The 142,268-nt window shown below is 46.8% G+C and overlaps 2 protein-coding genes and 1 non-coding gene across 9 annotated transcripts; 1 reads left to right on the forward strand and 2 right to left on the reverse strand.

Moving 5' to 3' along the window:
* Window positions 1–11,106: 11,106 nt before the first annotated feature.
* Window positions 11,107–77,130, forward strand: SPOP (speckle type BTB/POZ protein). 4 transcript variants are annotated; one of them, XM_060081853.1, is made up of 12 exons: window positions 11,107–11,272; window positions 29,734–29,874; window positions 31,808–31,917; window positions 56,842–56,984; window positions 57,612–57,733; window positions 59,868–60,019; window positions 60,142–60,269; window positions 66,787–66,964; window positions 69,806–69,861; window positions 70,357–70,479; window positions 74,467–74,609; window positions 75,877–77,130. In XM_060081853.1, exons 4-12 carry the CDS (start codon window positions 56,907–56,909, stop codon window positions 76,019–76,021), a joined length of 1,125 nt encoding a protein of 374 aa, XP_059937836.1. In that variant the 5' UTR covers window positions 11,107–11,272; window positions 29,734–29,874; window positions 31,808–31,917; window positions 56,842–56,906; the 3' UTR covers window positions 76,022–77,130. The 4 variants fall into 4 exon arrangements, with proteins under 4 accessions (XP_059937836.1, XP_059937837.1, XP_059937838.1 ...); XM_060081854.1 differs by lacking the exon at window positions 29,734–29,874; XM_060081855.1 differs by lacking the exons at window positions 29,734–29,874; window positions 31,808–31,917 and adding an exon at window positions 45,774–45,822.
* TRNAW-CCA (transfer RNA tryptophan (anticodon CCA)) lies at window positions 33,947–34,019 on the reverse strand. Its single transcript has one exon. It is a non-coding gene; the product is annotated as a tRNA-Trp (tRNA).
* Window positions 77,131–93,860: 16,730 nt separating the features above from the next.
* Window positions 93,861–98,423, reverse strand: NXPH3 (neurexophilin 3). 4 transcript variants are annotated; one of them, XM_060081195.1, is made up of 3 exons: window positions 97,990–98,423; window positions 96,816–96,964; window positions 93,861–95,614 (listed from the first exon to the last, which is right to left on the reverse strand). In XM_060081195.1, the coding sequence occupies exons 2-3, from the start codon at window positions 96,960–96,962 to the stop codon at window positions 94,910–94,912; spliced, it is 852 nt and encodes a 283-aa protein (XP_059937178.1). In that variant the 5' UTR covers window positions 96,963–96,964; window positions 97,990–98,423; the 3' UTR covers window positions 93,861–94,909. The 4 variants fall into 4 exon arrangements, with proteins under 4 accessions (XP_059937178.1, XP_059937176.1, XP_059937177.1 ...); XM_060081193.1 differs by having other exon boundaries at window positions 96,816–96,989; XM_060081194.1 differs by having other exon boundaries at window positions 96,816–97,101.
* Window positions 98,424–142,268: the final 43,845 nt, after the last annotated feature.

The raw sequence follows: 142,268 nt of genomic DNA on the forward strand, positions 1-142,268 counted from the left end.
GATGCTTCCAGCAGCTCCATTCATTCAACACATTTCACAAGTGTGCTTTGAGATCGGCCCTGTACCAGGCACTCTGCTGTGGGCTGGAGATACTTGGAGGAGGGAACCGACTGGAGCCTTTCCCTTATGCATCTGACGATGGGGGCAGGGGAGAAACAGTATACAAGTCATCAAATCAGCAAAGTACTTGGACTTAGTTCGAGGGATAACTGATCTGACTCCCTTGAGCAGAGCTGATGGTTCCCTCCTTTGGGTCTCCTGATGGCTTTTCATTCTAAGGGTCCCAAATTCTAACACGTGCACGATGGTGGTAGCGAACGTGGATGAACGAAAAGAACCAGTTTAACTCTACAGGGAAGCGGGTGAGGTGGGGGGTGGGTATGTGGCCTATGACACGGAGAGCACATCCCAGCTAAAGGGGACAGGGGTGTTTTACCTCCTCCGGATTATTGCCAGATCTGTTATTTCAAAAACAGATGGAAATATTGATTTTTATGTGAACTCTGACAATTTTTTAAATTCCTTGCCAGCTAAACTAAACGTGTCTACAAGTCAGATTTGGCCTATGGCCACCGGTTTGCCACCTCTCATATTGCAACACTGTATCACTGTCTTGTGTCTGATTAGTATTTACATATATTTTCTCCCCCAAGACTGTGTCCGTGTGTCTTTAGCCCCTAACAGTGACTGGCACAGGGTAGGTGCCAGTCAGACGTCAATAAATGTTTGTGGAAGGGTGGAAAGAGAGAGGGAGAAGGAGGCAAACTGGGAACAACCGTTTGTTGCTGGAAGTTCTTATTCCCACTGCTTTGGGCATGGGACGGATGGAGCAAGAAAGCCTGCAACAATTTATTGCTGAGTGTGCACGTGTTCATGAGTGTGAGTCCCCACGTTAGCAGGTGTGACAGCTGGAAAATGTGTCTAAGAACCATCGGCTCCTTTCTCAGCGAGCTCCCAAGCCATCCCACCTCATTCTCGGCGGATGAGGGGGAGGAGAAGAAGGCAGGGCTCAGGGTAGACTCCTGGCTTCCTTCCAGGACCCGTAGTCGCTGGCACAGAGATCAGAAAGAGCTTATAGAGGCTTTTGGCACCAACGGATACATCCTCAGGGGGAGGTGTCTGGCAGCTGCCGCCACCCACTCACTGCCTACCCGCTAGAGTGCCCGCTGCAGAGCACGCAGGTGTGGGGGTCCAAGTAAAATGCTCTCTCTTCTCACTTGTCCAAAGTGAGACCATCAAAATGACCCTTCACCCTGCATTGGGGGGATCAAAACTCCCAAGTTGAAGAGAAGGGTGAGGATGGCTCAGACGCCCCATCGCAGCCCCCAGAGACAGAGAGGGGGCTTGACCCCTGGAGCAGTCTGCTGATTCTGCTAATGGTATGCTGTCCTTTTTACCAAGAGAGGCTTCTGCCTTGTGCCCACACAAGGGAGCATTCTTGCTGCCCCAGTGAATAAGGACCTATCTTCAGAAAATAGATATCTGAGGCTCAGAACATATATTTTGTCTGATTTACAGGAGAAGTAACCAGATCAATCAGGAATCAGAATTTCCATCTTGGCCCTGAAATCTCTTGTGAGACCTGAAAAATGTGATTTTCCGAAGTGGGGAGGGTGGAGGGGCCGCCTGAAGTACATTGGAGTCACTCTTTCAGCGGGATTATGGAAATGTCTGTCCCGTGATTCTCTCTCTGGTGAGAGGTATCTTGAAAGCCAAAGATGCGTCCTCCAGCCTCCAGTGTGCCTCTTGCTCGCTACCAGCTCTTGGCCAGCCAGAAGCTTTGAAGCAAGACTTTCCAGGAAGCAAAATCTCTCCCACAGGCAGTGCTGACTCAGCCCAGACTCCAAGCTCTCAGGCTGGTCCCTGGCCCAGAGTAGCCAGCAGGGGCAGAGACGCACAGGGGGCTGTGATCTTGGGCTGTGTGGGTGCTGCTGGGAAGGGGAGATCGGGGTGCAAGGCAGTGGGGCATGGACCCTGAATTGTTTAGGCCTTGGCTAAGGGAAAGGGGAGGAGACTCAAATAGCGGCTCGAGTCCTCCGAGGTCCAGCATCCTTTGTCAAAAACTATCTTTCCTAAATTTCCAGAGGCAGGAATCGTGGCCAATTTCGTACCTTGAATCTGGGAGTGAGAACATTTCTTGTCTCATTTCTAATCTGCCGTGGGGGGTGTGACTGACCATCTCTCTGGGGCCTCCACCTGACTCTCCAACATTCCCTTTCCCCAAAGGACCCCACTTGGATGAAAGGGAGCTGTGTGCCCCGTCCCTCCTCTTCACTTTACAAATTACCTGTGGTTCCTCCCATCTCTGCTGCTCCCTGTTTCCCTCCTGCTGCCTTCCTCCTTCAGTCCTTCGTGCCATTTTCCTCTCTCCATACTCCTCCCTTCTCTCTGTCTCTCTCAGTCTCCCCCAGTTCTGACAGCAAATCCTTTCCCTGGCACAGGCCCTCGACTTGCTTGCCAGCTCTGCTGGGTTACTCTTCTCATTTCTGTAGCTTCTGTCCGATTAGCTCTCTGGCCAAGCTCCTCGGGAGGCCTCTCCTCTGGCCACGCGCCTCCTTCCTTCCTGCTGCTAGCAATGCTGTCACCCACGATTCACTCCCATTTGGGAATGGGGGTAGAAAGCTGGTTTGAATAAACCGGGAGGTGTCTGGCAATCTATTCTGTGTTCTTCTCTGAAGGCCCCAGCAGAGTTAAGCAAACCTTAAGGAAGAGGACACCATTTCCTAGACCGTTAAGGGCTGCAGGATCTAGTTCTAACAAATGGGGGATCAACAGCTTTTTAGAGTCAGCCAGTCCTGAAAAACAAGGGCCCAGTGACCGGGAGGACTGGAAGTCTTGCCACGGAAAACAAAGCTGTGACTCAAAGACATCATGTAGATGCTTTCTTGCTCATCCATGTTCCTGAGTTTCATGTCGTTGGCTTGGGAATTAACTTTGAGACTTTTCCAACACAGATAAAAATAGAGCTCATAAATGCCATCACTGGCACTTTCCGATAAGGTGGCCTTTTAAGGGAAGACTGGGCTCCCAGTGGATGCAGTGAGTCAAGGAGCCTCTCAAGCAGATGTTCAGGGTTCTCACAGGCTGCCGACCAGCCTGTGGCCAAACAGAGGATGCAGGAAGAGGAAGCTCCTGAAGCCTTCTGTGCCTGAAACAACAGGATCCAAGTTCCTGAAAGGAATGTTTCTTTCACTAGTTAATTCATTTATTCATCACACAAGCATTTATCTGAATACCTATTACATGCTAGGAATGCTCCCCTGTGCTGAAAACATAACAGAGAGAGAGAGAAAAAAAAGGGGAAAATCCCTACCCCCGAAGAGCTTACCATCTACTGAGGGACAGAGAGGGAATCAGGCAACCACGATACAGGGGTTGCAGTGAGAGGAGAAATATGGGAAGACCTAGCTCAGGGCTAGAGGACATGCACAGCTTCCTGGAGGAACAGATGGATGAATTGAAGCTGGAGAATCAGCAGAGAATTAACCAGGGGAAGGTGAGGGTAGGGGCAGGGAAAGCTGCGGAGAAGACTGTTCTGGGAACAGATAACAGTATGTGCAAAAAGAGAGAACTTGGTTTACTCAGGGAATTGAAAGTAGTTCTTTGTGTGACAGGAAACCTTACTGCTAGGTGCGGTGGGAAGCATAAGAGACCACCCGGAGACTACGGTATAGGTCACTGGTAAAGAGTCTTTCACCTCTATTAAGGAGTATGATTTTTATATTGAGGGCAGTGAAGGGTGGAATGCAAAGAAGTGACTCGATCAGATTGACTTTTTAGAAATCTCACTCGGGCTGCAGAGCAGTCCTGAACTGGAAGGGTGAAGACCAGAGGTTGGGAGCCCAGGGAGGAGGCTGCTGCAATCCCAGAAAGGACTGGGGAGGTGTCAGTGAAGACAGAAGGAAGTAGGCAGAACTGGGAGATAACTAAAGCATGGAATTGTCAGAACTTGGTGTTGAACTAGAAGTGGGATTGAGGAGTCAAGGACACTTTCCTGTTCCCAGGCTTGAGCTACTTGGTGAGGCAAGAGAGCACCGGAGGAGAATCAGGTTTTACATCTGCTGAATATTAAGTGCCTATGGTACATCCAACTGAAGATATCAGGTTGATAGTTGAATATGTAAGTGGAGCTCAAGAGAAAGACCTGGCTCAAGATCGATTTGGAATATTCTTCAGCAGATGGATGGCAGTGGAGCGGTGAGAATAAAGGATCCATCTCAAGGCAAGAGAGGACAGTGTGAAGAGGAGAGGAACTGAACACAATCCAAGGAAAGCTGATATTCAAAGGATGGCCGAAGGAAGAGCCTGTAAAGGAGACTGAGAAGGGGTAGCCAGAGAGGTAGAAGGAACAACCAGGAGTGATGGCCCCCAGCATTCATTTCCTCCTCCTGCCAAGAGGGCCCTGAATTTCCTTTGGGGAATTCACTTCTCCCCTCTTCTCAGTCCTGTGGTTTGGTTCATAGGGGAGACATGCTGGCTGGCTATTCCTAACCCTCCCTGACCCACTCCCCACAGCCCTCCCACTTACTCTGTGTACTCCAGCCACACTAATTTTCCTCGAGTTTCTCAAAAACTCCATGTTCTCTCTGGCCTTAGGGTCTTTATCTGCCTGGCCTGCTTTCCTCCCTCATTCCCTTTCTCCACGCTCTTTGTCTACTAACCTTCCTTTCATGCTTCCAACCTTCTTTGACATTCCAGACAAGTCTAGGGTTTTCTGTGGTACATTCATTCATTCAGTATGTACTGAGCACCTTCTGTCCATGTGTCAGCACCGTGCTGAATGCTGGGACATTATGGAGAGCAAAAGGAACAAACAGGCCGGAGCCAACAATTGATTAGGAGAGACTGATAAGAAACAAGTAAATACACAAGACAATGACAAATTATTGTTAGTGTTGTAAAGGAAGTAAACAGAGTACCAAGATACCAAGAAGGTCCTTATTTTAGTTAAGGCAAGTGGTCAGAGAAGGTTCTCTGAGGCTGTGAAAATTAAACTGAGACCTGAAATAAGAGGCAGAACCAGCCAATGTGAAGAGTTTAAGGGAAAATTGTTCAAGGGAGGGGGAATAGTAACCACAAATGCTCATGGAGGGAACGAGCTTGATGGGCTCTAGGAACTGATAGATGGCCAGAAGACGATGAAATGACGATGGGGAAGAAAAGAGCAACGGGGGACATAGTTGAATATGAGACTCTTAAAAGCAGTGGTACAAAGTTTGGGTTTTATTCTTGGTACAATGGGAAGCTATTCAAAGTTTTTAAGCAAGGATGCAGCATGATCTGACCAGTTTTAATTAGATTGCCCTGGTTGCTGAGTGAAGAATAGATTGAGAAAAGAATTAGGAAGACCAGTTAGGACCCTCTCGCTGTGGTTCAGGCAAAGGAGGATGTTGGCTAGAACTTGAATGGGACTGGGGAGATGGAGAGAAGTGGATGGATTCAAGGGATACTTTGAAACTAGAACCTATGGGACTTCCTGATGGATTAGAGGTAAGGTATTAGGGGAGAAGAGGTCTCAAGGATGGTGCCCAATTTCTGGCCTGAACGAGTGGATAGAGAACCCGACTGACTTGGCTTGGACTGCCCCAGTCCCCTTTGCTGCTCCCCCGCTTCCTTGGAACCCCTGAGGCAATCTTCAGAAGCCCAGAGCTTGAGAGGCAAACATTGTTCAAAAACCACTGGGCTGGAGAATCAGTATGATCCCTTCCGGTTTTGAAATTTTAAAATTCTACGCCTGCCGATGCAGGGGACACGGGTTCGTGCCCCGGTCCGGGAAGATCCCACATGCCGCAGAGCGGCTGGGCCCGTGAGCCATGGCCGCTGAGCCTGCGCGTCCGGAGCCTGTGCTCCGCAACGGGAGAGGCCACAACAGTGAGAGGCCCGCGTACCAAAAAAAAAAAAAAAAAAAAAGTGACAACATAAAATTCTAAACTGAAAACTCTTTGTGAATAGGGACACTATTTCTATTTCTTTTGATTTCTCCTGTAGTTACCTCCGTATAGCTCTGTACCTGGGGAGCATTCAGCAAGTGCTACCTGACTGTCCATTTGGGCACAGACCTTCCATAATTGAATTTTAGATTAAATTCCCTTTTAAAAATAGGATTCTAATGCAGAATAAACTTTCAGTTGAAATCAATTCACCTTGATAAAGTAGAGCCACGGCAAGGATAATCTAAAATTGCAAAATCCGAAGTAATTTCTATTTGAGTGGGGGCAGAGAAAAAAATGTTTTTCCTAAACAACTTGTCTACATTTAGGTAAATGTTATTTTAGGGCAAATACCAACAGGTAGTGGATCAAGCCCATTCAGAATAGGGCCAAGAAACCACTGAAAATAATTCATAACAGTGAATATAATCCATTTTTTCGTAGTATATTCTCTCTTGAAAGCAAATATTGACCCTCTAAAACTTATTTTGAAACAACGACTTTAGGTAATTCTTAGAACCATTTTAAAGATGAACAAGATGGAGATGGAGCTGTGTGGCCAAGTGCAGGACAAAAGTAAAAGACAAGGTGGGGGCTTCCCTGGTGGCACAGTGGTTGAGAATCCGCCTGCCAATGCAGGGGACACGGGTTTGAACCCTGGGCCAGGAAGACCCCACATGCCTTGGAGCAACTAAGCCCGTGTGCCACAACTACTGAGCCTGTGTGACGCAACTACTGAAGCCCACGCGCCTAGAGCCTTTGCTCCGTAACAAGAGAAGCCACCGCAATGAGAAGCCCGTGCACTGCAATGAAGAGTAGCCCCCGCTCGCCGCAACTAAAGAAAGCCTGCATGCAGCAACGAAGACCCAAAGCAGACATAAATAAATTAAAAAAAAAAAAAAAAAAAAAGACAAGGTGGACTCAAACCTACCATCCCCTCTCTTCTCTTTCCCGCTGCTTCTTCTCTGCCTGATACTCCACTCTTCAGACATGATCTTTCCCAGCCATTTCTCCAGGTGAAAAACTCAGAACTTCAATATCTATAAGCGCATTGATCAAATCCTCAGATAAGCACACCATTCCAAGCCTTTTATAAAAGAGGGAAGTAAAGTAGCAGAATGTCTCTTATATGCCAAGCACTTTTGAACAAACGTGTCATTTGATGCTGCTTATTACCCTATGATGAATGCCCTGTTTCAAGGATGAGGTGGGAGGGTTGGTGGTCCAGCATCTCACCCCCTTCCTGTTTGGGATGAGTACCCTGCTGCGGACAGCGTCAGTGAGAAGGAGGGCTGAACGTTACACCGTGGACACCGTGGCAGCAAGACCTTTCTTCGTTTCCCTCCTCACCGCCCCTCCCCCCTCCCCCATGGTGGTCAGGGCCCAGGATGTGGTCTAGGATTAGTCAACAGGGTGCTGCTGCCTGGGCTTTGGGTTTGCAGCCTGAGGCACACAGATGGAAGGAAGGTTAAACGTCCCTTTGCAATGGCAGCAGCAGGAGCCATGTGTCTGGTGGTGGTACTTTGTGGCAGTGCCCAGCAGTTGGACCTCCTGGCCAGAGGGTCTTACTAAAGAAGGTTGTTGTTCTTCCTCCACTAGCCCTTGGTTTCTGCCGAATTTCCAAGACTGATTCTTCAGCTCCTGACAATTCTGGGAGCCAGAGATATTTCTTCAGTAAATTCCAGTTGGGGCTGATACAGCCAGCGTTGGGGCAGTTCTTGCAACCAGAAACCTGACTGATCTGTGAGGAAACAGACCCTGAGGTCAAGGAGCTTGTTCAGGGACCCTGGCTAGCAAGTGTCAGTGTTCTGGCCGAGAAGCCCGTGCTGCTTTCTTTGATTCCATGCTTCCTGAAGAATTCTAAAGAAGGGCATAAAGGAAAGGAGCAAGGATGGCACACGGATTAGAGTGAGGCTTGAAGACCAGCAGGCATGTGAACACTTATCCCCAAATCCACATTCAGTAACACATCGTAAATAAGTGGGGTCTATTCTATTCTGTGTAGAGGGACTGTGCTATGTTCATATATTATTTCAGTTAATCCTCACAACATTATGATATGGTGAACATTATTTTCTCCATTGTTCATATGGAAAGACAGGCTCAACGAGGTTCGTCCAAGTTTATATATAGAAAGCGATAGTGCTGGCTTTGAACTTGAGTCTCCGAGGCGGCTGGAGCTCATTCATTAAGCCACAGCTGCTTCACTATGAAATTTAATCAATCAATAAATGTTTCATCGCTGCCAATTTTCTACTAACCCCATCACAGCCCTAGCACAACCTCATCAGTGTGTTCTTGTTGGTACGCTTCCTTGAGTGTGGTCTTACATCTGTATCCCAGGGGGTGTCATCTGTCGCCTTAGACAGGACCATGCCCCTACTAAGGATCTTCCTTCCTGAATTTCCACCTCCTATCCAGGCCCTCATCTTCTATTCATTCCTGCCTGCCTCTACCTCCCCTACTCCTTCAAGGGAAACCATGCCTTTGCTTATTGGACTGTAGAATGGAGCTGAAGATCCTCATTGGCAGAATAAATACCAGATGTCTAGGGGTCTTTGGGACAGATTCCTTGCCCAGACCTGGCTCATGATGGCCAAAGAACACTTGGTCATTTGTGTTTTGGATTAAGAAAACAAGTTCTGTATGTTTCCTACCATCACAAAGAGCAGTGAATTGAATTGGTGCCATTGTAAGCTTGATTGTTGTTGCACAGATAAAAGCCTCATTAAGTCCCTCGTGAGGGGAGAGAAGAGGGGGTTTCTTGCTTGTTGTGGTTACAACAACGAAACAGTAAATGGAGGAAATAATTAAATAACTGCACTTTCCCCCCCCCGAACCTCATCAAGAGGTTGGGTGAGTTTTTAATTAGTGCTGCGTTTTCAATAAATCCGTATCTGTACGTGGTACTGATTCTTTCCTGGATAAGGAAAGATAATAATGAGAATCCTATTTTTCAGCCTCACACTAAAGGGATGCCTAGTGTATTTAATCATGCTGTAGAAATCCTGGCAGCTTTCTCTGAGCCCAGCCTCTGCTCTAATTACATTTCAGGATTTTAGTAAATTGAAAGGGAAAATGTAGGAACAAAATAATTAAAACTGAAGAGGAAGTGCATATTAAAAAGGAGAAGCTGTTTAAAATTCTTCCACACAGTGCTTCCAAGGACATCTACAGTCGTTTAATCAGATCCACACCAAATCAAAGTCCTTTGTACAGAGGCTGGTGGGATCACATCTCAGGTGGGCGGTATGGTCCCCACGGTAGAATGGGAGCCTCATCACACCAGGCTACAGATGGAGATAGGACTCTTATGTCCTTCTAGCTCTCTGGAGATTCAGGGCCAGCCTGGGCAAGCTGCTGGTGCAGACTCACCAGCTCCGAGGAGTCACCTCCCAGGTCCCAGGCAGAGTCTGACTAAACTGTAATGATTAGCCCCAATTGTAAGGTAGCTAAAGTATGTTGTCCGTGCCTCCAGTTTCCTCCTTCTGTACCCCTTCCCACCTCCATGCTCCTCCCTCCAAGCAGTACCCCTTTTCTTTCTTCCCTGCCATCCTGTGAAATCTGAAGTCAAAAGAACAGGAACTGAACAGTTTCAGTGACACCAGGAATCAGTTACTTGTAACTGGTTACTGGGTTGCCTGTGGGGCACTCTGATTCTTCCCAAGGACCAAAAACCTCGCTGGCTTCAGCTAACAGAATGAAATGTTTGTTGGTGATGATGAGTGAAATCTAATTGGAAAGTTTCAGGCACCAGCCTAATAGGTGACGAAAGTGCTTCTTGTTTTAAGTGGGGCAGGCACAGTAACCACATAACTGTTGAATTTAGGATCTCCATTTCTTGATCATTTTGGCTGAAATATGGGTTGAGCAAGCTTAAGGAGTTTAGAGTGTTTTGTCTGTCATTCCTAGGACATTTTAAGCTGTGGGATTGTAGGGTGTGCTTGCGTATTTGAAAGTGGAAGGCAGCCTGGCACTCTCACAGCCTCCCCTGTGGCTTTGCTCATGGGCTCCCAGCTTTCCCTGCTGAACAGACTCACCAGCCACCCGGAGCCAGGATGCATGTGGCAGGAGACAGTCCCACAGAAGCAGAGCTTCCGGTAGCTACCCCCAAGGCAGGGCCCACACTTTGTCACCCCACGACCCATAGATTCATCTGGTTGCTCTTGGATACAATGCCTTCTCGTGCATTTGTGTGCGTGTCTACGTAATGATAAAATCTCAGTATGGAAAAGAGACAACGCCTGTTCCAGATTATTTGGCTTGATTCAGTAAGAATAATATTTTAAAGTTGAAGCTAAAGGAAAGAATTGTAACAATAACAAATATCCCATCACTGACATTATTACTCTAACGTAATAACGTGGAGATGACTTTTTTCTCCCAGGGCCAAGATGCTCTGAGACTTTCTTTTTTTTTGGCCGTGCTGCACAGCATGCGGGATCTTAGTTCCCCGACCAGGGATTGAACCCATGCCCCTTGCAGTGGAAACGTGGAGTCTTAACCACTGGACCACCAGGGAAATCCCTGAGACTTTTTTCTTTTACTCAACTCAGGAATCAACGATAGCCCTTGGGGAGCTAGGATGTGAGACCAGCTGGGGACCCAGGTGTCCAAGACAATAAATTGTCACTGAATCAGCTTCCTTTCAGTTAAGCCACCTATATGCCTGCCTTCCCTCAAAAGAACGGTTCTTCTCCTTTCTGTTTCCAAATGCTCAGTTTATGTTACTTAAAAGAGTCTCTAACATCATCATAAAGTCTGAAAAATATAATACTGACGGTTAGAAAAAAATGAGGTAAAGTCGTTAGTAATCCACACCCTGCTTGCAAGTATAAGTTGCTGTTGTTGAATGCCTTTATTGTTACGGCCACCCCACTCCCACTCTTGGTGTGCCTCTATTTAGTCCTCGCACCTCCGCGAAGCCTGCCGCGCCCTGCACGCGACCCCCTCCGAGTTCCCGCCTCTTTCTTCTCAGGCCCCTCCTTCCCCTCAAATCCTCGGGCACCGGTGAGAACCAGGACGCATGCGCACTAGGGAAGGTAGGCGGAGTCTTGAAGCAGAAGGAGGAGGGGCATGAGAACCCAGAGAGGGGAGGGGAGGGGAGTAGAGGGGGCGGAGGCCGCGCGGGGTGGGGCTCGGCGGGTACGCGCTCGCTGCGTCGACGTGCTGACGCCATGACGCCCCGGCTGGTGTGTTTCGGTGTGTGTGTATGTGTGTGAGTGTGCGCTCCGAGTGTGTGTGTGTTTGTGTATCGGCGGTTCCGCAGGTCCCGGATGTTGCGGACAGTATGAGGCGAGTGCAGGGGGACGGGGACCAGCAGCTGTCGCCGCCGCTCTCAGGTGAGTGGGGGGAGGAGAGTCGAGGAAGAGGGTTGTCCTGTCGGAGTGTGGGGGGGCCGTCTCCCTTAAGGGGTGACTGACCCCCCCCACTCCCGCCCCCCGCCGCCGTACTAACTCTTCTCTGCCCCATTTCCCACATGCCGGGTTACGTGGCCCGCGAATGCCAGAGACTAATCAACCGTACACGCGCCCCCGCCTTCGGCCCCCCCATAATTTTCCCAGCCCCATCCCCCTTGCCAAATAGTGAGCTGTCGCCTGCGGCGAGATGGGTGACTGCGCGTGCGCGAGTGTGAACGAGCCGGGGGTGCTTGTTCCCTGCCCTCGGGGCGCATGCGCATCGCTGTGTTGCAGGGACCTGCGGGATAAAGAGACCGTTGACCACGCGCCTGCCTTCTTCCCGGGCAGTGGGCTAGACTTGGTGCCAGGTAGTGAGCCTGTTGCTTTTATCCAAAAGGAAGAATTTAAATTATTTAAGGGAGTTTATGACAAAGCACCGTTCGCATCTTGTGTTGTCCTAGAGACTCCCAGGCTACAAACGCCTCCCAGAGCCAACATGCCCCATGCTGACCCTTCTTTTGAAACTGTCACTGCAACTTCTAGTTCTAGCATTATTTTTCTTTCCTCGGATACTCCCATCGTCATGTTGTATCTTTAATGCAAACTTCCCCTAAATTTAGGAGTAGGTGCCCCAACCCATTCAATTATTCTGGCAGGGGATTTTGGTAGCCTTTCTAAGGAGGACTAGGGTCATAAAAAAGAAAGTAAGGGGAGTTTTCGTTTAGTAAAATTATTTATTATTCTCACAGAACTAGATAAAGAGCGAAGGGTATAGGGCTTAGAGTAGTAATTGTAAATCAAGACGTCAGGGTTCTCTCATCTCCAGCCCTCCTACTTTGTGTGACCTATTTGCCTCTTTTTTGGTAAAAGATCTTCCTTAGCGCTTTCGTTTTAGCTGTACATTATTGATGCTCTGAACAGCACATGAAAACAAAAGCAATCTGAAGCTACTGGTGGACAATAAATTACCCAGTGGACGTTTTAATTTTAAGTAACAAGAGTGGTGTTTCTTTCACATTCGCAAATAACAAAGAGTAATTTTTAAAAATTAACTTTAAGGTACAATAATATTTCAGTGATCTAGAACCAGGGTTTTCCTTTGGCAGATTATACGTGGTCCCTTAATTTGCTCCTTCCTGTGTTGCCACTGCTTTGGGTACTTGCTGCTTCCCTCTGCCATCAGAACAGAGTGAGGAGTTAATAAACTGTTACAAGCAAAAGGTTTGCTGAATAGCATTGAAATGAATAACTAAATTGTTGGGGGGGGGTGTGTGTGCACACTTTCTGTGTTTTTCAGTTGTCTTTGCCAACCTTGTCTCCTATCTGGATAACTTAGGAATGGGACATATTATTAGTGAGCCTTATTTTCTCTTCTCTTTCCTTTGTGTTCTTTCTTTGGTATTTGCCTCTCAAGGCTTTTTTTTTTGCTGCCACTCTTAACTCTAGGACCTTATGTTCTTGGGCCTTAAAGTATATATATATATATATATTTTTTTTTTTTTTTCACTTCCCCACTTAACTCCGGCCTTCTCATGGTTCAGCTGTCTTTTGTGCTGTTTTCTGTTGCCATGGTTACAGCTGCTGTTTTCTGTTGCCATGGTTACAGCTGGAGCCAAGAGAGGACACAGGAAGCATAGGAATTTGGGGGGCATATATCTTCTTGTGTCCTGTGAAAGAGCTGGAGACATCTTTTTTTTCCTTGTGTGAAGACTGAGGAGTGTAAGTTATTGTGACGGCTTCACACTTAGGCTGGGGGTGGTTGGTGTCCATTTGGTACTTTGGGACTTCTCCTTTTAGAGCTCTTCATAGTGGTTAGTTTGGTGCTTGGAGATGTTTAGTGTTGCCTATGTCCAGACTTCCATCAGGTAGTCTGGTAAAATCTTGAAGTAAAGCTAGGGAGGTAATAAATGTCCATTTCTCTTCTCAGTAGGCTTCTGTCCTGTAGGATGCTTTGTTTTTATCTGGTTGAATTTACTAAAGTCTCATGTAAACTTTTCATGGTATGAAGACATGAAATGCTTTTAGGTTAAGATAAGTATTAATTAAATAATTCGAACTGGTGCAGAGCCCTGTTTAAAAAATCACTCTTTAAAGTGGGTAACACATGTACATACATATGAAATAAAACTCAGACGCTACACAGAGAGGGAAGAATCTTTCTTCTCCTGTCCTCCTTTCATCGTTCTAGTTACCTCCCTCAAAGGAAACTGTTGTTACCTGTATTTTGTTTACCTTTCGAGAGATAATGCTTTGATAAGCATATGCAAGTATGTATTCGTTAGTATTTTGTTTTTATTCGTTGTTTATACAAATGATAAGATACTATACCCACTATTCTGCACTTTGCTTTTTTTACTTAGTATATCTTGGCTGTCATTTCATATAGTACGTAGAGTACCTCTCCCTTTTTGAAAGATGGCAGATATTCCACTGTACGGATGTACCGTCGTTCAGCCAGCTCTTACTGGGTACTTAGGTTGTCTTCAGTGCTACGATTAACTCCTTTTATGTACTTTTTATGTACATGGGTGTCTGTTGGATAAATTCCTAGTGGAAGGATATATGCATTTTTAATGTTGTTAGATATCACTAAATTGCTTTCCATGGAGGTTGTATTTATATTCCTGCCAGCAGTGTATGAGTCTGCCTCTTTTCTCACCAACACTGCATTATCACATTTTAAAAATCTTTGTGCAGGGGACTTCGCTGGTGGCCCAGTGGTTGAGAATCCACGCTTCCACTGCAGGGGGTATGGGTTTGACCCCTGGTCAGGGAACTAAGATCCTGCATGCCGCGAGGCACTGCCAAAAAAAGGGAAAAAAAAAGTCTGTGCACTCTTTTGTCTGTTTTTAAAGTTCATTATGTAGCTTGTTAAGATTCATTACACCCAGGAGTTGTGGGTAAATACTGTCACTGTTTTGCAGATGGGGGTGGTGGTGATAGACATTTTTGGACTGAAGAATAATGTCATGAGAATAAAGTTGTATGCCTGGATAACACGGGAAATCCATTAACAATGCTAGGAAGACATGTAGAGCCTATATTCTAATTTCTCCCTTTAACTCTTGCTGCTAATTTCTCTATGTGAAATTCTGTAAGCCCATAAGTGATGTTTGACGATCTCTTTTTTTTTTTTTTTCGGTCCGCGGGCCTCTCACTGTTGTGGCCTCTCCCGTTGCGGAGCACAGGCTCCGGACACGCAGGCTCAGCGGCCATGGCTCACGGGCCCAGCTCCGCGGCATGTGGGATCCTCCCGGACCGGGGCACGAACCCGTGTCCCCTGCCTCGGCAGGCGGACTCTCAACCACTGCGCCACCAGGGAAGCCCTGATGATCTCTTTTTGATAGCAGTGACTCAAAATTGTTTATACGAGTGAACTGCCATTCTGTTGAGGAGTTGAAAAGCTAACCCAGTTAGTTAAGGTGCTTTTCTGAGTGCCTGCACAGAATACTGCTACTGGTACTTCTATTTTTTTTAATTTTTATTTTATTTACTTTTTTTCTTTTAATGGGGTATAGTTGTTTTACAATGTTGTGTTAGTTTCTACTGTACAGCGAAGTGGAGTTCCCTGTGCTATACAGCAGGTTCTCATTAGTCATCTATTTTATACATATTAGCGTATATATGTCAACCCCGATCTCCCAGTTCATCCCACCCCCCACCCCACTTGGTGTCCAGACGTTTATTCTCTATATCTGTGTCTCTGTTTCTGCCTTGAAAACCGGTTCGCTACCGGTTCGTACTTTTAAAAAGTCTGCTAGGGGCTTCCCTGGTGGCGCAGTGATTGAGAGTCTGCTTGCCGATGCGGGGGACGTGGGTTCGTGCCCTGGTCCGGGAGGATCCCGCATGCCTCGGAGTGGCTGGGCCCGTGAGCCATGGCCGCTGTGCCTGCGCGTCCAGAGCCTGTGCTCCGCAACGGGAGAGGCCACAACAGTAAGAGGCCCGCGTACCGCAAAAAAAAAAAAAAAGAGTCTGCTAATTGCAGAATTTGTGCTTCGCTATGAGCTGTGAGAAAATAGAAAGGAATTAAAAGATGTCTGTGCTGGAAGGAGCTTACAGTTTTATTGGAAAACCAAATCTGAATATATCAAATTATAAGAGAACAATTAGAAAACAGAACAGGAACAGAAATATACTGTGTTACATGCTGAGACGACTTTGTAAAGAAGCGATTAAGATTTAGAGGCGAGGTCATTTGGAAGGCCTTCCGGGAGGAAGTACATTTTGAGCCCCCCCCCACCAACAACTGCTTAGGTGAAAAATTTTAAACATACAGAAAAATTGAAAGAACAGTACTGTTATCACCTTTATATCAATTATCCCCTAGATTCAACAATTTTTCATGTTTTCTGTATTTGCTTTATCTATGTATGTGCATGTGTCTTTACATATAATATATAAATCTTTATCTTGTAGATATCATGACACCTTAATACCTTAATGCTTTACTTTAGATGCATCTTTTTAAAATAAAGACATTGTTTTAGTTAATTGTTCTTACATTGTCACAGCTGAGGCAATTAACAATACTTTCCTAATACTATCTAATATCCAGTTCATGTTCAGATTTTCCCAATTGTCTCCAATACAATACTTGTTAGCTATTGGTTTTTTTTTCTCCAAACATGTCTCTTTAGTCTCTTTTTTTAAGTCTTTATTGAATTTGTCACAATATTGCTTCTGTTTTTTTTATATAAATTTATTTATTAATTTGTTTTTATTTTTGGCTGTGTTGGGTCTTTGTTGCTGCTCGTGGGCTTTCTCTAGTTGAGACAAGCTGGGGGCGCTCTTTGTTGTGGTGTGCGGGCTTCTCACTGTTGGGGCTTCCCTTGTTGCAGAGCACGGGCTCTAGAGTGCAGGCTCAGTAGTTGTGGCGCATGGGCTTAGTTGCTCCACAGCATGTGGGATCTTCCTGGACCAGGGCTCGAACCTGTGTCCCCTGCATTGGCAGGCAGATTCTTAACCACTGCGCCACCAGGGAAGCCCCCTTCTGTTTTTTTTTATGTTTTGGTTTTTTGGTCACGAGACATGTGGGATCTTAGCTCCCCGACCAGGGATCGAACCTGCACCCCCTGCATTGTAAGGTGAAGTCTTAACCACTGGACCGCCCGGGAAGTCCCCTCTTTAGTCTCTTTCTCAATCTAGAACCCTATATTTAGGAGCCATGCAGTATTGCCTTTTCGAAGAGACCAGGCCATCTGTCTTGTATAACATATCACTTCTGGAATTTTCTGAGTGTTTCCTCACAGTTTCATTTAATTTGTTCCTTTATCTCTGTATTTCCTACAAACTGGCAGTGAAGTCTTAGTTAGATTCAGGTTAAACATTTTTGGTAATAATACTTCATAGGTGATGCTATGTACCTCGTATCACATCACAGTAAGAGAAACATCGTGTCCTAATGTCTGACTGTTAATGGTGATGAATTTGTTTGTTCACGACCATAAATACCAGCTCTCTCCACTGTAAAGACTTTTTTCCCCTTTGTAATTAGCAAGTAATCTGTAGAGTGGTGACACTTTGGCATGATACCATTTTACTTCTCCAGCAACCTTTCACCTGATGATGATGATCCTTGCCTGAATCAGTTATTTCTTTGGTTATTACAAAATGGTAATTTTCTAATTCTGCCATTCCTTTGCCTTCCATCTTCTGAGAAGATGAGAATTCCCTCATTGGTTAGGAATAAATTATAATTTCTTCCCAGAAGTTCAGGTAAATTATTAATTTTCCCTTTAGCAATTTTCTGAGTAAGGAGTTGGTATACCTTTAATGATAGCAAATGAATTGTTTCTTTTTCTTGCTCTCTTGGTTTTAGTATCATTATAAACTCGTGGATTTTAATTTAGTCTATGTTTTACCAATAATTATAGCCTTTTTTTTGATACTCAAAATGTCCCATTTTTGACCTATGGGAACCCTTAAGCTTGGTGTATGAGTGCTTCTAGTAAAAGAAGTCCCTGGATCACTTTGTATTTTTCTTGTCTCAAATGTCCCCTCACCTCACCTCTGTACATTTATATATACATTAATTACATTTTCTTCCCTTTTAATAAATTATGTTGTTCATCTCCCTAGGGAGTTTCTGGCACCAAATTCTAAAAACTAAAGGTGCCTTTCTTTTAACACAATGCACCTAGTGTTTGACTCACTTCTGTGCCACTGGCATTGCTGGATTCTGAATCTGAGACCTCACAGATTTCTTATCTTGAATAGTCTTTGTGAAAGACAGGTAGTATCTCTGAAGAGAGCATTGCTTCCCACCCCGACATTGTTAATATAAGGTTAGCTATAGAGGAGACTGGGGAGTTTCTTCTCTCATGAGCAACCTTGCTTTTTTTCTGAGATTGAAAGGTACACAGGATGAAATTTGGAAACTGATAATTTGTATATAGTATCTTGGGGATATGGGTTTTGATTGTTATAAATCTTTGTGTGTATATGTATATATGTACAAGTATGTGTTTGTCTTTCCTCCCTTTTCCTCAATTACACACATTTCTCCAACACAGTTGGACTGTTATGTAAGATTATGCTGTAATAGCATGTTGTTTTCATTATCACTAGATTTCATCATAAAAAAGAGACAAATTTTTCTTAATTAGGGAAAATTTTCAGATAGGCCATGAACTCTGATATCTAGCTGTCTTAACACAGGGTGTGGAACAGTGCTGGGTCCTGTGGATTTTTATCGTGTACTATGGACTCAGAAATGTTGATGCATCCACAGTGTTTTCTGAAAATCCATCACACTAATGAAGGATAATATAAATGAAAGATACAGTGGAACTACATTCTAAAACTGTTTTAGGGGCTAAACTAATTCCTGCCTTAGCAGAAAATGATTTATAAGATTCTTCCCATTTAGTGGTATTTTGAGTAACTTACTGATTTCAAATTACTCAAAGCCTGACAATAACAGTATTCTGATATTTATCTGAAATTCATTTTTCTTTTTACCATCTTGTCATATTTACTTTCAGATTCTATAAGGTTATTCTTAACCTAGTTTCATAACAATACTGCCTCCATATTCAATTCTGGTTGTGTATTCAGGGAAGCACACCTGTTTCTTGTGTTTGTTTTCAGTCATGGTGAATCACTCTGAAAGGCTATGCTGATACATTTGCTACTAAGATCCAGTAGCTTCTTTTACTTTTGTTTTTGACAAGCTCCCATTATAGGAAAAAAGATTCTGAAGTTTAGCCTCTTTAGGGAACACTTGGGCCTTCATGCTTACAACTATGGTCATGTTTTAATAGAATTGGCAGGAGTTGTTTAGTTGCTCTGTGTGGCAAAGTTGGTCATGCTGCTTTGGGAGAGCTGGATGCAGACCACAGAATGGGAATTTTACATTCGGACAGTAACTGTTGCTTGACTGTGAAGACCTTTATTTTTTTAACACTTAAAGAAAAAAATTTATTTTATTTATTTATATATTTTTGGCTGCATTGGGTCTTCGTTGCTGCGCGCGGGCTTTCTCTAGTTGCGGCGAGCGGGGGCTACTCTTAGTTGCAATACACAGGCTTCTCATTGCAGTGTCTTCTCTTGCTGCAGAGCACGGTCTATAGGTGTGCGGGCTTCAGTAGTTGTGGCATGTGGGCTCAGCACTTGTGGCTCCTGGGCTCTAGAGTGCAGGCTCAGTAGTTGTGGCGCACGAGCTTAGCTGCTCCGCGGCATGTGGGATCTTCCAAGACCAGGGCTCGAACCTGTGTCCCCCGCGTTGGCAGGCAGATTCTTAACCACTGCGCCACCAGGGAAGTCCCAACAACTCTTTTAAAAAAGTTTTTTATTTTTTGGCCACGCCACGCGGCATGCGGGATCTTAGTTCCCTGACCAGGGATCAAACCCACACCCCCTGCAGTGGAAGCGCAGAGGGTTAACCACTGGACCACCAGGGAAGTCCCAGAGACCTTTATTCTTTTTTTTTTTTTTTTTTTTTTGCGGTACTTGGGCCTCTCAGTGTTGTGGCCTCTCCCGTTGCGGAGCACAGGCTCAGCGGCCATGGCTCACGGGCCCAGCCACTCCGCGGCATGTGGGATCTTCCCGGACCGGGGCACGAACCCATGTCCCCTGCATCGGCAGGCGGACTCTCAACCACTGCGCCACCAGGGAAGCCTTTATTCTTGACTGTTGCTTTCTAAGAAGCTGTTGGCATAAATCTTCAGGCTGTGGCACCAGCTACATCAAAGAAGGGCTTTGCAGTAGTTCTCTGAAGACCTCTAGTTCCTCCTGTCCATCTATTTATCTGTAAGAAAAAAAAAGATGTCTATGTAATCATTCATCTCCTTAATTTGAGATTTACATAATCCTTTTCTTGGTATTTAGAAACAGGTACTACTTTCTGTTTCTATGATTTTGACTACTTTAGCTACTTCATAGGAGCGGAATCATGCAGTATTTGTCCTTTTGTATCTGGCTTACTTCACTTAGCATGATGTCCATGAGGTTCATCCATACTTTAGCATGTGTCAGAATTTCCTTCCTTTCCAAGGCTGAATAATACTTCTTTGTATGTATGTAATTACATTTTGTTTATCCATTCATCCACCAATGGACACTTGGGTTGCTTCCACCTTTTGCTGTTGTGAATAATGCTGCTCTGAACATAGGCGGGCAAATATCTCTTTGAGACCCTGATTTCAGTTCTTTTGGGTATATACCCCGAAGTGGAATCGCTGAATTATGTGTTAATTCTTTTTTACTTTTTTTAAGGAGCCTCCGTACAGTTTAATGTAGTGGCTGCACCAGCTTACATTCTTACCAATAGTGAGCAAGGGTCCAGCGTCTCTACTCCTTGGCAACACTTGTTATCTTCTGCTTTTTAAAAAAAATAATAGCCATCCATAATGGGTATATTTTAATTTGTTTTTTAACTTTATCTTTTGTTGACACTAAGTTTAAACTTTAAAGTAGGATTTCTTTTTTCCTTTATGGTGTGTTTCTTGTGAGGTAATAGGTACATCCTGTATTTTCTTCTACAGGTTTTAAAGTTAAGCTTTTCACATTTAGGTTTCTGATCCACCTAGAATTTATTTTGATGCTTGGTGTTAAGTAGGGATCTAATTATTTTCATAAGGATAACCCAAAGTAGGGATTTAATTTTCTTTCCATAGGATAACCTGATATGCCACCATCATTTATTGAATAGTCATATTTGCCCCCTACAACTTTAAATACCACCTACATGTTTCCAAATATATGAGGATTTGTGTCTGTGTTCTCTATATTCTGTACCATTGGTCTGTTTGCATATCTTGTGCTGGTACTACACTGCCTTAATTATCATAGCTTTATAATAGTTGTTCATATCTGGTAGGGCAGGTCTCACTACCTTGTTCTTTTTCTGTTCATCACCCTCTCTGAAAAACCCTGTCAGATTGGTGTATTTCAGTGAAGCATTTGCTGTCTAAATTGTATTGACATGATATATAATGGCCTTCTCCAAAAGAGAGCAAAAAATCAAGCCTCCCTTATCTAGCAGCTGGTCGTTAAGTTTGTCTCTTATTCTGAATGAGCCAATAATTTCCATTCAATTTTTAGTTTTGTTGGAGTGATTTTTTTTTTTTATATAGGAATACGGTCTTCATATGGAGGGGAATCTTGTTATAATTTGTTGTCTCATACAAGGACACCAGATGAAACACTTTTGGTAACGGCATTGAGGTTCTATGGTGTTAAGGCTTTCTTGATCATAAGGAAAAGAAGCTTATTTAAAATAGCTCATATAAAAGATTTATCAGAAGGAAATAGCTGTCGTCGAATCCAAGGAAAAGGTGAACAACAACGCTTCAGAAAGGACTGGCACCAAGACAGTTCCAAGTACAATACTTCAGCAGTTAGAGGTAATGGACTCTAGTGTTTCACCATAAACAGACCTCAGTATCCATGAAGCTTAATTCAGATTCCTGAGCAATATCTGATTTGGTCAGTCTAAGGCTTGATTTCCCCTGGGCCAGATATCTGCCCCAGGTTCAACTCTGGTTGAGGATACAAAAAACAATTTGGGGCTGGAATCAGAGGCAAATTCTCTTAAGCAGTGGTTCTCAAAACTTTTTGGTCTCAGAACTCTTTACACTTTTTTAAAATATATATTTGTTTTATTTATTTATTATATTTTATATTTGACTGTGTCAGGTCTTAGCTGCAGCACACGGGATCTTCACTGTGGTATCTTTCATTGCGGCACGCAGGATTCTCTCTAGTTGTGGCGAGCAGGCTTTCTCTAGTTGAGGTGCGCGGGCTTAGTTGCCCCACAGCATGTGGAATCTTAGTTCCTTGACCAGGGATCGAACCTGTGTCCCCTGCATTGGAAGGTGGATTCTTTACCACTAGACCACCAGGGAAGTCCCTCTTTACACCCTTAAAAATTATTCAGCTTTTCTTTATGTGGTTTATATCTATTGATAGTTACTAAATTAGAAATTAAAACAAAAAACATTAAAAAATATTAATTACTTAAAAAGCTATCATATTAACACAAATAATATATTTTTATGAAAAATAACTTTAAAAAATTATGAGTGACATTTTTAGATTTTTGCAAATCTCTTAAATATCCTGCTTAATAGAAGACAGCTAGAATCTCATATCTGCTTCTGTATTCAATCTGATGTGATAAATTGTTTTGATTGAAATACATGAAGAAAATATGGCCTTAAAGGACTTGTAGTTGGAAAAGGGAGGATTATTTTCAGACAATTGTGCATATTATTCTCTGATACTACACCAAAACTTGATAATTGGTAGTTTCTTCATAAGTTAGGTTGCAGTGTGGAATCTGAAATCATATCGATGTTACTGTTACATTAAAATTCATTTACATGAATTTTGTAATATCATGATACATGATTTTATAATATCATGCATTGGTTGTTTAGGAAATGTTGGTTCATTGAGTTAAGCAGATCTTCCAAATGACACGTTTCATAATATAATACCAAAAACCCACATTAGCTAATATCACTATCCTTCTTAGCAGAAAAATTTGTAAGTATTGGGCATCTATTAAGCAGCTACAGTATTTCCAAAATTTTAATTTTTGATTGAAAGCTTGGACTTTATCACTGGCAACAAATACTATCAATTGTTTTCCTTGAACGGACAGAATCACTTCATTTTCAAGAAAATGCCTGCTAAATAGTCACGTCTGAATAACCACAGTTTGCCCTTTGTTCCAAGTAAAAGTAGTGTTCCATGAAAAAAGCAGTTAATTTAGCTCACTAATCAGAGTCACAATCGCTTTTCCTGGAGACAACCGATGTGCTATCCTGTAGAGGTGCTGTTTGCATACTTCCCATTTCATCACGCAGAATATTTAAAAGACCCGTACAAGGGCTCAGATTTAATAAAATTAATAATTTTTATTGCTTCATCAAGAACATTTTTAAGTGAAATTGACTTTTTAAAAAGATCACTAGTCCATGATGATAAAAGACACACATAACTCTAGTACAGTTTGATGCCATTACCTTGATTTAAGCTAAGGCATCCACAGTTATACCCATTACTGATTTTGTATCACCAGTGCAAATGCCAACACAATGAAAAAGGCAGTAGTTTCTTAGTATTATGAAAATAGTTTCAGCTTAACAGACTCAATGAAAGGGACTTTTCAGGGATCTCTGAACTACACTTCGGGAACCCCAGTGGGTAGGGAAACAGAAGTCTACTATTTGAGGTACAACAAGTGTTTCATGGTAGAGTTTTACTGGATTGCTGGTAGTGTTACTTAACATCATTTAACGTGATGTAGAAATGAATGGGATACTTAAAAGATCATAAACAGTTTCAGATTTCTTGTTGAACAGAATATTTTCCTAGTAATTATCATTTTCAAACAGCAGAATTTAAGGTATTCAGATTTTTAGCCAGATAGTCTTTCAAATATGTCATAATCTTAGGGTAACCCATTTTAATATGGCTTGTGGAATTTATGTCATCATAGTAGCACGTGCAGCTTAACATTTTTTTCAAGCAGTTGAGTACATTAAAAAATCTGAGCTCCAAAGGTTGCATTTGGGAAGATCTTGCCTTTTCAGAAAAAAACATAGAAGGGAAGGTTAAGGCTAGGAATCTGCTATTTCAGCTTTAAGTCTTTTTGGTCATTAAAGAGTCTTGTGAAAGAAAACACCCCCTCCCCCCAAATTTAAATATGTTTTATGACAGAGTAGTGGGGCTAAGTGACTTCATTTCAACAAGTATCTATTGAGTAATTATAAACAAAAGAGTTTGTAAAAGGTGGGGGAGGGTATGTTCTGAAATGAGTGGGGAATTAAACCAGTATTATGTGTTTTGGTGTTTAGAAGAGGAAGAGGGACTTCCCTGGCAGTCCAGTGGTTAAGACTCCTCACTTCCACTGCAGAGGGCACGGGTTCGATCCCTGATCGGGGAATTAAGATCCCACAAGCCCCGTGGTGCGGCCAAAAACAAAAAAAGAAGAGGAAGAGACCATTCATTTGGGAAAGTTAGGGTGGGAGGACTATCTTTGTGAAGGTTACATTTGAGCTGGGTTTTGAAGGGTAGGTATTTTAAAGGCTGGAATTTTGATAGGCAGGAATAAGAAGGGAATTCAAGCAGAAGGAATGTCATGAGTAAAAATGTGGAGGTGGGAAAATGCCGTGTTAGTATAGGGTGCGTACTGGAAATAATGAGCAGTGTAGTGTAGCTGAAGCAAACGACACATGGGAAAATGGGAGCTAAGACAGGAAAGTAAATTGGCCCAGAACGTGGGAGGTCTTCTACCAAGGCCAGGCAGTTAGGGTTTAATGTGGTGAGTGATGGAGAGACTTTGAAAGTATTTGATTGAAACAATAACATGGTCAGAGTGTGCTTTCAGAAAATGTATTTGACCTCAATCATTTATTAATTCATTCATCGAAAAATTTTTAAAGTGCTCGGTGCCACTTAAGCGTGAGGAATGCTGTATATAGTGGTGAACCAAACAGAAAATCCCTGTTCTCATGGAATTTACATTCTAGGAAAGGAACTTCAACAGATAAACAAAATATAATTACAAATTACTGTAAATGTTATGAAGGAAAGGAATAAATTACTGTGGGGGATAATGGGGAAATTAAATTTAATTGAGGAATCTGGGCAGGCCTTGCTGAGGAGTTAAAATTTTAATAGAGTACCTACCTTGTGCCAGATGATGTTCTAGCTGCTGGGGATATAGTTAAGGAACAAAACAGACAAAAATCCCTGCTCTCATGAAGTGCATATTCAGGCAGTAAACAAGATAAATAAAATATATGTTATGTTAGAATGTGGTAAGTCCCAAGGAGAAAAATAAAGCCAGAGAAAGAGATGCTGAGCATTGAGGTGGAGGTGGGTATTGCAGTTTTAGATAGAATGGTCAGGGAATGTCTCACTAAATCACTACAAAAGTAATATTTGAGTAAATATCTGTAGAAGTAGAAGGTGGAGGAGTAAACCAGAAACTCCAGGCAGAGGGAGTAGCAAGGGCAAAAGCCAGGAGGAATGTATGTGCCTGGCATGTTCAAGGCACCAGCAAGGAGGTCAGGTGGGTGGAGTTAGGTGAACAAGGGAGAAAGTTGTAGAAATAAGCTTGGAGTGGTTCGTAGGAGTCCAGGACCTGTAGAGCAGAGGGTGAGCCCTTAGCTGCATGCCAGAATCACCCAGGGAGCTTTTAAAGCTCCTGAAGCCTGGGCTTCACCTCATACCACCTAAATAAGTATCTTTGCAGGTGGAACTCAGTGGCAGAGGTGATGGAGAGAAGTAGATTATTTGAGAAGTATGTCAAAGAAAATCTGTTTAATTTTAGAGTGAATGTGGGGGTTTAGGGAGAAGAAAGTGTCAAGGATGACTCCCAGGTTTCGGGCTCAAGTAATTGGATGGGTAGAGGTGCCACTTACTGAGATGGGAGTGGGCAATAGGAATGGGAAGAGTAGGTGTGGGATTTGGAGGGAAGATCAGAAGTCAGGAGTTCAGTGTTAGACATGTTAAAATTTGAGATGTGAATGAGGCTGAGTATAAATACGTTAAGTAGGCAGAAATGTGAGTGGAGCTTGAAGTAAAGTCAGAACTTGAGATAATAAATTTGTATATAACCTGCTTGTTGATGGTCTTAAAAATATCTAAATGACATCATATAGGATATATTTGATGGGGAAGGAACTGAAGGTCTGGACAGTTTAGCCTATTCCAGTAATTGGAATAAGAATTGGTGCTAGTGTGAACTAGGATGGGGGCATTGGGACTAGAAAAGAAAGAGTAGGTTGGAGGTTTGGGGACCTGTGGAGCCTGTATGTAGTGGGGATGGACAGTAGACAAGGAATGAAATCGCTTTGAGATGTCAAGCCTGGGTAATGGTCGGTCTCTTAACAGATATAAAATAGTCAGGAGGAACTGGTTTGGGAAAAAAGATAGTGTTTGGCTTTGCATATATTGACATTTAAGAGATGCTGCTTAGCAGGCAGGCAGTTTTAATCTATTGCACTGGGTTTTGGAAGAGCAGGTGAGCTTTGAAACATAAATCTAGGTTTTATTTACATAAGATTGGTTCACCATGGGAGTGGAAAAATTTTTGAAAACACAACATCCCAGGTCTTTATCCTGACCCGCTGGGCGCCCTGTGATATCTATCATCCCTTCCATTTTCTTCTGCAGTTCGCCTTTGTGCCCCATACTCAGGCTGCACTGGCTTTCTTTCTGTTCTTCCAGTATGCCCAGCTAGGTCCTCCTTCAGGGCTTTTGTACTTGTTTTCTCGTCTTGAGTGTTCCCTTCCTCTTGGTAGATGGAATAGAAGTTCAGAGAGAAAAATTCGGAAGTTCGCATCTGGGAAGTAGAAAAAATTCCAAGAGATCCTTGCTAAGGTATGAGAATGTCCATGAGCATCTGAAGTGGAATGGCTGTGGGAGCCATTGAGGTTGAAGTCCTGTCAACAAAAAGATACCATCTTGGTCTTCATGTACTCCAGTATTCAAATCTGTTGATTAGAGATGCTAACTCGGTGGATTTCCCCTCTGCCTTGTTGGTCTGACGATGGGGTGTTGGTGGTGGTCGTTGTCGTTGACCTTTGGAATATAACTTGACTTGATGATGACTTGACTCATTGCCATCCTGTCACCACTTATGGAGATGTCTGTCCTCTGAATAGGTGAAAACTTCCTTCAGTGAAAGTTATTGGTAATTATTTCAGAAACTTCTGGCATGAAGAAACAACATGAAAACAGCAGGGAAGTTGATTACATGTTGACTTTGATACATACATTGTTGAGGATTACTCTTCATGAGCTAGTGTGTCACTTCTTAAGTGGTAAATAGTTGTATGTTATTTCAAATCTACACTATATTTTTTTCAGAGTGAAAAGATTTGCTTTTTTCTGATCATTAAATCATGGAGAAATAGAAAAAATAGAAACAACTTTAAAAATTTCATGTCATTACTAATACTCTTTTAAAGTAACTACATAGAAATATGTTGTATGGATGCATCATATTTTATTTGGTCCATTCCCTCCTAAAGAACTTCCTTTTTCTCCAATTTTTGCTTATAAATTATGCTGTGATGAATCTTTATACACTGATCAGATTGATTCCTTAGGATGGATTCCTAAAGTGGAAGCAGAATTGCTGTGTTGAAGGTTATGCAATGTTCCATATTTTCCTAATTATTCTTTTAATATGTTTATAGTTGAAAAGATATTTAAACAGCATTAAAGGACTTTTAAAAAAATTAATTAACTAATTATATTTATTTTTGGCTGCGTTGGGTCTTCGTTGCTGCACGCGGGCTTTCGCTATTTGCAGCGAGTGGGGGCTACTCTTCGTTGCGGTGCGTGGGCTTCTCATTGCAGTGGCTTCTCTTGTTGTGGAGCACGGGCTCTAGGTGTGCGGGCTTCAGTAGTTGTGGCTCATGGGCTCTAGAGTGCAGGCTCAGTAGTTGCGGCACATGGGCTTAGTTCTCCGAGGCATGTGGGATCTTCCTGGACCAGGGCTCAAACCTGTGTCCCCTGAATTGGCAGGCGGATTCTTAACCACTGCTCCACCAGGGAAGTCCCCAAAGGACATTTTAATAAAGGAAAAAAATCGATTTTATCCTTTTACCAGCTGTTTTCCTCTCCTCATCTAAGTTGTTCTGTTTTGATTTTTAAATACCTATTCCATGTTCTCACTACACCTACCAAAAGAGAATTTGGGGGTAGGGAAAAACACATACAAAGAACAGTTACAATTCTGGGCATCTTATATTATCAGATAAGGGATCCTAAGTAACATTTGTTAACTGCCAAGAAAGTGACAATAAATATGATGGGAATTCAGAGTGAACTGAGGTGATTAGGAAATGCTTCAAGGCAAGGTGGAACCTGACCTGGATCCAGAAGAGTAGTATTCAGATACGAGGTAGGAGAATGTTCCTGGCCTTCAGAATGGTATGAACAAATTTGAGGAAGGTGTGTATCAGCTGACAAATAGGCAGGAGTATGCGGCTAGGCTAATTGGAAAGGAGGGTTCATGTTGTGGTGCAGTGGAGAGGCTGCTGTTGGAGTTAAGTTACATTCCAGAGGACGGATTTTATTTTTGGTACCTCTGAAGTTGTACAGTAGGGAACTTTAAGATAAAGCAGATATGTGGCCCAATTTAAGCAAACTGAATAGTCAATTTTTTGCAAGAAATATAGGTTATTTATTTATATAAGTGAATTATTTAAATAATGAACTTCCCGTAGATCTTAAAAGTTCTTATCACACACACGTTTTTTTGGTAACTGTGTAATGATGGATATTAACTAAACATATTGTGGTAATCATTTCACAATATATATGTATATCAAATCATTATGTCATACAGCTAAAACTAACACAGTGTTATATGTCAGTTATATCTCAAAAAAAATGAACTTCCCAATGCTTAAATATTCATTTTATTATATAGTTTGACAGCATGTTGCAACTTTTGTGGATCTCAGTTTCTTCTGTAAAATCGAAGGGTGGTTGCTGAAGTCTTCTGGCACTTGAGATTATTACATAAACTTTCAAGAATACCTTGATTTTATGAAATAAATTGGCCTGCAGTTAGGCTGATACCCACTTCCAGCTCCTTAGGCACAATAATGCACCCCCATATCTGTGGGAGCAAAAATCCTCAGTTGGATGATCTCTCATGACTTACCAGGTCTAGACTGATTCACTTTTGGAAACTCATTTGTTCTCACCTTTTACTTCTATATAACATTTAGAGACTTTCATTTGAAAGAATTTTGTGGCCTAAGATTGAGCCTCAAGAGGATGCTGTGAGGTCGATCATATCCAGGTGCAATTTTGGATATAAATCTATAGGAAAAATTACATAATACATTCTAAAGTAGAATGTTAAGGATTTCTTTGTTTACTGTCTGTTTTGAATTATTTACACCACTTTTCACTTCCTTTAGTGTGGATAATTGAGAACTAACTAGTACTTTTTAAAACTCAGACTTTCTCTTTAAAGTACATAATTGTGTTAAAGCTAATTTGTGGTATACTTCAAATATCTCCCTCCTAGCATCACGTTCTTTTTACTGAAGCATATTTGACCAGTGTTGCCTTTTAGAGGGAACCAAGGTCATAAGCTGACTGACTAGCTCTTCTGACAAGCCTTCTCAGGATGCTGTTAACTTTTTTGGGCCTTTAGGATTTAGGATCCATTCCTCAGTTTTTCAAATAAACTTGTTTCTTCAGTGCACCAGAGTTGACTGGTCTCAGAGAAAAGTGGCTAGCCAAACTCACATTGGGCTGGCAGGTAAACCAGAATGCCATTTTATTAAGGAGCATGGTGAGGGTTTTATTAAGGTACATTGAGGGGCAGTCTTTTCCATGACCTAGAAAATGTGTCTGCTCAGTCCCTTCACCTCCTAGTGTCAGAGTATTATTATTATTATTATTTTTTTTTGCGGTACGCGGACCTCTCACTGTTGTGGCCTCTCCCATCGCGGAGCACAGGCTCCGGACGCGCAGGCTCAGCGGCCATGGCTCACGGGCCCAGCCGCTCCGCGGCATGTGGGATCTTCCCAGACCGGGGCACGAACCCATGTCCCCTGCGTCGGCAGGCGGACTCTCAACAACTGCGCCACCAGGGAAGCCCCGTAGTTCATAATTTTTATTTGAAAACTGTTAACCTAAAATTTTTATCTTCTAATCTATGGAGTTCATTCTGGTAGGTGGGACGTTGAACTCCATTAGGTAGAATTTGCTAGCACCTAGAAGACTTTAATTTTTTTTCAACTGCAACCAATCTTAAAGGGCCTACAGGTAAGGGTGTTTTTCTGGTTGTTGTTAGTGGTGGAATTTGGGGACCTCCCATGTGATTTTCTGATAATGTCATGGGCAGGACCCTTGCCAGGTGACCCTTATATTTGACTTCGTGTCCCATTTACTTCAACTGCCCGTCCCTTTCCTAGGTGATGCCTTGTTGGATTATCTGCTCTGAACCCAGTGTCTGGAGTTGGGCCCCATTGATAATTAGTCAGAGCAAGGGCTGAGAAGACTTCCCTCATTTTGAAAGATGCTTCTGGCCCTTAGCATAGGACTTGCTGTGTTTGGTGAGTTTTACGTGTAAGTGTATGTAAGGTCGGCTTTGATTTGAGTGCTTCGTGTTGATCCTTAAAACTGTGAGGCTTTTCTTTTAGTGATCCCCTGATAATAGAAGAAACTGGGGGCAGTTTTCTTAAGAGATTTAGTGTTGGGTGTGGTTGGTTTACTTGGATGAGGAAAGGAAGGATTATGTGTTGGGAATAATCTCATAGTGGGTGTTCCTAAATTATGTTTAACCACTTTTCTTATAAAATTAGAGGGAGCTTCTGCTGAAAACATACTGCATTAGATATACCTCATTTCCCTGGTTCTAAAATTTTTTTTAAATTTCTTTTTCCACATTTCAGTGTAAGACCAAAGTTGTTGCTCCCTCCCCACCATGGGATGGCATACTACAACTGAAGATGTAAGAAATACTTAAAATAACAAATTACAGAAAAGTAAAATGAGAACTTTTATATATGTTTACTTTGTTTTTAGAAACTCATGTGCTCCTCCTGGAGTTGCCTGATGTTTATATGGTCCTTTGCAAGATACTTCCTAGTAAACTAAGATGATATTTTCAAAGTGGATGACACTCATTAATTTAATTAAGTTACTTGTACCTGGAGTACATGGAGTACATGGAGTATCTACTCCATGCTAGACATTATACCAATTATTTAATTAAAAAACACTTAAAAAATACACCAGGAGTTACTTCTGTGTGCTCTGTTAACACTTATCAACTCTGAGATCATGTACTATTCCATTTAACTTGGGGATAAACAGCTGAATTAATAGGGATCCTCTGGCAGTGAAGAAGATAAGGAACTAAATTGATTTTTCAGTGTACCGATATCCATCTCTGGGTGAAAGTGGCCAGACTATATGTGGAGGAATTTAGCCATACGTGCTATTAAATCCATATCCTGATCTAAGATAGAACTTGATCTCCTTGGAATTAATAGAATCTGCGGTACAAGTTGCTCACTCTCACCTACTCTTTGTGCTTCCTTGTACTCAAAGGTGTGGGAGAATTGAGCAGTCAGTCATGTGGATGGGGAGTATATATTGGTACAACATTTTGTTGAGCAGTTTGGCATTATCTATCAAAATAAACAGTGCTTAGACTTGGGCTTGCTGCATTTATGTTCAGATACACCTATTTGCTACATTGTTTGCAGTAGCAAAAACCCAGAAGCCACACATCAGGGTACAGTGGAATTCCTTGCAGCCTTTGGAAAGATCAAGGTATGTGTGTGCCTCCAAGGAGTATGAGTGTGTGTGTGTGTCTGTGTCTGTGTGTGTCTGTTTGCTGGTACATGCCTTTTTTTGGTTTTGTGTGTTTTTTTGCTTGTTTCTGAGGCTACAAAAGAAAACAGTGGGTGTCTTTAGGCTTAGGAAAAAGGAACTTGGGTGTCTGGAAGGTAACTTTTACTTTTCAATTATAGCTTCCTATAACTTTTGAATTATTTGTACTGAGTACATATTGCTTTTATTTTTTAAAAAGCATATATGTAGAGAGGCAGATGTAATTTTAACAGTTTTTCCTAAGGGTCATAGAACTTTAGTTCTAGAAGGGAGCTTAGAGAGCCTTGGACAGTTGCCCTCAATTTAAATATAAGAAAACTGGGCCTCCCTGGTGGCGCAGTGGTTGAGAGTCCGCCTGCCGATGCAGGGGATACGGGTTCGTGCCCCGGTCTGGGAGGATCCCATATGCCGCGGAGCGGCTGGGCCCGTGAGCCATGGCCGCTGGGCCTGCGCATCCGGAGCCTGTGCTCCGCAACGGGAGAGGCCACAACAGTGAGAGGCCCACATACCGCAAAAAGAAAAAAAAAAAAAAAAAAGAAAACTTAGATTTAGCAAAGTATCTGCAAAGCCTACACTAGAATTCAGGTCCCAAGGACAGCAAGAGCTTATGAATATATTGACTTGTTCTGTTCTGTTCTGTTCTAACAGTTTATTTAACTGATGTCCATTTCTCATTGTGAAGAATTGATTTCGAAAGACCCAATAAAATATTGACCTTTGTGAGACAGATCTTCATGTAACTACCTCTGGCAATAAAGGTAAAGTGGTAGTGTTAACTCTTACCTACATTTTGTAACTTTTCCTTAAAAGTGAGTTTATTTATGAGGTCTGTAAGTTTTTAATATTTGAAACGAATTTGTGTCTAGAGTCCAAAGCTTCCCTTTTTGATTTGAATACTAACTGATTATCTAGATTTTTAAAACTGATTTTACTGAGTTTTTGTTCCATCTAGTTTCCAGGGATGAATAGATAGAGAAGTAATTTTTGTGTCTTCTAAATGGCTTCCTATTTAAAGACCAAGTATACTGAAAAGGATGGTAGGGAAATTGTTTAAAGGAGGAAAATTTATATATTGAGGGGGAACTCTCAGTTCTTGAAAATATGAGTTCTTCTTTTAACTATAAGTTGAGTCTTTTCCTGGCTCTTCAAGGCCAAAAACATTTTCTCTTAATTCAAACCAAGCAAAGAAATTGGTAGTAGTGAGGCTGGTGATTTAACATGGGACTGGACATCCAAACTGTATTCAACGAATATTTTTTATGGTTGATTGACTTTAGGGCTTAAGCAATGGAAACACATTTATTAATGCTCAGAGTAGTTGTTGGACTTAGGATAAAAATCTATTGTTTGCTGTGACTCTACTAGTTGTATGGGTGGGAAAAACTTAGTCTTCCAAAATTTAAATAATCCATAAACCTCTCCCAAAAAGGGACCTCTATTTGATAATAATTTGATTCAGCTAATAAGATGACTCGTTGCTTTGAAGGAAAGGGTTTTCAGGAAATAGAGTAAAAGAGTCTTTTTACATCTTGAGGATCAGAGTCAAATATGTGCAGCTTTAATCAGTTAAGGTTTGGTTGAATTGAAAGGAAGAAGAGTTACAGAGGGCCAAGAACAAATAGAGCCGCAAATTTATCTTTGTAACCTCACAGCCTTGCGGAGGAATCCAGGTTCTGTAGCCACTTTAATTCTGTTGCGAATGTAGACTGAGCAGTAGAATTGGGTATCCTGACAGTTGACTTAATTTGAACAGTCGCATTAGGTAAGACTGGAAAACAATCTGTAAAACATTTTACTGAATGTCCATTAAATCCTTTTATATCTCTAGAATATTTTGCTAATTCCTTTATTCACCAGATGTTTATGAAGCACCTTCTATGTGCCAGACACAATACAGGATTATCTGGGTACAAGTCCCTTGCCCTCAAAGAGTATTCAGGCTAATAGCAGAGAACTCCCTTCACTTTACTCAGATCACTTCAGTCTTTTACTCCTGAAGAATTAAGTAGCATTAGCAAGTTTTCTTGGTTTTTTACTACCACCCAAAAGGCATTTGTTACAATTTTTGTTATTATTTATATCTCCATCTCCAAAAATGCTTTTACGTCTACCTTTTATTTTTCTAGCCAGTTTCCCATCTCAGAAAACAGATCTCAGCTCCCAGTCCCATTATGATCAGTTGTTTTCCTCAATTGATAGAAAATAAACTATGTACTACAGAATAAGGCTTAGTGGTCAGCAAAACTAGTGATTTCTTTAAGGCAAGACAGAGTCTACAGGCTTGATATTATAATTTTTAAAAAGAGAAGCCTACGTGGATACAATAAGAAAAGTTTCAAAGATCCAGGATGGCTTTGTTAAAAATTTTTACACCCAAATGAAGAAAGAAAGTTTAATCAAGTTTCTGTTGGACCCAAACAAGAAAAAGACCAGGGGCTGCTTCTGACTTTGAACTGGGCATTATCTCAGCAGAGCCCCCACTGTCTAGGTTCTGGTTTTCAGACTTGCAGGACCAGAATGTCAGTATTATAAGTGTGCTCAGAAGATGATCAGGCTCTATAAACTGTAGACAGTGTGGAGGATTCATTCACACAAAACAAATCCATGGAAGAGTAGGGATGGGGCTGCTACTTTTGGCTGTGGTCACAGAAGGACTTTTTTATTTCTAATTAAAAATACCAAAGCATTTATTTATTTATTTTGGCTGTGCCGGGTCTTAGTTGCGGCACGAGGGATCTTTGCTGTGGCATGAGGACTTCTAAGTTGCGGCATGCATGAGGTATCTAGTTCCCTGACCAGGGATTGAACCTGGGCCCTCTGCATTGGGAGCATGGAGTCTTATCCACTAGACCACCAGGGAAGTCCCCAGAAGGCCTTTTTAAAAAGAGATGACTGTTGAGCTAAACATAAATAACAAGAAGCAAGTAATGTGAATAACTAGGAGAAGGGTCTTCCAGGCTGAGGGAAGATAGCACTAAGACCCTGAGATGGAAACAGGCTTGGCTTATTTATAGAAAGAAGGCCAGTCAGTGTGTTTGGAGTGAGAGATAGGTGATAAATTTGGCACAATGGACCAGTTTTTATAGGACCCTATAGGGTCAGGTAAAGAGATTGAATTTTATTCTAAGTGTGGTTAAATGGAAGAGGGACATGATCTGATTTACCTTTTTAAAGTTCATTGTGGCTACTGTGTGGCAAAGACATTGTGCTACAGAGGAAGCTGGAAGATCAGTTAGACACCAGTTAACACTGGTTCAGATGAGAGAAAACTGCACAGAAATGGGTAAAATTTGAGATGGATAAATGTGGACTGTATTAGGAAGCTGGACAGCTGACAGGACTTGCTGATAGTTGGGATATGAGAAGATAGGGGTTTTGGCTTGAGCAACTGGGTAGAAGATGGTGCCATTTAGTATTTTAGTCATGTTAGACTTTTCAAATGAATATAATTAAGGAATGATAGAAATTGTGCTTTTTAATTCTGTAAGCTTGTGGCAAAGGAGAGAGAGATCTCCTGGGGAAAAGACGCTGGTTTTTTGTAAACTCAGACTAGAAAATACTCTGGCATGTTAGAAAAGTAGACATTTTATTTTTAAAAATTAATGATGATAAGGTGCTAAAATATGGAAAGTCCTTAAAAAAATATGAGGACGTATGATTTGTTCCCAGGGTCTAGTCTTGAAAGTAGGCATGAGCCTATCAACAGTTTGCCCAGGTGTCATTAATAATTGTGCTCAGAATTTGTTAGAACAAAAGAGCAAAGTTTTCAACAGAGTTGACACTTGAAAACAAAATCAGAATTGAAAGTTAGGGTATGTATATATATATACACACACACACACACACATATATATATATGTATCTTCTATCAGGTATTTTTCCAGTTCCTCCGTGTTGAATAATACCTCATCTAAGAATCACCTAGTCACAGGAATTAAAGTATTGAATTAGAAGTTGAAAGACTTCAGTCTTAACTCAGCCCCCTTAATAGCCGTGTAACCATGGTAGATTGTAACCTCTGAGCTTCTGTTTCCTTATTTGTAAAATACTTGCCCTGCACGCCTCACAGAGCTGTTAATAAATCATGAATGTCAGAGTACTTGGAAGATGGTGAAGCGTTGAATACTGCTTGTGAGGGAATGGTTATACAGCTTAAAGCATTTACCACAAAAGGACCTTAGAAGTCCTTTTAAAGAAGATAAGGAAGCGCTCGCTTTGGCAGCACGTGTGCTAAAATTTGAATGATACAGAGAAAATCAGCATGGCCAAAAAATAAAAAAATAAAAAGACAAGGAAGATGGGGGTGGGAGTGCTCCGGTTGTACCTCTACTGTGAATCTTGAGGTTATGGTTTCCATTAGGCTGTAGTACTCAATTGTACAGACCTATTCTCAGTGGCCTTATAATTCTTAACCAAAGTGACCTGTGAAACAGAGGACCCTAGATAAATTTAAATGCTATGAGGATGATACAATGTGAGTTTGGTTTTGCTCTCTTATTTGGTAGTTAGAACTTTATTCCTATCCATAATGAAAACGAAAGGCAGCAAAATATGGTTAGTATTTTTTACTTTTAAGTTCTTTTCCCTTTATTTGCTCTTGGGCTCTGGAGAGGCATTTTGTTTGGTTTACTTGGAGTATCTTTTCCTTAAGAAGGGAAAAGTATAAACATGCCAGATGCTTGCTAGCAGTTGAAAGCAACTGTTGGTCAGCCAGAGAAAAGAAGGAAAAAAACAGGTTGGGGAATGGAAAAAGTGAAGCAAGAGGGAGGAAAAACAGATTTGAAAGAGGAGAAAAAGCATTTAAATCATTTCCAAAAGTCTCAAGTTTTCTTTTTAAAAATCTGTCTTTGAGTCTAAGTACTATACTTTGAGGTGATTGAAGGAGGGGTTGGTCTTGGAGGAGAGGGAGTAAAATCAGGGAAAGTGTTCAGGTTAGAGGTAGATGATGGAGAGGAAGGAAAAGGTGCTCTCTGGAAACATGGCTCCTTGTGAGGACTGACAGTCTCTGAGGATGTACCGGGTTAAGATGGGTGTTATTCTTATTTAAAATGTGCTTCTTACTGAAGTATAGAACGTCAGTCTCTTTACTCCCTCTGCTTAAGTAACCCCGGTGCTGTGTTCCCATCAACCGGGGAAAATATTTCACCAAGAGCTAAATTTTTTATTATTGAGAAGATCTGGACTGAATTCATTGGCTCTTTTGGTTTGATTCAGACTACTATGATGTCAACTTTTTAAAGCTTTTCTAATCTACTTTTCCCTCTAAATTCATTGTTTTGGGGGACTTCCCTGCTGGTCCAGTGGTTGAGAATCCGCTTTCCAGTGCAGGGGACCAGGGGTTCGATCCCTAGTCGGGGAACTAAGATCCCACATGCCCGTGCGTACACTCTGGAGCCTGTGCGCTGCAACTAGAGAGAAGCCCGTGTGCCACAGCGAAAGATCCCGCACCACAATGAAGATCCCGCATGCTGCAACTAAGACCTGACGCGGCCAAATAAATAAATAAATATTTTTTTAAAAAAAGAAAAAGAAAGCCGAACAAAAAGTAGAGAGATTGTGAAACCTTCAGCTGAAGTCCTCTTCATTTACTTTCTCAGTTCTTTTTCCTACCTCACTCCCCAGAGACAATCTATGACCATAAATTTAGTGTGCATCTTGTGCACAGTGTGTGTGTGAATGTATAAATAAATTCTATTGCAGTCATTTTTTTCATTTATTCTTGTTTTCAAGATCTATCCATCTGGATACATGTAGATCTAGGTCCCTCATTTCAGCTGTTTCATTTTTTAATTTCTCTGTATGAATATTTCACAGTTTTCCCAAACCCCTTTGAAGGATATTTAAATTGTGTCCATTTTTTTTTTGCCATTACAGACAGAACTTCAGTGAACAACCACCTCATGTCGTTTTTTCCTCCTCCTCCTCCTTCCTTGTTATTGCTTGGGTGGTTTGATTTTTGTCCTAAATATCTTATTTGAATTCTCCCATTTGGTTTACCACTTTGGTATTCACAATCATCATTTGAAGGAGAGGAAGGGATGAAGAAAACCTTCTCTAACTTGAAATGCCAGTTTTCTTTTACTAAGGCCAGGGGCTCTGAAATGTTCTTTTCCTGTGGATTCTTTATGGACTCTGATAAATTTGGCAACCTTTGCATTTAACATTTTATATTTTTATTGTCTCATATCCAATAGCTGATTTTCATAAACATCAGTAACTACTCACGTTTTCCCTTTCTCCGTTATATGTTTTCTTTCATTACTTTTTAACTCCTAGAATACTTCCCACTCGTTAAATGTAGGACTGGTATTTAGTTGGTTGATCGCCAACCTAGTTCATTCAATTCTTGTCTTACAAATTCATCATGAACCAAATGTAGCTGATATTTACGAAAGAGTTTCTTGGAGCATTCTTAGCCAAATTAGACATTTTAAAAATGTAAGCCTTTACCTTAGATTAGAATTATTACAGATAAATTTTGTTCAGGGACCATATGTTTCAATGACCAATGGTTTTCTTTTCTTTTTTTTTTTTTTTTTGGCTGTGTTGGGTCTTCGTTGCTGTGCGCAGGCTTTCTCTAGTTGCGGAGAGCGGGGGCTACTCGTTGCGGTGCGCGGGCTTCTCATCGCGGTGGCTTTTCTTGTTGCGGAGGACGGGCTTCAGTAGTTGTGGCACGCAGGCTCAGTAGTTGTGGCTCACGGGCTCTAGAGCACGGGCTCAGTAGTTGTGGCACACGGGCTTAGTTGCTCCACAGCATGTGGGATCTTCCTGGATCAGGTATCGAACCCATGTTCCCTGCACAGGCAGGCGGATTCTTAACCACTGAGCCACCAGGGAAGTCCCAGGGTGTATTTTTAATTTTTATGTTCCAGGGTTTTGTTTTGTTTTTTCCCACTTTAAAGGTGGATCCTTTTCAGAGCTTTGAGCACTTGGAATGTTAAAGTGTTACAAATGAAAGCCGTTACTCTTCTCTAATAATACACTCCGCCAGCTGAAGTGTTTGAGTAGGACTTCCTTTCTTGAATATATCAACTATCTTTAAGAATTTGTGTGCTAAGTATTTTTTAAAGTAATTGATAAGACCTTAAAATGGAAATCTCAGTAATAAATATAAGTGTAGAATATCAGGTGCCTGTGTATTTTCTTTCAGATTTGTTTATGTCCTAGGATATGGTTCATGTCACAAGTTACTGTGGTTGGAAAGTAACCTTCGGATCTAGGCTTATTCTGCCTTTATTTTAGGTGAAGCATTCCACCAAAAGTATAAGCTCTCTCTGTATACTCAGAAGTATGTGTGATCACTCAGTAGGCAGTGCATTGTTCAGTGAATTTTCTTCCTTATGTTGTAATCACTAAGTTTGAATGGAGTCCTTTACCTGCTCTTTATCCTGTCAATCCCATGTTTTATGCTGCAGAGAAATGTTCCTATTTTAAATCTTTCTTTAGCATAAAAGTATGTTCTTATGTGGAATACTAACACCATGGAGTTTTGTTTTCCCTTCCACTCTGGAAACTGCTATAAAAAGTTTCAGTTCCTAAGTCAAAAATAATTTTTTCTTTTAACTGTAGTCACCGTCTTGGGATATTTCATCTGGATACATAACAGAAGACTTTACTGTTTTTGTGGGCATCAGAATATAATATAAAGAACCTTCTTGGGCCTCCCTGGTGGCGCAGTGGTTGGGAGTCCGCCTGCCGATGCAGGGGACGCGGGTTCGTGCCCCGATCCCGGAGGATCCCACGTGCCGCGGAGCGGCTGGGCCCGCGAGCCATGGCCGCGGGGCCTGTGTGTCCGGAGCCTGTGCTCCGCGACGGGAGAGGCCACAGCAGTGAGAGGCCCGCGTACAGCAAAAAAAAAAAAAAAAAAAAAGAACCTTCTTCTTGAAATTATATTTTGTTTGCATAATTCTTTATTTAACACACCTTTTTTCCTGACTTTAAAGAAAATATGCTCATTAAAAAAAAACTTTAATGAAAAGTATAACTAACGGAAGCAATCACTCAGTCTTCGTTGTTACATCTTGTTGAGTAATTCCCTTAGTGGTTATGGCAGCGCACACCCGCACCAGCAGTACAGGAGAGCTCTTGTCTTTTGTCTCTCTGGGCTTTCCCAGCATTGCCGTCATTAAAAAATGCACTGCACATTTGTTTTAGGGGAAAATACAGTTTAGTTTGTATCAACTTTTTATAAGTCTTACCTGTGAGTCAGTACTAATAAGAGCATAAATCTGAAACTTGTAGTAAAACAAACTTTGTTAATAAATTTGACTTACAGAGAAGGGAAGCTTTCTTTTTTTCAAATGTATTGTATTTCAAAAGTTATTGTCTAATCTTTCAAGTATAGAAATCCAAAAGAAGAGGAGATTAATAAAGTCATTTATTAAATAAGTATTTGTTTCTGATCTTCCACTTGCCAGACACTGTCTGGGTACAGCAACAAAACAGACAAGAGTCTGCCTTCTTACATCTCAGGTAAAGTGTGGTAAATGACTGTGTGCTATAGAAAAAAATGAAGCAATGAAGGAGAAATAGGATTATGGCTGGGGCGGGGAGGGGATGACATGCTTAAGGGTGTCAGGGAAGGCCTCACAGAGATGGTGGTTATTAGGGAAAGCCCCAACAATGGGGAGGGAGTGTGCCAGGAGAATATCTAGGGGAAGAGTTATCCAGGTAGAAAAAAGGGCAAATGCAAAGCCCTAAGGCAGGAATGAGCCTATTCTGTCTGAGGAACAGCAGCAGAGAAGGCCAGTGTGGCTGGAACACAGTGAACTCCAGAGAACATAATTGGAGATGAGGCCAGAGAGGTAATGAGGTCCAGTTTGTGCAGGGCCTTTTCAGTTACTGTAAGGACTTGGGCTTTTACTCAGAGATGAGATGGAAATCATTGGAGGTTCCATCAGAGGACATGATTAAACTAAGAAGGTAACACCAAAAAATACTTGTGTCCTGGCTTTGCTTTTTCAAAAGCTTTCGTTTGTTTCTTATAATAATTTGGATATTAACTAATGGCTCCTGGTGAGTAGTCATACATAGAATTAAACATTTGTGTCAGTACCGAAAATTTCCCAGGAATACAGATCTTAGGTATTGCATTTAAATTCAAAGAAAGAAAGTGTAATAGGAAAGCCCGTCTATAGAAATTCACTCCTGGGTCGCCCTGCTTTTATTACTGAGTTCTCATCCTGAACTGTCTTGAAAAAAAAAATCAAGGGTATATTCTGTGCAATACACTATATTCGCCCTTAGACATTGGAGGAGATATATACATACACATACATACACACACATATACTCTATTGGGTAATTTTATTGCATATTTTAATGCATTTTAAATTATGATTTTATTTTAATGCATTTTTATTTTGAAATATAACCCATAGAAAAATACACAAAACATAACTGTATAGTTTAAAGTTTAATTATAAAAAGCAAGTACTTATATAACCACCAATTAGACCTGGAAATATACCATTGCCAGCAACCAGAAGAAGCTTGCTGTGTTGTGTGTTACTTCTAGATCATAACCCATACCCAGGTGTCACTAATCTGACATTTGTGATAGTAGTTTCCTTTCCTTTGTGCTTTTACCACCTAGGATTCATCGCAAACCAATATAACTTAGTTTTGTCTGTTTTTGGACTTTATATACATTAAATGGAATAATACTATATGTGTTCTTTTATGTCTTCTTTCAGAACCTAACTATATGTTTGTAAAGTTCATCCATTTTGTTACGTAGAACTGTAATTTCATTGCCATGTAGAACCCTGTCATGAATATACCCCAATTTGTGTATCCATTCTACTGTTGATGTTTTGGCTGTTAGGAACACCGCTGCTGTGCATGTTCTTATTTATGTGCGCTGATGGACATGTGCAGGACTTTCTCTGGGCCATATTTGGGGGTAGAATTGTTTAGTTTTTAACAAACTAAACAATGGATCTTTAATTTTTTTTAACATTTAAAACTTTTTTATTTATTTATTTTTGGCTGCATTGGGTCTTCATTCGTGCGCACAGGCTTTCTCTAGTTGTGGCGAGCGGGCTTCTCATTGTGGTGGCTTCTCTTGTTGCGTGGCACAGGCCCTAGGGCGTGTGGGCTTCAGTAGTTGTGGCACGCAGGCTCAGTAGTTGTGGCACACGGGCTTAGTTGCTCCGCAGCATGTGGGATCTTCCTGGACCAGGGATCGAACGCCTGTCCCTGCATTGGCAGGTGGATACTTAATCACTGTACCACCAGGGAAGTCCCGATCTTTAGTTTTATTAGATAAGAAAAAACTGTTTTTCAACATGGTTGTACTAATATGTCTTCCTACCAACAGTGTGAAAGTGTTCCTGTTCCTCCCAGTCCTTATCAGTATTGTCAGACTCTAAGTTTTGCCAATCCACTAGGCCTAAAAGTGTTCATTCTAGCAAATTAACTGAGAAACCAAAACCTTAAACACAGTTGGTGTGCAGTAAATATCTGTTAAATGAACTCGGCCTGACTCTTGCTCCTCTAAATCTTCTGATCGTGACTTGTCCTGTTTTAGAGTCAATAGTTCAGTACAGTTTTTGGTGAGGGCTCATTCCATCACTGACAGTAACTAGACTTGGTTGACCAAGGTAAGAGGAGCTTATTTGTGCCAGTGAAAGACAGCTTTACATTTCCAGGAAAAGATTCTGTTTTTGTTTTTGTTTTTTAAATGAAAGCAGCAAAGAGGAGATAGTAAATTTTTTCATTGGTTTATTAACAGTGCATTGTTAATTCTTTTATTTCCTTGGCTGCGCCTTGTGGCATGTGGGATCTTAGTTCCCCGACCAGGGATCGAACCCGTGCCCCCAGCACTGGGAGCGTGGTGTCTTAACCACTAGCCGCCAGGAAGGTCCCAAGATGCTGTTTTTTAAAAATCACCCACGGTGTATGCAGTCCTTCATTTTCCCACAAAAAGGAAGATAGCGCCAGAATTTCCTGCCTAGGTTATACTCCTAGAACCCTTGCAACCACTCTTACCCCTGTTTCTGTTTTGAGTGACTTTGTAGGCTATGGTAGATTATTTAGGGGGATGGTGGTGGTGTTTAGCTAAGATACCTCACCAGTCTTCAACAGCCACTTCAGTGTGGCAGCTGTTTATTAAAACCATAGGATACATGGCTTTGTTTAAATGTATCTCGCTTCAGTGTAATTGACCCAGAGCACTTTCTTTTTCTTTAACATCTTTATTGGGGTATAATTATTTTACAATGGTGTGTTAGTTTCTGCTTTATAACAAAGTGAATCCGCTATACATATACATATATCCCCATATCCCCTCCCTCTTGAGCTTCCCTCCCACCCTCCCTATCCCACCCCTCTAGGTGGTCACAAAGCACCAAGCTGATCTTCCTGTGCTATGCGGCTGCTTCCCACTAGATATCTATTTTACATTTGGTAGTGTATATACGTCAGTGCTACTCTCCCACTTCATCCCAGCTTACCTTTCCCCCTCCCCGTGTCCTCAAGTCCATTCTGTACATCCGTGTCTTGATTCCTGTCCTGCCCCTAGGTTCTTCAGAACCATTTTTTTTAAGATTCCGTATATATGTCTTAGCATATGGTATTTGTTCTTCTCTTTCTGACTTCACTCTGTATGACAGACTCTAGGTCCATCCACCTCAGTACAAATAACTTAATTTCATTTCTTTTTATGGCTGAGTAATATTCCATTGTATATATGTGCCGCATCTCCTTTATCCACTCATCTGTTGATGGACACTTAGGTTGCTTCCATGTCCTGGCTATTGTAAATAATGCTGCAGTGAACATTGTGGTACATGTCTCTTTCTGAATTATGGTTTTCTCAGGGTATATGCCCAGGAGTGGGATTTCTGGGTCATATGGTAATTCTATTTTTAGTTTTTTAAGGAACCTCCATACTGTTCTCCATAGTGGCTGTATCAATTTACATTCCCACCAGCAGTGCAAGAGTGTTCCCTTTTCTCCACACCCTCTCCAGCATTTATTGTTTGCAGATTTTTTGATGATGGCCATTCTGACCGGTGTGAGGTGATACCTCATTGTAGTTTTCATTTGCATTTCTCTAATAATTAGTGATGTTGAGCATCCTTTCATGTGTTTATTGGCAGTCTGTATATCTTCTTTGGAGAAATGTCTGTTTAGGTCTTCTGCCCATTTTTGGATTGGGCTTTTTTTTTTTGATATTAAGCTGCATGAGCTGCGTGTATATTTTGGAGAGTAATCCTTTGTCATTTGCTTCGTTTGCAAATATTTTCTCCCATTCTGAGGGTTGTCTTTTCTTTTTTTTTTTTTTTTTTTTTTTTTTTTGCGGTACGCAGGCCTGTCACTGTTGTGGCCTCTCCCGTTGCGGAGCACAGGCTCCGGACACACAGGCTCAGCGGCCATGGCTCACGGGCCCAGCTGCTCCGCGGCATGTGGGATCTTCCTGGACCGGGGCACGAACCCGTGCCCCCTGCATCAGCAGGCGGACTCTCAACCACTGCGCCACCAGGGAAGCCCCTTTCTTTTCGTCTTGTTTATGGTTTCCTTTGCTGTGCAAAAGCTTTTAAGTTTCATTAGGTCCTTTTTGTTTATTTTTGTTTTTATTTCCATTTCTCTAGGAGGTGGGTCAAAAAGGATCTTGCTGTGATTTATGTCATAGAGTGTTCTGCCTATGTTTTCCTCTAAGAGTTTTATAGTGTCTGGCCTTACATTTAGGTCTCTAATCCATTTTGAGTTTATTCTTGTGTATGGTGTTAGGAAGTGTTCTAATTTCATTCTTTTACATGTAGCTGTCCAGTTTTCCCAGCACCACTTATTAAAGAGGCTGTCTTTTCTCCATTGTACATTCTTGCCTCCTTTATCAAAGACAAGATGACCATATGTGTGTGGGTTTATCTCTGGGCTTTCTATCCTGTTCCACTGATCTGTATTTCTGTTTTTGTGCCAGTACCATACTGTCTTGATTACTTTGTAGTATAGTGGCTTTGTAGTATAGTCTGAAGTTCGGGAGCCTGATTCCTCCAGCTCCGTTTTTCTTTCTCAGGATTGCTTTGGCTATTCGGGGTCTTTTGTGTTTCCATACAAATTGTGAAATTTTTTGTTCTAGTTCTGTGAAAAATGCCATTGGTAGTTTGATAGGGATTGAATTGAATCTGTAGGTTGCTTTGGGTAGTAGTATAGTCATTTTCACAATGTTGATTCTTCCAATCCAAGAACATGGAATATCTCTCCATCTGTTTGCGTCATCTTTAATTTCTTTCTTTAGCGTCTAGTTTTCTGCATACAGGTCTTTTGTCTCCCTAGGTAGGTTTATTCCTAGGTAATTTCTTCTTTTTGTTGCAGTGCTAAATGGGAGTGTTTCCTTAATTTCTCTTTCAGATTTTTGGTCGTTAATGTATAGGAATGCAAGAGATTTCTGTGCATTAATTTTGTATCCTGCTACTTTACCAAATTCATTGATTAGCTCTAGTAGTTTTCTAGTCTTCTGGTAGCATCTTTAGGATTCTCTGTATAGTATCATGTCATCTGCAAACAGTGACAGTTCTAGTTCCTCTTTTCTGATTTGGATCCTTTTATTTCCTTTTCTTCTCTGATTGCTGTGGCTAAAACTTCCAAAACTATGTTGAATAATAGTGGTGAGAGTGGGTAACCTTGTCTTGTTCCTGATCCTAGAGGAAATGGTTTCAGTTTTTCACCATTGAGAATGATGTTGGCTGTGGGTTTGTCATATAGGACTTTTATTATGTTGAGGTAGTTTCCCTCTATGCCTACTTTCTGGAGAGTTTTTATCATAAATGGGTGTTGAATTTTGTCGAAAGCTTTTTCTCCATCTGTTGAGATGATCATATGGTTTTTATCCTTCAATTTGTTAATATGGTGTATCACATTGATTGATTTGCATATACTGAAGAATCCTTGCATTCCTGGGATAAACCCCACTTGATCATGGTGTATGATCCTTTTAATGTGTTGTTGGATTCTGTTTGCTAGTATTTTGTTGAGGATTTTTGCATCTGTGTTCATCAGTGATATTGGCCCGTAGTTTTCTTTTTGTGTGTGACACCTTTGTCTGTTTTTGGTATCAGGGTGATGTGATGGTGGCTTTGTAGAATGAGTTTGGGAGTGTTCCCCCTCTGCTATATTTTGGAAGAGGTTGAGAAGGATAGGTGTTAACTCTTCTCTAAACATTTGATACAATTCGCCTGTGAAGCCATCTGGTCAACCCAGAGCACTTTTTATAAAGGGTTTTTTACATAGAAACTTGATAGTAATTCTTTTAGCATTTTGTGAAGTCGCTGGCAAAAGTGGTCACTCCCCTCTTGTAAATCTTGTAAATGTTGACACAGGGCAAGCCACTAATTTCATTTTTGCTGTACTCATAGGCCAGTTCATTAGAGGAATTAGCTTGAATATTTCTGACTTTAATTTCTAAGTATAATCTTTTTGAGAGATGACTAGAAAATAGAGCTCTCAGAACTAGTGATGAGATATAAGAATGGTAATTTTGACTAGTAAATCCTAGCTAATGTATCACCTGCTTTTGTAAGATTTTCCCTTTTCAGAATAGCCTAAGTAAGTAAAGACTTGCATGAGATTCAGAATCTTGTTAAGTCTGATTCATCATCTCTATTTCCAGCAAAGATTTCCTGTTAGACAAGACAAATTAGAGTCTTCCTACTGACTTGGTGAGTTTTTACGTAGTTTTATTTTAAACATAGTTTAAGATCATGAGGACAGAAGTGGAATGAAATGCATAGAAATATTTATCATGACTTTAAAAAATGCACATCTTGTAGTGCAATCTACTGTTTCATTGCAGTGCAGATAGTATGTATAGTTGGAAGTCATATAAGGTGAGCATGTACTTTTTTTTTTAAATAATGAGCATTACAATCAGTGTTAAACATTTTTCATAAATAGTTTCAAAAGAGGCTTTATTCTAAATATTCTTTCCTGGAGTAAACAAGAATTATTTATTCAGATCTTCTCTGGTGACTAGTACATACAGGATAAGGCTTTACACTAATGATGGAGAGGAGAAAAGATGTTTGGATTTAAATTTTTTGATAATACATGATATGGAGACTTTTAGAGTAAGATTATTTTTCTCCTGAGAAAAGATCTTCAGGGAAATTTGAATTCCAGCTTATAAAAGGAGATACCTTAAAGCAATTCACGGGCTCCCTTTTACTCTACATATAAAAGGAGTTTGATTCTGAGCAGGTTGCCTTTGTGTATGAACCTTAGAGCTCATCTCTCTGTGGGTAACTTAGACAACTGTTTCTACCATTCTGGCTAGCATCTTAAAAGTTTTGCTTTGTGGCATGAGATTCTTGCCTCAAATGCTTATGTATGTTTTTACACAGTTTTATTTGGTAAAATAGGTGTTATTGCATTTTAATCTTTTAAATTCTGACAAAAATCATTGGGAGCCAGGAAATTGTGTTAAGACGGACATTCTGTCTAACTTTCCCCTGTTTTGTCTGCCTGTGTGGTTTTACTTTTTCCTTGCGTCATGAATTTTGGAATGAACACTTGAAACTGAGAACTTCCTGCTCATCCTTTGTCCCATTTAGTTTAGTTAGGACCTTAACATTAACATAGAAATTGGCTTATTTTTTAATAACTTTGGAAGAAGGGAGAATTTATTTTTTGCAGGTTGTTTCTAGGTAAGGCACATGGGTCCATGTAAACAATCATCAGATTTCTTAAGACCATACTTAAAGGAGAAGAGTAAAGCATACATACACATCAATCTGTCTTTCATAGGTAGGGGGAGGTCTAAGTGTCGGTCATAAAGGTAAGAGTCTCCAGAGAACACTGAATTCTGTACTGCTAGATAGTATGTAGTAGTAAATGCTGAAGAGGATCGGTTGCCCTTGTAGTAGAGCAAATCCTCTGGAGCAGGTGGGTCTTTTCAGCTTCTAAGTTAATGAACTTATTCCAAATTATATACCCTAAGACCAGTTTAGAATTTATTCTTGGTATGCATTCCTTGAGCCCTTTCTGTAGCCAGACTGTGTTAGCAAGAAATATTTTTAAATGGCTTGACTGAAACATCGATGGCCAAAGAGAACTGCTTGTTGAATTTGGCTTCTATAAAGGCCAGAGGATCCTGTGGGGTTATGCAAACTCTGCCTATTTGTTTCATGAAGTGACTCTTGTGTTTTTGAATTCCTTGCAAATTAGACATGCTTAAATTGTATTAAGGCCAAGGCATTCATCTGTTTACTGTTTGATTTTATAAGGTTCTTCATAATTGTAGTTGAGGGGAGAGAGAAGGTGAAAAATCTCAAAAACAGCTTTGGGAATAGAATTATATAATAAATGGAGTCTTCTTAGCCATAAGGTTTTTCCCCTCTTCTTCCTCTTCCTTCTTCTTTTTTAAAATTCTGTTCCAGCTCTTGTTTTAGAATAAATTTTCTCAACCTAGAGGAGACGTCTTTGATAACATGTGGGATGTGTTAAAATCTTCATCTTTCCTAAGTTTGCTCTTTGTGGCCCTAGAGATTTTTGCCCAAGCCATTCAGTGGAATCAACACATTATTATAATTTGTGAAAAGAGAGAAGTTGCTGATTGCCTCTGCCTATCTAATTTCATTTCTAAAGGTGTTTTCCTTTGGAACTGAGATCCACTTTGAAGTGAAATAGCCCCTTTATAGTCAGGTTTGTTTGCTGATTTGGATTCGTGTCATTCCATTTCAGACATCTCCCAAATGATGGATTTTGAAGGTGATGTGTGGAGAAGCTTAATCCTATGAACCCTATCTGCCTTTTTTTTTTTTTTTTTAAAGCAGTTGGAGGAGGGTTTTTTTGTTTCCCTAGCAGAGGTTTAGTAATTAACAACAGCAGCACATCACCTGATGGAGAGAACCCAGGCCTTGTGAAACCTGTGCCCGTTGCAGCCATCATGGTTTACGCTGCAGGACCCTCCACCCAAGTGGAGACAGGGATTTTTTCCTTCTCTGTTGTCATGTAGATGTAGTCATTTGTGCCTAAATTAAAAAGCAAAACAAAAACTCAATAAGTCTTTTTAAGGTCTAAGGAGATGCAGTCCTGCAAGTCTGCTGAATGGCACCTACCTCTTTGCAGGACAGAGCTCTGCATCTGGAGCAGAACCTGCTGTCCCTGGACGTAGTTTAGGGAATCATGCTAATATGTCCATGTCAATCACTCTCACGTAATGGATAGTTTTCAGGGGGAGGGAATGATTCCCTAGCCCTGAACTTAAATTGGCAATAAATGTTTCTGCTCTTTGATTTTTTGTTTTTTCTAACTGGAAAAGTTGCATCCATATTGAGAATTATTCCATATTATTCCAACCTCTGAGCTGGTTGCTGAGGTCTCCTTGGGGACAAGGACACTTTGTAGTTATTTATAACCTATAGAGAAGGGCAGTAAGGCTGTGAACAGCCAGCAGCACACGATGAGGTTTGGGAGTCAGTGGGAGCAGTCTGTTGTTTATCCCTCTGCTTTCCACGACTTGAAATTCTTTCATGTATCTTCTTGTTCCTCTTCATTTTGACTTTGGATGAACTTTACTAGCCGGGGTATTTCTATAAAACTCTTATCTTGTAACACTTAGATTGAGGAGAAGAAGGAAAAATAGCCTTTTTATGTACAAAAGCATGTCTAATCCTCACAGTCACTTCAGAGTCTATGCTTGCCTAAGAGATCTGTAAACTGGGAAAAGCTTAAAGGTACTGACATGCATGTGTAATACTATACTTGTTTCTGAATTTTCCTTATATACAATACTTTCTTCTAAGTTTTCCTTATACACAACAGTTGCAAGAACAGTTGAACTCTTAGTTAAATATTTGGCTATGGTAGAAAATATGTTCTGCATCTTAGCCTGGTATAGAAAAAACTTAATGTGTCTATACATGTCTTAAAGGTATGTCTCCCTGTCTCTCTTTATATCTGTACACATGTGTACATGTGTATATATTTAATGTTAATTATTGTTTCTCTACATGTACATTTTTATTTATTTTTATTTTTTATTTATTTTTTATTTTTTTGCGGTACACGGGCCTCTCACTGTTGTGGCCTCTCCCGTTGCGGAGCACAGGCTCCGGATGCGCAGGCTCAGCGGCCATGGCTCCAGGCCCAGCCGCTCCGTGGCATGTGGGATCCTCCTGGACCGGGGCACGAACCCACATCCCCTGCATCGGCAGGTGGACTCTCAACCACTGCGCCACTAGGGAAGCCCTCTACATGTAAATTTTAAGGGAATCAAACCCCATGTCAGATATGAAAGTTATAGATCAAATCTAAATAAATGCTAAGAATCTGCCTCATTTTTATCAGTATATTGGAATTTTACTGTATAGGATTTAACTTGAAATAACTGAGAGGTCCTCAGTTTCTGACGGCTGCTGTAATGGTTCTTTCAGGATCGACTTATCCTGGAAGATGTGCTTATATAGTAATATATGGGTTGTGGGTTCAAGAACTTCCCATTTAGCCCTGCACACTTCTCTTTCTCCCAACTTTTCTTGGATTTTTTTTTTAATCAAAGAAGAATGTAGTTTTGGAATGTATTAAATTAGTTCTTCAAAATAGGAGATCAACTGATAGTTTTCTTTTTTTTTTTTTGCGGTACGCGGGCCTCTCACTGTTGTGGCCTCTCCCGTTGAGGAGCACAGGCTCCGGACGTGCAGGCTCAGCGGCCATGGCTCACGGGCCCAGCTGCTCCACGGCATGTGGGATCTTCCCGGACCGGGGCACGAACCTGTGTCCCCTGCATCGGCAGGCGGACTCTCAACCACTGCGCCACCAGGGAAGCCTGATAGTTTTCTTTTAAAAATATTTTCTTGTTTTAAGAGTATGCTTGGATTCCTATAGCTGTTACTCATTCAGCAACTCCCAAACTTTAATCTTTTAACTAGAGTTCATTAAGGGAAAATATGACCCCAAAAGACAGTAGTCTAGTTAGTCAACAGCAATTTCATTGAACAACTATTTATTGAGGGCCTCTTCCTGTTACGATACCACTTGAGGCACAGGGGGTTGCTGTTCTCTCATTGTGCTTAACTTCCAGTGGGAGAGACCGTAGACAAGTGAAAATATAAAAACAAGGTAATTTCAGATAGTGGTATTAAAAAAGAAATTTGAATAGGGTCATGTGATGAAAGAGGCTAGAAGTGGGGACTGCTTTAGATCTGGTCGTCAGGGATGACCTCTCTGAGGATATTACATTTGATAGGACACCTAAATGACAAGAAGGAGCCAGCTGTGAAAAGATCTGAGGGAAGAAAGAGCTTTCCAGGCTGAGGAAAGAGGCTGATGTGTTTACCAAGTAGAATTAAAGGCCTGAGTGACCAGAGCGTGGAGATTGAGAAGGGTGGGTGTTAGATGAGGTCAGGGAGGTGCACTGAAGCTGTGGTGGCCATGACAAAAGGCAGGTTTTATTTGGATCGGAGTGGAAGTCACTGAAGAATTCCTGTCTTGTTTCTCATAAGGCTCTGACTTACAAGCCATCTCATAACCAAGAAGAATTAATTGTGAAGTCTGCTAATTCCTTTTAAAATATTTTTATTTATTATTTGAAAAGGTAATATATTCACATGGTTCAAAATTCAATAAGTACAAATGGGAACAGCGGAAATTCTCCTTCCCACCCAAGTACCCAGTTTCTTTCCTTGGAAGTAACCAGTGTCCCTAGAGTCTTGTGTAGCTTTACAGACAGAGATATTTTACACACACATACATACATACATACATACATACATACATAAATATTTCTGCCTCTTTAGGTAGAAAGAGCTTCCCCATTCCTTTTTTAAATAGATACTATTATTACATTGTATCATAATTTATTTAATCAATCCCCTATTGATGGACTTTCAGGTTATTTCCATGTTTTTGTGATTACAAATAGTGCCACACTGAAAAACCTTTTATATTTGTCATATTAAATATATTAGTAGGATAAATTTCTAGACATGGAATTGTTGGGTCAAAGGGTATATGCATTTCTTATTCATTCTGATATGCATTTCCCTTCATGAAGTTTATAACAATTTATACTCTAATCAGAAATGTTCTCCTTATCCTGGGCAAGTGTTATCAAACATTTTAATCTTTGCCAATTCACTGGGTGAATTAATGTGTGGTTTAATTTGCATTTATGTTTTCACATATTTAAGAACCATTGATACTTACATGTTTGTAAACCATTGGCTGTTCTTTGCGCATTTTTCTGTTAGGCTATTGACTTTTTTCTTCTTGATCTTTAGATTCACTCAATTCTAACTCCCTCTGTTAAAGAATTTTTTAAAAATACAATGTTACATGTCAGTTATATCTCAGTTTTAAAAAAGCAGTCATCTTTAACTTGTAAATTTTAGGAAACATGAACCTGACATAAGACATGAGAAACCCTAGTCTTTCCTTTGCTGATTGAAGTCTCTCTTGATTGCCCTTGGTTTCATTTTAAGAAGTGTCTCTAAATTTAAAAAAAGCAGAAAAGAAAAAGAAAAAAGTGCATTTAGTATTTTGTTAGAGTAGATTGATCTGCAAAAAGTTTACCCATAACAAATATTCAGAAGTCATTCAAACCTTGCAAGAGAGGAAGTCAGTATGACCTGTAATAATCTGTCCTTGGGGTAATGAGAAAGAAGTTTTTACCTCCTGGGCTGTATATGATTGAGGACACAGTAACAGAAGAAATACAAACATTCCTTTGAGGTCCCAAAAGTTTCTCAAAAATGAATATACCCAAGTCTTTCTATAGTTTTTTGGGGGTTTTTTTGTTTTTTGGTTTTTTATTGTCAAGTCTTTTTGGCATCTTCTGTTTTGGAAAATGCAAACGTCTCTCAAGTTTAAAATAGTTACAACATTGGGATTTTTCCTTACTTGGAAACTGTACCAGGCTTTAAACCAAGAGAAGAAATAGTTACAGGCTTTAAAAAGTCCCTAACAAACCATCCTTTGGCAAGAAACCATGTCCCAGCCATCTAGCTTGTGCATGTTTGTGTATTATATTAAACAACATGAAATTGTCAGGATTTAATAGAGTGAACAGGAAAATAAATGGTGGTATATAACAGATACGTTCAGCCTCTGAGTTGTCAGCATACTGGGAAGTTTGCTAAGCCTGGGAAAATAAATTTCTCATTAGAGAACTTGGGCAGTGTTGTTTTAACTCGTTTGAAGCCAGAACAGTGTATTTTTGTGCTAGTCGTCTCCTATCAAGGTTCTCAAACCATGACCCTCAAATAGACCTCCTCTTTTCTAAAATTGTTTTTCTGCTGGGCATCTGCGGCAGTTGGCATGAAGTGCTGAAGAGTTCACGTGCAGCCAGGCTACTTTGCTTATGAACACTTGGCCCATGGTGCCTGCTGTGAGTGAAATTAATTAGATTTGTGCTGTCCTAGTCGATTTCCCTCCCAGCAGGTTGTGTGGTTAGACCTCCTCCGAGTCTAAAGCCGATTCTCCAGTTCTACTGACTGCTGGACTCGACACTTTTAAAAATTGGAAGAAAGGTTGGTGATATTTTAAAAGAAACCAAAGACTTGTCTACAGAATAAATGAGAAGCAAAAAAGATAGGTAAAAATGGCCAAGACCAAGGTTGTATTTTTTTCCTGGTTGTGATAATGGACCATGGTTCCGTAAAAACAGTTAAGCCATTAAAATAAACTGGTTTTTAAACTTGTCTTTTTCTTAGGCTTAGAGAATTCTTAACTTGTTAATTGTTAGATAAATTTGAAGTATTTTTTTAAACTTCAAAAGTAAACTCAAATTAGTATTTTATGATCTATCAATATAGAGCTGAGCCTGCACCTCACACCTACAGAGCCAAGTTTTATGCTCTTAACTAACATGTAAAATTCACATCTTCATTCCAACCTGCTCAAAAGATAGTTTTAATTGGGAATTTTGAACATTCATTCTGGCTCCTACTGGCAGTAATGGTAACTGGGATTTGTAAAACCGCCGAAGGTGCATTTACTCACCACTAGATAAATAGACAGTTCTGTGAGAATGTGTCTTCCATCAGATGCAAGTCTACCTTGATCACAGGTCTCTTTTCTTGATATTATCATGAATGCTGAATTGCACAAACCGGGGAGGCCCAAATTCCATTGCAGTGCTTAGTTTAAGTGAAATAACACATCATGTATATAAGACTTAACTTCATGTGTGATTACATGGGATTTTTTTTTTTAACCTGGGTTAGGATACAGGTTTTATTAATTAATTTATTTATTTTTGCTGTGTTGGGTCTTCTTTTCTGTGCGAGGGCTTTCTCCAGTTGTGGCAAGCGGGGGCCACTCTTCATCGCGGTGTGCGGGCCTCTCACTATCGCGGCCTCTCTTGTTGCGGAGCACAGGCTCCAGACGCGCAGGCTCAGTAGTTGTGGCTCACGGGCCTAGTTGCTCCATGGCATGTGGGATCCTCCCAGACCAGGGCTCGAACCCTTGTCCCCTGCAATAGCAGGCAGATTCTCAACCACTGCGCCACCAGGGAAGCCCCGACATGGGATGTTTTAACTATAAACACGTGTAGGATAGTGTTAAAACCAATGGGGACTCTGGTAATACTGATGGTATTACTCTGTGGGGGTGCAACTATATCTTATTACTCCTCCTCCATGCTTATTACTTAAGTGGCCAGTGAATGTGAGTTGAGTGATTTTTTTTTTTTTTTTTTTTTTTTGCTGTACGCGGGCCTCTCACTGCTGTGGCCTCTCCCGCTGCGGAGCACAGGCTCCGGACACACAGGCTCCGCGGCCATGGCTCGCGGGCCCAGCCGCTCCGCGGCATGTGGGATCCTCCGGGATCGGGGCACGAACCCTAGTCCCCTGCATCGGCAGGCGGACTCTCAACCACTGCGCCACCAGGGAAGCCCGAGTGATTTTTTTTTGATATTCATTTATACCTCTTTCTGTGAAGGATTTGAGGCAGTTTCCAGAAATACTTAGCATATCAAACAGTAAAATAAATCAGTTCAGGGAATTATAGCAAAGTGAATAACAATGTTAAGAAAATAATAAAGCTATTCGGACTTCCCTGGTGGTGCAGTGGTTAAGAATCTGCCTGCCAATGCAGGGGACACAGGTTCGATCCTTGGTCCGGGAAGATCCCACATGCCTCAGAGCAACTTAGCCCATGTGCCACAACTGCTGAACCTGCGCTCTAGAGCCCGCAAACCACAGCTACTGAAGCCCGCACGCCGCAACTACTGAAGCCCGCGCACCTAGAGCCCGTGCTCTGCAACAAGAGAAGCCACCACAGTGAGAAGCCCACGTGCAGCAACGAAGAGTAGCCCCCGCTCGCCACAACTAGAGAAAGCCCGCACGCAGCAACAGAGTCCCAATGCAGCCAAACAATAATAAAATAAAATAATAATAAAGCTATAGTAGAGGGATCATATGAGCCTATATAGAGTATAGCATGCAGAATGAGCATAGGAGCCTGCAGTTTCAAGAGATGGGTCAGATTTGTCTCAGGGCTTCCTAGTAGCCAAGCAAAGAGAGCAGCATTATCAGATACAGATTCATATTGTCTGTCCATGGCTGTAAACAGACCAGGTGTTGAGGAAAGAAATTTCTCCCTTGTATATTGTAAACCAGACAGTGTATGTATGATATGATGGAGTAAGTACATCCTTACACTATTCCCACAATTAATAAAATATATTTTATTGTATTTAAGTTTTTTGTTTTTTTGATGTGGACCATTTTTAAAGTCTTCATTGAATTTGTTACAGTATTGTTTCTGTTTTATGTTTTGATTTTTTGGCCGAGAGGCATGTGGTTGGTATCTTAGCTCCCTGACCGGGGATTAAACCCACACCCCCTGCATGAGAAGGTGCGGTCTTAGCCAGTGGACCACCAGGGAAGTCCCAATAAAATATATTTTAAAGATAAAGCAGAACAGTACAAAGGGTAGAGTATGTGCTAAAATAGCTCTCATCCCCAACTAAAAGACATTTGTCATATTTGCCTCAGGTCATCCTAATTTTTAAAAAAACATGAGAGCTCAACTTGAAATGTCTTACATTCTTTTCCCAGCTTCATTCTTCGTCCTTGCTCTCCCATCATGAATCTGATACATAGCTTGTCAATGATTTTTTTCACCTCTACTGTATGCATATATCTGTAAATAATATATAAATCTTAAATTTGCATAAATAGTGCACTGCACATGACATTCCAAAACTTGCTCTTTTTCATTGGTCTCGTGTTAGATCTCACTCATCTCCATGGTGCTGTATATGTAGTTCATTACTTTTAAATCCTGAAGTAGTTTTTCATTGTATGGAAATAACCCAATTCAGTTATCTGTTTCCCTCCTAATGGATTCTTAGTTTGTTTGTCTGTAACTGCCACATTGAACGACCTTGTCCATGTCTTCTTGTGCCCGTGTGCAGTTTTTCTAGGGCAGTGGTTCTCAAAGCGTTCCAGGGCATATCAGGGTCACCTGGGAACTTGTTAGAAATGGAAATTCTTGGGCCCATTCCAAACCTCTGAATCAAAAACTCTGGGGGGCAGGGCCCAGCAATCTGTTTAGCAAGTGATCCTGATGCACCTAAAGTTTGAGAACCACTACTTTAGCACATATATAGTTAAAAGTAGAATTACTAAGTCTTAACGTGTAAGTAGGTTAAACATTACTAGATATGGCAAATTCCTACCCCAAATATACTTAATAATTTACAGTCTCACCAGCGGTGTATGAGAGTTCCTATAGCTCCATACTACGGAACAGAGGAACAGAGAAAGCAAGAAGAACCTGGAAAATCAGATACCAGTGAAGTGTAAGTGGAGAGAGATCTCTAATGCTACAGAGAAAGGAAAATATCTAAGAAAGGGATAAATGTTGCCCTTAGAGAGAGCAGCTATCAATGGGTTGATAAATAGAAGACTGTTCTTTTTTTTTTAATTTATTTTTGGCTGTGTTGGGTCTTCGTTGCCGCACACAGGCTTTCTCTAGTTGTGGTGAGAGGGGGCTACTCTTCGTTGCTGCACGCGGGCTTCTCACTGCGGTGGCTTCTCTTGTTGCAGAGCGCGGGCTCTAGGTGCGTGGGCTTCAGTAGTTGCGGCGTGCAGTCTTCAGTAGTTGTGGCTTGTGGGCTCTAGAGCGCAGGCTCAGTAGTTGTGGTGCACGGGCTAAGTTGCTCTGAGGCATGTGGGATCTTCCCGGACCAGGGCTTGAACCCGTGTCCCCTGCATTGGCAGGCGGATTCTTAACCACTGCGCCACCAGGGAAGCCCAGAAGGCTATTTATTCTTAATAATATGTTTGCACTGAAGCGTAGGAGAAGATGAGACAGTATTTGGGAAGGTAACAAGGTAATTTTCCTTTAGGAGTGAAGTATTTGTACCCTCAAGGGAAGGCGCCCACATACAGTGGTAAAGCTGTATGTGGTGTTCACCATGCTGTCTCCTCTTTAGGTAGCCTTTTCATGGATGTACTTTAAGTACACTTTGAGTAAAATTCATTTGGTAAGATAATCTTAAATAGTATTGTGCAGAAGGTTAAAATAGGGTGATATCATTGTGATGAGGAGACTGCTTTAGGTTAGGTGATCTTCTCTGAGGTTAACATTGAATGCTAAGAAGCCATTTGAATGATAAGGGTAGAGCATTCCAGGCAGGAGACAACGTTTCCAGTCTCTGGAAGGTCAAATGGGAATAGTAGGATAGTATACCATTAATCTAATAAAATTCTCTTGCTTCTTTCATCATCCAGGGTGAAGAGGAACAGAAGTCTTTGTCCCCTGACTTTGGAAATCTTGTTTAACCTTCAAACTGGCGATGTCAAGGGTTCCAAGTCCTCCACCTCCGGCAGAAATGTCGAGTGGCCCAGTAGCTGAGAGCTGGTGTTACACACAGGTAGGTGCTTCTTGGGGGGATGTTGGGGGACGGAAGGAATCAGATTTCTTTTCTATGTTGGCTTTCCTGCTTTCTCTGGGTCATACCTGCCAACTAGTTAGATAAAGTACTTGTCAGCTTTCCATGCCTTGGTTTTCCATGAGGAATCTGAATGCCCTGGGCATTCATGGGAGGTAGAAAGAGGGGAACCTTTGAAACTGGATCTGCTGCCTACATCCACCTTGATGGAAGTGTATTCCTCTGTTAGGCAATTTAAGGGGAAACCAGGTTTGAGATTGCAACCCCAGGCAGTGGTATCAACATCTAAATCATCAAACAACTGCTCTGAGCAGAGGTTCATTTTAGGTGTGGCTTAATCACCTGCTTTCCCAACCTTGTCCATGTTTTTCTCACTTTCCATCCAGCGTTTCTCAGAAGCTGAGAAAAGTTATGAAAGCAGTTGGTCACTGTGAGATTTCTTAAAATGTAGATGAGAGACAGAAAAGGCTGAGCCTCCATACTGGCCAAACAGCGCTGTCTTCCTATGGGATTATGCAGAGGGAGGGAGGGGGACAATTATCTGATCGCCAGCCTGTTTTTCAGGTTGCCCACTTCCTATTTAATCGCTTTCTGGTTTTCTGTCAACAGATCAAAGTAGTGAAATTCTCCTACATGTGGACCATCAATAACTTTAGCTTTTGCCGGGAGGAAATGGGTGAAGTCATTAAAAGTTCAACCTTTTCATCAGGAGCCAATGATAAACTGAAATGGTGAGGAAGACTACATTTAGCTATAAAAATTTTTCTGTAAGTTGCCTGTTTTGCTTGGCTTCACGGGAGACTGACTAGAGTGGAAGATCCTTGATGGCAGGGACTTTGTTTTGTTCTTTGTTTTGTTTTTTGGGTTTTTTTTGCGGTACACGGGCCTCTCCCTGTTGTGGCCTCTCCCGTTGTGGGGCACAGGCTCCGGACGCGCAGGCTCAGCGGCCATGGCTCACGGGCCCAGCCGCTCCGCGGCATGTGGGATCTTCCCGGACCGGGGCACGAACCCGTGTCCCCTGCATCGGCAGGCGGACTCTCAACCACTGCGACACCAGGGAAGCCCTGTTTTGTTCTTAATGTATTCCCTGGTGCCTGATACATAACTGATGCTCACTGTATATTTGTTGAATTAATTCAATGAGTATATCAGGGGATCAGCAAACTCAGATGGCTGTAGGGTAATGTAAATGAGTAAAAAGAGCCAGTGTTGTAAATAATACCCATACGTGGTATGAGTGTTGACCACTTGGCAAACTAGTGAATGTCCTAAAAGAAGTGGTGGCTACTCAGCTCCAGCTGACTAGAGGCATGTGTGAATAAGGGCTGACCATTGCCAGATTTTCTGATTTTTCAAGAAAAGCAAGAGATCTAGATTTTAATGTAATATCTCTTGACTTTTAGATTGCCTGTTTTTAAACAGTAAAGGAGATTTATTTACTTATGTACCTGGAATGCCCATGGTGTAGGATGTCTTTGAAGGTAGTTTGATCCAGCAGACAGCCCAATGGTTAGATTAAGGACCCCATCGCTCTCTGCTCTGCCCTGCTCTCCACACTGTTTGACATTTCAAGCTTAGCTTCCCTTGTGGTTGAAGGGTGACTGGCAGTAGCAATGAGCATCACCCGCTACCATCCAACAAATTCTTTGAACTTCCTCTGAACTGTGTGGCCAAGAATGCACTGATTGGTTTAGATCTAGGTTCCCTCAGTTGATCCCTGTGGCAAGGGGAATAGGATCTGGAAGTGGGGGTCAGTCCTATCCAAACCATGTGTTTTCTTGAGGAGGGGCAGGCAGTTATGGATACAACCATATGCTCTCTACAAAGACCGGAACACATATCTGTGAACCACCATTTTTGACCTCTGATATCCCACTGAAAAGGTTTAACAACTCTCCTTTCGTTTAGTACTTTTTGGCCATGTACATAAGCGGTGTACTACCAGGTGCTGAGAGAAGGCTTATTCTTAGGCATTGTATTTAAATCTGTATCTTTAGTACAATTGTGTAGTGATGTATGTGGCATATGCACTTCCTGGAGAAACACTGAATTGGGCCACCTGTATGAGAGAGGTGCCATAACACTGGCAAGGCCTAAGGATGCATATGGCCTGTGTATTATATATGGTAGAAGCTGTGTTTGAACCACATGCAGTTCAGCTAATGACATTTACAACCTAACTGAGTTGAACCTATTATGTCTGAATTTTGTTTTGATCCATTGGTAACATACTGGCATCTCTAACTCTACTCAGAAGTCTGGCTTGGGATTCCACCCTGTGTAATGGGAGTTGACTTTTGTCTGTGCTTCCTCCATACTGCCTCCTTCATTTTAATCTTAGAATATTATTGCCAGATTGATAAAATATCTATAAAAGATTATTTACTACTAACATGTTTCTCTAGAATCCTTTTTCTCTCCCAAGGTGATATTGAAAGGCTCACTGACTTTCTTTTCCTGGTTTCACTGCAATCCCAACAAAATAAGGGGCTGCTTTTCCTGAGATTGAGGATTAGAATAGATTGAGTCTAGGCTGAATTTTAAAATATTTTAGGGGGAAAAAGACTGATTTGGGAGATTATGAGGAAAGAGGAAGAGATGCGGGGGATGTGTTGTCAGATTCTAGGATGCCCCTTTATTGTTTACTTTTTTAAAGGTGCCTCAGGCTGCTCTAGAAAAGTGATTTCCAAGTAGTCATTTACTGAATCAGAATCTCCTGCTATGGGGCCTGGGGTTTTTTTTTTGTTGGTCTGTTTTGTTTTTTTAACATCTCCGTCTCGATGCGGATGTTCTAGTTCCCTCCTGTCCTTTCACGAGCCTACAAACATGGATGCTTTTGACATTTTTTTTTTCTGTTTTGGGTAGGTGTTTGCGGGTAAACCCAAAAGGGCTAGATGAAGAGAGCAAAGATTACCTGTCACTTTACCTGTTACTGGTCAGCTGTCCAAAGAGTGAAGTTCGAGCAAAATTCAAATTCTCCATCCTGAATGCCAAGGGAGAAGAAACCAAAGCTATGGGTAAATGTTATCTTTGTTCGGCTCTTTATTTTCACATCTGGCAACTTTATATATTGACAAATTGTGGATTTGATACGGTTTTTTGAGTAATCCTAAATATAACTTTTTTTTTTTCACTCCAGAGAGTCAACGGGCATATAGGTTTGTGCAAGGCAAAGACTGGGGATTCAAAAAATTCATCCGTAGAGATTTTCTCTTGGATGAGGCCAATGGGCTTCTCCCTGATGACAAGCTTACCCTCTTCTGTGAGGTGAGTCCTTTTACCCCGCTGTGAGAGTAGCAATTCCCAGACCTGATGGGTATCAGTAGACGTAATTGTATTGTATCGAGGATGGTGAGTGAGAAAAATCCCCAAGTGGAGTGGTGCTGCACAAATGTGATTTATGTGACTGACTGAAAAGCTGTGCCGTGATTTCAAGGTTGTTGGGCATCTCAGCTTTCCACCTGTTACTGTTTAAAAACAAAGGTTGTGCACTTTCTTGGTACGTGTGATTTTTTAGCTGCTTGGGTCAGAATTCTGGCTTTTTCCTTGTGGATTTTTTCAGAAAGCATGTGGAAGGACTGTTAACTTTAAGCTGAGGAGAATGACCAACAACTAGATATGTAAATATATTTGTTCCTTGAGCTTTCTGGCTCCTCCTTGAGTATGAAATCCACGTGTGTTTGATAGAGCACTTTGCTTTTCTGCTTTTCGAACTAAATGACTCTTACCAGTTGTTGAGTGTCTCCAGTTTGTCTTGCTGGTAATTGTGAAATAGGAAGGTGAGAACCATTTTTTCTAGAGTGAAGGTTATATAAAGCTCTCTAACTCATAGTTAGCTCAGAGAGTTATCTGTGGTCAGTTAGGAGAGTCCTTCTCTCCCCAACGACCTAAAGAGCCTTTTTCAGGTTTATAGGAGAAGGCTTGAAGTAAAATTCCCAAACTGAGAGTGAGTTGAAAAATGGTTTCTTTAATGAGTATATACAAAGTGGTCATTTCATGCTGTTATCAATACATTTATAAATACTCATAAGCTCACAGTGTAAGAAATGAATAAAACCTCCAGTCAGCTGGGATGTTGGCATTCCCTGTACATCGTATGGTCAAGGAGCTGCTTCCTGAGCAGCATCACCTTATGAAAATGACCACTGTGCTTTCATGGGGAAGGTGCAGGCAAGTTCCCCAACTAGCAGTGTGCTCTGTCAAATAATAGGCTCACAGCATATCACGGCCTGCACAGTAGGAAAGGTGTCCCTTAGGAATCTTGCCCCTTTGTAGACGAGGCCTGGCCAGCAGTAGCCAGCTTCTTTTCCAAGTCACAGCTCATTGAATATTTCCCCGGAATAGTTGCTGGTGATTAGGAAATTTGGGAGCTATAGTTTATTAAAATATCACACTGAATACATAAAGTATAGTTTGCATAATAGCTACCTTTTCTCCTTTTTAACTGCTAAGTAATAGAAGGAAATACTAGAGTGATGGTGTCTAAAAATACATAAAATTTTGCAGTTGTTTTTTGTCTGATGGACTTGGAATTTGAATTCTACGTAAATCCAAGTAGTTATAGATCATACTCAGTTGCCCAGGTGGAGAAATGAGAACAATTAGGTGGTTTTATGTGATGTTGGATGTTACATAAACAAACCATCAATTTAATATTCACCCACCTTAGAGATCCTATATTTCAGAAAAAAAATTAAAATAGTGGAAAATTCTAATTTCTGTTGGAGATGAAAGCCAATTTTTGAACTGCTCTCTGAAGGAAGAGAAATCGCCTCTAAATAACGCATCTGGTGCTTTAGGCGACACCAGAACCTTTACTGTAGCATTTTCAAGTCCACAGTGGGTCCAGCCTTTTCTTACATGCTTCCCCTCTATACCGTCACCAGATCCATTCCATCTGCTCCAGCCCTTGTATTGACATTCTTGATTTGGAAACCAGTTGGCCTGCCCTCACTTGGCAATCTCTCATCCTGTAGTTAAGTCCGAGGTGCACTCTCTCTTTGCTTCCCCATATGAAATTCTCTTAGGAGAAATCCTGTGGTTAAGTTTAGAAATGCCTTACTGACTTAGAAGGGAAGTGAGATGACACTCTGGAAACGAGGAGATGTTGAACAGGGAAACGTCTGTTCGGTTCTGCTGATGCCATCGGTCTCTTACCATCAGACAAGGTGTGCCATCTGTCCCTCTCACACGTCTCTGTTGGCCACAGGTGCTGAGTGTTGCTTCTTGTTCTTGGGCTTGTGCCTAGTGAGACTCGTTTCTGTTCCAAGGCTCTCTGTGGACTTAGCAGCATTCAGCATTGCAAGACAGTTGCGTGGGGGGTGTGTTTTGAATGTGTGGGTTTTAAAAATGTCTGCAGCTCATCTGAGTTCTTAGTGCATTTCAGAGCTGGATCATCCTTTGGTGCAAATTCTGTCCTTTTGACCCGTGCTCCCTCCATCAGTAGAATGTTTATAAACAAATTTATTTTGTTCGTATTTATATTTTATTTATGATTGGTTTAGTTAGTATTTTCTTATAATTTAGAGGCCTTGATGAAGTTGATGTCCACGTACAGATTTAGGTTGTGAGTACTCCACTGCTCCCTTCCTTACTCAGTCTTTGGCCCAGGCACTTCTGTCCTGTTCTGATGTAAGTAATAAGTACAGTTGTTTTGTGGATGTTTTGGGTCTGTTCCCAGAGGCCACAAGAGGGAATCCGAAGGTGAAAGACTGAGAATCACACATTTGTGTGTTTGGGCTGTATTTCAGTGGTAAAACTATTAATGAAACTCTGAAAAATGCCGACTGGGTAGTCTTGTTTGTAATGTGCCACACTGGGTTCACTTTTGATTCTCAGTGATCTTTCTGTCTGACTGTTAGGAAGTATGGCAGTTCTTCCAAGCTGAAATTGCTTAGTTAACGCATTCCCTTAATTGTCTCTTGCCACAATCCTTTGAGCTAGGTTCGTTCTTTTCATTTCATGTTACTGGGGAGAGAAGCGGTGCCTAAGGAGGTCAGGTAATTTTTCCTAACATTGTGCAGCAAATTAGTGTCAGGGCTATGTCTCTCCATTTTCCATCTCTAGTCTGCTGTGCTACACTAAGTGAAACTGAATGCCATTTACCCAAGGAAACATGGGCTCTACCAAGGTTTTTTTTGGTAATGAAAGAGAGACTCATGAAAGCTTTACACTTTTAATTTTCTCTGTAATAATTTGGACCACAGAAAATCTACTTGAAATGTTTCAGCTTCTATTTATCTTCTTTCCATTTATTTATATCGAAAACAAATAGCTGTTAGCAATAAATATACATGTATTCCACCGTCAACGTATATGCCTCTGACAGGTAGAAGATTCCAGTGCCTCTTTGTAATGTTGCAATTAAAGTTGAAATATTAAATACCATATGAAATATCTCGATACTAGTTAACTCTTAAAACATCTCTTTCCTTATCAAACACAGAATATCCGTTTAAGGCCTGGGAATATGTGTTTTTGCCAAATTTTAAATATGTGGGTCTATTAATTTTTCTTTTTATCATTTTTCAAATGGATTATTTGGATATATTAGTTGCACTTATGAAAATGCTAATAATATTTGATCTTGACCTACAAAAATGGTGATTAAATATGTATTATCATTATAGGTTATAAAACATGATAATGTAGTAAACCTACCACCCAACCCAGCAGCATCGCCAGTAACTTAGAACTGACCTGTATATGCTTCGCCCCTGCCCCTTAGACCTGTTGTCTCCCGACTCAGATGACGATAAGAAATAGCGCTTTTGAATTGTTTATCATTCCCTTGTTTATTACTTGCATGCCTGAACAATATATTGTTTAGGTTCGCTTGTTTTTGAGCTTTCTGAAGATAGTGTCAGGATGTATGTAGTCATCTAGGACTTGCTGTTTTCATATTATGTTTCTAAAATTTATTTATATTGTGAATGTAACTATAATCCTTGATTTTTAGTGCTGTACGGTAGTTTGTTGTGTATTCACGTGACAGTTGATTGGTTTGTTTATTCATTCTCTTGCTGATGGACATTTATTTATTTATTTTTAATATTTATTTGTTTGGCTGCTTTGGGTCTTAGTTGCGGTGCGCGGGCTCAGTAGTTGCAGCACGTGGGCTCTCTAGTTGTAGTGCGTGGGCTCCAGAGCATGCAGGATCGGTAGTTGCAGCGCGTGGGCTTAGTTGCCCCGTGGCATGTGGGATCTTAGCTGCCTGACCAGGGATCGAACCTATGTCCCTTGCATTGGAAGGCAGATTCTTAACCACTGGACCACCAGGGAAGTCCCCTGATGGACATTTAGATTGTTGCTAGTCTTTTGATTAGAAATAGTGCTGCTACTATAAACAATCTATATGCTGTCTGTTTATTTTTTCTTGATGTTTTAATTATGCAGAAGTTAAAAATATATTTCCAGTGGTTTTACCTTGACATTCTATGTTTAGACAAAGTAAACAAGAAATGGCACAATCTTTTATGAAATTTTATGTCTTTTATGAAATTTTCTTTTTTAAGAAAAGGAATTGACTTTACAAGTGAGGCCCTTTTACAACTTGAAATTTAGAGGGTTATAGAGCCTTCCTGAGACATTTTCATGCAGTCACTTCCAAGACATAAATGTCACAGTCACGTCATCTTCACAGCTGCAATTTTGAATGAGTCTCCGTAGTCAACTTTATAGGCATTAAAAAAAAAATCTTTAGTTTTTCTCAAAATGGTATCATTTTAGCATCATCATTTGCAGAGGAAAACAGTCCCTTTCTAAGTTAAAAGTTTGGGCTCTGAAGACTCATTTGTGTATGCCATTTAAAATTTATTTTTAATTAAGCGTATTTAATGTTGGTACGAGGTGCCAGACATTCAGAGCTCTGGAGACTCCAGGCATCCATATATCTGCAGAACAGGTCTGGCTCAGACAGTGAAGGTACATTCTCCTTCCTGCTGTGTTCCTGTCTGTGTCTGGAGAGAGGAACTGCCCCAGTGAGAGGAGTCACAGTCTTTGGGCCGCACTCATTACCAAGTGCACATGTAACCAGCACAGAGTCCACTGGTAACCATAGTTTTAAAATCAGCTGGGCTCTTGCCAGTTCATTTTACCCAGTCTAGTAAATTGCCGTCAAGTGTTAATGACTTAGGGCTCCTGTCAGTCTGGTTTAATTCAGGCTTAGGAACCCAGTGCCAAAAGCATTCTCCATTCCCTTCATTGGCCATCCCAAGCGATTCCTGCCTTTCCCTATGAGGAAGTTGGATTTAATTGGTCTTTTCCTTGGTGTTTTGTTTGTTTTTAAATCAGCAGTATTTTGAAGCTAAAACTGGAAGTAGGCTGCTTCTACTTTTGGTGTTAATATTATATCAAAGAAGTAAGGGTGTTAATATGAGAAAGTTGCTGAACCAAGTTAGAGATCTCACATGGGACGATCTCTGTGGGGTGGTTTGTGTTGGGTCCTGGCTATTAAAATAATGTTATACTCTGGCTCTGATAAATGCGCTACTAATGCTAAGCACATTCATAGTTCATTAGCTTGGTTGCTTCATTGCTCAAGACCGTAACAAACAGCTCATTTTAAACAAATGCATGAGCTTCTTGACCTGATAGTAAATATCTCACCCCTACACAGAAGGGACTACAGGTCGTTTGGATGGGGCATTAACTTTGCCTCTGGGTTTATGACTGCATTTAAGGAAGGGATGACTTGCATCGAAGTTAAAAGAAATTTGGGTCATTTAGGATGCTCCTTAGCTGTCTTTCTCGTCTGACTCATAGGAGTAGCAAGAGTGGGGAGCTGGTTCTCAAGGTTTGTGCACTCCGCGTTCACGCTGACATTTCTCACCCCGTGTGATGTAGGAGAGGAAGCATAGCCAGGGTTGTCAGGCTCATCTTCAGTTTGGTCATTTACGTTTATTTTATAATGTTATGTGGTTTATAAATCCTTGTAGTTGTATCCTGACAAACTTACGTGAGCTTCATTGATCCATCTAGAAGTTACCAGGGTTTTTCTCTAGACTGAACAGTTAATTCAACTGGTTAAACCATGCTGCTGCTGAAGCCAAGCGGCAAGTTGGCTCCTCTCTAAACCCGTTGTCGTCATTCTGTTCCAAAGCTGTAAGTGCATGCCCAGCTGGAGCCAGTCATCTTGTATGTCATTGTCACCAGGGACTGAGTAAGGGTATAGATGGTGTGGGACACCCACCCGGTTATCCCCACGCAAGGTCTTCCAGGCCCAGTCCTGTTCATTAAACTAACATTTGTGAGGAAATGCCAATTATTTACCAGGCCCTGTGGAAGCTGCATTTTACTTTTATGTTCCAGACCTAACTGAAAAAAGTGAAGTGCTTTTAGGCTTATTAGAGTCTTTTCTCTGGAGAGTTTAGTTTAAATGGTAGTTTCTATAGAGTTCTTTGTATGTAACCTTTTGCTTAAGGCAGAATAAGGTAAATACTTGAGGTTTAACATTTGTTTCTGTCAGTTTTTTCCCTCTGGGGGTTTTGCCCAGGCCTTCAGGGCAGGGAAGGAGGAGCTTATTAGAAGTTTGGAAGAGAAGGAGATTTGTGGGGCTCTCTCCTTATTGTCCTGAGACGGTGTAGAACAAGTATGATCATGATAGTTTGGAAATTACTTGATCCAGAGGTTAAAGACTTCATTTGTGAAGGTGGTTTCAAGAGAATATGCCTAACGTCAGTTTCTAAATGTACGATAACAACAAGGTAAAAGTCATCTCTCCTCCTGCTGGGGAGAAAATTCCTGGTAACAAAAGCTCTGGACTGTGTTTTCTTATCTTTCACAGGTGAGTGTGGTGCAAGATTCTGTCAACATTTCTGGCCAGAACACCATGAATATGGTGAAGGTTCCTGAGTGCCGGTTGGCGGATGAGTTAGGAGGACTGTGGGAGAATTCCCGGTTCACAGACTGTTGTTTGTGTGTTGCTGGCCAGGAATTCCAGGCTCACAAAGCTATCTTAGCAGGTTGGTATTTATTCATGGGGAGCTTTAGTTGTGGTTAAACAAGGAAAAACAGTAGGCTGCATAATCACCTTTTGAATAACTTCAGCTTTTTGAACTAGTACAAAAAAACTGCAGCTAAATATATTTTTATATTGTGGTGACATTAGTTGTCAAAACCAAAAAGGCTACTCTCCATAAAAATGCTACTTCTTTTTTTCTCTCTGTAGTGGACTTAGGCCATCATTTTCAAGGAATGGATGATGATGTGTATTGGATGCCTTTGCACCTGGAGGTTAGATGTCAAAACACTGGTTAAGAGCAGGTATCAGCCCCTAGACAGGGACTTAGGATGCAATGGAGAAGATTCTGGACTCGGGACTAAACCACCACATAGCCAGGTCCCCAGCCCTGGAGGTCTTAGCCCTCTCTTCCATACAAACATACCAGAAGAATGAGAATGTTGCCAGTGACGTGGAAGATCAGGTCTTGTTCTAGTAATAGGCCCTTGGTCTTTAAGACCAGAAAGACTGACACACAGCAGGCGCTGTCAAGGCAGACTGATGGCCCTACCTCGCAGGGAAGCATGGCTTTCAGCCACAGAAACTATATTCAGGCCAAAAGATGTAAGAGGAAGTCACATGAACCTTCAGGTAACAGATTTCTTACCAAGACCATCAGCCCTGTCATTCTAAAGTACACACCTGGCAAAACCTCTGTCTGGCTCAGTCTAACCATCTTCTTGTTCCCTCTCTCAACTAGGTGTTACTGAGACTTGCTAGAGGAAGTCATTCACTCTTGTGTTCGTGCCTCTGTGCTCAGCTAGGCCCTCGGCACTGCCGAGACCTCTTTCTGCAGACGCACAGTCAGCTCCTTTTCTTTTTCTCAACGATAGACGCTTCAGACCTTTACCACTCTCCCTTAATCTCCACTTCCTAAAAGATGACCTTGCCGCTTCTTCCAAGAGAAGATCAAGGCCCTTCTCCCTCGGCTGCTGCCTCTCACTTGCATCTTCTCTGCATTCTCAGTGGAGGAGGTGTTCTTCGTGTCCAAAGCAGACTACTTTCTGTTGTTGTTCTGTTTCATGCTGCCTTCTCAGAAGCCTTACTCGGCCAGTTAGACCCTTGTTCTCCAGTATCTTTGCCATCTTTCTCCTGTTGCCTGTTCACGCTCAGCCTGTAAACGCGCTCAAGCTTCTCCCTCTTGTTATTCTCTCTTTAGTTTCCAGAGCTGAGTTTCCTGAGTGACGTATTCATTCTCTCTCTTCTGTCCTCCCACTTATCCTCACTTTGCCTCCATGCCACAAAAGCGGTTTTCCAAAGTGACATGACCTGCTAGTTCCTAAATTTGAGGGACTTAGTTTATATATTATTTGGCTCCTTTCTTCCGGTTTCTCTGGCTGGCTTTCTGGCTACTTCTAACGTGTGGCCTCCCTCCTCTTCACCCAGCCCTTGAAACATTGTTATTCTCTGAGGGTCTGCCTTTGTTCTCTGTTCACTCTACCTAGTCTCCCTAGATTATTTTATTTATTCTCATAACGTCAGCTTCTCTCTATCCACTGATCCCTCCAGGCATGTTGCTGCTTTGGACCCTTCCGTCTTTATTAAAAGCACCAGCCCTTTAGTCTTCAGCTTCTGTAATGTATTTATATAGTACCTTATAGTCTATAGCCTTTCAGAGATAAGAACAATGAGAATTGATATTCTTTTGGAATAGATTAAAATATTGAGGTTCAGAGGGTTACATGATTTGCCCAAGATTATATGGTTAGAAAATGGCAAATCTAAAATTAGTCCTTTCTGACATAAATTAGGTCAAAGTTCCAGGTGCCTGTTAGCTGAAACTCCTTCTATATATTCCATCTGTTCCTCCTCTCTTAGGCAGAGATTGGTAGTCTCAACTTTCACCAAAACCCCTGATTTATTGGACATGATAAAATTTGAGTTCTTAGCCATTCATGGTTGAAATTAAGTTTACTTATTTTTCATGGGGTTCATTAGACTAGAATGGGCATGGCTTAGAACACTGTTTCTGAACCTTTTTTCATTATTCCCACCCCTAAGGAAAAAATTAAGAGACATTAAGTACTAAGGAATAAGATTTTGTCTAGTTGGGTTAAGATCTGAAGGGCCACAAATGATTGTGATACCTAAGATTGTTTTCACCTCGTTGGGGCGTTATCATCTCTGTTGATAATGCATGGCTTGGAGGAACAGACAGCCTGCCATAAATAAGCCTGCACTTCATCTAGCTAACGGATGCCATTGAGCCCCGTTCTTGACCTCCTTGCTCTGTGGTCCCTGGAAGCAGAGGAAGTAGGTATCATTGTTCCAGGCAAAAATGCAGGTATTAGGACACCCTGCTTAGACCATGAAGGACCTTCCATTTGAACCCCAAGATCTACTCAGAGGATATCATTGTCATCTAACATAGGTAATTTGAGTAATCTCCTTGAAATAAGAATGGTTGGAATGGAGCCAATAAATTACTTTGAAAGAAGTGATTTCTTTTTTTCTCTATGTATTATATAATAATTATTCACTTATTATATAATATAAAAAGAAAGTAATTTTATAATTCTGGCATAATTTGATATAAAAGACCATTTCTGTAGTAGTGGGACAGGAAAGAAAATGATCTCTTCTTCTGGGGTTCCCTGGTGGTCCAGTGGTTAGGATTCGGCGCTTTCACTGCCATTGGCCCAGGTTCAATCCCTGGTTGGGGAACTAAGATCCCACAAGCCACGTGGTGCGGCCAAAAAAGAAAAAAAGAAAATGATCTCTATGATCTCTTCTTCATAACAGAAGAACCAAGAGGTTTTGGTGTGATAACCGTATCTGTCTCTGTTTTCCTTTCACTTTGTAGCTCGTTCTCCAGTTTTTAGTGCCATGTTTGAACATGAAATGGAGGAAAGCAAAAAGGTATGTAACAGGATAGAGATACGTCTTTTTAGCTAGGTGGCTAGAATCAGATCATTTCCCAATTTGGCAGCAGATTTATTTTCCTGGTTTTTTTTTTGTCTTAAAATGTTATTAAAATGGAGTAGAGTTCCCTGAACAGACAATTTCTGAGAGCAGAGAGAGGTAGTCTAGAAACATTCTAGGTAAAACAGAATCACTATTCCAGGCCATCCAAATAGTCTTGGGTGAGGGTATTAGACATGTGTTTCTACTGAGGAAAAGAAAGGTGAAAAATCAAAGATATAGTTGTCTTGCTATTGTATTTGAGAAAACAAAGGTGGTACATATGATGGGAGAAAAAGCTATTACAATCAAATAGGGCAAAGAGAACTTTTCCATTCGTGTTAGATTTAAAATGATATGAGCTCCTCTCTTCATCAGAGCTTAAAATCATGAAAATTGTTTAGGGATTTTGTTCTGTTGGAATGTTTCTCATTTTTAGTTTCTTTGGCATAGAATCGGGTTGAAATCAATGACGTGGAGCCTGAAGTTTTTAAGGAAATGATGTGCTTCATTTACACGGGGAAGGCTCCGAACCTCGACAAAATGGCTGATGATTTGCTGGCAGCTGCTGACAAGGTGAGATAAGAACAGGAAAATAATAGCAAGACTAGGAGTTTTGGTGACCTCTTGAGTTTCATGACTGGACTTTTGTGTTGCTTTGTGGGCAGGATGAACATATATCTTAGTTTTGGGTTTTTTTTAATATTTATTTATTTATTTGGTTGCACCAGTCTTAGTTGCAGTCGGCGGGCTCCTTAGTTGCAGCATGCAAGCTCTTAGTTGAGGCATGCGAACTCATAGTTGCGGCATGCATGTGGGAACTAGTTCCCTCACCGGGGATTGAACCCAGGCCCCCTGCATTAATGGCGTGCAAAGTCTTATCCACTGGGCCACCAGGGAAGTCCCACATATATCTTAGTTTGGCCAGAACAGTCTTGGTTTACACTTGTGTTCCAACACAATTACTGATAGCACCCTTTTTATTTTCAAAAGTATCCTGCTTTGAAGTGTAAATTATATGGTCATCCTAATTATGGAAAAGAAGGATAAGTTGATGTTTACCTCTCTTCTCTTGCCGAATTTAAGATTCAGATAATACTAACATTTGGATTTATAATTTATAATTTATAATTTGGCTTTGTAATTTACAAAAATGTTCTTGAGTTCCTTAACTTTTATTTAAACTTTGTCAGTAAGAGAATAACTTTTACCTAGTATCCTGCTTATTAGCATTTTCAGCTTTTACCTTAGAAGTTATTGAAATATACCATATTCAGAATTGTAAGATGATGAATAATAGATCTTTGGGAAAAAAGAGATACTACTACAGTAAATGTATGCTTTGATTGTAAGACACATTTTAATTTGAGAAATGTTAAAGTATGAAAATAAAAATGTAGATCTTAGCCTTCAGGAAATATGGTTATTACCTAAAACAACAGGCTGGTGATTCCCAAAATGGGGTTGAGGGGAAAAGGTTAATGAAACACCAAGTCAAATTGGGTTTTTTTGTGTTGCTCTTTTATAGCAGGACCTTTCTCAGAACCTTTTAGTATGTTGGTGTGTACTGTTAGTTTTCTAAAAGAGAATATAATAGACAAATTTCTCCAGTTTAGTTAACCCTGGAGTTACTTTTCTCAAGGATCACCTCTGGGGATTAGTGTTCCCCAAAACACACTTTGGGAAACTGACTTTCATTGTGTAGATAGACCATAGAGAGCAGTGACCTGTTCCTCCAAGGCCCTGTGGTCTGAGGAAACGTGACTGGGGGGTGGGGGCGGGGGTGTGTGTAAAAGGATTGCTGTTTATCCTGTGGAAGCTTCTCTTACATTGGGGGGCAGTTGAGGCAAGGGTGTTAAAGGGCTTCAACCCGGCCAGCGGTAGACCCCGTGAGAAAGATGGTTCTCTGCTGGAGGTACCTCCGTTTCCTGCCGAGATGCTGCAACACCCACCTGAGGGGCACAGCCGGCTCTGGCCTGAGAGCACTAGCGCCTTCTCAGGATTCACTCACGGGAGTAACCTCCTTCCTGCTCCCTTAGCACCCTTGAGGAGAGTGTCTGTGTTTACAGTGGAGGTTTTATCTTTACTGATCATCTTCTTGGAGTGTTGGATGAGGCATATAAACCCAATCAGTGCTGCCAGTGAAAAGGATTGAATAACAGCTGTATCCTTCTTATCACCTTTCAAGACTTTATGAAGTACAATTAAGCAGTGTGAACATCCTCTACCCTTCCAGTCTAGCTCAGTTCTGACCAGAGGAAACTTGCTTTCAGTGGAAACTGAAAGAAGATATTCACTGTGAGTTCTGGGGAAGCAGAATACACAGCCCAAATGGCTGCTTTTTATGAACATGAGTTCATAATGATTCTGCCTCATCCGCCCTCTGGTTTTTTTTTTTTTTTTTTTTTTTTTTTCTTCTTCTTCTTTTTGGCCTCACCATGCGGCTTGTGGGATTTTAGTTCCCCAAGCAGGGATCGAACCCAGGCCCTCGGCAGTGAGAGCACAGAGTCCTGACCACTGGACTGCCAGGGAATTCCCCGTCCTCTGATTTTCAGTGAGGCAGTCACTGGTGCTTATACATACCAGGCATTTATCCCCCTCATCGTCTAGCTCCCGTAAGGATGAGTAGCATCACAAGGTCCAGTTTTTAGACAGAAATACTAAAACTCAGAGTTGTACATTCTCAGAGCCAGGGTTAGACATCCGTGTCCCTGGGGTTTCGTTCCTGCTCCTCAGCCAGAGAGCCTACTGGGAACCTATTGTAAGTACGGAGAGCGGGGGTGGGGGGGGGGGTCAGCCTGAACTGACATCCAAGGTTGGTGCTTTTCAGTACAATTTGTTAGTTAAAGCAGCTGAATCACAGCAGTGCTCTAAATTTATGAATGAGAAGTAACTGAAGGGTGCGTTTTTCAAATTCCATTCAAAATTTCCCATTAGACAGTCCTTGCTCTAAGCTTATTTGAAAACATTTTTACCTTTACACCTCCTTGTGAGCTTCAGGAAAACAGAATAAGAAAATTTTCATGGAAGGATCTAAACATCTAGAATTTACCCAAGAGGCTAAAACAGCTTCTTCTGAGTTTTTCCAGTCTCCTGGGGACATGTGTAATTAGACCAAAAACAAAACAAAACACATAGCCCAGACCTAGGAGACAAAATTTCAGTCTCTCGGGTAAGTACTGCCATTAGGCAGGTTTTTCAGAAGCATAATTAAGAAAAAAACCTTTGTCCCCAAGGGACAAAAATGGCTACTTTTGTCTAATTATGCAGTAGGGATCAGAGCTATTCACAGTAAAAGCCCTTTTAAAAGAATTTTATTGAGAAAGGATAAGATGAATATTCTGTGCAGCACTGTATGAAGACTGAACATTTACTTAACCTTTCCCAGTCTTTTAAAACAAAAACGGCAGCCTAATTTCTTTCTTGTGTAGTGTCATTCCTGTTTTCCATGGAAACTGTTTTCTAGTTACTCAAATGTAAGGAATTAAAGCTGCACCCAAAACCAATAAAACTCTCTTTTTGCTGCAGGAGATCACAGTGCCAGCAGATATGCCTCCTCACCCAGAATTCATAACAATAAAATTGTCTTGGTTTGATCGTCACGATTCAGCCTGAAGGAGTATTGTGACATTGAGTTCTGAGGCCCTCAAGATGGGACCTATACGGAGACTGTGGATACCCTCAGAGCAAACCATTCTCCTATGAACTGATTAATGACCTTTTATTTTGTGCCTTCTTTTATCCCTTCTTCCCCCTTTTCCCTGACATTCTTTAGCAAGTTGATAATATATTTGAGAGCCAGTGGTACAGTTGCATCAGAACAAATCAGGTAGATCAGATGCGCCCAGTAGTAACCTCGGCCTTCATTTCCACAACGTTTATTTATACCCTTTACTTGGAAAATAGGAAACTGGATCCAGGGTCTCTGTTGCTTTGTTCTTCTACGCTAAGAATCTCAACCTCAACCCCAAGAAGATAGGACTCCATTTATCCTTTTCTGTTGAAAAGGAGGCCTTTGGTTGACACTCATTCAGGAATAACTAGTGGTAGAGATGCTGGTGAAAGTCACCACAGGGCTCCTTTTCACAGCCTGATGGGACAGTTGGAATATCCTGCTGGGCTGGTGACAATGCTTAAGTAGAAAGGACTGTGCTGCACCCTAGTCTGGCTCTAAATAAAAGGATTGCAGAAATTTAAATGTAATGTCCCTGTTGACTTGAAGCAGAGAAATGCCTCATTGTAAGGGTAGATGGTGATGGTTTAAGAGACACTTTAATGGTAGTCGGGGTAGGGGAAAACTTGAAGATATGGGTCTATTCCATAATTGCCATTTTTCTAATAGACTTTAGAACTTGAACGGCAGCTGTGCAGGTTCTCTTGGCTGTTCATTTCGGCCTCCGGAGTATGGTTATGTTTTATAATTGCAGTAGCAGCATTTTCACGGTCTGTGCAGTTTTGTTAAGGTATCCAGTTACGTGACGGTACAGCTGAAGAAAACAGCTTCAGTAGCAGTCAGTCCAGAGCCATTCCTGCTCTGACGACAGCCACGCTTGTGTTTTGCAGTATGCCTTGGAGCGTTTAAAGGTCATGTGTGAAGATGCCCTCTGCAGTAACCTCTCCGTGGAGAACGCCGCAGAAATTCTCATCCTGGCTGACCTCCACAGCGCAGATCAGTTGAAAACTCAGGCAGTGGATTTCATCAACTAGTGAGTTGTCATCTTCAAAGTTCTTTCAGGGTAGTTGGGTTAGTTAACAGATGAGAAAGGAAGACTTTGAATTGGTGAGTGAAACAGGTGAGTAGCTTCATTAAGCTTTTTAGTAGTAAGTAGAGAGTGTCCATCTTTTCCTTCAGCTTGACAGTGTGAAAAATGGTTTTGCTTTCATCAGTCTCATCTGATTGGTGAGTGAAGTGTATTACTACCTCGCAGGATCAGAATTGATGAAAGTGACACCTTGCTGGTCTGAAAAAGCTGTGTCCCCTAAAGCGATAGTATCTTTACTTCACACTCACCGGCTTAAAAAAAAAAAAAGTGCAGATCTCTGGGAGAGCAGAAGTGGATTTTTATGAGTTAGTAGGAGTGTCCAATGGTCGACTGCAGAATGGGGAAGAGAGAAGGCATAATCAGGAGACGAGGTCGTGAAATAACTGTTTTGAGAAAGAAGCGTAAATTCCAGTAGATGCGTTCCTTCATCCTAAATGACCGTATTATTACTTTCTGAAATAATTCTCAGTGGGACATGTTATACTCCTTTGCCTGATGGGGAGCAAAAGTTGGAAAAAACCCCAGGAAGAGAAGCAGGCCTACTAAATAAAGCCCTCAAAACAGCAGCTCTGGGGGGCGAGAGGTCTAAGAGGTTGTAGGGTAGGTGAGTAAACACTGTTTAACACAGAAAATGCCCTGAAAACAGGAAGTGATGTCCCCTGAGTCTGTAAGATCGTTTGGAAGCAAAGTGTGCCTCGTCCTGAGTGCTCACTCTGTGCTGGACGCTTGCTTGGTGCTTTTTAGATGTTCACCATTCAGTGACGTGTGAGTATTAGCCCCTCTTTTTCGATGATCAAAGAGGCCCCAGGCTGTGACCTGCTTTGTGGTTATGGGACTAGTAACTGGCAAAGCCTGATGGAAGCTCAGAGCTGTGTGACCCAGAGAAGTCTTGCTCTTTCTCTTTATCAGCATCACCAATGAGTATGAGGAGCTCTGATGATAGAGAAGAGCCTGAGGAACGTTTCACCTCTTGTAATTGAGGACCTAGTGTCTCAGAGTCCTAGTTTTCAGAGTTACAACAGTCGTAGCCTGGTCACCTGTCTGCACGTGTTCTAACGAGCCAATTCTCCTGCATATTAAGGGCTCTGTCTGAGTATGTCTCACACTGACAGCCGTGACGGCAAGCCCTGGGAAGTTCGGCTGTCTAGGTGGCTGTTTAGTCCATCCTTCGCTCACCCCTCTGGTAACCCATCTCTCACATTTCTCTTAGTCATGCCTCAGATGTGTTGGAGACCTCCGGGTGGAAGTCAATGGTGGTGTCCCATCCCCACTTGGTGGCTGAGGCGTACCGCTCTCTGGCTTCAGCACAGTGCCCGTTTCTGGGACCCCCACGCAAGCGCCTGAAGCAGTCCTAAGATCCTGCCTGTTGTAAGACTCCGTTTATTTTCCAGAAGCAGCAGCCCCTGTTGCTGCCACAAACCACCAGGTAGACAGCGCAATCTGTGGAGCTTTTACTCCGTTGTGGGGGGAAAAGACTGCATCGTGGCCCCAGACTTTTAAAACAGCACTAAATAAACTTGGGGGAAATGGGGGTGGGGGGAGGGAAGGGCCCGGGACTCGGGGCTGTTCAACCTCATGAAAACCCTGTTGCTGCGTCACTGTGTTCTCTTTGGCCTGGCCGAGTTTGATACTGTGGGGATTCAGTTTAGGCGCTAGCCCTGAGGACATCCCAGCGGTGGTACTTTGGAGAAACCTGTCTGCATCTGACTGAGCAGAACAGATCGTCGGGTGCCTGGAGCAAAAAGAAAATTTAAAAAGGACATTTAGTTTTAAGAGAAGGGAAAAGGAAAGAAGAAAGGATTTTTGCAGAATTTCTCAAAAATCAGTTTTTGGATTCCAGTAGTATTTATGTTGAGAGAAGTTTTAGTACATCCAGCTGTGCTAAAACTTGGGTATTTGTGGGAACGCACAACCACCATGCAAGCATCAGAAGAGTTCTCTTGTTGTTAGCACTTATTGTTTGCAAGAACACAATACTTCCCGTTACCCTTTTATGAAAAACAACAAGCAGAGGTGAAAGGGGAAGGAGAGGATTTGATCTAGAAGATGAGTATTCTGATGTGGTAGCTTTTGGAAAAAAATCTTTATTGGTGTTGAAAACTGGAAAAAATAATTCATCCAGAATTCATACTATCTTGACAAAAACTGTGGTTCTCTGTTTTTAGATATTGTGGAAAATGTTTTTTGGCATTTTTCTCTGATTTTATTTCTTCTCCCCTGTTCCTTTTTCTAAAAAACAAACACACACAAAACAAAAACAGAGCAAGAAGAAGAGAAAAGGAAATTTTATTATTAATGCTGTGTGGAAAAACTCCCAGCCCAGATTGCTCAGCTGTTTGTACCTGACTTGCCACCTGCATAGGAGCCAGTCCTGTTCCTTCCAATTCGCCCCTCTTCCTACAGGGGAGAACTTCCAAATGTTAATTTTTTTCTTTTTGAAAATATAAATAATTACTATTTTGTACTGTGTGGTATCTCTGGTCTTTTGTTTCACTCACTTGGCTTGTCTTTTGGGTCTGAGTTCCTTAAGGGGTTTTGAAGGCCTAGTTTGATTCTTTAGCTTGCAGAGATTATGCTCAAAATGTCTAAGCAGTAGGAATTTCTTGCGTCTCCCTAATCTCAAGTTTCCTTTGTGAGCTATACCAGCATCTGCCAGTCCCTTGTCCTTCTTCTCTCACAGTCCACATCCCACTGAGTGAGGGATCAGGCTGCTTCTGCCAAGGCGAGTAACGGAAGTGGGCTTTCCTGCACCCTACGTGTTTTAAGACCGAATTCCCAATCTCCCTTCTCCTTAAGTACATACAAAAATATCAAGGGGACGTGAATGTGGAGACTTAATAAAGGGAAATTCTTATCTCTGACTGGTTCTGTCACTGACTGGATGTGTTTGCAGAAAAGTTAATGTCCAAATTCCCGGTGAGCTCACAGGAACGCTCTGGGGCTCCTCCTCTGCCTTTCCTACAGCAGTGTTGGACAGGGCAGTGGGATACACTGAAGAAGCATTGGCCATTGGGCCAAGGTGTGTATTATTTGACCTATTATCAAAGGCAGGATTTGCTCATTAGAAACCACTCCTTTGCGCTTCTCGGTTTCCTCCTAAGTGTCACCTATGTGAGCAAGTGCCCAGTTCTCCATGTCCTGGCTGCTGTCCTGTGCCTCCTGAGTCCTCACTTTCCAGATCAGCACGTGGATCTGGGGACCAGGGCGTACCCAGGGTCTCCTGGACCCACACTGTCTCTCAGGTAACTGCACTGGCTCAGCACTGCTCACGTTTCAGCAGACCTTCCTGTACAGTATCTCATTTGAACTTCCCAACAACTCGATGGGTTGGGTAGGATAAATGAGAGATAGATAGCATCTTCCCATGTTATAGGTGAGAGAAATTGAAACCCCGAGGGACATGCCTAAGGTTACACAACTTGAGTGAGAGTTCTTCTAATGTGATACCCTGAAAAGGTTATGTAAGCAGCTGGAGGAAGTTGCATTTCTGAAATGTTTAGGTATGCACTCTGAGGTAAAGCTTGCTTTCTGTGGGGGTAGCAAGAGCAAAAGCTCTGGAAAGGTGCCTCAGCTGGCCTGTTTGTCAGAGGATCCAGGAGCACAAACCAGGCTTCAGATTTGCCCTTCCTCATTCACAGAGAGCTGTGGATTGGGGGCTGGTAGGTTCAGGGAACATGTCCTCAGGAGGGTAGCAGTTCTGGCACCAAGCTTCCGGCAAGATGAAAGTCTCTTCTGGGATTTCCCAAAATCTACGGGATTTCCACTGTGGGCTTTACTGTTGGGTACAAAGCAGTTAGGATTTCGGGTACAGGTGAAGCTGTTTGATGCTTCTCCTGTCATTATTATATTCTTTCTGGACTTGTTTGTTTCTGTTTAAGTGATAGAGTTGAAGCCATCTGGTTGTGACAACATCAGAGCCCCAGCATACTGTTCATAAACCTCCCACTGCCACCACCCCCTCCCTGAGCTCCCCCACATCTGAAATTTAATTCAAGTTAGCGCCACAGTCTGGGGCATGTGCTGTCACTGCAGAGATGTCCGTGCCAGTGGAACAGTTGGCGATTTCAATTCCACAAGGATATGGCTTATTTATCAAAACAATATTTCAGGCAAGTAGTTTCACAGAACCTTTGGAGCTGCAGTTTCAGGTCCAAATACTGTATCTGGCACCATTCCCCAACTTCCCTCCTTCCTTATTGTCAGCCCCCCTCTGTCTGGCCATTCACGGAAAATTTTTCTTGTTCCTTATGTAGAGATTAAAGCTGTGTTATTAGGCATTTCAAACACCTTGATGAGGTTTAACAATTCAGGTAAGAGATGCCTCTCTTTTCCTTATCACTGGTAAGTCTGCTGGGCTTTTAGGTCTATAACGGGTTCCTCTTTTTTTTCTTTTTTTTTTTAAATTCCAGCCAGAGACGTCAAGATTCCTTCTTAGGCCAAAAGATCTCTAGCTTGACCACCACTCTGCGCGTTCATTTATAATTCTGGCTTAAACCTATTGTCGGTTCTCCGTATTGCGTGGGCCTGTGCACATGAAAGGAAACAGCCTGTATGTTTAGGAGCAAAACAACAGACGGGGGGGAGCTGAGCTGTACTTTGAAAGTGACTGTTGCTTTGTTCTGGCTCTTCAACTCCTATAAAAGAACAGCAGCTAAATCCCCCCAACATGACTATATTGGATCTTTTGGTTTATCTTTGTCCAAGACAAATTCTTGGCTGGAGCCCAACCTTATTTTCCACAGCTAATTATCTTTTTAATCAGCCCGGGCCTGTGTGTTTCCTTTATCTCATGACTTGTCCCTGAACCCTGCCCTATATCATTTAGATTCATTTCTAATGGATTGCTGACTAATCCAGCATTCAGGTGAGTATTGTCGGACCGCTCTTTATGTATGTGTATGCACAAGGTAGACGTGTTTCCCCCCTTTTAATTTCAGAAGTGACCTTGCCACGTTGGGGACTTTGACCCAACAGGTGGACACCTCCTGGAGACAGTAAGCAAGGAAGCAAATGTAGGATGATCAGTATTTGGGATAATGAGCTGGGAGAACCAGAAGCTTTGACCTCCGGATGAGAGCGGAAACTTGAGCGTTGTTGACCGATGGGGTCTTTCTGTGGCGAAGCTGTGATCATGCGAGATATCCTTCCCCCTCTGTAAACCCTGTAATGCTGGAGTAGAAAGTGGCATCTGGAATACCGTTTGGTTCTGTTTCCTGCAGCTCTAGGAAAAGAGAATTTCAGACTTGAGGGAATTCAGTACAAGCAACAGAAATGACTCAGGAGTTGAAGGGGATCAACTTCAGGGGAAAAACATGATGAAGATAAAGTAGGCGTTACTCCAGGATGGGAGTGTGGCACCAGGACCCGTAGCCTACAGGTCGCACGGGAGGTCTGTACGCTTGCCGGCTTGTGTTGTGCAGCTCCCGTTCACCCCAAGGTGATGACCGTAACATCCTCGAGGTCACTCAACCTGGCTCTGAGCCAAGAAGCAGCAGAAGGCAAAGGAGTAGCTTTGGGCCTTAGGCCCGCAGACCAGAGAGAAAGTGAACATCCAAGAATTTGCCTAAGTGGACACCCCTGCTCATAATGCTCAGTTGAAATGGGGTGAGCTTTAGCCCCCTCAAGACCCTGAAAGGTGAACTTTTGACAAACTTCAGGGAAAAAAGGGGCCCCCACATAATTCATGTTCTTTTCATGTCTGAGAAAACACATCCAGAGAAGTGAGATGACTGCTCAAGGTCACAGAGATCAAAACTCAGGCCACTGACTGAGCAAACAGTACATGAGCACCTAGAAAGTGGCAGACACTGTGCTAGGCTAGGTTTGAGGTGAGGGGTAGGATGTTCCCTCCACTAATCCAGTCTAATGGAGGAGACGGGAGTGGCCCACAGAAATAAAGCCGGGAGGTCATAGCGCTGAGCACTGAAAAGCTATTGAATTTAGCAGTAAGGAGGTCAGCGGCGACCTTAGAGCAGTTTCTGTCAAATGGGGGAGGCAGAAGCCAAGACTGATGAGAAGGTAAAGCAAACATGGCTTGAGTATAAGCCGCTCTTTCCAGAAGTTTGGCAGGGAGAGAGGAAGGGAATCTCTCCCACCCACTCTTAAGAACTTAACGTCTCAATTTAGTCAACACACGTTTGTTTAGAAGTGATGGTATACAGGTTGTTCCATACAATTACAGACACTTCAGCGACTGATGTTTTTAATAAAAGTCATGTCTGTAGAATAATTATAGCTTCAAATTGAGAAAACAATCACCGTCAACCCTTACACAGTTTTGAGAATGATTTCCTCAAGACAGACACACGTTTCTGTACTTCGTTCACCTCTCCATCTTCCAAGTAAAGGTTGGCTTCACGTTTATTATAGACCCTTAAAATGTTTTTCTGGGCAGTGGTTTTGTTCAGTGGCGTGCTACTTAAAGGTATAACATTTAGTTCCCCAAAATGTCAGCCCTGATTGGTAGCATTTGCCAGTTTCCGTGGTGTAAATACCCCCACTACGGCCATTTCAAACCCGAGGTGACATTACTGGGTGCAGCCTTGGAAGGGGTGTGCAGGTCCCCGTTACCGAGTACTGCCACCATACAGCCACGGTACTCGAGTATAACCTCAAGCCATAGGCAATGGTGAAGTGGAAGATAATTAGGAAGAGATGAAGTTTGAGTGCTGATTACTGTTGCTGTTAGTTGTACATTAATACAATTTAATTTTTAATTGGCCATTTAACAACCATCTCAAAATTTCTGAAAATTTTAACGAATGGCTCTATAGAGCCAGTGTGAACTGGTTCCAGCACACCACTGGTGTGGTTTCACATTTGCCCTCCAACATCTACGCTTTGTTATTTCCTGTTATCCTACGGCACTTTAAAATGCACTTACTAGTTTAATGGTAAAATGAAGTACTGCCTTTTTGGAAATTGATAGATAGATTGACATTGATAGATGAACCAATAGTCGTATTACACACTTTAATCTCTCTGGGTATAAATAAACATTTTTATGCTATCTCTTACAGGTATTGGAAGTGTTTATTTTTATTGAAACACTAATGAAAAGTAGGCACATCCCCTGATACATCCAATATAATCTTCAGTCATTCCGGGGAAGTGGTCTCCACAGTGTATCATTCATGTGTCCATTACCTCTATTCATGTCTCCATTACCTCTGAACAACAGTTAAAGAGGGAAAAAAAAGAAAAGGGCATTTGAGCATGGTCAGCGTACCAATGGGTGATCCCCAGGGTCTTCTACACCCACTGAAGTTTCAGAACCTTGCGTTGGTTTTGCCTTTTAAAAAAAAATATATTAATTTGTTTTTATTTTTGGCTGTATTGGGTCTTTGTTGCTGCTCATGGGCTTTCTCTAGTTGAGGCAAGCGGGGGCTACTCTTCGTTGCGGTGCGCGGGCTTCTCATTGTCTGGGCTTCTATTGTTGCAGAGCAACAGGCTCTAGAGCGCAGGCTCAGTTGCTCCGTGGCATGTGGGATCTTCCCGGGCCAGGGCTCGAACCCGTGTCCCCTGCATTGGCAGGCAGATTCTTAACCACTGCGCCACCAGGGAAGCCCTGGTTTGCCCTTTTAAGAGTGAATTTTTAGAGCCCTTTCTGTTTTCTTTGCTAAAAATTTATTTATACCATATATGATGTGCCAGGGACTGTGCTCATTTCTAGGGATTAACAGTGAGTAAAACTAACTGCTCCCTGCCCTCACTGGACCTGACAAGTCTAATGGGGAAGAGAGTGTCCTTAATAATCTCACAAAGACGTGACGTCAAGCCATGGTGAGTGCTCTGAAAGAAATGTGTAAGGCACCGTGAGAGCCTGGAGTGGGGAGTTAATCTCATCTGGGGCATCCAGAAAGGCTTCCCTAAGAAAGCAACTTTTTTTTTTTTTTTTTTTTTTTTTTTTTTTTTTTTGCGGTACGCGGGCCTCTCACTGTTGTGGCCTCTACCGTTGCGGAGCACAGGCTCCAGACGCGCAGGCTCAGCGGCCACGGCTCACGGGCCCAGCCGCTCCGCGGCATGTGGGATCTTCCCGGACCGGGGCACGAACCCGCGTCCCCTGCATCGGCAGGCGGACTCTCAACCACTGCACCACCAGGGAAGCCCAGAAAGCAACTTTTGAAGTGAGAGCTGCAGGATGAAGAGCTGTCAACTTGGTAAAGTTGGAGAGTCACATTCCACACAGAAGAAATCGCCTGCATGAAGCGCAGACTCAGGAGGGAGCATGGTGCATGCGTTCTAGGAGCCCAGAGAAGGCTGGGTGGCTGGAGTGTGGAGAAGTGTGAGAGCAAGTTAGAAGCCACACCTGGGGCTTCCCTGGTGGCGCAGTGGTTGAGAGTCCGCCTGCCGATGCAGGGGACACGGGTTCGTGCCCCGGTCCGGGAAGATCCCACATGCTGCGGAGAGACGGCCCGTGAGCCATGGCCGCTGAGCCTGCGCGTCCGGAGCCTGTGCCCTGCAACGGGAGAGGCCACAGCAGTGAGAGGCCCACGTACCGCAAAAAAAAAAAAGCCACACCTGGCAGGACCTTCATAGGTCACAGTTAGAATCTGGGTACTTATACTAAGAACAGTGGGGAAATCATGGAAGCTTTATTAAGCAGGAGGGGGTGACAAGATTTTTATTCTAATAGATCTTTGGCTTGAGTGTAGAAAAGTTGGTGTTGAGAGTGGGGATGGAGGAAGGCAAGAGATAGCAGAACTTGAACTACGGAGATGGCAGAGCTGGAGAAGAGATACATCTGAGAGAGGTTTGGGGGCAAATTTGTTAGAACTTCCTGATTGGATAGAGTAAGGACAAAGAGGTGGGTAGGATGGATTCACCAACACAGAGACCAGTGGGAGGATGAACAGGGAAATTAGGTCATTAAATTCCTTTTACTTGTTGCTTATGAGATGCCTTGAGAAACCCAAATGGAGGTATCACATGGGCTATTGAATTTATGAGCCTAGGATTCAGAGGAGAGATCAAGACTGGAGAGATGGTTCCGGGATATACTGGTTTCGAGGTGTAATTGTGAAGCCCTTGGTGTGTTGGATCATCAAGGAGTATAGAGTGAAGAGAGAAGGGGGCCCGGGAACCTTAAGGAACCTAAAGGTTCCTAAATATTAAGGAACACTTATATTTTAGGGCCAGTAAAAAAAGATAAGCCACAAAAAAGGAGAAGAGTTGGCTAGAGATAGGAAGGAAACATATGTCAGAGAACAAATACAAAACTGTTAAAAGTGTCAAATGCAGTAGAATAAGAGAAACAATAAAATTGCCCATTGGAGGTAGCAACATGGAAGTCATTAGTGAGCTTAGCTGGGGCCATTTCAGTGAAGGGACCCAATCGGGGTGATGTGAGCGGTGGGTGGTCATGAGGAATGAAAAGTTCCGGCAAAACCGGAAGAAGGAAATGAGTAGAGGGAGGAGTTCCACTTTTTTTCCTATAGTATGGAAGAGACGTGAGCATGTTGAAAACTGGCGAGAGGGATCCAGTAGAGAGGAAGCAGTTAAAAGCTTTCAGGTCCAGTAGAGAAAAGCCCATCTGTGCCGGAAGGTTCTGAGTGATCTGGGAGGAGAAGCGGGCGGGTGGGCGTAGGTAGGAAGAGGAGGGACACCCTCTCTGGGTATGAGGAGAGTCCTGTAGAAAGTGGGTTTGTCTCATAGTAGGAAGTTGAGCAAGCTTGCATCTGGTGACTTGTACGTTTTTGAGTGTTACGTAGGAAATAGGATCAGTGGCTGAGAATCCCTGGGATAGTGTGGGGGCTGGGAGGTGTGATCAGCCTAGTGGCTGGGGAAGCGTTGGTGAGAGTGCAGGCAGCGCTGGGGGTCTAGCCAAGGTTGGTGTTCAGAGAGCACAGCGTCTGGAGTCTAGGAGCCCGGCTCTGATCTCCTGCCACCACTCACGATCCTGGCCAAAGCACCTGCATGTATAAGCCTTAGTTTTTCTTCTGTAAAATGGGTATTTCATAGAGTTCCCGTGGAAATTAATGAGTAGCACATATCAAGTCCTTAACACGGTGACTACCGTTCACGGGCTCCAGAAAGGTCAGCTGCCACTGGTGCTATTGTTATTGCTGTGTACTTCTTGGTGGTCCTACCCTAAGCCATATGTAGCCTTTAGAGTCCATGGCCTTTTAGGATTCCTTTTAGGAATGGAAGGTCAATCTGCGACGAGACCCTGAAATGGGCACCTTTGGGAGTGTGGGGATCTTCTGAGCCAGAATTCCCTGTGGGGAGAGGGAGAGCCATGCCCTGGCCAGCCCTGTGTCCTGCGAGCTCTGAGGTTCTCACCTGCTGTAACGCGTGGGGGAGTCTCAGGAAGAGTCAGCCTGCGCCAGACCTTTCAGTCACCTGGAACAGCTCTTCATTTATGATCATCACCGTCATCTTTGTTCTAATTTCCAAAAGCTAGGAGTGCTTGACATTAGGCATTCCAGAGAGGAAGGCGAGAGGGCAGAAGCCCTTCGGCGTGGAGGCGTGGAAGTAGGGGTTGGGGAGAGGATGTGAGTAACCTGGGGGCCCGGGAGCCCCGCTGCCTCCTGAGGGGCCGGGGGGAGAGGGCTGATGCCCACCTGCTAATCCAAGGCCGTCTTTCCTACATGGTTTTCCTTCTTCGGCTTCTTTTCTGTTTTCTTTCCTTTTCCGCTCCCTGTCCTTCCCTCCTCCTGGAGCATGGAAGCTTCCATGATTTCCTAGACGTTTCTCTCCCCTGTCTCCAGTACCGCTCACTAGAGTGACATCTTGAGCCTGATCCTGCAGCATTAAAAAAAAAAAAAACAAAAACCTGCCTACCACCAGCCCTCCAGTGCTGACCTCCGCTGAGATGTGACAGATGGCAGCGCCTGACTGAGCAGCACGGCAGGCCCCTCCTATCCCAGGCCTGGGAGCTGCCGAGGCTGGTAAATGGGGCATTTATACACCTTTCCACACTCTTGTATCCTCCACCTTCCCGCAATTTCCCCAAACAGCACCCTCCTCATTTATAAAGTGCAGATGCCACCTGTTGGGGTTTTAGCTGCCCCTTGACCTGTGTCTTCCTTTCTCCTTCTCCTCTCTGTCCCTGTGAAAGACTCCCACGATAGAGAGCGTTCCGAGTCCCTCTACGAGTCACAGATTTACTGCCAGGCCCTGTGCCTACCCCATGCCCTTGGCCCTTCTCAAAGTGTAGAAGAAATGGGTCACATAAGGCCCAGTCCTCAGGGAGTCACCCTCGGGGCTACAGTCCACGATGGGCCTGTTTCACACACCCAGTTCCCAGGAGGACCATCAAAGGACCACAGGCCATCCAGGCTGATGAGAAATTGATCCGTTGTGTGGAGGTGATAAAGGCAGGTGAGGTGAGGGTGGGGCAAAGTAAGGCAGGAGGGGCCCCTGCAGGCTGCCTCGGCCGCCTCGGGAGTACACTTGGCTGACTGCTCTGGGTCTTTAACTCTGCTTCTAAATAAAGACCCTTTGGCCACCTGCATTCCCCGAGCCGAGCCTCGTGTCGTGTTTACCAGTCGAGGTCCCCAGGGGAAGTACCCAGGGGCTTCTGGAGTGCAGAAGTGGGGGATTCCGGGCCCAAGGAGCAGTAAAAATACAACCGAGGGCTCCATTTCTCAACCAGAATCAAAAGAAAAGTAGATTCCTTTGTATGAGTCATCTTTTGCAGACTTCTGACCTTCCCTATGGGTATTTTTTCCTGCACATTCCTGCCCATGGTCACTCTTCTCCCTCCCTCACACCCAGGCTTGGCCAGGAACAGAGAGGGCTACAGGCTGGCACTGTACTCAGGGCAACTGCCAAACACGGTTCAATTGCTTTACCCATTCCAGCTCACAACAGCCCTCTGACAGGTAAAGATCACCCCCCCCCCATTTTACAGATGGGGAAATTGAGACACAAGGGTGTTCAATAACCTGCCGCAAGTCCACAATTAGGAAGTGGCAGCGCAAGGACTTGAGTCCATGCGACTTGGCTCCAGAATCCGTGCTCTCCAGCGCTGCTCTCCACAGCCTCCCCCAGGAAGACAGGGAAACCAGCCCTCTGCCTCTGCCTGTGAGCCGCAGCCAGATGGCAACAGCCCTACACGGACCCGGAGCCACCGCTGCTAGAGCTGCTCCTGCAGGAACCACGAGAGCAGGTGGGGGAAGGACTGCCATCCAGGCCCAGAGGGCTGAGGGGACCAGAACGAGATCACATGGCAACCAGTACTCAAACCCAACTCTCTCCAAGCGCACCCTAGCTGGGGGATGGCCTTGCTCTGAACCCAAGGAGCAGGAGCCCAGTCTCCCTGGGGCTGCGCAGGCCGTCCTTCCCCAGGTGGGGCCACCCCTCAAGTCATGAAGGAAGCCTGGGGTCAGGAAAAAGCAGGTACCGGGTGAGGAGCCAGAAGACCCTGGCTTTTCCTGTGACGCTCAGTGCCCCTCGCTGTGCCCCCGGAGCTAAGCCAGGTCTCAGAAGACTGTTCTAGAGAAGACAACACACGATATCGGGACAGCTGGGAGGAGGGCTGTGCCAACACCCACGTGCTGCCCTCCCCTGCTCTCCTCACCCCTCCTGCCCACCCGCTCCTCCAGCCAGGAGGACCTGGCCTCTGGAGTGACAACGGCGCAGCAGATTGTCCCCCTGTTGTCACTTCCTCTCCCAAGGTGGCAGAGTGAAGGCTGTGATCATGCCTCAGCACACCATCCAGTGAGGCCCATCAGGGATGACCCCCCAGGGAGAGTTTGGTGTGCAGGACACCTTTGAGCAGATATGCCTCAAAGTAAGGCCCTCCTATCTCTGGGGAGCCTCCAGGCCAGCTGCACAGGACACACAGCCCCTGCCCTCACAAGTCTTCCATCTGATGGGGAATGACAGCGCCTATGTCCAGTCTCTAGTTCGTCTGGGGTCTCCTGCTGTGACAGTCCCCAAGTTGGCAGTTACATAGCACTCCAGACTCAACCTGAGTCAGAGGTAGCAGCAGTCTCCTTCAAGAGGGCCGTGGATGCTGGGGGATAACAGAGGAAGCAAGGTGGAGTGGGGAGTTGAGGCTGGATGCAGGAAGAGAGGAAGGGGATGGGAAGGCGGGAGCCAAAAGGCCTGGGTACCGCGGAACACGTTCAACTACAGTGCTCCTGGCTTCAGCTTCGGAAGGAGAAATTTGGGGGTGTGGGGTGGTGGGGCCTCACGGCTCCTACCTTTTCCCCTTGAGTTTTTTCTTCTTCTTGGGGTTTCTTGCTTCAGTTCTAGCCACTGACATCATGCTGACCGCAGTAAAACATGTCCTTTAAGGCTATGGCTCAAGTGCAAACTGAACCTCTTCCCCCGATGATCTGGCCCCATGGAGACCAGCTGGAACTCTCAGAGGCTTTATTAAACAATATTTGTTAAATGAATAAGTACTAAGGGAGAACTGAAGGGTATTAACGTATTATGTCCACAAGGCTTAAAAACAGCCCAGCTTGGGCTTCCCTGGTGGCGCAGTGGTTGGGAGTCCGCCTGCCGGTGCAGGGGACGCGGGTTCGTGCCCCAGTCCGGGAGGGTCCCACATGCCGCGGAGCGGCTGGGCCCGTGAGCCATGGCCGCTGAGCCTGCGCGTCCGGAGCCTGTGCTCCGCAAGGGGAGAGGCCACAACAGTGAGAGGCCCGCGTACCGCAAAAAACAAAACAAAACAAAAACAGCCCAGCTCATGGAGTCTAGGTTTCTGAGTCTGCCCTGCCAAGGCTTGGCAGGCCCTGGCCTAGCCTGGGCTACTGCCTTCTGCCTTCACAGGGAGAAGCCAGTTGAGGGCCAGCACCACGTTGGGGGAAGGGAGCTCCTTACTAGACCCCAAGAAACCACATGGTTCCTCTGCAGCCCACCTAAGTCACCCGCTTTCATCTCCCTCCCCCGATGGATAACACTTTGAGTTCACAGGGGCATTGCTTTTCCTTGGTGGAAACAGAGGTACCCCTGTTTCTTAAGCCAGGCCAATTAGGAGGAATCAGAACTGTACCTGCTCCTACCCAGACTGGCCCGGGCAGGGCCAGCGTCTTGAGGGACTCAGACCTGAGCGTATACAGTCTGTGCTGGTCTCAGGGTAAAGCACAGAACCAACGTCGGCAGCTTCAGGTTCAAGTGGCTGGTACTGTGCTCCCAAGGGCCTCACGCCCCGCTTGGCAGTCAGCCAACCAAGCCAGATGCACGGGCCACACAGGCTGCTCCGTACGGTTTGTGCCCACCCTGGAGGGAGAAACGCCCTACAGCCCCAGGCTCCCAGAGTGATGGAAGTGCGGCCCCTAATCTGCCCTGTCAACGACCCCCCTCCCGTTACAGGCCCCCTTCTGCACTGGACTTCCAAAGCTGTGTTGCTGCAGGTAATTAAAGGGTTTTAATTAAATTAGGATCCCATCTGGCTGGGATCAGTCAGGCCCTTAACAACCATTGTGTGTCACCAACATCAGATTGTGGATGGGGACTCAGATGTGTGGGGCTGAATTTGGGGACGGGAGGCCTTTCAGACAGGGCTAGAGGATCCTTCTCAGCTTCTTGGGAGCCCCCTGCAGTGCAGCAGCAACTTCTTCCACCTCGCAAATGGCGGCTGTGCGCCTCAGTGCTGGAGAGAGGGCAGAGAACCAGAGCTTTTCCAAGTTCCTTCCTGCCCGTGAGTCGATAAAACCTCTCTGAAGTGCGGCAAGATATGTGAGCATTTTCTCATTTCTACAGATGAGGAAGCTGAGGTCCACAGAAGTGAAGTGCTCAACCACATCCACTAAATCAAGCGGAGCTGGGGCTAGACTCAACTGCTAGAAATGGAGACCCAATAAATAGAAAATTGATAGAAGTAAGATAGAAATTCGATTTTTCTCTCACACAAAAGTCTGAAGGTAGGAGCCTAGGACTGGTATGATATTTCTATTCCACAAACTTTTCAGGGACCAGGACTTCTTCCAGCTCATTGCCACTTCTAGGGTATGGCTCTTATCCCTCGTGGTTTAAGATGGCAGGTAGAGCTCCAGCAATCACATACATATTCCAGGCAGCAGGACAGAGGATAGAACAAAGAAGACGGGGCAAGGGGTGTATATCAACTTCTTAAGATTTCTGGTAGTTGCCAGATAACTGGCTTACTGGCTAGATCTTAGTCACGTGGCCACATCTAGGCACAAGGGAGGCAAAGAAATGAAGTATTTTTTTCAGGCAGCCAAGTGCCCAACTAAAACTGGAGAATTCCATTACTACGGAGATAGGGGAAATGGATATTAGTGGTCTCTGCCACACCTATTATGGGAACCCAGGTCACCTACCTCCAGCCTGGGGCCTTTTTACCTCTCCACACCAGGAGCAAGGCTGAAGTTAACACAAACCCCCATCTCCAGAAGCAAAGAAGAGTAACGTTTGGCGAGCAACTCATTTAATTTTCCCAGCAATGCTCCAAGGTAGGTAGTAGATCCCTAGTGTTTCACATAAGGAAGCTGTGGAAGATTATGTCATTTGTCCAGGGCACCCGACTAATAAATTACAGACTCAGAATTGGGATCCAGATACATCTTTCTGCAACTCTCACGTTGTCGGTTCATTGGTTCAGCAGGTGCTAGCTTGCCCCTTGGGACCATCTAGCCAGGCGGCCCTGTGATGATGAACTGGGAGGCCTTGAACTAGGCACCTTAGCTTGGATGGTTTTCAGGTCAGCCTTTGAGCTTGGCAGGCCAACAGGAACCAGGGGCTCCTGTGGAACCAGAACCCAGCGCCCAGCTGCTGAGCGCCATGTCTCCCCTGGCGTTTGTGCCTTGGTGATGGCAGCAGCTGCCGCTCCGGGACTTTGGTATAATTGGCAGGTGCCGTCCCCAGCCGATCTTGCCTCCGCCTAGCGGGGCTGTTGGTACCTCTTCCCGCCCGTCACCCCAGCCCCTGGGTCTCCTGGCAGTACCAGAGGACTCAGAACCCTCGGAAGTAACGTTTCTCTCTCCTACTCCCAGCCATGACATGGGATCACTTCCTAGCGCAGAGCAACTGGTTCATTGTGTCTCCCACAACCCCCTACACATACCCACTCAATAATCCAGCACCCTGGTCACTCCACGACCTTCAGCTGCCTCCACCCCCATACACACCCTTCCCCCAGCTTCCCTACCCACCTACCACCTCGTGCATCTCTGAGCAGTGGGCCTCGCCACACAAGTCTGCCACATGCAAGGTCACCAGCACTCCTGCCAAGGATGGGAAAGTGGGTGACTCAGTTCCTGCTTGCTCATCCCCGGGAAGGGGGTAAGGAGGGAGGGAGGAGGGACCCAGGCACCCATTTGCTTTTGCCTTAAACTTCATCAAGAGGAAGGCTCAGCATTGCTGCCGGCTGACCTAACATGTATTCCCTCTTATTAGCTTCACAGATCGCTGGGAATATTCCCTCCATTAGAGATGGGGATGCTGAGGCCCAGGTGGGAATCCTTGCCCAGACGTGCGCAAGGCTGAGGGCAGAGACCACCTCTTAGGTGTTCCGATGCTTAGGAAAGAATAAGTTTCCCCACTGCAGCCAAACTGCAGTTCTTGTCCTCAGAGAGACGCCAGCCTGATGAGGGAGGCACAGATCCTAGCTTCAGAGGCTCTTCGACCTGACGTGGCAGGTACAGACCCTGGCCCCACGGGCTCCCCGGTCTGGTGGGGAGATACAGGTCATGTCCCCAAAGAGCCCCCAGTCTGGTAGGCTTGTCCCAGAGGCTCCACTCGAACAGAGAGGCCAAGGCCCCTGCCCTGGGGCAGCTCCCCAGCCAAGTTGAGCAGATGGGGGAACAGGGCCATGGGGGAACAGGGCCACGGGGCCAGCAGGCCAGCCACTGAAGGGCAGTGGGAGGGGGCGAGGGTTGGGGGTGAGGATAGGAACCTGGAGCTTCTCCCTGGGACAGGAGACAGGTTAGTTCCTGAGGAATCTGCTCTCCTGTGTTTTGAATGGCAACAGTGGGAGGTCCGAGCACTTGACGGGGACTCTGGGGGTCTGTCTGCCCAGGAGGTGCCGTGGACATTGCTCACCAAAGGGGAAGAGGTTGGCGCCTTCATAGCCAGATGCTTAGATGGACTCCTTCCCTCTGTGGGGACCAGGGGGGAACAGGAAGTACCTGGTGATGGCAAGGCTAGCAGGGCGCAAAGTCTATTCCAACAGAATTACGACTCGGGAGGAAATCTGTGAGCAAGGTCCTAACTGAGACCAGCTGCCCGGGTTACTGGGGAAGGCGGAAAAGGAGGGAGAGGCTGCAGAGTGCACGCGGGCGAAATGAAGTAACTGAAATGACCCCCCACCCCCGCCCCGTGCAGGCAGAACTGTGTGCCAGGCCGGCCAGCCCTCCAGCTGTCAGAGGTGTTCCCTGTCACCTTCCTGGATATCCGTCTGATGGGCCCACTGGGGTCCCAACACTCTGTCAGTATCTTGCTCTGTGGCCTTGGGCAAGTCCATTGTCCTCTCTGGTTCTCTTTTCATTTTTTTCTATAAGATGAGGAGCTTGCCCAGCCCAGAGGTTCTCAAATGTGAGTGGGCTTCTGAATCACCAAGAGGGTTGTTAAAACCCAGATTTCTGGGTTCTACCCCAGAGTTTCTAATTCAGTAGGTCTGGGGTGGGGCCTAAGAATTTGCCTTTCTAACGAGTAACGAGTGCTCATTAGAAGCACTGACCTGTCAGAGGAGCCGAGGGGTGGGCCCGAGGGCCCCCGGCCCTGCCGACCGTTCAGCCAGGTGAGACACAGGAGGGGCCCAGCGCAGCCACAGGACTGTGGGAGGTGCCCGGGGTCGGTCTCCAGTGTGTGTCCACAGGTGGGACAACGCACCGGAGCCCAGCAAGCCTAAGCCCCCCATGGCAGGGCCCGAGCCCCGTCCCTAGGGTGGGGAAGGAGAGGATGGCGTGACCGAGATGGGGAGTCTCAAACCTCTGCTCAGGAGAGACGCCCCCGCAAGCACGGTGCGGTGGCTGGGCGGGGAAGAGGCTGGGATAGGAGCGTGGGCTCCAGTCACTCACCCTTTCTGGGTCACTTCCTACGAAGGGGACGACAGCAAGGTGGCTTCTGAGACCCCACCCAGCTCTGTTCTGCGGTGTGAGGGCGATAGTCCGTGCTGAGTGCTGCCGGGCAGGGGAGACAGGCTGCGGGTCGCCAGAGCACCCTCCCCTCATGCTAGGACTCTCCTCACTGGCTACCTGGCCAAAAGGGACCCGGGGGGCCCACACGCCGCCCTCCCAAGAGAGAAGGTCTCGAATGGCCTCCAGAGAGGGCACTGTGACCTTGGTAGTGGGGGCCCAGCCTTCCCCCCATGGAGCTCGAATGGAGCTAGCCCAGCTAACTCCCAGATGAGGTGCCCCGGGCAGCCATCCATTCTGAGGCCCTCCTATGGGCTGGGGCAGGGGGGTGGCTGCTTTCAAGCCCTTTCTGTCCCTACCCCACCCTGACCTGTTCCTCCCCGAGCGTGTCATCAGACTGAACACCCAATACCCCTGATTCTCTGCAGGGACCCTTCCCAGGAGACTTCTGCAGGAGGAGACGCTGGAAATCACAACGAGGAGAAGCATCAGGGGTGTCTCCTCGTCCCAGGAAGCCAGAGCCAGAAAGGAACTCAGAGGACATCTGAGCGGCCCTCAAAGTGCGGTCCCTGGGCTGGGACCATCAGTGTCTACCTGGGCACTCATTACTCGTTAGAAAGGCAAATTCTTAGGCCCCACTCCAGACCTACTGAATTAGAAACTCTGGGGTAGAACCCAGAAATCTGGGTTTTAACAACCCTCTTGGTGATTCAGAAGCCCACTCACATTTGAGAACCTCTGGGCTGGGCAAGCTCCTCATTTTATAGAAAAAAATGAAAAGAGAACCAGAGAGGACAATGGACTTGCCCAAGGCCACCGAGCAAAATCCTGACAGTGTTGGGACCCCAGTGGGCCCATCAGGCGGATATCCAGGAAGGTGACAGGGAACACCTGATGTGGCCCATCCCACCTACCACCTCTTCCTCCCCAGCTACTTCGCAAATGCCACCCTCACCCCCTACCAGCCCCGGCACAACACCGGCCCAGCTTTCGTGGCTGGAAAGGGGGTGGAGAGGGAAGCCCTGGAGCATCAGCTCCAGCAGATGTTGGAGCCCTGCAGCTCTGGACTCCAGAAAGTGTCCTGTTGCCATCTGAGAAACTCTGGCCGGACCGCGGAGTGCCTGTGGCCCTCCCCCCAACTCCCATACCCCTTCCCCCCACTCCCATACCCCTCCCCAGTAACTCAGAGTCCAATGCCCAGGAAAGCTTTATTCCTTGATCTGAGAACGAGAGTCTGCACACAGAAGTCAACAAACGGATGATTTCACAAAACCTCCCCCCTCCCCACCCCCACAGACAGACACTACGGGACAGGTCCGGCCACTCACCACAGCGTGGCCTCACCCTGCCCCAAGCTGCCTATGGTCCCATGGGCCACAGGGGAGGCAGGCATCTCTGTCCTGGCAAGGCCTGGGCTGACGGGCAAGGCTGGCTATGCAAGGCTCCCTCGCTGGATACGGTCGTTCCCCGAGGAGCCAGCCTGGAGCGGGATGGAGGGTGAGCACGTGGCTCACGGGCGGGCTTCCACGCGTGGTCTTGGTGCTGGGAGAATGACGGTCGCCCCGTCTCAGCTTAAGGACGAGGGTCCCCTTCGGCACAAGGGTGGGGTGGGGAGCAATGGCAAGAGAAGGAATGTTGGAAAGGGGGTGGCCTGGCTGGGGGCAGATGGTCTCTTGGTCCAGACATCGAAGACTCCAAAGGTCACCACTTCAGCCTCAAGCTGCAGTCCAGGATGAGGGCTCGGGTCTGCCCGCTGGGCGGCGCTGGAGAGCTCCCGGTGCCGGCTCCCAGGGAGCCCCAGCTCCGCCATCCTTCAGGGCCCACGTGCTGTCCGCAGCGACGAGATAACCCTCTCCTTGTTGCGTTCTTTCTCAGGACGGCAGGGAGGGAGCCAAGGTTTTAGGCTCCCCTCAATGACTTTATTGGTCTGCTTGCTCCAGGGGCCTCCCGGACCCAGCATCTTTCTATTGCTCAGTGGGGAAGCCCTGGGAGGCCGCCAGAGAACCCACTCCTCGGCCAGCGCTCCTGCGTCCTGGTTGCTCCACAGCCTCCGGTTGGGGCCAGCACCCGCGACCCCTTCCCCGCCCCCTGAGGCTTGGCCCTGGCGCCGCTCGGCCTCTCCTCCTCTCCACCCCCGCGCTCCCCGCCTGAGGCCCCTTCCGCTCCCTGCCCAGTATCCAGACAGATGGCTTCCCGAGCGGGCAGGCCTGTCCTTCCAGTCCTGGCCTGGCCTCTGCGGCCTGCCCAGGGTCACCCGGAGGGGTAGTAGGGGGTATCGCTGTGGTAGTTGTAATCCGGGCACACCTTCTGGACCAGCCTATAGTCCGTGCTGTAGAAGGCGATGTAGACGCAGACGACTTTGAAGGGCTGGGAGCAACTCCAGGTGGCTGAGCTCTGAGCGTGGTCTCGGGAGCAGGTCTTGGCCGGGTCGTGGGTGCAGAGTGAGACCCGGCGGCCCCGTTCCACCTTCTCCCACTCCATCCGGCAGTTGAAGATTTTGGAGGCCTTGGCTTCAATGAAGATCTGCTGCTCCTGGTGGAACTCTACAGCTTTACTGGGGGGCACGAGGCTGATGGAGATGTTGCCCTGGCCCGTGGCATTGTGTCGGAAGTGGACGCTGAAGGTCCCATTGCCGTGGTCCACGATCTTCCCCGTGACGAGCAGGTTCAGGGCTACCGTCTTGATGTTGGAGTAGAAGTCACCCCAGCCGAAGATGTTCTTCACTCTGGCCGACGGTGGGGGGCTGTGGTTCGGGCGACTGGGGGGCTGCCCGAGGACCCCCCACGCCTCCCCAGGTGGAGCCAGCAGCCCTAGGAGAGTGGAGTTGGCCATGGGGCGGGACTTAGGTGACATGTGGCCCCGCTTTCGAGGCATCCGGGGCCGGGGCTGGCTCTCAGGGTCATCATGCTCAGGGTCCTCTGAGCCAGGGGGACCATCATCCTGGCCACAGATGACCTGTGGAGGGAGTTGGGAGGAGAATGAGCACCTGGGTCCCCAGAAGACCCGGGAATTCTGGTTCACTGCTCCCCACGACCGGCCTTATCTCTGTGCTCTCCCTTCCACTCTGACTTCAGGCTGAGGGGCCCCTGCACATTGCCCACCTACTCTGGGGGTTGGGTGTGCACTCTGGCCTGTGTCGTGGTTCCCTCTCATGTTCTGACACTCAGGTCACCCCTAGCTCCTCTCCCCACTGTCCTGCCTCTGGTCACTATTCAAAGTCTTGGAAGGATGGTGGAGAATTCTCTCCAGTAGACCATGGCAGCAGAGGTACATGGCCCCAACTCCTAGGGAGCCCCGAGTCTGATGGGGGAGGCCCAGCTCCCGATGCTGGGAGAGCCCTCATCTGATGGAAGAAGCTGTGCTGACAGAGCCCCCCACTCTGTGAGATTCCCAGGCCGACGGGGGAGGTACAGTCTCTGCCCTCAAAGAGCCCCAAGTCAGATAGGAGAGCTCCATCTCTATGCTGAGAGAGCCCCTAGTTTGACAGGGGAGGTACAGCCCTTGCCTTTTGGGACTTTCTAGTCTGTTGGATGAGACACCATCCCTATCCTGGGATAGTTTCTACCCTCAGAGGCAAAGAGAACCAACAGATGATGGAAAAGAAAACAGAACCCAGTGAAATTCTCTCTCAAGTACAAACGCAGTTTAGGTTTTGGCAGGAGGATTTGAGGGAGACCTGGGGTGAGTTCCATACCCAGGGGGGCCAAACTCTCCTCCGGGGACCACTGGTAATAACATGCCAGGACATTACTTATACTAGGAGGTAGGAGTTCTTATTATTCCCACTTCACAGATGGGGACACCAGACTCACAGGTTACATCACTACAAGGCTAAGTCACAGAGTCAGCCCTCCCAAGCCACTGCACTCCCGGGCTCACAAACCAGATGGGTCCTTCTATTGGGATTTTATCCAAGCCCCATCCCCACACGGGATCTCCTGTAAACTCTGCAGAGGCCTGGCTGGCCTCTGCTGCATCAGCTCTATTGACAGGCAACATCTGGGGAGGCTTCCTGAAGGAGCTGTGGGGAAGGCCAGCAGGACAGCCTGACAAGCTCAAACACAGGACAGCTCAGGAGGGCATCAGGGAGTGAACCAGGTTTCCTGAGGACAGCTGCCTGGTGTGGGTTTGCTCCGCTTTTCAAGAGAGTACTCACCCTACGTGTCTCGTTATGAGCACCGGGGCACCAGCTCACAGCTGGGCAGCATCTGGATTTGCTGGCGACCCTGGGATGAGGATGTGGGATGCCTGAGGTCTGGAGGGCTCCAAAGGGGTTTGTGGTCTCTTTTCTGGCCCTGGCCATGCCTGGGGTCGTGTGCGGTGGCCCTGCCTGCCAGGACCCAAGGGTCGGGCAGAGGGACAGCAGGAGGGGAGGTTCTGGGGGCTGGGCTCCAGGCAGCAGACCTGTGCGTCCTCGGCCGCAGGGGGTCACAGCTGAATGGCTGGAGGATAGGGAGAAGGGCCCCGGGTGGGGATGTGACAAGGGAGGGCTTCTTCCACACCGTGGCAAAGGTGATTACTGTTTTGAGGAGAAGGGCAGACCCAGATGTGGGGCTGAGGCTTCTCCAAGACGGGATTGGTGGGTGGCGGTTGGCCACCCGACCCAACTGGTGGGTCGGAGGGGAGCTGAGCCCTGGGCTGGGGGCTGGGGGCTGGGGTTGGTTCCCCGCGTCCTGGGCCGCCGGGAAGGAGCGAGCGAGCGCTCGGGGAGCGGGCTCCGGGCGCTCCGCTCAGCTGCCGCGAGAGCCCGGGGCGGGAGCCGCCTGCCCAGGTCCTGTGGGGCTCGGGCTGCGCGCAGCCGGGAGAGGAGAGGAAAACAACAGGCGGGGAGGGAGGGAGCGGGAGGGAAGGCGGCAGCGAGGGACGCGGGGGCCGCCCCGCGCCTGTACTGGCTCGTACGCTGGGGGACCCAGAGCGCGGGGCCCGCCGGGGCCCCTAGGTCAGGGAAGAGCCCACAGCCCTGATGACCCTGGCAGGTCATCAGCTCCACAGCCATCCCCCCCCGCCACCCTTCCGCACGGCCCGGGGCCCGGGAAGGGGTCGAGTAACCCTTGGCGACGGCTGCGGGCATTTTCCCTCGTGCCCGTCGCACCTCCCGCCACCGGAGGCCGAGTGGGTGGGCCAGCCCAGCACCCTCTCCCCGCCCCTATTAACCCTTACTGTCCAGTCTCTGGCCTCGGCCCCGCCCTCTCCCCCAGCCTCCAGGCTTCCGCTCCATCCCCGGGATGCTGAGGGGAAGGGAGAAAGTTTTCGGGCTTGGAAGCTTCCCGCGCTCTCCCCCAGTCCTCCCGGCCCCCGCCCCTCCGCGCCGCTCCCCGCGGACCACTCACCAGATAGAGGCTGCCCTGCACTAGGAACACGAAGCAGCAGCGAGTCAGTTGCATCTTCCTCCTTTGCTCTCGTGCCCCTTTCTCTCGTCTCTCCCCCTCAGGGTACCAGGCCCTTCCTCACCCCTGCTCCTTCAGGCGCGCCGTCCCATGCTCCAGTCCCAGGCCACTCGCGGCCCTCCGCTCTGCCAGCCGCCCAGGACCGACCCCGCCCCCTTCGGTCCAGCTGTGCAGCCGCCCTCCCCCTCCCCTGGTCCAGCTGCGCGCGGCACGGACCCCTCTCGAGGTTCCAGATGGGCGCCCCGAGCGCCTCGAAGGGCCCCAGCTGCGCGGTGGCTCCGCCGCTCCAGATATGCCCCCTCGGTTCCAGCGGCGCCGCTCTCGCCCAGATGTGTTGGGGACCCGCGCGCGCGCTCGTCCCTGTGCTAATTCCCCAGACCAGACGGCCCCTCCCGCCCCGTCGCGGCGCGCCCCCTGGCGGACGCCCCTGGCCGCGCCGAGACCCGCCGCCGCTACCCGCGCAGCGCCCCGCCAGACTGGAGCGCTTCTGGCGCCCAGGCGGCTCCCGCTTCCTCGTCCCTCCCACCGGCGGCGGCGGCGGCGGCGGCGGCGGCGGCGGCAGGTACTGTGAGCCCAGTCGGTACCTCCAGAGTTAACTCCTCCCCTGCCGGCCCGCAACCCAGGGACCTAGGACGCAAGGGGCAGGATGTGGGGGCGGAGTAACTGGGCGAGGAAGGGAGAGGGTGGTGGCCTCGGGAATAGGGACACTACTTTTTCCACCCCTCTGGCAGGGCGCCTGTTCCCGGTCGCGAGCTTTGGGGATCTTTGCCCTGCCCTGAATCCCAAGAGACCTGGAATTTGGAAAGGTCATTTTTCCCAAACTCATTACGAGAGCCAGAAAAGAACGTCTTCCTTACTGTAGCCTATCCCCACAGCCCGAAGTCCACTCCTCTCCGCAAGAGTTGCATTTGTGCTGAGGGAAGTTCTTCTAGGTGTCTAGCCTGTACTCCTTTTGTTCAGGAGTCAGTTCCTTTCCTCTTCTACTTTACTCAGAGGGGCAGGGATAACCCCCCTGCCTCCCCCGAATACCTCTCAGTCCAGTCGCTGTGACGGGAAACTTTTGGCTAGAGCCCTGGGCTGAAAAGGCCACTAGGGTCCAGACTGGATTCTGGGGCTGGGGTCAGGGGTAAGCCTCCCTAGAAGCTGGGGAGCCAGGTGGGCAAGGCCTCCCTGGAGGCTGTGCCTCCATTCTTCACTACTGCCCTCCCTGTGATCCAGGGAGCCACAGGCTGGGACGTGGGGCTCCTATGCCAGCAGGATCTCTATCTCTGGTCTCTGCAAACCTCCCAGGCGAGGAGGAAGAAAATGACCCTCATCTGAGATTCCCAAAGGTGGGGCCCATCCCCCATCACCCCACATCTCTGTGTTTTCTTCCTGGAATTGCAGGGCCCCTTTAGTCCTTAGAAAAATCAAAGGTCAGATTCTAGCACCCAGCATCCCTCAGAGGCTGTGAGGGTGAGGAGGTACCCCAGCATTTGGAGCAGCCCCAGCCTGGGCTGGGCCCATGGGGCAGGATGGGTGGGCACTCTGCTCTGGCCCTCGAGGCCCAGCTTGGTCTCTGGCTGCAGCCCCCAGCACACACCCAGCCTCCTCCCCCACCATCTGCCAGGCGGGTGCGCGGGGAATGCAGATGAATCTTAATATCAGCCTGGGCCAAGTGCGATGAGGGAGACAGATTCTGCAGAACACAGACAGCATCGCAGAGCCCCCTGCTTTCCCCAGGCACCCTGGGCAGTATGGGATGCAGCAGTGGTGGCGGTGGGGGTGTGTGCATGTCTAGTCAGAGACCCCCCCTTCCCCACCCAAAGCCTGGGGAGGGAGGAACAGATAAATCCTTGTCTGGCCTCTGAGCCTCTGGTCCGGCTGGGAGGAAGAAGCTGTCGGCCTGAGCATGGGCAGCTGGTTCCGGCCCTCAGCTAGGCAGATGTGTAGCTGGGCCCACTCCTTGTCCATCTCCAGGAGGTCCTATCCCCAGGAGAGCAGTGTGACCCAGCAGAAAGAGCACAGGGTTTCAGGCCAGACAGCCCTCCAAGCCTGGCTGTGTGACCTTGGGCAAGTTGCTTTGGTTCTCTGATGCCAGTTTCTTGATCTGTTGTTGCAAGAACTAAATGAGACCGAATGTGCAAACAAAGCACAGCCACAATGGCTGGCAGGCCGTCATGGCGTTCAATAAAGGGAAGCTCTTGCTTTTCTACTACCCACACATTTGCTCTGGCTGCGCCTCCTGCCAGGCTTGCCCTCACTGCCCTATTGGCTCTTCCTGGCTGTTGCTTCCTTCAAGTTTCCCCTCTGCATTCATCCATCAAGCACTGGCCAAGCCTCTCCTCAGTGCCAGGCACCAGGCCAGGGGTTGGGATACAGAGACGAATGGGACACCGTCCCTGCCCTCAAGGATCTCACGGCGTCGTGTGGAACCGAGACATGAAAATCAATGATTATAACTCAGTGTGGTGAACAGAATAACAGATCCCTCTGCCAGGCAGTATGGATACACTAAGGACCACGCGGGGTGGGGTGGGGGGTGGCAGGGGCGGTGGGGGGATCGGAGAGGGATGGCTTCCCGGAGGAGGTGATGCCGAAGGACTGAATGAATGATCAAAGGTCTGGAGGCTAGAACAGGAGACAGTTTGCTGTTACTGGAGCTCAGAGGGGAGGGGAGGAAGCTGGAGCAGCAAGCTGGGACCAGCTGATGGAAGGTCCTTCCTGCGGGTCAAGGGGGTTAGGACCTTGAAAGTCGTTTGAAGGGTTTTAAGGGGGCTGGTGATTACAGTCAGATTTGCATTTTAGAAAGCTTTTGGAAAATTCACTGGAAAGAGGAAAGACTTGAGGAAAGGAACCAGTTAGGGGATAAATGCAATGGCCTGGGGTGAGAGAGAGGGGTAGACTGAAAACATCTTTAGGAGGCAAATCAGGATTGCGTTGTTGCTGAAATGAGGAACGAAGGGAGACAGAGAGTCAAGGATGATACCCAAGTTTCTGGCTCGGGCAATAGGCAGGATGCTCGCTGAGGTGGGCAGTACATGCGAGAGGATGTGTTGGGGGTGGAAGGTGGCTTCTGGGGAAGTGGGGAGGTCAGTATCAGTCATGTCACGTCTGGGTGCTGTTGGCCAAACAAGGGCAGAAGAAAGTCTAGCCGGGGGTACCGGAGGTGTGGATGTGAAAGAGGAACAAGGGTCTTGGATGGAGGACCCCTGGGCACCCTGGCATTTAAGGGGTGGGCCGAGGAAGAGCAGCCCCCAGAGGATCCCAGGCAGGAGCCGGCAGCCAGGGGCAAGGAGGGCGTGTGGGCTGATCCTGGAAGCAGCAGAAGCACCGGGGCTCTCACGCTTGAGAGCGCCAAGCAGAGGCTATTGTACACATGCAGATGCCAGGGTCCCACCCCAGGGTCAGCAGATGGGAGCTCAGAACCAGGCATTTTTGCCCCTTTCCCAGGGAATGCCACGGAGGTGGTCTCTGGACTTCACTTTGATAAACTGGTGTATGGGGAGTGTCAGGGTAGAGGGAACAAGCAGCAGCTCCAAGAAGCGAGCAGCCTGGCAAGGGAGAGACGGAAAAGTGACCACAGGGTTTGGCCGAGATTCCTCCGGCACCTGTACCCGACCTTGGTGCTTCCACCTGCTCCCAGGGTGGGGAGACAGGTGGCAGATTCAGTGACCTCTGTGTGCAGCTGTGCTGGAGGCAACCCCAGGTGTGTCTGCCATTCAGGCTCACCTCTCCTCTTATCCCCAACGCCCTCCCCACCACACCTCGCATACAGCAGATGCCCAACGAAAGGGGAAGGACTCAACCTGCTAGTCCCGCCCCGCGGCCCCCAACCTCCTTGGCACCCACTTGCACCCTGGATGTGGGTTGGCTGGGCGTTTGCTTAGCACCTCTGATGCTTTCGCCTGCCTCAGTCTCACCTCTGGAAGAATCCTGTCTATATGCCTCCCCTCCTCCCTACCACCCCAGTGCTGCAGGAGAGAAAACAACAGAGGGGTGCCCGATAAGCGCGTATTGAATAAATAGGAAATGGGGCTCCTGATGGTTTGAAAGGCAGAGAATGGATGCCCTTGAGCCGCCTGGAGCAGAGAGGTGCGGGGGAGAGGGGGGAGTAGGTCATTATTGCTAACAATCTCTCATGTTTACCTGGAAAATTGCAATTTTTAAGTGTTATGATAGAATGCTACATAGAGGGAACCAGGGGAGCCCAGAGGGAAACCCTAATTCTAATGAGGGGGCCAAGGACGAATCCCAGAGAAATTGGTCTTGTGATATGTGGATCAGCTCAGGTGGGAGGGGAAGGAAAGAACCTTCCAGGCAGATGAAGCAACTCATGCAAAGGCCAGAGGTGAAAGAAAGGCTGGGAATGGGGTTCTGGTGAGGACAAGATGAAAGACTCATTTGTTCCACAAGTAGTTATCGGGTGTCTACTTGTATGTCGGGTCCTGGGCTGGGTGTGAGGGTACAGCTGTGACTGAGAGATGGCAGTCCTTATTCGCGTGGTGAATGTGGGCTCTGAGAGAGACAGAGATTAAATAGCTACGCATACAAAAACACAAGCTCTGAGATGCTGGAAGGTGGTATGAAGGAAGAAGATCAGCAAGTTCTGAGTAAGAGAGAAACCAAGTAGGGGTCCCACTTTACCTGGACGTGGTCAAGGAAAGCTCTGTGAGATGTGACGTTTCAGCTGGGATCAGAAGGGGGAGGAGGCGTCGCCAGCCATTGAGCTGGGGAGGGGGCTTCCAGGCAGAGGGAACAGCGCATGCTAAGACTCAGAGACTAGGAAGAGTTTGGTGCTTTGGAGGAGCTGAGGGCAGTAAGGATTGTGAAGGAGTGGGGAGTGAGCCAGAGAGCCAGAGAGATGGGCGGGGGCTGGATGGCTCAGGGCTTTATGGGTCTAGTGAAAGGTCTGGGGCTTCATCCTGTGATTAAGGTGTTTGTTTTGTATTACAAGTTTTTAATTTACAAGTTTTAAACAAGGGGCAGACTTGCACTTTAGAACGATCACTAGAAAGATCACTCTGATGGCAGAGGATTTAAGAGAGTGGGTGACACTGGAAGCTGGGAGGTGATGATGTCCTGGGTTAGGGCAGAGCCCCTTGGGATGGGAAGGAGGGGGTGGCCTTGAAAGACATTTAAGGAGTGGAATGGCGAGGAGTTAGGCTCTAGGACTGGGGGTGAGGGGTCAAAGATGCCCCAGCTTTCTGACCCGGGGGACACAGGACGGAGGGCAGGTTTGTGGGAGCATGCAGAGCCCCACCCTGGACAGGTGGCGTTTGGTGCTTCAGGTGCTCGGGTGCAGCGAAGAGCGGGGTGCAGAGTGGAGCTCCCACTGAAGGGACCAGACTGGGAGGCGTGTGAGCCTCAAGAGTTATCAGAGGTGAGAGTGGGAGGAACTCGCAAAGGCCAGAGCACAGCAAGGGTGCAGAGTGGGGCTGCCAGGGCCAGTCATGTAGGGGAGAATGATGGAGGAGGGGGGGATGGGGCAGGGGCGGGACAGGGGAGCCAGGAAGCAGGTGGGAACCCCCTGGCCTCAGAAGCCTGAGGGAAGCTACTCACATGCCACACTGTACCTGCCTCCTGCCTCCGGCTTTGTGGGGTCATTTTGTCTATGCCCCTGCCTCTCACAGGTCTCTCCAGCCAGGAGGGCCCTCCCTCTGGCTGTAAAGGCTCCCACGTGTGCTCTTGTTGAGAGGAAAGGATAAGGACGTGGGGTCCAGCCCTCCTGGATTCGGGTCTGGCTCTGAGATCGGCTGTGTGGGTGATCTTGGGAGAACCTCTTGTCTTCCTTGGGCCTCAGCTGCCCTGTCTGTAAAGGGGGATCACACTGCCCCTCTCCTGGGGTGAGGACTTGGTGAGGGTGAGAACACCTGACTCTCTACTGGGCACATGTACGCCTTGGTCCTTTATCTGCATCGAGCTGGTGGAAAGTGCTTTGTAAACAGTGAAGCCCTTGAACAAAAGGAGTCTGGCCGTGCCCCTTCCAGCTACTTGTCAGTATCTTCGGAGGTGGGAAGCGAGGGGGAGAAACAGGGCCTGAATTGCACCGCTAGACTGCAGGGCACCTGGCAGGGGCCCCGCACCTGGCACCAGGTCATCTGTTCTCCACCTGTCGGCTGGACACAGGTCGCCGTGGTCAAAGCCAACTCCCGGAGGGATGAGAGGGAGACCGCGCTGGCGTGTCGTGTCGGACGTGAGTGGGGTCAGCGCGCCGCCTGGTGGGCACTTGGGCGCTTTGCACCGCGAGGAAGGCGAGGCCTCACCTGCCCGCCGCGCTGCCCCCTCTCGCTCGCCAGTGCCCGGCGCCCAGGCGTTTGATGACAACGCCTTAAGACAACGAAGGGCCTGTGCCGCTCAGAGACGTCGTTGGGCGATCGAGCTCTGGAGCCAGATCCCCTGGGTCCCAATCCTGCATTTGCCACTGTGTCTTGGGCAAATGACTACACCTCACTGTGCCCGGTTTCTTCATAGGGATAATAACAGTATCCACGTATAAACTTGTTGGGAACAGCGTCTGGCATACAGTTAGCGCTCAATAAATGCCGCCTATTCTTTTTTTTTTTTTTTTTTTTTTCTTTTTGCAGTATGCGGGCCTCTACACTGTTGTGGCCTCCCCCGTTGCGGAGCACAGGCTCCGGACGCGCAGGCCCAGCGGCCATGGCTCACGGGCCCAGCCGCTCCGCGGCATATGGGATCCTCCCGGACCGGGGCACGAACCCGTATCCCCTGCATCGGCAGGCGGACTCTCAACCACTGCGCCACCAGGGAGGCCCCCGCCTATTCTTATATACGCATTCAGTGATTCATTCCACCGCAGACAGGCTTTGACGTCGCTGTCGGGCCAGGAGCTTGCAGGGAAGCAGCTCTGGAGCGGAAATAGCCTCGACTGAGACGGGGAGGGGGTCGTGCCCCCTGGGGCACGGGAAGGGAGCCTCGAGTTCTGTTTTTGTGAAAGGGTCAGTACAACATCTGTAGTGAGAAATTCCCGCTTCCTTTTCACGGAAGAGACTCAGGGTGGGCGTAGAGGCCACGCTCACCTGCACCCCGGCCCTCGGGTTCGCCTCCACTCCGGCCCGAATTCAGGGGCGCGCGCCCCTCTGGACCCCCGACGGACACTGGGTCCACAGCGCCCCCTGGCAGCCTCCTCTGGAGGTCGAGGCGTCCACCCCGCAGGGTCCCTTCCCCTCCCCCCCATAGGGCTGGAGGGGCGCATCACCCCCTCGCCCTCCGACGGTCGCCTGGGCGTCCAGACGGCCTGCCTGCGCCTTCCATTTCCAGGCCGATGGTGACGCCTGGCGGCGGAAGGAAATACAACCGGAACCTCCGCTCAAGGAACTCCTACCTAAACTCCTGGGCACCGCTGGGTGGGGGCGGGGCGGGCGGGCGGGGGATGAGGAGCAGACAGTGTCAGGGGGATCCCGGAGGTTGAAGGGCTTCCCAGAGCAGCACTGACCTGAGCTTCTCTTGGGGAGATGCAATCAAGACCTTCCGATTCCAAATCTGATCAAAGATGGGGCAGGGAGAGTCGAAGGGCCCTGAGGAGGGGGGCGGGGTTGGGGTGGTAGCCAGATGAGACCCCGGAGAGGTCGGGAGGAAGACTTCCCTAGTATTCTCCCTCCACCCCATTTGGGGTCGTCACTCTTCCCCTTTGGTGCCGTAGCCCTTCCCACATGTCAATATAGGGCAGAACGTGGGGGAATGAGCCTGGGAGTGGCCGCAGGCTGAAAGGGACCTCAGTCAGGCCACTCCGGAAGGGTCAGAAGCAGCAGGAAGGACGCCCCCGGGGGTGCTGTTCTCACCCCTGTTCTGCCCTGGACCGCGGCTGCCCACACCTGCCTCCTGCAGACTCAGCGCTGGTTTGCTCTGCAGCCTTTCAGGCGTGGGGGTCGGGGACGGACCTCAGCCCACAGGCATAACCTGCTCACTCCTGAGCGCCAGGCCCGAAGTCAGCCAGCTCCGGACATGGGATTCCACAGACTCTGCCACCCCCGAGTATACAAAATCAGACTCTTCACATCCTGAACCACAGTCCTGTGGCCTCCGGTGTTCCTCCCTCCTTGAAGGGCGCCACCGTCCACCTCATTAGAATCTTGGTGCCAGCCTTGCCCCCTGCCTCCCCTCCCAATGTCCAGTTGCATCTCCTCCAACCCACTGGAGGCTTCAGGACTCCATCACTGCTCACTGGGACCACAGCAGCGCGGAATGGCCTCTCCCAGGCATTCCTGACCTACCCCACGCCAAAGGGAGATTAATGTCCAAGATGCACATTAGATGATCTCCTTCTCCTCTTTCCAATCCTTGGAAGGATTCCTGCAGCCCCAAACTAGACAACGCATCTTGAGAACATTCATGAAATGGTACCAAAATCCTCTCATTTAATCACACAACCGAATGAGGGAGCTTCTATTATTACCACATTTTACAGATGAGAAAACTGAGGCTTCAGGAGATAAGGTGGCTTCCCCGAGGATCCGTAGCTAATACTCTTCAGAGCTGAGATTTGGACCCAGGCGGCCTGGCTTGCTGAACCCATGCTTTTACTCACCACACCAGTGTATCCTAAAGTGAAGTATTTGTTGTGTTGGCTGGGAGATTCCTTAAAAAAAAAAAAATAGTAGAGATGAACAATTTTAATTTTCATAGAAATATGTTTCCTTTTAAGGCTTTTGTTCTATTTTCTTTTATTTATAGCAAGGGATACTGGTTTCCCGTTTATGGAGGAGATACAAAGTGACCCTTTAAAATTAATTTATTTTAAGGAAGAAGAGCAGCTAGCTGAAAGCAAAGTACTGAGTATATGACAGCCTGGGCGAAATGTGGAGATGGGAAATGAGCACCAGGGCACTCGCTGCCACACTGTGCTTCTCAGGAGAAATGCAGACTCTGCAGTACACTTGCATGTGCTCTGGCCCCACTGTTACGGACCAGGGTTCTTGACGTCCTTAATCAATAGAAGTTGACCAGAGGCCAAAAAAGAAATTCAGGCAAGGCTTTATTGGGGACCCTGCTGCAGCAGGGGGCAGTGAGAACAAGCCACTGATTCCCCTGCTCACTCTCTCTGAAGGGAGGGCAAGCTGGTTCCCGGGGTCGTGCCTGAGGCGGGGCTTAGGGGGTTCGCTTACCCCTTTGGTGGTGCTGTGTGCAGGGGGCATGCCCAGTACCCTGCTTCTGCTCTCGGCTCTTCAGAAGTGGCAACTGGGATTTTTGGTCTTTTTGTATCTTTTTGTCCATAATTTGCCCCAACTGTACAGGCACGCAGTTAATTTTAGTCCCTTGTAGTTTCTTTGTATTTTGTCCAGGTGCAAGCATTGCAGCAAAGGGTCCCAGGTTCCAGGTCCCAGCCTGTCTCTCGCTTACCTCTCCAGCCTGCCCCTTGCTTTCTCCTCTCTACCGGCACTCCTTTCCTGGGGCCTCTGAACCACTTGCAGCTCCCCAAACACACCAGGCTTTGCCTCACCTCGGTGCCTTTGTACACACAGTTCTTGCCACCTGCCGCCTCCATGGCTGTCTGGTGAACACCTGCTCTCCACTGGACCATTCACCAACCTCAGGCATCACCCCCTTCTTGAAGCTTTTCTGAATGGAAATGACACCTCTCCCACCATTGTGCCCCCAGAGTCACCTGTCCTCACTTTGTTCTCCCTTCTCTCCCCAGACTGTGAATTCCTAGAAGACAGGGACAGTCTTCTTTAGTCCAATGCCTGACACTCAGGAGGAGCTCAATAAATGTGTATGCAATTTGAATGAATGAATTCCATGGGAAGTCAGGTGGGGATAAGGCTGATTCCAGTTGGGAGGAATGGGGTGGGGGATTACAGCCTTTAAGGAGAAGGGGGGTATGGGCTCTTGAGCTGGATGTTGATGACAGCATGGAGAACTGGGGAATTCAGTCTCCCAGACGCAGATGTAAGGATCTATATGGGAACTTATTTATTAAAGGGGAATGGCAATTTAGGGGAAAAGTCGATTTATTTAATAAATGATGCTGCCGTATCGGTGACCCATCAGGAAGAAAATAAAGCCAAAGCCTCCCCTCTGGCCTGACAACACCTACAGAATAGGTCCCTGATGGATTAAAGTTTTAGAGTGAAAAATAAAAGCTAAAAATATTAGGAGAAAAATTAGAAGAATAATTCTTTAAACTTGCAGGAACAGGATACCCAGAAGCCATAAAAAAGAGAGAGAAAGGGACTTCCCTGGTGGTCTAGTAGTTAAGAATCCGCCTTCCACTGCAGAGGATGAGGGTTCAATCCCTGGTCGGGGAACTAAGATCCCACATGCCACGGGGCAACTAAGCCTGTGTGCCGCAACTATTGAGCCCGTGTGCGCTAGATCCCACGCACCACAACTAGAGAAGCCCGAGTGCCACAACGAAGAGCCCGCGTGCCACAACGAAGAGCCCACGTGCCACAATGAAGCCTGCATGCCGCAACTAAGACCCAATGCAGCCCAATTAATTAATTAATTAATTACTTAATTAAAAAAGAAAAGACTTTCTCTTTCAAAAAAAAAAAGAGAGAGAGAAAGATTTGGTTACAGAAGAAAGTATTTCAGAGGGACATAAGTTTCCACAAACAAAATAGAAAGGTCAACAACAGACTGAAAAAAAATACCTTTGCAACCTGTGTAATAGACAAATGGTTAATATCCTTACTATGAAAAAATTTTATAAACCAATAAGAAAAAGGCAAAAAATAAAAGAGTGGGCAGAAGTATAAACAAGCAGTTGACGGAAAATGTAAACGGAAAGAAAGTCAGCCTCAGAAGGTGTCAGGGAAATACAATTTAAAACAACAATGAGATATGTATTGTTAAAACATTTTATTGACGTATAGTTGATTTACAATGTTGTGTTAATTTCTGCTGTACAGCAAAGGGATTCAGCTATACATATATATATTCTTTTTCATATTCTTTTGCATTATGGTTTATCACAGGATATTGACTATAGTTCCCTGTACTATACAATAGGACCTCGTTGTTTATCCATTCTATATATAATAGTTTGCATTTGCTAATCCCAAACTCCCAATCCATCCCTCCTCCAACCCCTTGGCAACCACGAGTCTGTTCTCTATGTCTGATTTTGTTTCTGTTTTGTAGGTAAGTTCATTTGTGTCATATTTTAGATTCCACATAGAAGTGATATCATATGGTATTTGTCTTTCGCTTTCTGACTTACTTCACTTCATATGATAATCTCTAGGTCCATCCATGTTGGTTCAAATGGCATTATTTCATTCTCTTTTATGGCTGAGTAGTATTCCATTGTATATATGTACCACATTTTCTTTATGCATTCGTCTGTTGATGGACATTTAGGTTGTTTCCGTGTCTTGGCTACTGTGAACAGTGCTGCTATGAACATAGGGGTGCATGTATCTTTTTGAATTATAGTTTTGTCTGGATATATGCCCAGGAGTGGGATTGCTGGATCATATGGCAACTCTATTTATGGTTTTTTGAGGAACCTCCATGCTGTTTTCTATAGTGGCTGCACCAATTTACATTCCCACCAACAGTGTAGGAGGTTCCCTTTTCTCCACACCCTCTCCAGCATTTGTTATTCGTAGATTTTTTAATGATGACCATTCTGATCGGTGTGAGGTGGTATCTCACTGTAGTTTTGATTTGCATTTCTCTAATAATTAGTGAAGTTGAGTATCTTTTCATGTGACTGTTGGCCATCTGTATGTCTTCTTTGGAGAAATATCTATTTATGTCTTCTGCCCATTTTTCGATTGGGTTGTTTATGGTTTTTTTGTTGTTGTTGAGTTGTATGAGCTGTTTGTATATTTTGGAAATTAAGCCCTTGTCAGTTGTATGAGATATGTATTTTTTAAACTAGTAGACTTTATTTTTTCAAAACAGTTTTAGACTTACAGAAAAAATTAAGCAGATAGTGCAGAGAGTTCCCATAGACACCCTCCCCCCACCCCATACACAGTTTCCCCTAATATTAACAATTTATATTAGTATGGTGCATCTGTTACAATTAAAGAAACAATATTGGTATATTATTATTAACTAAAGTCCATACTTTATTCAGATTTTCCTAGTTTTTACATTCTTCTGTCTCAGGATCCCATCCAGGATATCTCATTACATTTAGTCTCTTTAGGCTTCTCTTGGCTGTGACCTTTCCTCAGACTGTGCTTATTTTTGATGACTTGACAGTTTGAGGAGTATTGGTCAGGTTTTTTGTAGAATGCCCCTCTGCTGGAATTTGTCTGATCTTTTTCTCATAGACTGGGGCTGTGCATTTTTGGAAGGTTGACCACAGAGGTAAAGCACCATTCTTATCACATCATATCAAGGGTACATATGTAATAGGGAAGAACAAACCTGACTCCATATTGGATCTGTTTCTCTTACTTTAACCTTTGTATTATATTGTTTTTGCTACAAGTTAATCAGTGAAAGGATGTTGCCTAGAGCTTAAAGTATACGTAATGGCTCATCTCTGGGAAACCTGCCTCCATGCCTGAGTGTTAGCTCACAGGAAACATCCTGACCAGGTCCACCTGTGAATGGCTGCAGGAAAGAAGAAATTAACACATCCCCTCCAGGGTCTGGCCGGAACCAGGAAATATTTGCAGCAACTTATCGCCTTTTTAACTTTAGCTCCTCACCTCCCCCTCTTTGTTCGATAAAAGAAGCTGCATCCAAACCCAGCCAAGAGGGCTCTTTGGGACACTAGCCCACCATCTTCTCCGTCTGCTGGCTTTCCAGATAAAGTTGCTATTCCGTGCCCTGAACAACTCATCGACTTATTGGCCTGTTGTGTGGCGAGCAGTACGAGCCGATTTGGACTCGGTAACAGATACTGTCAACATGACTTATGACAGTTGTTGATCTTGACTGCCTGGCTGAAGTAGTGTTTGTCAGGCTTTTTCCCTGTAAAATTATGCCCCACTCCCTAACCGGCCTCTTTCCGTGCTATACTCTTTAGAAGGAAGTCGTTATGTGCAGCCCCCAGTTAAGGAGTGGGGGATTATATGTTTCTCTTTTAGGATGAAGTATCTACATTGTTTACTTGGAATTCTTCTGCACCGGAGATGTCTCTCTTCTTTCCCCATTTATTAATTTATTCAATCATGTATTTAAATCACTATGGACTCATGGATATTTATTTTATACTTTGGGTTATAATCCAATACTACTTTATTAATTTTGTTGCTTAAATTGCTGTGATTTTTTTTTTTTTTTTTTTTTTTTTTTTTTTTTTTTTTTGCGGTACGCGGACCTCTCACTGCTGTGGCCTCTCCCGTTGCGGAGCACAGGCTCCGGACGCTCAAGCTCAGCAGCCATGGCTCACGGGCCCAGCTGCTCCACGGCACGTGGGATCTTCCCGGACCGGGGCACGAACCCGCGTCTCCTGCATCGGCAGGCGGACTCTCAACCACTGCGCCACCAGGGAAGCCCCTGTGATGTATTTTTTACCCTTTGGATTGGAAAAATTAAAAGATTGATTTAACCACCAGGGCTGTGGCAGCTGAGGGGTGCTGGCTGCCCAGAGTGTGTGTGACCTGCCGACCCTTTGGAACTGGAGTTGCATTTTCTGACTGAAGCACTGGAAGGAAAAAGAACATGAGCAGAGCAATGTATGTTGTCTAAGCCCATTTTTATATAAAAAGAAGGAATATCTAAAAGTAGAAATCTCTCTCTCTCTCCCTCCGTCTCATGGCAGCCATACTGGCCCACCCTCAATCCATTCTCCCAAGGGGTCCCTGTGCAACCCCTTCCAATGCTCAGTGGCTTTTTGGTGCCCTTAGAATAACATTCGAACAGTGGCCTACAGTGCCCTCTATTGGGCCTCAACTCAAATGTCCCTCCTCAGAGAGCCCTTCTCTTGCAATTCCACCCAAAGCGGCCAGGTCCCTGCCTCGGAACCCATCTCTCCCAGCCCATCACCCCACCATTTTCCCCCCAGAGAACTTATCACTGCCTGAAATATTCTTATTTACTCTCTATTGCCTCTCCTCCCCCTTCTAGAATGTAAGCCCCTTGAGGGCATTGGGCATCGTGGCTGTTGTCTTATTTTCCCTCAGTAGCCCAGGCTTAGCACAGGGCCCTATGCACAGCAGGTTTCAAGTCTTCCTACCTATTGAGTGAACCGCCTTAGAGCAATAAGGAAAGACAACACTCCTTCAACCACGTTAGCGATCTCAGGGGTGTGGGGCTGGAAAGGGAGAGAGGAGATCATCGACTTTTTCTTTAGATTTGTTTAGCTGTTACAAAGAACACGTAGTACTGTGGTTTGTAATTAAAAAGAAAATCCAATAAAGTTAATTTAAAAAAAAAAAGAAAAGAAATAAATTGAAGTTTTCATTTCCTGGGGAAAAAAATAAGAAAAAAGCCTAAGGCTTTACGTGGGCAATCGTTGGTTGTTGGGGAGCACAGGTAGTCTCCTGAGTCTGGGGGACGGGGGTGCTGAAGAGGATTGGAGGGTATGGTGTCTGAGGAGGGGGCTGGTGGAGAGACAGGGAGGTTCTAGATTGTTATAGGAGGGGTCTGGGTAGAAGGGGCGGGGGCAGAGGCGGGGCTGGGAGACCTGTCTGGAGTTGCCCGGATGTAGGTCGATTCCGGGTGGTTGGTGGGGAGCATGGCGGTGGGGGTGACTGGGAAATCCCAGGCCATCCCATGGCACCAGCACTGGGACTTAGCCAGCCCCATAATCCAGACCCTGGCGCCAGCCCATTTTGGGGTCAATCATCTCCCCTCTCTTGGCTTCAGTTTTCCCAGCGACAAAATAGGGATTGGCGCAGGAGTCGCCAAGGTTCTCCCAGCTCGGATGACCACTTCAATGGGCGCTGACTCCTGGGGCCCTTGGGGAACTTGGGTTGGGCCAGAGTCCTGCGGGCATCCGCTTTCCCCCAACCATTGCAGAGCTCTGGACAGGCGGCCTCCGCCTCTGGCCAACAGAGGGCGCTGCGGCACCGCAGTACTTGGCTGGGCTCAGTGCGTCCCTCAGCCGTTTGCCGAAGCTGAGGTCCTGGGTGTGCCCCGCAGTCCGCGGCCTCCCCATCCATCAGGTTCTTCTCTCCACAGCCCTGGTCACGACCGTGTCCACAGGTCTCGGGTGTCCGGTTCTCTGAGCCTGGGCCGAAGTGGGCAGAGGCTGGATTTGGAGCCTGAAGGGCTCCATGCCCCTGCGGCTCATCTCTGCTGCCCTGCTCTCTCCCTGCAGCCCTCCCCAAGCCCAGAGCTGGCTGGGCCCCAGCCTAGATTTTCCCTCCTGGGATTCGGGCCATCTGGGCCATGCTCTCTGGAGCTACTGGGCACACGGGTAGGACGAGAGGCCCTCAGCAGAACAGCCGAGGACTCCAGCTGCCTGTTGGCCAAACCCCAGCAGGGCCAGGAAAAGGGGCTCCCACTGGTTCCGGGAGCCGGGCTGTGTGACCTGGAGGAATTCAGCTGCCATGCACACTGGGGAACTCCATGTTTCCCTTCCTCCCTGGACCTCTGCTGCCCCCAGGGCTCTCCGCAGCAGGATTGGGGGGCCCCATGAAGCTGTTGCACCAGAGTATTTGGTGGGTGGTGGTGTGAGTGAGGCTTGGCCTGCTGCGGGGAAGCACATTCCAGGTCAAGCTTTCCAGCACGAGTGTCTGGCAGTCACGGTATGACGTGGGGTAGAGAGTGTCTCTCCATCCAGGTGCTCTGGGCTGGGATGCTGAATGGATGTGTGGGGTGGGGCTGAATGACCAGCATCCTGGGCCAGTGTGGACAAGGACTTCACCCCGGGCCGTCACCCTGTCTCCCCCTCCCCAGGTGGAATCCTGTTCTCAGGGTGGTACCTACGAACCTCAGTCAGCTGTGGGGATTGAGCCAATGGACAGCTCCTATTCAGGGTGCCCCACACTGTCATCAGTTGCTGAGTCCAGATGGAACACAGACCTATGTGCTGTAGGGACACAGTAAGGGATGTGGGCATGTGCAAATAAACTGTATCAGGAAGTCGTGGGCTGGACATTTGATCTGTCTGCCCAGAACCGTCACATCCTGATCGGTGGTTAAGACTCTGCTAAATCCAGATTCAAATCTAGATTCTGATACTTGCTCACTGTGTGACCTTGGCGAGGAAGCTCCTAAATGTTATGTAAAGTGGGATAACAATATCTCCAAGGACACAAGATTGCTGTAAGAATTAAATGATAAGGTATGTGGTAATAACTATAACAGTAAACACTGAGTAGTGCCAGCAAACTCTTCCAAGCATATTACATGAGTTAATTCATTTAATCCTCACAAATGAGGTCTGTCCCATTCTTATCCCCATTTTGTAGATAGAGATATAACCCTTGCTGTGAAGGAACTTCTAGTCCAGTGGGGAGACAGAGAAGTGAGCAAAAATCCTTTGAGCCAAATTAATCTTTACTGTTCAATGAAAGGAGAATTAAGGCCATAAATGTTCAAGCTCTAACTGGCTTCTCATAATCCCCCACAGCAAGCCCATTTTACAGACAAGGAAACTGAGGCCCCGAGAGGCGGCAACAATCACCCAAAGGTGCACAGCAGAAGGGATGGAAGCAGCATTGTCTGATTCTTGGGCCTATGCTCTTCCCCTGAAAATGAACACAAAATATAATTTAAGTCCAAATGCTCACCATGTAACTGCAGTTTTCAGAAAAGTCCGTCCTCTCCTTACAAATGAAAGGTTGCCGCCTCCAAGCCCCTAAGCATCCCCCGTACAGATATTTAGGACCAACCATGTCTCTCCACCCCACTGCTCTGCCTTTGGATGTTCAGAGTGAGGAGGGAGATCACTTCTGCCTGGTCAGATTAGAGAAGGATTCACCCAGGAGGTGACCTTCGAGGTGGGACTTGAAGGATGTATAGGAGTGTGCTGGGTGGATGGAGAAAGAGGCCCATCCAGGAAGAGGGCACAGCACAGCACAAAAAAAGGTGTGAGTGTTTATGGTGGAGGAAGGCAGGGAGGTGTTCTTGGTGGGGAGCAGGGAGAAACAGGTCAAAGGCAGGGCTACCCAAGGAAGCTGTGTTTGGGGACCAATAAGGGGAGGAGGCCTGGGGTGAGAGCAACAGAAATGATGCAGAAAATGCAGGATGGAGCCATATTTCAGGGAAGACAAAACTCTCAAGGACTGCTACCCTGACTGTGCTACTCTTACCACCAGGGACCCACTGGTGGTAAAACCACTAAAAACAGCCACCTGACCTGTGCCGTCTCCTCCCCGCCCATCACACAGGAGTGCCCTTGCTAGTCCTGCCCACTTGGGGGTCTGGGAGGGATCTATTGCTTAGGGCACTTCACTGGCAGCCCACCCTGGCACACAGTCTGTGTGCAGTCCCCCAACTCCTACGTGAAGCTGAGCTGTGTTTGCTTGGGCACTGGGGCTGTGGGGGCATGTGTGTAGACAAATGTGTGTGAGTTTTGAGTGTGAGGACAGAAGCACGGGCATCTGTGTAGTTGCACGTGTGAGCGTATACTCAGCGCATATTCCACAGGGCAAGGCTGAGGGTGCACAGGGACAAGAACCAGGACTCTGCTTTTGTTTTGTTTTGTTTTGTTTTTTGCAGTACGTGGGCCTCTCGCTGTTGTGGCCTCTCCCGCTGCGGAGCACAGGCTCCGGACGCGCAGGCTCAGCGGCCATGGCTCACGGGCCCAGCCGCTCCGCAGCATGTGGGATCTTCCCGGACCGGGGCACGAACTCGTGTCCCCTGCATCGGCAGGCGGACTCTCAACCACTGCGCCATCAGGGAAGCCCAGGACTCTGCATTTTTGCATGTAGGCGGAGGCTGGTATACTCTTGTGCCTGTGTGCAGGAACAGGTGTGTGTAGGGAGGCGTCTGTGTGTGTGTGACTGTCCTTTAGGAGGCACCTGGGTCAAGGGGAGACAGAGAGAAGCAAGCTCCTAGAAAAGCCTCAGCGTCCTGTGAGATCCGAATTCCAGGGTTGCTTAGAAATGGCCAACCAGGAGGCACATGCAAATCAGATGTACGTGATATGCAAATAAGAAGGCTTCTTCCAGGTCTGGGCTGGGGTCCCAGGAATCTTCCCAGAACGCTGGGGACAGAGGCAGTGGAAAGTGGGGCTCTGGGGGTGCTGGGAGCGGAACTCCTGTCACCTTTGTCTCTCCCAGCTCCTGGATTAAGGCTCAGAACCCCACGAGACCCCATGGCCATGGGATGCTTCCAGGTGTCACCCTGCCTACTTTCCAGATATGGGTGCAGCAGGGAGGGAGAAGGGTGAGAGGAGCTGGGGGAGCTGGGTGGGAGCTCCCAGGACCGAGGAGAATGGATGTCACAGCGACAGCTGGCCCGGCCTGCACTCGCTGGTCGGGCACAGTTGTTGAGGCGCCAAGGCGAGGGATCAAGGGCAGACGGAAGGCCTGACAGTGGGCAGGCAAGGTCCCTGGGGTTTTCCCTGGTGCTCAGAGCACAGACTGGTGGAGCTGGGGAAGCCTCACACAGCCCTCTGCTGACACCTCCCTGTGTGCAGGGGACTCGAGGTCCAGGCAGGGCGGGCAGATTACCCAGCATGACCTCGTGGACCAGACACCGGGCCCAGTGTCCCCACTCCCCTGGGGGGGTCTGCATCCTGACTCACGCACACGTGTTGCACGAGCAGTGCACACAGCTGCACCTCACACCCTTGCAGACCCTCCATGCAGCCTGTGCACACAGCGTGCTCACCAGCACTGAGGACCATGCACCCAGCACACCCATCTCACAGGCCTGAACACAGGTGCCAGGACATCTGCCCAAGGATGCGCACACAGTCTCGCACCCAGCCCTCTTCCCTTACACCCGTGCACATGTCTGCAGACAGGCCGGGGGCAAGGGGGTGCATGGGGGTTCCCTCACCCCCACCAACTCCCCAACGCACTGCACTCACTGCTGGGCATGCTGCCAGCCCTGCTTCCCTGATCCAGTTTCAGATTCACACGCAGTTGGGGGTCCAGCTGCCTCCAGAGGACGGGGGTTTGGTGTTTACCTAACTCCTAGGTCACTTCTCTAGGTGACAGGCCTCTCCCCTGAGGGAGGGGCTGACTCCTGTCCTCCACTGGGCTCCTGAAAGCAGAGGCTGTGTCTTCCCCATAAGACAGACTGCCCGCCCCGCTCAGAGCCTGCACTGGGCTCCACACAATCCTAATGGTAGGGGATGAGTGGACAAACAACCGCGCCCCATGACTAAGCCAAAGGTCAAAGGTCAAACCTCAAGAGTGCCAGGAAGGGAAATCCAGCCCGACCAGGACAAAGTCCGGCCATCCCGGCGACAAGGGCAGGAGGTATCCCCCGATGCCTTCGTCACAGGTCCCTTCTGCTGCCCAGCCTGATGGAGCCCTGGAAAGCAGTGACCCGGGGCCTGTCCAGGGGCTCATGCCCCTGCCTTCCAGGAAGTCTTCCTCAGTGTCAGCCTCAAATCCCTCATGCTCTACAGCATTTCCTCTCATTTGGCTTCCTGGGACTCTCACATGAGGTCTCCTGACCTTACAGTTTTCTAAGATGATTGTCCCTATTGCAATAAAAAAAGACTGAGGGCCAGAGGGATGGCACTGACCACCCCAGGCCCATTACCTTGTGGGTAAACAGGCTGATAGAATGGAAGAGCTTTGCCCTAGGCCCACAGGAATTGAGGGCAGAGGCTGGGGGTTCTGTCTCCCAGCTCTTGTTCCTAGACCCTCCTTGTTCTAGCAAAATCTCTCCAGGGTCTTCTTCCAACCCTGGTCCCGCCCCCTCAAGCCCCTCCTGAGGATGAGTATGGACCTTCGGCTTCTGCCCAGAGCCCATAGGGCCCCTTTTAGCAGTCTCCCCTGACATGGGCCACGGAGTGAGCTTACAACTGGGGGAGAGCAGGCAGGTAAGGTCGGAGCTGGGGGAGGGTGGTGAGCCCCAGCGGAGACCCTCTGTGGGGAACTGATCCTCCCCTGGCCCGGTCACACCCCAAGAGATGCTTCTGAGATAGAGCGGGTGGTTCTGCCACCCTGGGAGCCATGGGCTGGCTTCAGGAAATGGTGGGTGGCTGGCGAGTGTTTCAGGATGACATGACCCGCTCCCTTTGTTCCCGCCCCCTCCGGAGGTGTGGGGAGTGGGCAGGTGTCTGGCTGCCGGACCACAGCCCCAGGACCAGCAGGAAACAGACCCTCTCTTAGGGAGCCTCCAGCCTCATGGAGAAAACATTGTCCCGACCTCAGGCATCTCTAGTGTGAAGCGGAGACACAGCCCCTGCCCTCAGGGAGCTCAGGTCTACAGCAGACAGCCCGTCCACTTTCCGTTAATAATTCAGAAACCACCACTCAGTGCGGTTTGTGTCACGTCTGTTTTCCCCACCGGCTAAGATCTCCTTGAGGCCCTCACTTGGCTTGCTCATGGCTATCTCTCGCCCCAGCAGATGTGCTGAGGTGTGTTGGACTGAGCAGGGCAGGAAGAGTCACAGTGCAGCTCAGGGAAACCCAGTGCTTCTCTCCCTCTGCAGGTCCCATCTGTCGCCAGGAGCTACTGGTTTTCCTCCATAAAACATAGGCTTGGCCCTTGCCTGGGCTCCCTGCCTCCCCCCAGGCCAGCCTTTCCAATTTCTTCTCCTCACCGCAGCCAGAACCCACATCTGAACTGCCACGTCTGGGCCCAAACCTCCCACGGCTCTCCATTGCCCTAGGAGACCATTCCCAGCTCCTTCTCTGGCATTCAGAGCCTTTCATAGCTGGTCTCACTGGGCTTCCCTACCTCATCCCAGCCTTGAGCGTTCTCTCCAATAGCCCCAAGCCTCTCTTCTCCCTCTGCTTGCCCGGGGATGAAGGATGCCTGCTCTGTGCTCCTGTCACCTCATGTCTCTCTGAGCTTTTGTCAGCACTGCAAGGTCTTGGTCACGGGGCCTGGTGGCCACTCACCGTTGTCTCCGTCTGCTCAGCAGGACACAGACTCAGAGAGATGGACAAGTGGGTGCTCCCTAGCCCTCTGCACGCTGCCTCTTAGCCGTCTGTCCAGACCCCCAGTCAGCCCCCTCTGAATGCCTCCTTATCACCTGTCACAGCCTGGGATGAGCTCGTTTGCTGATTGCTGACACGTTCCATGTCTGCTCCTGCCACTAGCGAGGGAGTCTGAGACGGCTCGGGTCTGTCTCCGCCTGGAGCATGCTGGTCCTGCTGTTGCCCGAGCAGTAGCCGGCAGCCCTGCCTGAGCGCTTACCGTGGGCCCCCGGGGGTCCAGGCCCATTTCTTTGCACAAAATGCCTCTTTCTTCCTCTGAGCCCCAGGGACGCAGCTCCGACATTCACTGCCACCTGACACACAGGCCAGCAGAGACCTCGGTATCTTGCCTAGGGACACACTGTCAGTGGGTGGGGGACTGTGTCGGGAGCCCAGGCTTCACCCGCTGCCTTGTGCCTCGTCCAGAGCAAGGTGACACCCTCAGGACACCAAGGCTCTGGGGCCTCCTCCAGACCCCGCCTCCGCCACTTCTGCTCCTGCTTTTCCTGGACGCATTTCCTGTTTCTCTGCTTGGAGCTCAGAGGGGGAGCAGATGGACAGCAGTGACCAAGTCAGAGTGGGAGCAAGGTCAGACAACAGAAAGAACTTCCAGACCCTGTGGCTCCTTGGGGACAAGACCCGTGTCTTGTTTCTAGGAAAATGAATGAACCTGGCCCCAGGGAGCAGGGAAAGATTCCCCTTGTCCAGCCAGGAGAGTCTGCTGGGTTGGCTGAGGGGCGGGGACATCCGGCTGGAGGCAGGGGAATGGCAGATATGAGTGTACTGGGGACTCCTTGGAGCCCTGCTGGGAGAGAAAGGGTTAAGCCCGCCCCCTGGCCAGCCTGCTTGCTCGGGCCTCTGACGGGGTGTATGCTTTGGCTCAGGGAGCGGCTCTGTTTGTCTGAGGTGTCCTCTTTTTGTCCTTCTTCCCAGGGTTACTGGCAGGCCCACTCTCCCACAGGCCGGCCAGCTGTGCAGCTGTCCGGGGCTGTGTCTGGGGCGATGGGGCGTGAGAACATCTGGGGCTGGGTGTGTCGAGCAGCGAGGCAGTGGAGCAGGGCCCCTGGGCCCGCTGTGGTCACACAGAGGGTCTCCCACCGCTTTGGGGTACACACCGCTGTGCCCCCCGGGCAGGAGGGCCCGCACAGGGGATCTTCCTTCTCAGAGTGTGAAGGCAGAGGGAGGTGCTGGCTCTGGGCTAGGCACACGGGAGGGGCACGTGCTGATGGCCTTTGCTGTTAGAGAGGATGAGAACTGGGGACAGGAAGGCTGCTTTCAGACTGAATCCGGGGGCACTCTCCTGTTTCCTCTTTTCTCTGCTGGGGTGTGATATACCGGCCACCTTCACCCCACCCCAGGCCTCCTTGGACTCACCAGACTAGGTCGGGGCCCAGATCTATGCTCATACAATACCCTCTTCTGTCCTCTGAGCTCATATTCCAGATGGAATTGATGATTTGGTTGATGTCTGTGTCCCTTGATGACTCGTCTCTCAGATCCCTGAAATCCCCTCTCTGCTGATTCAGTATTGCGTTCAGAGCGCCAAACTGTGAGCGTCTGGCTCGTAGTGAGAGCTCAGTTTAGAGAGGGGGACGGGCCTCCCCGGCTGTGTCCATGGCAGGATATCGTGTCCTTCCCTGGCTCACAGAAGTTCACGTTCATGGCTCCCCATTGCCGCCCCAGACTGCCGTGCTCAGCCCTCCTGCATCTGCCTTCTAGCCTGGTCCTTCCGTCTAAAGCCTTGCGGTCAACAGCCACACGGTTCCCCAAATTCACCTCGGTCAGGTTGTCCCTCAGCCAGAGCAGCCCTTTCCCTACCCACTCCCAACCTTGGTTGCCTTCAAAATCCCACCAGAGTCAGCTCAGAGCATCCTTCCCCTCAGAAGCTTCCCTGGACTCTCCTAAAGGTCTAAAGTGACTTCTTTATGGGGTTGGCCTCACTCTTGAGGATGGGGGTCCCAGCCTCCCCACCTGCCCCTACCCCCCACTACCCCCCGCTTGCCTCGCGCCCACTTGCAGCTCTTTGCTGACTGGAAGGCAAAAAAAGAAGAGTCCATACTGGCCCCGGCCCAGGCTCTCACTGCCACAGTCCAGAGATGGCAGAGCTTTGAGGAAGGAGGGTGGCCACGTTATAAAGACCCTCAGTGGGTGGCATGGCAGAGGCAAGGCTAAGGGGACACCCCGTGAGTCAAACCCTTGCGTATAATCCCTTCCCCATGAGCATGGTCAGAGCCTGTGATTTGCTTCTAGCCAATAGAATACGACAAACATGGAAGGGTTTTGCAGCTGTAGTTAGGTTCCAAATCTTTTGATTATGAGTTCTCAAAAGGGAGCTGATTCTGGGTGGGCCTGGCTTAATCGGATAAAAGCTCTTAAAAGGGAGACTGAAGCCCTCCCTGAGGTCAGAGAGATTCTCTTGTTGGTCTTTCTTGAAGAAGTAACCTGCCCTGTAGTGAGAGGGCCTGGGAGAGGGCCACCTGGCAAAGAACTGTGGGCAGCCTCCAGGAGCTGAGAGCAGCCTCCAGCTGGCAGCCAGCAAGAAAACTGGAACCTCAGTCCTGTAGCCTTAGGAGCTGAACTCTGCCAACAACCTTGCGAGCTCGGAAGACACCAAACTCAGGAAGGAATGCAGCCTGACCGACCCCTTGACTGCAGCCTGTGAGACCCAAGTGGAGCATCCAGCTAAGCTGGACCCAGACTCTGACCCATAGAAACCGTGAGCTAATAAATGTGCATTGTTTTCAGTTGCTGAATTTGTGGTACTTTGTTACTCAGAGACTAGCCCAGGTGGGCTTGAGAACAACCAGGCTCAGGGAGAATGCTGGGGGGAGGGTCATGGGCTATGAGAGAACCTGGAGGAGAGGGGGCTGAATTCAGGCCTTCACATCCCACCTGCCGCTGGGTTTACCTGGCCCAGTCCCCACCCATCTCCACCTCCAGACCTGGCCTGGCTGAATCAGGTGCTTGGTCCAGTGAGTCTATGTGGAATCCAACTGGTCTCAGTGGGGGCCTTGGCGGGGGGGCGGTGTACATAGTTTGAGGGTCCTAGTGTCTCTGGGTCTCCTTGAACTCAGACCAAAGTTGGCATAAGGGTAACTGTATCCCAAATACCCTCCCAACCCGAACACCAACTGTAAGGCCCTGAATTACCAAAGAGGCAGGTGAAACACGGATCCTCCCCCCATCACCCCCTACCGAGCCCTGGCGCCCGCCTGTGGCCCAGACGCCCCGAGCAGACAGCTGCTACTCCCTCAGCTCTGCTACTGTTGTTGGGACCAGGCAGACTTGGGGGGAAGAGTTCCCAGCCTCCACGGTGGGTCGGCAGCTGGGTCTCCAGATGTGGGGGAGCCCCAAGCCTAGGGATAGTGTTACACCCAAGTGGCTAGTCTGCTTTCCCAGGAGGGATGTCTGGGATTTGAGAACGTGGGAGGGGCTACTTCTTACTCCCCCTGCCCCCAGCTCTGCTCGTAGGCCCCCTCCTGGGTATGGGCAACTTGGAATCAGCTAAAAGCAGGGTTTAGCAAGTGGACCTGGGTCCCCAACCAATAGGCATGCAAACCACCACCCCCTTTGGGTCCTTCCTGCCCCTGAAGGGAACCTGAATCAGATGTCCCCAGACCTTTCCGGAAGCCTCCAGCCAGAGCAGCTGTGAGAGGAGGCTGAGCCCCTCTCCAAGCCCTTCCTTTTGTCCACAGTGAATGCAGCAGGATTTGGTTTCTCCACTCACACCCCCTCCCTGCCCCCTGGCCCAGGGCTCCCATCCATCCTGTCCCAGTCTGGGCCTCTCCAGGATGCAAAGAAACCATCTCAAGTTCCGTTGTTGGGGCGCCTGCCCTTTGATCTCTCCCCTCCTCCTGCCCCAGGGACCCCGAGGTGCCCCAGAGAAAGCTCCATCCAGGGACAGCACCCAGAGATAAGACCTGGGATGGGAGGGAGCCCAGGGCACAACAGACTTTAAAGGGATGCTGACAACTGCCCCCTCCCAAGCGTACCTCTGCCTGCCTACCTGGGCTCCTTCCCTCCACATTTACCTGTGCTCTCCCCAGGCCTCGACTCCCCAGGCACTCTTGGGTGAAAGATGCCCTTTGTGGCCTTTCAGAATGGAATCCCAGACCACCTGCGCTTCTGAATGTTCAGCAAGTTGCCAGGTGGACACTACAGGCCACAACAGTTCTGACCCCCAGAATCTTCAGGGGCACAAGAAGGTATCTCCCATGAGACACCGCCTCCGCTCCCCTGCTCTCGGCACCACGTGGGGCACCGGGCGGGAGCTCTGGACTCCTGGGAGGCCTCCAAGGCTAAGCCTGTCACATAACAGGGGCTGCACTCAGCCTTCTGGAGGGAAGAGGCCCTTCTGGGCCCAGGAAAACCCAGGTGTTCTCACCTTTTCTGCTACTCCTGGGAACTGGGAGCCTCCAGCAGGGTCCCTTGGCCTAGGCCCCTGCAAGCCCCTCTCTCCCCTCTTTATCTTTCTTGCCGGGCTCTCAGAGCAGGCCAAGTTGCAAGCCGTTCAGAGTTTGAGCTCCTGGGTCAAAGCCGTGGCTTTACCACGCACCAGCTTGTGCCCCAGGGTGATTCACTGGCCCCCCGGGGTTTCCTTTCCTCAGCCCCACCCTGGGTCCCACACCTCTTCCATCTGCTCTTCTGTAGCCATGTGACTTTCTCTCCCTTGCTCCCCTTTCTCTCTTCTGTTTCCTACTGGCAAGAGCCCCCAAACCCTGCCCTGCAGTCCCCCCTCCATGCCCAGCACATTTCATTCTGCCTAACATGTCCTCGCGCTCCTGCACCCTGGCAGGGTCGTCTTAGACTCAGCAAGGAGGCATGTGTGGAGAGGGAGATCATCAGAAGTCTTGATAAACGGCAAGGTTCTTTTTTTTTGGTGTGCCGCGCAGCCTGTGGGATGGGATCGAACCCATGCCCCCTGCAGTGGAAGCACGGAGTCTTAACCACTGGACCGCCAGGGAGGTCCCAGATAAATGGCAAGATTTAAAGATGGAGTAACAGGGATTGTGTTTGGCCGCCTTCTCAAAACAACCCAAAACGCCAGACAGAATATGTGAAACAATGTTGTCAAGGCGCTGGACATCAGGCGATGAAGGCAGTAATCCCTGAGAGATAGGAAACCATGAGCTGGGCCCCGAGTTTCCCCAGCTCCTGCCTGGAGAGGGTTTTCAGGCTGTGCACGGGGAGAGACGGAGGCAGAGCCTGAGGGGCTCCTGCAGAGGAGGAGTGGAGGTGAGTCCAGGGAGACCAAGGAGTCTAGAGTTAACAGGAAACGGTACCTGAGAGGAGAGACCAGCTCAGAGGTCACCCCCAGATCTGCAGAGGGGACCCCTCAGGTGTTCCGCAGAGAACCGATCAGCGCGTGAGGGTGAGAAAACCACCCCTGCCAGGAAAGACAATCCGAAAGGATTAGAGAGCAGTGTCCATCAAGGAACAGTGCCTGTTCCCACCAGCCAGACTGGAAAAAGCCATAATTCATGCAGCATTGGGTAGACTACCCAGGAAGGTGTTACTTCAGTGATGGGGAATGATTAGACTGAGTACCGCTCTGGAACAAAGTTGGGGAGCTAATGCTACCTGATTTCAAGACTTATTGTAAAGCTGTAGTAATCAAGACAATATAGTATTGGCACAGAGATAGACAAATAGATCAATGGAACAGAATAGAGTCCAGAAATAACCCACACATACATGGTCAACTTATTCTTAATAAAGGTACCGAGGCAGTTCAGTGGAGAAAGCGTTGTCTTTGCAATAAATGGTGCTGGAATGGTTAGACAGTTCTATGCCAAAAAACCCCCAAGCCAGCAACCAAAAATCTTTGACTCATATGATACATCACATACAAAATAAACTCAAAATTTGTCATAGACCTGAACGTAAAACTTAAAATTATAAAACTTCTAGAAGAAAACAAAAGATTTTAATTATATTGATAAAATATTAATTATTAATATTAATAAAATATAATTCATTTTATAACCTTGAGTTAGGCAAACATTTCTCAGATATGACACCAAAACCAGGATTCATAAAAGAACAAGTTGATAAATTGGACTTCACCAAAATAAAAATCTTCTTTTCAGGAGATACTGTTAAGAGAATGAAAAGACAAGCCACAGACTGGGAAAAATTATTGGCAAAACATTTCTAAAAAAGGACTTGTATCCAAAATATATAAAGAACTCTTAAAACTTGACAGTAAGAAAACAAGCCAACCAATTAAGAAATGGCAAATGATATGGATAGACGCCTTCCCAAAGAAAATACATAGATGGCAAATAAGTATATGAAAATACACTCAACATCATTTGTCATTAGGAAATTGCAAATTAAAACACAAATGGTATATCTATTAGAATGGTGAAAATTTTTAAAACTGACAGTACCAACTGCTGGCAAGGATATAGAACAATAGGAAATCTCATTCATTGCTGGTGGGAATGCAAAGTGGTACAGCCACTTTGGAAGACAGAATGGCAGTTTTATACAAAGCTAAATATATGATCCAGCAATCACCCTTCTACGTATTTACCCAGTTGATTTGAAAACTTTATGTCCACACAAAGACCTACATGAAAATGTTTTTAGCAACTTTATTTATAATTTCCCCAAACTGGAAGCTATCAAGATGTTTCAGTGAGTTAATGGATAAACAAACTGTGTACATCTATTCAGGGGAATATTATTCAGTCATGAAAGAAAAGTCATGGACGAATTTTAAATGCATATTTTTAAGTCAAAAAAGCCCATCTGAAAAGGCTACATATTGTATGATTCCAATTATATGATTCTGGAAAAGGCAAAACTATAGTGATAGTCAAAAGATCAATGTTCACAAGGAGCTTGTGAGAAGGAAGGAAGGTTGAACTGGTGAAGCACAGGGGATTTTGTTTTAGGAGAGTGATACTGCAATTCTGGACACATGACACTATGCATTTGTCAAAACCCATATTACCTTACAGCACAAAGAGTGAACTGTAGTGCATACAAATTTACAAAATCATCTAGGAAGCTGAGCGCTCTCAGGAAATTGTTACTGAACCAAACTTGGGTCCACTCCCCCACGTGCAGTAAAATCAATTTACTGACACCAGGTTGTGGTGAAGGAAAATGCAGTGTTTATTGCAGGGTGCCAAGCAGAGTCCAGGCAGCTAGTGCTTAAAAGACCTGAACTCCCCAATGGCTTTCAGGGAAAGGTTTTAATTTTGTTATTTTTATTTTTAAAATATTTATTTGTTTGTTTGTTTGTTTAGATTGTACCGGGTCTTAGTTGTGGCGTGCAGACTTCTTTGTTGCAGCATGCATGCCGGATCTAGTTATCTGACCAGGGATCAAACACAGGCCCCCTGCACTGGGACCGTGGGGTCTTACCCACTGGACCACCAGGGAAGTCCCTCAGGGAAAGGTTTTTAAAGACAGGCTGAGGGAGGGGGTTGTGGGGTGTGTGATCAACTCTTGGACATTTTTCTGATTGGTTGGTGGTGAGGTAATCAGGAGTCAACATCCTCAACCTTCTAGTTCCTTCTAGTTCCAACCAGTCGGGGTCTATGGCTTGTGGGCAGCATACAGTTAACTTTTTCCACCTGGTTTCAGTATCTGCAAAACTGCTAAAGGATATGGCTCAGAATATTGTCTATAGCCCTTCAGGAGGAACTAAGAAGGAGGAACTAAGAGTCCTTGACTTTGTTTAATGGCAAAACTATTATTATTTTGTCTTGCTTGACTGTTTTCCTTTCTTTCTGCATTTTCTCACATCTCTGATTAAACTTATTCTTTGGAACTTGGGGAAGGCCTAGGAGGCTAAGGCCTAAGAGGCAGGCAGAGGACATGGGGGGGGATCTGTCCTGGGAAGGCCCCATAGGGTCCTGCTCAGTTACAAAAGAATGCAGAATGTGACAAAATAATCTATTACAAATGTATGAAACAACCTCACTAAAGGAGATGGGGAGAAGAAGTTCTGGGAAATATGGGAATGAGTTTCATGTGTAAGACTAAAGTCAGAAGAAACTGTACATTAGCACTGGTTCTAGTTGATAAAGTTATTTCCTGCAGGGGTACAGGTTCACAATTCTGATACTGGTATGTATGTATACTGGAATTGAACAACTAAATAAATGGATGGTGGATTGTAGGAGCCAGGTTTCTTACTGTGTAGTGGTATAGGTAAGCAAGGAGAGGAGTCTAGAATGATAGAACAACTTGTGGATTAGAGTTGGAGGCATTAGTATAAACTCATGTTTAGCTTAAATAGATACAGATGGTTATATATAGAAATATTTACAGATATATCTATATACATGGGTTAGTATACATATATTTCTTTGCTATGTCAACTGAAAGGGCCCAGAAGCAACCACGCCCTTTAGAAATGAGCACACTTAGACACAGACCTACTAGAGAATGAACTTGAGGATATGGGGAGGGGGAAGGGTAAGCTGTGACAAAGTGAGAGAGTGGCATGGACATATATACACTACCAAACGTTAAATAGGTAGCTAGTGGGAAGCAGCCGCATAGCACAGGGAGATCAGCTCTGTGCTTTGTGACCACCTAGAGGGGTGGGATAGGGAGGGTGGGAGGGAGGGAGACGCAAGAGGGAAGAGATATGGGAATATATGTATATGTATAACTGATTCACTTTGTTATAAAGCAGAAACTAACACACCATTGTAAAGCAATTAGACTCCAATAAAGATGTTACCAAAAAAAAAAAAAGAAAAGAAATGAGCGCACTTCATGCCCGGATCTTGGTTTCTAATACCATTCTCCAATAAAAGGAACTGGGGATTCTTAGAAAAATGATTGCTTTTAGGACTTGGGCAGGAAATACACAAGATGAGCCTGAAGAATCTTGTAGTGTCAGAGGTAAGAAAATGCTCAAACAAAACAAAACAAATAAACAACCTCCCCACACACACAGTCATGAAGATATATCAAAGGAACACAGGACCTAACTGAAAGAGCTCCCAATGGCCAAAGCTGGAATAATTTGCACAACAAAATAAGTGAAGTAGTATTGGATTATAACTCAATGTATAAAATATCAGTAAATATCCATGAGTCCACACTGATATAAATAAATTATTGAGTAAGTAAATAAATGGGGGAGACTAGACGTATCTCCCAGGCAGAAGAAGTCTGAATAACATACACCCTACTCTTGAGGTGGAGCATGGTTTTCCCATCCCTTAATGACAAACATTACCTCAGCTGGGTGGTCAAGGTTAACATCCCAGCGATAAGTAACGCTAGTGTTATGTACCCTTGATATAATGGGATAAAAATGGCACTCCCCCCACAAACCCATAACCCCAGTCTAATCATGAAAAAAACATTAGACAAATCCCAGTGGAGGGACATTCTACAGAATACTTGACCAGTACTCCTCAAACTCTCAAGGTTATTAATACAAGGAAAGTCTGAGAAGTTGTTACAGCCTAAGAAGCCTAAGGAGACTAATGTAGTGTCATGGATGGGATATTGAAACAGAAAAAGGACATTAAATAAAAAGTAAGGAAATCTGAATAAAGTATGGGCCTTAATATTCATGTAGCAGTATTGGTTTATTAATCGTAACAAATGTTACAAATATTAATGTACCAGGGAAAACTGGGTGTGGGATATGTGGGAACTCTCTGCACTATTTTTCTGTAAATGTAACACTATTCTAAAATTAAAAGTTTATTTTTTTTTAATTATTTGTTTTATTTATTTATTTTTGGCTGCATTAGATCTTCATTGCAGTGCGCGGGCTTCTCATTGAGGTGGCTTCTCTTGTTGTAGAGCACAGGCTGTAGGCACGCGGGCTTCATGTTGTGGCTCATGGGCTCTAGAGGGCAGGCTTGGTCGTTGTGGTGCACGGGCTTAGCTGCTCCGCGGCGTGTGGGATCTTCCCAGACCAGGGATCAAACCCGTGTCCCCTGCATCGGTAGGCGGATTCTTAACCACTGCAAAAGTTTATTTTGTTTTTAAAGACAAGAAAATATTTCTAAACCCTATATCTCATAAAGGACTTGAATCTAGAAATACATAAAGAACTCTCAAAACAGTTAGAAAACAAACAACCCAATAAAAAAGTGGGCAAAAGATTTGAAGATATATTTTTTTAAGGAAGATATATGGATGGCAAATAAGCACATGAAAAGATGCTTAACAATATTAGTCATTAGGGAAATGCAAATTAAAACTACCATGAGGGGGCTTCCCTGGTGGCGCAGTGGTTGAGAGTCCGCCTGCTGATGCAGGGGACACAGCTTCGTGCCCCGGTCTGGGAATATCCCACATGCCTCAGAGCGGCTGGGCCCATGAGCCATGGCCACTGAGCCTGCGCGTCCGGAGCCTGTGCTCTGCAACGGGAGAGGCCACAACAGTGAGAGGCCCGTGTACTGCAAAAAAAAAAAAAAAAAAAAGTCCGTATGTATCTACAATACTGTTAACACACATTATTGAAGAAATTAAATTCCTACACAATAATATTACCTAATGAAGAGTTGCTATTCAAATTTCCCCAATTGTCTCTCTCATATAATATCATTTCTTTTAACAGCTTTTTGAGGTATAATTGACATACAATAATCTGTGTTCACACACACACATACCTACACACCATGAAGACATCACCAAAATCAAAATGTCCATCACCTCAGAAAGTTCCTTAATGTCTCTTTGTAATTCTTTCCATCGTTCCTTGGCCTTCCCAATCGCCATGCAGCCATTGATCTGCTTTCTGTTTGCATTTTCTAGAATTTTATGTAAATGGAATCATACAGTGTATACTTTTTTCTAACTAGCTTCTAACTCAGCATGATCATTTTAATCTTCATCCATATTGTTGTATATATCAGTAATTCATTTCTGTGTATTGCTGAATAGTATTCCATTATATGGATGTACCACCATTTATCTATTCACCATTGATGGACATTTGAGTTCAGTCTTTGTCTATTACAGATAAAGTTGCTATGAATATTTGTGTACAAGTCTTTGTATGGATGTATACTTCCATTTCTCTTGGGTAACTACCTGCAAGTAGAATGGCTGGATCTTGGTAAGTGTATGTTTAAGTTTCTAAAAAATACCTATTTTCCATAGTGGTTTGATTATTTTACACCTCTACCAGCATTGTATGAGAGTTGCATCTTCTTCACGTTGCGGCCAACACTTGCTATGCTCAGTATTTTTAATTTTAATTTTAGATAGTGTCTTTTTTTTTTTGCGGTACCGCGGGCCTCTCACTGTTGTGGCCTCTCCCGTGGCGGAGCACAGGCTCCGGACGCGCAGGCTCAGCGGCCATGGCTCACGGGCCCAGCCGCTCCGCGGCATGTGGGATCCTCCTGGACCGGGGCACGAACCCGTGTCCCCTGCATCGGCAGGTGGACTCCCAACCACTGCGCCACCAGGGAAGCCCTAAAACTGCTTTTTGAATTATATACATATATATTAAAAAACAATACAGAGCTCTGAGGGAGGACCTTTTTTTGTTGTTGTTGCTTTGGTTTTGGAGGCGTGATGCAGATAAAGAACGAATTCTTGCTGCATTTTGAGCACGTTGAGCTGGAGGTATGAGTAGAACATGCAAAAGGCAGTGTTTACAGGCAACCAGAAAACGGAGGAAATCAGGAGACAGATGGTGCTGAGGTAACAGACTTGTGAGCCATTTAGAGTGGGGACGTGAGCCAGGAAGACAGCAGGGCTAGAGAGAATCAAAGGCCCAGAAGGGGACCCAGTGCTTTGGCCCTGGGGCAGTCACTGGGCAGAGGAGCGGGTGGAGAGGTAGCTGTGTCCCGGCAGCTCAGGGAGCACAGCGTTTCGGGGGCAACCAGGCCCTTGGAGCACAGGGGCAGGGAGGCTGGGAGGGTGAGGCCTGGGAGCACCCACGGGGTCCCACAAGGAGGGAGGCCAGCTTGGGGCGGGACGGGGGTGGGGAGGTGGAGGTCAGCAGGGTTGGTTGCGGGTGGGAGGGAGGAGGGTGAACTTCTTTCTCCCAGCATCTGGCGTTAGACGGGGAAGGCGAGAGGGCAGAGGCTTGAGAGGGTGGCGGGGCTCAGAGAAGGTGTTCTAGGATGCGGGAAGTGGGAGCGTGTTTATAGACTGAGGGCACAGACTGAGAGAACCCAGAGCACAGGTGGAGGAGTTGGGGGCTTCTTCGGGCTCGTTTCCGTGTATCGTAGAACACGTCTTACTCCAACTCTTAAAAACATTTGGGGGGTTAAATACCCACAATTCCACCTTTCAACTTGCTCAACGATTCAGTTTTAGTCTGATGTAAAGAAGTCTTCCCGGCAGAGAGAGAAGGGGGCTCCAAGGAGGTCCCGTCCCCAAACCTCTCTTCTCAGAGACCGTAGCCCAGGGGGCCGGGTCGGGGGAGGACTGGGCGCTGAAGACTCGCAACAGCCGCAGGGGATTTAACATCGAATTCATCCCAAGTGAAAAACAATATTGTCGGGACCCCGCCCCTTCTCCAGGCACCTCTGAACCCGCGCCTGGAGGGGGCGGGGAGGACCCTGTGCGTGGGGCTCCGCGAGTGGGGGAGGCCGGGCTCTAACTGAATCCAGGGGCTTCGAGACCCAGGCCAATGGCTTTTCCCGGCCTAATGAGAAGGATTTTTTTTTTTTTTTTTTAAACCCAGGAAACAAATCCATATGGTGTGCGATTCGTTTCTCAGGATCTTTACCCTCCAGAAGTCGTAAATGTCGAGGGCGTTTTAGCACCCGAGGATTGGGAAGGGGGAGGGCCCACAGGCCTAGGTTTCCCGGCTGGAGCCTCCGGAGCCGGGTCCAGGAGGGGGCCCTCCAGCACCGGGGTCCTGCCCTCCCCCAGCCTCTCAGCCACCCGGCTCCATGGGCCAGTCCTGGCAGGCGCCTCCGCCTCCACCCACGCCGGCCGCTGGGTCTCCCCAGGCCTTTCCTCCGGCCAAAAAATCCCGGCCCAGCCCTTCTTGCGAGCCCGTTCGGCTCACACAAGTCGCCTTCCCTGTGCCCACCCGACCCCTGCCCGGCAATGAGGCCCACTGCTCTCCCTCTCTCTGCCGACTCCAAGTGTGACCTGTTTCCGCCATCAGATTGGGAACTGACTAGAGACCAGAATCATGCCTTTCCCATCACTCTGGGGGCTTCTTAACAGTTGTTGCCAGCAATTTTTGTCGGCTCCAAATTGCAGACGACACCGAGGTTAGACCTAAGGCGAGCAGAAGGGAGAGTGCGGCCCTTTGCTATGTATATAGGGATGGCCCTGGGTGCCAGAAAGACTGGAACCTGGGAGCCAGACCCCGGAGTCGCCTTCCACAGGCATCACGGGCTGGCTCACGGCCCCCCCCAAGGGCCTCAGGTCCTCCTCATCAGAGCCAAGGCAGGGAGGGAGGGAGACTAGGGGTTTGTTGAAAAAAACAGGAACGAGGAGGCCCTTCTGGCCAGTGGCCAGTGACCTTGCTCAGGGCCTCCAAAGCTAGGAGGTGACTTTCGCAGACCTAGTGAGGCAGGAGATAGATGCGCGCCAGGTTAGACATTTACAAATGGCCTCCTTGTTTACATTCCGTGGGGCAGGAGAAAAGTGGGCTGCAGGCCAGACACTTACAACTGGCCTCCTGTTTGCACTTCCTGAGACGGGAGATAGGTGGGCTCCAGGTGGGCGTTTGCAATCAGCCTCCTGTTTGCTCTCCGAAATGGAAGTAACAACAGAAACAGGGTAAACACCCAGGCTTTGTCTCCTGTGGACACCTTAAGATAACAGTCATGGCGGGAACAAAGAGGGGCTAAACCTTGTCTGAGTAAAGGATCAAGAGATCACCTACCACCCCCCCACCTTGGGGCAAGGGAGACACTACAAATGGCGCAAAAAGTCTCCTTGGGGGTCAAACATCAGGGAACGCCAGGCCGTAATGAGTCTTGCTTTTCCCAGATGCCTTTGCGGCGAGATCCATCTTGGCTGACAGGTGTGTGTGCACCTGGGGTGGTGGGGTGGGTCCTGAGACAAATTAGCCGGGGTGGGGGAGGGGACAAAACAAGACAATTGGCCAGAGGGAAGACAAAGACCCGGAAAACTGCCCCCTTATAAAGGATTTAAACTTCGCAAAGGTGCGACTCTCTCTCTCAGAATTCCTCCGTGTGTCTTTCCGCACGTACTCTGCTTTTCCAATAAAGGTTTTACTTTTCTCTTTACCTTCCACCTCCTTGTCAGAATTCATTCTTGTCAACACAGGCAAGGACTGGAGATTTAGGCCCTAGCCTCTGGCTTCTGAGGTCTAGCTGTTAGGCCTCCTGGTCAGGGAACTAAGATCTTGCTTCCAGCTACCGGTTTGCTGCTGCTGCTTACTGTAAGCTACCGCTCACTGCTGCGTGCATCCGAAATCACTAGGAGTGCGTGGGTGGGGAGGAAGGAGCCTGCTTTCTGCTCCTGAATCCTCCAGAACTTGCTGGCTTCAAGAGTTTGTTTGTAGAGAATATCTTGCCCTTGAGAACCTGCCCCGCAAAGGGGACTCTGAGAAGAGTCCAGAATAATGGAGGCCCAAGGTCTCAGATGGGTTCCCATCTCTGCTGTGCATTCATGGTGTGACTTTATGAGTCACTATATGTCTTTGAGCCTCAGTTTCCTCATCTTTACAATGGGGTGATTGTACTAATAGTTGTTCATCAGGCACAGCGCTGGGTGAGGGGGTAAGAGCCAGTCCCTTGTTCTCAAGGAGCTTACAGTGCAGGTGAAACAAAGAAGAGACTTTAAACTCTGAAAGAGGTTGGAGCGAGGAATGGAGGGGGAGAGCAGCCCAGAAGGCAGACAGGTGTCTGATGCATTTGTCTCCAGTCCTGCGTCAGCTGCAGCCAAGCTCAGCGATTGTCCCCGACTTTGCTTGCCCCAACCCTACAGCCTACACCTAGCCCCTGCATGGAGGCCCAGGCTGTCTTGCAGATTGGCGTCTGTGGGTGGCTTCTCGCGCCTCCACATTGACAGCCAAGAATGGGGGAAGGTGTGAGCTGCTGGCCTGGTTGGAGCCAGAGGGACAACCCGTGAATGGCTTTTGCACAACCGTGTCAAGCTGGATTAAGTCACAGGGCTGGCTCCCATTAACATGCTGCTTTCTCCATTTTCCCGCTCTCTTGATCATATCCCAGTACAGCTGGGTTCCAGGTTCCCTTGGAATGGCAATGCTGTGTCCTCGCTGGGTGGTGTGATGGCTCCGTGTGGAAGTGGGTCCAAGTAGGTTGGAGGGAGATGGGCTGAACTTGCTCCACGGAGGGGGAACACAGTCAGCACTCCACAGGCTTTTGGGCACCTACCGTGCACAGGCGCTGGGGGGGTGGGGGGAAGCCCCCCATGGAGCTGGGGAGGGTTGCAGAGATGAGTCAGCTTGTAGGTTAATGAAAGATAAAGCAAGGACCCAAAATGGAGTGGAGTCCATTCTCTGCAGTGCCAAGGAGATATCCTGCCTGCAGTGGGAGAGGGAGATCTGGGAGGAATTCCAGGAGGCGCTGGGAAAGGGATGTGGCTACGGGCAGAGCTGGGGAGAGGGCCCCCCAGGACGCAGGCGCAGCAGTGAAAGCCCCACATGGGAAACGTAGGCTGGACTCAGGGGACACAGGTCATCCCGTCTGGCTGAAGGGTGGGGGATAAGCGGGAAGGCCAGGGAGGGTTCCTGTGGGGGCCTCTAATGCTGGGGCGGGTGGGGGGATGACAATGATTCAAATATCTGCGAGCCGGGGTTGTGCCAGGTCTAGTCTCACATATATATGCTTTAAGTTTTACAGCAAATCTCCAAGGGAGCTGCTAGTTATTCCCACTTTACAGCTGAGAAACAAAGGCTCAGTGAGAATGTGTGACTACCTTGCCCAAGATCCCAGAGCTCATAAGTGGCCAAGCTGGGACTTGAACCCAGGACTGTGTGACTCTAAAGGTCACACTTGTGTCCCTTGGGTACTGGAGCCCAAACAACCAGCAGCAAAGGTGGGAAGAGTGTTCTGGCCTTGGAGCTTCATTTCAGGGACCCGGGGAAGGTCCTTGTGGGGTTACCCAGCAGGACCCAACAGAGCCCCAGGGTAGGGAGGGGCAGGAGTGCCCAAAAGGGTGGACTTGTGCGAATCCCAGACTGAAGCTCAAGCTCTGAGGACTCTCAGTGGCCGGTCAGAGAGGTGGGCAGTTGGGGATGGGCAGGGGGGCCCAGGCAGGGGTCCCCCGGGTGGGCCTTGGGTCTCAGGGTGGTCTGGCTGGTCTTCTGCCGCCTCCACCAAGCCTGGCCCGTGTGGCTCTGTGCCAGGCTCCCTGTGGCGCCAGCCTCCTGCAGCCTGGATGGGGGCTGGGGGGAGGGGGGAGGGGGTGCTGGTTGCGCACCAATGTGAAGGTACCGGGCTCTAAACGGGGATCCCCTTTCTTCCCCTCATGGGCTGCAGCTGTCCCTGCCACTCTTTGCAGGAGGGGGCAGGGGATTCTGGAAGGGGAACGAGCCTCTGGAAGTACCTAAATGGGGTCGGAGCTTATCTTCAGCCCCCATTCCCCATCTGCATTCCAGTCCCCACTCCAGGCTCCCTGCCTCCCCAGACCAGCCCCTGGCCCCCCCACTTCGTCCTCACATTACCCCCAGCACAACCAGCTCCGCCCTCATCCCGCTGGCAGCAGAGGCAGCCTGGTGCATTGCGGGGGGCGGGGGGTGGGGCGCCAAGGTCGGGGCAGGACAGGAGACAAGGGCGCTGGGGGTAGACGTGGCTCCCAGATAGGCTATGCCACTTCCTACCAGGTGGCCTTGGGCAAATCTCTGGGTTTCAGTTGTCTCATCTGTAAAGTGGGTCCAATAATACCTCTCTGGGAGGACTCATGAGACCATCACGTGAAATTACAGCTGTGAAAGTGCTTTGTCAACGTTAAAATGTCATCTGTTATCACTAAGCATGGCCCCCAGAGGCCCTGGATAACAGGCAGCTGTGTTGCTCAGTTCAGCCACCTCAGTGGCTCTGGTCAGCCCCTAGGCCCGAGGGTCCCCTAGGGGCTCCAGGGCCTCTCCTCCACCGTGAGGCCAGACGTGGGGCCCCAAGTCCAGAGGATCGGGCTCTGGCTCCCACCGACTAACCCCAGCCCACCCCCCTCCACCGTCATCCTGGCCGCGGGCTGGACTGTGGCTGCCCTTTGCCCTCAGTGGAAGCTCTTCATTGACAGAGGGCTGCCTGGCGTTCAGGGCATCAGCTCCGTTTGGTCAGCCTGAGATAGCCTCGACGCCAAGCAGACTGCCCTCCTGCCAAGGGAGGCATGACCACGCTCCCAGATAGGGGGCCAAGCCCCTGCCCCTGGCGCCTGTGCTCCCTCCCCTTGCCCTGGCTGGCCAGGCCCCACAATCTGGCCTAGACTGCAGCCTTCCCTCGCCGCCCCGCCCCTCACCTGAGTCACCACTCTGGGTTTGCCCTGGTCCAGGGTTTCTGGCAGCCTCTCCGGAGAGGCGTGAAGCAGGCCCCAGCCTGACAGGCACGTGGCACTCTCTGGGCACGTGCCCAGCCCATGTGTTACCCCAGGAAGAGGTGGGGCTTGGTGCCCAGAGCTGCCGAGGTAGCTAGCTTCTGCACGAACCTAATGTGACCCTGGCAGCTTCCTCAGCCCTGGAAGGGATGGAGTGAGGCTCTCACTCGCAGGGCCTCGTGGCTGCTTATTAAAGTCTCACAGAGGAGGCATTTCAACAGAGGATCTAGGTTGTGGTTCTCCTGGCAGAATCCAACCCCATTTAGAATTGTTAGACAATTTCCCTCTTGTTTTAACTGAACTTGAGAACCAGGCACTAATTCTTGCTAATGAATCCTGCATCAGTGGCGATGAGCTGGAGGTGAGGGGTCTGAAGACTGGGTGGGTGTAGAGGGCAAGATGATGGGGCAACAAGAGGGGCGGGACCCTGAGGACCGACGCTGACCCCTCTTCAGCCGGCCTGGACCCTCCAGGCCCCACAGAAGGGCTGAGCTGGTAGAACTAGGCTGCAGGGTCCAAGGTGAGAGGGACGGCTCAGTGCAGCCTGGCTTTACACCTTAAAGCTCCCTGACCACGGAGACCACGTCCTCCCTCTCCCTCCCCCCAAGGAAGCCCCTCCTTGTCCCAGGGCAAGCCCTGTCTCCCCCTCACAGCCAAGCTTCTAGGAGAGATATACAGGGGCGTCTCTACTCTCTCACCTGCCAGCCTCTCCTCCGACCACTGCCGTCCGTCTCCTGCACTCTCAAGGTCCAATCCATTGGCTCTCCCCAGCTTCTCCCTCCCAGGCCTCCCTGCAGCACGTGCATTGGGAATCACTTGCTGTTACTCCTAGAAACATGCTACTTTCTTAGGCTCCCTTGATGTTGCAAGATCCAGGCCTTTCAACACACTGGCCCCTCGAGATCATCTCTGCCTCCACATTCTCCTTGGTCACCTAAGCAGCACTACCCCCAAGGGCTCTCTCTCCCAGGGACCTCACCTAGTGGATGGCAGATGATTTTTAAGTATTCCACTGTAGCCCTCGAATTTCCCTGCTCCTGATTTAAAAAAAGCCACCGGCCTTTCTCTTCTGAATGTCCCACAAGCTTCTCAAGCTCAACATGTGAATTTTCTTCTCCCAGTTTTATTGAGATATAATTGACATACAGCACCGTATAAGTTTAAGGTGTACAGAGTAATGATTTGATTTACATACATCATGAAATGATTACCACAATTAGCTTAGTGAACATCTATCATCTCATATACTTATAAAATTAAAGAAATAGAAAAAAAATTTCCTTTTGATAAGAACTCAGGATTTACTGTCTTAACAACTTTCATATATAACGCACAGCAGTGTTAATTATATTTATCATGTCGTATGTCTCTCTCTTTTTTTTTTTTTTTTTTGCGGCACGCAGGCCTCTCACTGCCGTGGCCTCTCCCGTTGCGGAGCACAGGCTCCGGACGCGCAGGCTCAACGGCCATGGCTCACGGGCCCAGCCGCTCCGCGGCATGTGGGATCTTCCTGGACCAGGGCACGAACCCGTGTCCCCTGCATCAGCAAGCAGACTCTCAACCACTGCGCCACCAGGGAAGCCCTGTATGTCTCTTTTTCTATAAGTTTGTTTGTTTGACGTATAATCGACCTACAACACTATGTTAGTTCCTAGTGCACAACATAGTGACTGGATATTTCCATACATTTCAAAATGATCATCACAATAAGTCTAGTTACTATCTGTCACCCTACAAGGATATTACATCATTATTGACTATATTCCCCACACTGTACATTCATACCTGTGACTTTTAAATTTTATAACTGAAAGTTTGCACCTCTTAATCTCCCTCCCCTATTTCTCTCCTCCTCTCACTCCGCTCCCCTCCGGCAACCACCTGTTTGTTCTCTGTATCTATGACTCTTGTTTCTGTTTCAACACGGACGTCTTGATCTTCCACGAGAGGCTGCTCCTCCTCCAGGGATCTATCTCTGTGAACAGCACCATCATCCCCTCGGTTGCTGAAGCTGGAGACTGGGAGTCATGTACTCTCTGCCTTACTATTTCCCATCTGATCCTGTGCCAAGGCAGGTTCATTCTCCCTTTTTAATATTTCCTGAATTGTTCCCCTGTTTTCTTCCCCACTGCTAGTTCCCTTGCCCGAAGCACCAACCTCGCAGTTGGTCTTCCCTGCCTCTCCTCCCAGAACAGACAACCTCCGTAGCTCCCTGATCAGTCCACATTCCTCAGCCTGGCATTCAAGTCCTCGCATAGGATGTCCCTGCTGTTTCATGGCGATTCTGACCAGAAAGACGCACTTGGTCTGGGGTGGGGTGGAGTCTCGCTCAGGTTGCCTGGTGAAGAGGGAAGAGCCCAAGTGTTGATCTAGGCTGGAGTCTTACATTTGTTGTTTTTGGGGTCCCCCTTTGGTGACTGTGCCTCAGTTTCCCCCACTCTCCCAGTGCCTCAGGCGGGGCGACACCCCCGCTCCTGTGGATGGAGCATGTGACGTCCATCTTACCCAATCAGTGATCGCCATTCCCCGGATGGGCCAATCAGAAACAGGGACTCCTGGAGACTTTTCGGCCGGATGCTAAGACCGAGGCGCTCTCTTTCCCACCGGCATGAATCTGAAGGCGCGCAGCCGTCTTATCACCGCAAGGAATGAGTCTTGTGCGAGGGAAGGAGGCATGAGACGGAGAGGGAGAAACTGGGTGGTAGGATGTTGTTTGAATCTCTGTATCAAGCTGTGCCTAGAGCCAGCCCTACCCCTGCACCTTTCACTTCAGACGGACAGTAAATTCCCGTAAACAACCCTGAGTTGGGTTTTCTCCCTTTTACAACATGAGAAATCCAAACTGGTGTGCAGAGTGAAGAGAGGGGGACTCCCAGGTGGCTGGCTTCTGAGCCCTCGGCATCATCTTCCAGGAGGTCACCGTGTGATCTCCTGTGGGTCCAAGGTCGACAAATGGAGGCCTGGCTGCCCCGTGCCCCTGGCCCGCACATCCGATGTGGACCGCTGGCCTCCCAAGGTGCGTAGGTGTAGAATGAGAACCATCTGGAGTGCTGATTGAAGCCTTAGGCCCTGCGGTGGGGCCGGGACCCTGGAATGTGGATGCTGAGCCCCAGGCCCGGGCCAGAGAGTGTTGAGGGCTTCTCAGGAGGGCGACAGGCTCCTGGATGACACAGAAGGACCCCTAGATTCTATGAGTCACTAGAACATAGGAGGGGGATGGGCGCATTCCCAGACTTTTCCAAAGGGAGCAGTCCCCACCCAGGGAGGAGACCCAATCCCACCTCTCCCAGGAGCCCTTTGGGAATGTTGTCGGAAACAGCTGGAGCAGGGGTTGCCGGGAAGGGAGCACAGGAATTGGGAAGTGCCCAGATGCTGTGGGAAGAGGGCAGGATTGAGTGCCCTGGGAGGAATGGGGACTGAGAGTTGGAAGGTTCCTTAACGTTCTTCCATGACAGAGCCTTAGAAAGATGATCCAAGCCTCGCCTCTGAGATGATTGGAGGATTGGAATAGGTAGAATTGGGGTGTGGAAATTATTGTGGAAAGCCCTAACTTTCAGTGGGGCCTGGGAGGAATCACCCTGTGCATGGAGATGAACAGCCCTACCCAGGGTCTGCCTGGAGAAGAAGAATCCTGGAGGCCCTCCTCAATGAGGATGTTGCATCAAAGATCCCCAAGGCTGTGTGTTGAGAACTGGGGTCTTTGATAGAGCTGGAGGGTGATCTGGAGCCTGGGGTGGGGCCCAGGGGAGCCTGGTGTAGTTGGGAGGGGTCAGCATGAGGGCAGGGGCGTTGGAAGGAGTCAGGGGGCTGGAGGCTGAAGGTGCCCTCCTGGCCTCAGCTCTTCTGAACCCAGATGCCTGGGGACTCAGTCTTGTCCCCTGGCCTTCTGCCCACCAGCTGCCACAAAGCTGAGAGAAATCTGCTTTGCATTATCAGAGGAGCTGCCTCCCCCAGGCATATGGTCAGCAGACCCCACAGCCCAGAGCATCATGGGAGATGTCTTATGACCCCAGCTCTGGCTCAGCCCCGTCTTCCCCTGGAGCACAGGCTCAGTGGCCCCCATCAGGCCCCTCCCCACTGGGTGGAGAGGCCTTTCTTATTGTTCCAAGTCTCATCTCAGCTTCATTGCACAGGATGAAAGAGGGGAGGGAGGCACTAAGGGAAGAGAAGGGGCCCTGATGAGCAGAAAAAGATGGTATTATTCTGTCACCTAGAGAATGAAAGAGACAGAGAGTGGAGAGGAGGGAGCCTGGGGGATGGGGAGGGGAGGACAATAGGCCTCGGGCCCAAGCGGACTGATGATACAGGAAGAAGCCAGGGAACACCTATCTGCCCTCTGAGCCCACTGGGGGCTCAGAATGAGGTCTGACTCTAGAGCTAGCTGCCCGATGGGGCAGCCATTAGCCAAATGTAGCTACTGAGCACTTGCAGTGGGTCTAATCCGAACTGAGTTGTGCTGTAAGAGTAAAATACACACTGGACTGTGAAAACTTAGCAGAAAAAAAGTTACATATAATATCAATAATTTAAAAATATTGATTATGGGTTGAAAAGATATGTTGGATATATTGGGCTAAATAAAATGTATTATTATGCTCATCTCACCTGTTTTTACTTTTGTAATGTGGCTACTAAAAAATTGAAAATCACATACGTCACTTGCATTATATTTCTATCGGACAGTGCTACTTTAGACCACAGTCATTCATTTATTCAACAAATTTTTATTGAGTGCTAGCTGTACACCAGGCAAGGTGCGCAGGATTAGATGGTGAGCAAAACCAGACCCTGTCTCTGGTTTCCTGGAGTTTACAGTAATCAAATAATCACTCGGACGGGTGCCTAATTGCAAAGAGAGATAAGTGGTCTAAAGAAAAGGAGTGGAACTTGATGTTCTCTGAACCTGGACTCAAGAAACTTGATTTGTATCCAGAGTGCGGTGAGAGCTTTTCCTCAAGGAAGCACTGAACTGGGAGGTAACTTGAGAAAGAAGGGGAAAGAGTATTACAGAAAGGACAACCTGTGCAAAGGCCCTGTGGCTTGAAGCTTGAAGAATTGTGAGGGGGCTGGTTTGGGGAAGAGCAGAGAGTGAGGAGGAGGGCCGCTGGAGCAAGGCAGTGAGTCTAGAGGGGTTGGCAGGGGCCTCACGCAGCCTCCGAGGCCACATTAAAGATGGGGAGCCGATGAAGCATTTTTGCCCTTGCAGGGGAATTAGAGAAGGAAGGAAGGAGGTTAGGCTGAAGGAGGGCAGAGGGGGTTTCTCCACAATGTGGTGGGGGAGGTGGGTGCGAATCTCTGGTACGATGTCTTTCAGCCTCTCTGCTCCGCTACCCCCAGAAGCCCGAGGCTAGTGTCAGTCACCTCCACATCTCCTACCCAGTCCTGCATGCTATGAGGAGCTTTCTCAATGCCCTCTTCTCGCCATCCCTGTGGCCCATCCTTTACCTCTGACTTCCACCTCCTGGCCCACCTATCCTGCCCCACCCTCACCCTCCACACTGCAGCCAGAGCCGGTGCTTTCTAAGATGGAAATCTGTCTACGGCACCCCCTGCTTAATCCCCATCAGTGGCTCCCCAGTGTTCTAAGATGTAGTCCAGATGCTTTAACTTGTCTCTCTGTAAGCCCTTCCCCATCTGGCCCCACTGGCCTCCCACTCACTCTCTGGGCTGCAGGCACAGGAGCCTCCCCAGGCCCCGTGGGCTCTGTTCTCTCTCTTCGGGGCCTTTGCTGCACTGATTCTTCTGCCAGGAACTCTCTCCTCCCCTGGCTTGTTGACTCCACTTCACTAGGGCTCAGCTTCAGTGTCTCTTTACTGGCAAACCTTCCCTAACCCCTGGTAGGGGTGAGTCTGGGTTGGGGCCCCCACTCCCCCCTAG

This window comes from Mesoplodon densirostris, chromosome 18 (assembly GCF_025265405.1).
Source record: "Mesoplodon densirostris isolate mMesDen1 chromosome 18, mMesDen1 primary haplotype, whole genome shotgun sequence".
NCBI classification, from domain to species: domain Eukaryota; kingdom Metazoa; phylum Chordata; class Mammalia; order Artiodactyla; family Ziphiidae; genus Mesoplodon; species Mesoplodon densirostris.

Coding starts and splice junctions, on each gene's coding strand:
- SPOP (XM_060081853.1), top strand. CDS start 56,907: ATGTCAAGGGTTCCAAGTCCTCCACCTCCGGCAGAAATGTCGAGTGGC. Junction 57,734..59,867: donor GCCAATGATAAACTGAAATG/GTGAGGAAGACT, acceptor TGTTTTGGGTAG/GTGTTTGCGGGTAAACCCAA. Junction 74,610..75,876: donor GCAGTGGATTTCATCAACTA/GTGAGTTGTCAT, acceptor CATTTCTCTTAG/TCATGCCTCAGATGTGTTGG.
- NXPH3 (XM_060081193.1), bottom strand. CDS start 98,043: ATGCAACTGACTCGCTGCTGCTTCGTGTTCCTAGTGCAGGGCAGCCTC. Junction 96,990..97,989: donor TGCAGGGCAGCCTCTATCTG/GTGAGTGGTCCG, acceptor GGGTCCTGGCAG/GCAGGGCCACCGCACACGAC. Junction 95,615..96,815: donor CTCATAACGAGACACGTAGG/GTGAGTACTCTC, acceptor CTCCCTCCACAG/GTCATCTGTGGCCAGGATGA.